This window comes from Spermophilus citellus (genome assembly GCF_964194105.1).
Source record: "Spermophilus citellus genome assembly, chromosome: 3".
NCBI classification, from domain to species: domain Eukaryota; kingdom Metazoa; phylum Chordata; class Mammalia; order Rodentia; family Sciuridae; genus Spermophilus; species Spermophilus citellus.
Window position 1 is genome coordinate 184,363,506 of NC_138184.1, and position 144,179 is coordinate 184,507,684.

At 37.2% G+C, this 144,179-nt stretch overlaps 1 protein-coding gene across 3 annotated transcripts; it reads left to right on the plus strand.

Annotated features, from left to right (window-relative positions):
• Positions 1-22,332: 22,332 nt before the first annotated feature.
• Positions 22,333-102,530, plus strand: TSPAN12 (tetraspanin 12). 3 transcript variants are annotated; one of them, XM_081285448.1, is made up of 8 exons: positions 22,337-22,583; positions 23,500-23,635; positions 45,102-45,184; positions 46,297-46,432; positions 68,794-68,868; positions 71,927-72,034; positions 79,039-79,182; positions 100,984-102,530. In XM_081285448.1, the coding sequence occupies exons 2-8, from the start codon at positions 23,570-23,572 to the stop codon at positions 101,287-101,289; spliced, it is 918 nt and encodes a 305-aa protein (XP_081141574.1). In that variant the 5' UTR covers positions 22,337-22,583; positions 23,500-23,569; the 3' UTR covers positions 101,290-102,530. The 3 variants fall into 3 exon arrangements, with proteins under 3 accessions (XP_081141576.1, XP_081141574.1, XP_081141575.1); XM_081285449.1 differs by lacking the exon at positions 22,337-22,583 and adding an exon at positions 22,679-22,827; XM_081285450.1 differs by lacking the exon at positions 23,500-23,635 and having other exon boundaries at positions 22,333-22,583.
• Positions 102,531-144,179: the final 41,649 nt, after the last annotated feature.

Below are 144,179 nucleotides of genomic sequence, written 5' to 3' on the forward strand. Positions count from 1 at the left end.
GCCTGGCTACCTGATGATAGAGTCATCCTTTCTGCCTTTGGAATTGAGGGAGTTTAGATTGAGATAGAGATAATTGATCAGTGCACACTGGCAATACTTGCTTAGAGAAGCTGAATATTCTCTAGGCCCACAAAACTTGGCATCGATCTGATTTAATTCACTAACAGAACTTAAGAGAACTGCAAATGAAAAAGGGGATTGGTCTGCAATCAAGGCATGCAAAGAACAGAACCACAGAGGCATGCACAGGCAGTGCCCATACTGCCTGATTCCTGGGTAGAGCAGTCCTGATCCAGTGCACAGGTCCTTGGTAGATCCTTGGCAGATAAACTCTTCATGTGGAAATGGATATTTTGGGGGGCAATATTACTCCCCATTCCTTATGTGGAAAGATTCTCTACAAGAAACATCCCTTTCTTCTCTTTCCCATATTACTCCTTCCCACAGTAGGAGAAATGTCTTATCTAACAACTAAAACATGTTAGAAAAAGATGGTGTTCTCCCCCGCCCTCCTCCCCAGTCTTCTTTTTGGAAACTAGCCTCACCATAGGATAAATGCCTACATTCTGGCCTTCTCTACTGCCCTGTCATCAGGGCCTGGCTATGGCAGTGAGAGTAACCTTACCAGTGGCAAGGTTCGATGTCTAATTCATTGGAGAAATATTATCAAGTTCACTTAGTTACATAACTAAAGCTATGGCTCTCATCTAGTCTTCATCAGTTTTAAAGTTGGCATCTTAAGCTCTATATGATTGACTCCATATTTGACTTTTATTTGGTATCAAATTGGGTGGAGAAGGAAGGGATGCTGTCTACCAGGTCCCTTTATACACTGCCAGATAAACCAGATTATTTTATACTCTTGTCATTAAATACCCAAATCACACACCTAACTCCTTTTGTTCTGACTCCATACTTATCAACAGCCTTTGGATAATTACTTGCCTTTTTATGAGGCTTGTTAAAAGGAAAATTAGGATGTGCACCAAAAGATATTAAGTGCCTGACCTCCTTAGTAGATATATTCCTTCTGGTAAATTCATATGTTGGCATATATATTTCACTTTTGTGAGTCCTGGTAAATTGTGTCTGCCAATAAGAGATAGGTATGTCAACAGAATGATCTTTAAAATTTTGAGAACAATAACTAAAGTTCCAAGAGCTTTCACAATTCAATCTAATCCTTTTTGGGGAGGGGAAGAGGGGCCACTGGAGATTGAACCCAGGGGCACTTTACCCCTGAACACATCCCAGGACTTTTTTTTTTTTTTTTTTTTTTGGTTCTGAGGAGTTTTACCATTGAGCCACATTGACAGCACTTTTTATTTTTTATTTGGAGACAGGGACTCACTAAGTTGCTGAAGCTGGCCTAGAAGTTGTGATTCTTCTGTCTCAGTCTCCCAAGTCACTGGGATTACAGTTGTATGTACTGAGCCCGGCAATCCAAACTGCTTTTAATCAGCAAGAGCTGTGTGGTCTGATTAAAGTGAGAAAATGCAGGATTGCTTTATATGCAAATGTGCTCTCCTTTAGGTGTGAGTACATTTATTTATCTTAAGAACTAGGGAAAGTAAGATCAAAATCAGAGGTATGGCCATGTGGGTGGAAGTTATACACTCTAAACTGACTTGAAAATTAGATAATGATGATAATGATTCATATGAGCTATATGAAGTTTTCCTCTTTACTTTTGCAGTTCTTATTATAGTGTGCTAGAATGTATAGAGATCATTATGTTCCATCCGCAAAACAGGCAAGATCCAATTTTGTCCTAGGACAATCTTCAAATTATTAAGAGGCTGAGAAAGTAGCTCTAAAAACTAAGTTGAGATATAACCTCTAAAATTTTCCAGGATGATATATTTTCTTTGTAGAAAAGCATTTTTCATATTTCAGAAGATTTAGATCCAATCACAGAAATGTTTAAGGGAACCAAAACGTAGTATTCATATTTTTACATTAATTAATCTGTACAAAGTCACTATATTTAGTGTTGGATTATATAAAACTTTAATCTGTTAAAATAATAGGTCAAACTTTTAACACCATTTAAAAATGTTTAATTGGAAATTAAACATTTAGAATTGTGGGTCTATACTGACTATAATTAAGTGTATTTGAGAATCTGAATATTTAAGAAATTTTGAAATAATTCTAAAAGTTTCTTTTATCAAATTTATAAGTATAGCTTAATACTTCAGAAAGCTTATTAGATAATTTATGTATATATAGAAAAGTTGAGTGATTAAAGGTATTAATGCATTTTAAACTATTAAATGAAATTTAATTAACAAGGATTAAGACTGATTCCAGACAATAATTAAAGGCCTTGTTTAAAGTGACTGAAAATTTTCTATTTTTGTAAATAGAATACTAAGGTTTGTAAAGTGAAGTGAAACTGTAAAGAAGAACTAATTCTTTTTACTTACAGCTTTAATAATAAATTGAATAGTTTTTATATAATCTACTAATGATTTTTTCCCATATAAAAACCAACCTGGAAGAACAAAGATTCTCATTTAATAGGAAGCAACTTTAGTATACAGATGAATCAAGTTTCTGATATCAAAAAGTTGAGGTCATTGTGTAGATTTGGCCATGGGAATTTACTAAGATAATGCCAACTCAAGATGATTCTTGGGAGATAAGGAACTGACTTTTAACATACTACATTGTACTGACCACATTATTAGCAATTCTTTTCCTTTCAGAAATTTTGTCAGCCGTTTTAGTGTTTTATTAAAATAAATTACTTCCTTAAAGAACTGAATATTTTAAAATGCATCATATCATTAAGATTAAAACATATACTTTGAAACCAGGTGTGCTGGTGCACACCTATAATTCCAGTATCTCAGGAGCTGAGACAGGAGGATCACCAGTTTTAAGCCAGCCTCAGCAACTTAGGGAGACCCTATCTCAGAATAAAAAATATAAAGGACTGTGAGGATGTAGCTCACAGTAGTAGAGTACTCCAGGTTCAATCCTCCATACCCAAAACAAAACAAAACAATACTAAATTACATGGGCTGTGGATGCAGTTCAGAAATTGCACACTTGCATAGCATGAGGCCCTGGGTTCAATCCCTCTTACCACAAAGAAACAAAAACATACAATTTGTTTTTTATAGTTCTAATGCACCTCATCTTTGGTACTAATGAAGACCGGTTTGTAACTTTAATAATATAATGCACCTAACTTCATGATGACTTTGCACCTCAAAAGAGCTATTGTTCCTTCCCTAGGTCCTTTGTGGTATGTGACTAGGTCACTGGCTAGCAATGGCAAGAGAGTTTAAAAGCCAGGCAGATCTTGTTTTGAATTCCAGGTCAGACTTGTACTTGTTTTGAGAATTTGAGAAGATATTTAAACTCTTACCTTTCTATTTTGGATGATAATAATGACATAATTGGGTTGTGGTGAAGTTGGGAAGTATTGTATAGATATAGTTGTTTCACTGGCCCTCAATGGATCATAGATATGATTCTTGTGGGTAGTCTGTAAACAATGGCCTATGTGAAATTAGATGGGAAAGGGTTAATTTCTCCTTACAGAGGGTTCAGTATGGGTGTGTGTGTGTGTGTGAAGGACCAGCTGCCTTGTCAACGTGCTGCAGTGAATCATGGCTGGCTGCCAAACAGAGGCTGCAAAGACCCTTTTGCTATCAGGCTTCAATCTCTATAGAGTGAATGATACCCAGCCAGGACTGGACTTCAGACTTCATAGAGTTAAAGCCTCATGCAATCCCTCAGAGATCACATGCTGTGAGAATAACCTTTAGGCCCAACAATTGTCCACACAGGTTTTGAGTTGCTTACTTAATTCTTTAGGGTTTCTTTCATTTACCAGCATATGTCCAGGTGTTGCTGTTGTCCATATAGTCAGTGAATGAGTGTCTCCACACCTCAGACCCCATGGTTATTTGAAGCAAAGTATCAGATTGCAAATCTCTTCTGTGAAAACTATAAGAGACTATCTTTTTCCCCTTTTCCATATTGTTGTGACTGATGAAAAATTCTGATAGTGGCAATTTGTATCAAGCCCCAACTCTAAACAGTATTCAGAGAATCAAATAGAACAATCTTGAATTGAGAGGATGGGGTGACGGTGGGGTTGGAGAGGGTAGAAGATGCTGACAAGATTTGGATGCAAAAATAGTGAAGCTTTTTAAAGATGATATAAAGAGGGAAAGGATAGCTCCTGCCTTGACAGCCTCATTGAAATTCAGTATTTTTCAATGAAGCCTTTGTACATCTAAAGACACCTTTTAAATTGAACAACAGAGATAGAATCTAATGAATACCAGAGGAAAACTGACACCAATTCCATGAAGCAAAGGACACCGAAATAAAACACTTGACCATCATCCCAAACCCACTTTGTTAATGTCTTCTTTTTGATGTGCCAAAAGTCAAACTTTTCCAATAAACATTTTCATTTAATTTTTCCCAATTTGGTCTAAAGGAAACTGAATTTTTAAGGCATAAAATATATATTGATTGGTTTACTTTGCATTGCCTTCAAGGGTTAATTATTCGTCTTATCACATTGTAGGTTTTGATAGGGGAAAACTATTTTTAAAAAACTATTTTTAAAACTATTTCAGAGAAGTTAATTTTCAGGTTGGAAAAATGTTTACAGAGTGCTCGTAGGAGTTGCTACAACTGGGGAGATAAACAATAGGTGTTCTCTTTAAGGAGCTTACAGTCTGGTGAGGAATATAGACAAATGTGTAATTACGATGAACACTTTACCTGCTGAAAGAGGTTTATACAGTGTGTTACAGAAGCAGCAATGACGGGCATGGAGTTAAGCCTGGGGCTGCCAAAGAGTTGGTTTTAGGCCTACCGTGTTGAAAATGCCAGCAAGCTGTCTGTGGGATGCTGGATTTACCTTGCAACAATTTTGGAGTAAAAGCTGCAGATGGAGCTCTAGGGAATATCCACAACTACAGAAAAATCAAGTGCCTCTGAGAAGCATTAGGCACTCATGTGGAGATGCTGGATTTTTCCTTATGATTAATTTTTTAAATGCCGTTTAAATATAAATATTACTAAGGGTCGCTTTGAAGCTAATAGAAAAAGATTTGATGAGGAAATTCATCAGGAAAATGTAAAAAGGAAGCAAACTCTTGAGAAGATCACAGTTTCTAATCTCAACTATATAGAGTCTTTTGACTAACTCCTACTATACAATCTATGAAATTAATCAAAAATCAAAGAAATCAAATAAAATTATGAAAGTAATAAAAATAATCATAAATTGATATAAAAGGGTCAAATGTTCCAGTTCACCTTAGTTTATTTGTGGGTTATTTAGGTCTAAGGGGTTCTTGTGATTTCCTGATTATGACACAGATATGTTTTTGGTAATGAATTCAAAAAAATTTCAGAATCTTATGGAAAATACAAAATTACTCATAATTTTACCTCTTTCCTGCTCCCCTCTTATAATCTTTTAGTATTTTGATATTTTCTACAATATATATATTTTTGTGAAGGTACATAAGTGTGTGTATTTTCTGTTCCATTTTAATATGGGGGACATGAAATAATTTCTCTTGCCACTATCCCACTATCAGGAAAGAATCAAGAATAAATCATTTCTCTTGCCACTATCCCCTTAAATGCAGATAGTAGCATGGGTCAGTAAAAAGAAGTAACAATTAAAAGTATCCAGATCCATTTGAAATGGGGCAAATTGTTCAATTTCTGAATAGGTTCATCAGGTTTAAATTTCCAGCTCTTGCATTTAAAAGCATGCAACCTTGGGCAAATTCACTCATCATCAGGAATTTTAGTTTCTTTATCTGTGAAATGGGGACAATGATACCTAGTATGCATGGCAGCTGGGAGGATTAGATGAGATAGTATGTGTAAATAAAGCTTCTTTACGAGGAAAAAGCAAATAAGAGCTGAGATAAAGAGTAGCTGTAGAAGTAGGTTGGGATGGAAACTACTTAGGAAGGGTCAGCATGGATGACATGGATGTCAGAGGAAGACATCTTAGAAGGCGCTGGTCATAGGAAGGGTAGAAGCTAAAATATTCTAGGCAAAAGGCAGAGCAAGAAGGAGGTTGAAGTGTTTGAGAATCCATGCATAGACCAGTGGAGCTCATGCACAGTAATTAAGGGAAGAGTCCAGAGATATATACAGGGACAAATATCAGGTAAGACCTAATAACCACGAAAGGAGTTTTCAATTCACTCTAAATGTGATGGAAAGGTATTTCAGTATTTAAGCAAATGAATTACCTGATTGTATTTATGTTTTATGAACATCACTCTACTTTTTTACAGAAAATGGATTGAGGGGATCAAAGACAGATGTGGTAAAGGCTACGGAAGTAGTCCAGTGGAAAGAGGGTAGTTTTCTGGACTGGGTTGGTGACAACAGACAGAGATTAAGACAGATTTGAGGACTATTTTATAGAATCGATAGAACTTTCCACTACAGTGAACACAATATAAGAGAAAAGAAAGGATCAAGAATAAATCATGACTTCTGGCTAAAAAGTGGTTTGTATCAATGGCGACATTTTTCATTACTTGTCGAGAAGTGAGATGATGATCCACCCAAGAGCATTTCATTTTGTGCACATTATGTCTGAGATATCCTGTGACAGTTTGGGTACCAGCGTCTGGAGATCTGGGCTAGAGATGTATGTTTAAGTGTCATTGAGATATATATGTAACTTAAAGCTTGAGAACTAATTGAGATTATATAAGGGAAGGGAGAGACCGTGGGCCAAAAGAAAAGGAAGGAAAATAACTGGAAAGGACAAAAATGGCTCAGAAAATGCAGCTGCTCCCCATTCCATCATCGCCCAGTGCCCTGCAGGGAGAATAAGCTCTTGAAATTAATCCTGGGTTAATTTGGTGGAGTAGGGAGGGGACAGTAGAGACATATATGAAAGTCTTAAATAGAAGCAGCTGCTAACTCTTCTGGGTAGTAATTTGATGACTCTTTAGCTTCAGTGGAATAATTTTGTTGAGTAGATGAAACAGTTTAAAATATGCTTAAGCTGAACTGTGTATACCTTTACATATTGCCATTTTTAAAAAACTTTATGGGTATATTCACAGAGGATATTTTCAAGTGGAATTGAAATGTTTTTTGGATATAGAAAACTTGGATATGCCATATGCCTAGATTTGAGTTAACTTAATGAGCAAATATTCCTGTTAAAATTCTAAAGTACTATGTATCTGTTAATGATAAGCAATCATTTCTACTTGTGCTTTTCACATTGTTATAAAAGAAAGAAAAATTATATCTGTAGCTTATATATATATATACTACATACATAGTGTCTAGTAAGTGATTTTGGGTTGGTATTCACTGGAAAGTAATCATTATTTTACAAACTAAGAAACTTTTGTTCATTCTCCTTATTTAACCTGTTGGCTTGGGAACTTTTGTTTTCTTTCTTTTTTCCAAGGCATGAAAGAGGCGAAAATCTAAAGCGAAAATCTAAAACATCCTGCACTGATGTTACTAAGTTAAAAAACAAGTTCAGCAAGTTTTAAAGAAAAGACCTGTTAGTTAAGTAGAAGGCAAATATTTTCTTTAGCGCTAAGGGGAAAGGGGAAAGTCTCATATGACACATAGATGTTCTATCAATTCTCACCTTAAGCCCTTTTATCTCAGAGGAGAGAGAGACAACAAAACAACATGAGTGAAACAAGGAGAACTTATATTAATGAAATATTTTCTCTCATAAAATGCAAAAACGTGATGATGCTATTTAATTAAGCTTCTCTGTATTTTTTCATGTAAAACATAAACTCATGATAATTTTGGATGCATTTTTGACTGGGATGGAGCAAGTAACAATAGCAGCTGAAATGACACTGCTAAGTGAGGTAAGGAAAATTGGAAAAGGAAGTACATTCTTGAGTTGGCCCCATTGCATACAAATGACAGAGATGATCTCTGCTTTTCCTCTCCTGAACAGCATCTCACTCAGAGGTAACATCCCAAAGGCTTTACTTATCCCGTGGAAGACAATGACGTGTGGACATGTTGGAACTGAAACAAGGCTTTGGGAATGAACTCTGGAGCTGAGAGGGATTTATTTCAACAGTAACTCTGGTTGCGGGGAACTCTATTTGAAAAGAGGAGAGTAAAAGTGTTAAATTTTAGAACTGCGAAAGTGACTATTCGTGAATAAGGTTGATTTCTGCTCCTTGTGGTTCTTTCAAATCAGCTCCAAATGAGTGTTGCCCTGAGAAACTAAATGAAGAATTCATACCCAAACTTTGTACAGGAAAACACTAGGATCCTGAGCCTCTCTGATCATGAACCTATTAAAAGAAGTGCAATATTAGTTAGAGGAGGACCATGTGACCCTTATACATACACATCCTTCTTCCTCCTCTACTGAGGAAGGAGTAAGAATGACCAGGGGGAAAAAAAGAAGCACAATGCCACAAGTTGGCCTACATCACAAGATCACGGAGGCACTGACATGAGGTCAACCATGGCAATGAAAACTGAGTCACCATCTTGGCACCTGTGACTATGGAACAAATCTATAAGGAGGTATGCGGGCTGGGTGGGATAAACTGGATCTTGTAGAAAGAAAGAAGGTATACTATCTTGCAGTTTAAATATGAACAAGGAAAAACCTGTGGTTGTTATCTCACTCTCTTGCCTTTGCAAACATATTCTACTACGTTGATGAAACAGGCCACACATATTCCATTTAGGGCTTGTACTAAAAATTTTTAATGACATTATGGTCCAGGCACTAACAAGTTGGAATGAATGCTCTGAAGCCCTGCAAGAGATCCTGGAAGATATGTGTACTCTCAAGATTATTGCTATATTTTCTTGTTAGTACAAAATGTTGAGAGTAGACAGATTGACTAAAGAGAGAGACTAGAGAGAGAGACTCAAAAGGCTCAGAGCAGCAACTAATAACCAAGTAGTTCAGAAGAATTCAGTATTTTATGACTAGGATGGCCTTATCAAAGTTTTCCAGAAGAATATGAGCTCTGAAAAAATCAGATTGCAATTTCCAAATGTTCCCTACTTCTTTAAAACTCAAATCAATGGTGTGTAGCATATTTTTTATCTTTTTGTTCAATCAACATATCTTGGCATGCATCCTTGGTCATTCATCATGTATTTATGTTACTAAACATTAATTTTTATAGTAGAAATATTTCAGAACTTATTTTGAAACTTTCATTATACCTCGGATCTATAATCAAAATTGAATTATTATCCAGTGGCTTTTATTGGTACAGATGAAGATTCCATTTATGTATGGAAACAAAATTTTAATGTTCTATGTGCATTTGAAATATCACAGGGCTCTTTAAATAAATATTTGGGAGGAACTAGTTTAGCATATCTTTCCAAGCATGGTTTCTAAAAAAGGCAATCAAACTGGCAAATAAATTTTGCTGCTCAAAAAATTACAAAGATTACTAATAGGAAAGATTTTTTGTTTTCCCTTTGCCATTGCTCATAGCAATCAAGTTTCGAGAACTCTAGTTGAATGCACTGGCTCCTGAATGGAGCTCATTTGTGGTTCTGGCCAGAATGCCCACATGGAGTGAGCATCCTGACCAAGCAGAGCAGAACCTGCAGATTGAGTTGTTTTCAAGCACCTGAGTGAAGTTTTCTACCCTCCTCCAGTAGCTAGTGATCAAGTGCCACCTTTCCGAGGGGACAGCAAAGTACTGTGATCCTGGCAGTCACAACTGACTCAAACCAATGGGTCAGCTCAGAGCTCCCTTGGTTTCAAAAAGAAGGAAAATCAGCTATTAAGAAAATTGGAGGACCCTTATTTTATTTACTTATTTACATGTGGTGCTGAGAATCCAACCCAGTGACTCACACATGCTAGGCAAGTGTTCTATCACTGAGCCAGAAAGTTATAAATGAATGATAAAATAATATTCAGATTCATTATTGTCTGAAAAGTGAGTATTAAAATAAGTGTAACAATTTTTGCCTGTTAGAATGTTAACAATTAAAATATTAATTGTTTGAGTAGGAACTAACAGGTAATGTAAAATGCAGAAGGGAGTAAATCTGAAAGTTAATTTAAATACATATACACATGTATACATCACAAAAAAAAAAAAAAGAAAACTGGAGGAATTTTCTTTTTTGGAAAATTATAGGTAGCATTTAATCTTCTTCCATGTGCTTTTTCCCAGAATTAGAAGAAGGATTTAAAACAACAACAACAAAAGAAACCCAAAACAAAACAATATTCAGCTTCCATTATCAGGTAGTTAGGTAGATTGGCATGGAGACAGCCAGTTAGCTAGTGAATAGGAATGCCATCCTGTCAACTCTGCCTTTTCTGATTCCAGTCTTTCTTCTTCATTTGGTGCCCTCTCCTCTCCTTCTCTTCCTTCCCCTCTTCCTCTGCCCCCTCCTCCATCTCTCCCTACCTTTCTGCTGTAACTCCACTCACCTAGTGCTTCCTTCATCCTTTCTTCCAATGCTGCAGCACATATAAACAAGCACAGTGATGGAAATGTGGTAGAGTTTTGGAGGGTAGAAGTTTTGGGGGTGCCTAGGACAGATTTTATGATGTGGTATTCTCAAAGATTCAATATGTTAAAATATGCAGCTTTTGTATAATTAAGATCACTAAAAATATACATATATATAAGGTATACAGATTAAACTAAATCTGCTTTAGTATTGCTAACTAATTAAACTAAGTGAAAACTCATGATTTGTTATCATTTTTACATTAATAAAATTTCTCAAATGGAGGGTAATTACAGCAGAAGCCTAATTAGGTGCTAACAGATCATACTCTTTCTGTTCTGATGCATTAATGATTTCTTTTGTGTTATAATTGTTGTACTCCTCAGGGCAAGTTAAATGTTTCTTTTGCAATAAAGTAAAATTGCAAAGTGGGGAGGGCAACACTTGAAAGGAGTCGCTGTTTTGAGATGAGTTTGATATTTCTAGTCAAATTCATTGCAGTTTTATTATCTATGTTGCAAAAATTTCTAAGACGTTTGGCACTGCTGTTAGTTTGAGCAGAAAACATATCTTTTGAAAATCACACCTTTCTCTTGGTCTATTAAATTGAAATTCCTAAGAGTACTCATTCTGGGTTATTATTGATTATTGATGTAGCCACTATTTTGTGATAACTGTTGTCATAAAAATCACAAAATATTGTCATTTTTTCCAGTAAATGAAAGAATGACAGGTTAAATGCATAATGATTGATGCATTTGATTGAATTAACTAAAGAAAGATGGACACTACTTTTTTTAACACAAAATTGTACCTAAATGAATATCCAATGTATAAAAACTAAACTGTGGGCACTTGATACAACTGTTTATTTTAATCACAGCCATCTTTAAAGTTGAAAAATTGACTAAGAATAATAAGGAAAGCAAATTTAACAGTTAAAATTCCTAGATATATCATGAGTATTTGATTTATGTAACACAGAGGCCATTTCTGAAGCTCTCTTAGAAACAGGAATTTGGTTTTATTTATTGCTTTTTAACCAAAGAAAAAAATATATTTTAACCAAAAAATATATATATACCATATATCTAACTTGGAAAGCCTTAAAAATTGACATGCAATTGTCTTTTTCGAAACACTGAACTATTTTCATAAATAAAATTGAAGAACATTTCCCATATCAGATCAGTAATTAGTATTTAGGAATTTTAAAAAGAATGTTAGAATATGAATATTTTGCCTCTAAAATGTTGTTACATTATCCTAAAAATTATCTTTTCTAACTAGAGATAACAAAATTTTAAGTATGTGATCTAATTTCTTAAATTTTTAACTATATTATTAAACTTAAAAAAGTTACTAGAATATTAATGATGAGAAGCTTTTACTCTTCCCTCAGGATAGAGAGCTGTTAAGCAACTTGTCCTGCCTCATGAAAAAGACAGCTCTGAACTTCATTTTTCTGCTTGCCAGTCCACTGGTCATTTCACTCACTGTATAGACTTGCAGTGTCTCAGATACAAAATTAGACTGGGGGTGGGGAAGATCTGCTAAAAGTAGAATTTCCTCCAAGTATTTTCTCAGAGTCTCTTTCCAAAAGATTAATTCAGTAATACTTCTATGACCAGAAGCCACTTATCTTAGAACCTTAACTACATAGAAAATTGAGAAGTAAACACACACACACACACACACACACACACAAACACATCACAAGCACACACACATTTAAATCCTTATGCAAAAAAAAAGACATCACAAAATCCTCACTAAAGCTCATTAATTTTTCTAGACTCTCATTAGAGTCTATTTTGTCTCATCCTGCTTCCTATTCTATTATCTAAGTTCTCCAGATTTTCTGCCCAAAGTAAAATTGAAGATCTATCATTTGCTCTTGATAAGGAAGAGAGCTTGCCTCAGAGCTTGGAGCAAGCACATAATAACCAGTAAAATAGTAAACAAACCTGCAAATACCAGCCTGAGGATACAGAAAATTATGTTATAAATGCACTAAGTAGAGAAGCTAACAACCTGCTTACATCCACAAGCTGTGAGATCAACACTGTGAAGAGACTCTAATGCGTTCACTGCTAAATCTCAATCATGTTTCAGCAATCTCTGCAGGTTTACACATGCAAGCAGTTCCAGCTGTAGGGCTTGAGGTTCATGTCTAAAGGCTCAAGGCAGACTCAGGCTTACTGCTTACAGATTTCAGTATCCAAGGAAGTCCAACGTGTGTGTGTGTGTGTGTGTGTGTGTTGAAGGGTGGTCATAGTCGGGGGGCACTGATTGTAAATCGTATTAAGAAACAGACATTAAGCAAGTTGTAACATTATAGTAACTTAATGATCCATTCTCAACAGGTCCCCACAAGCAAGAAAGCAACTGAAAGAGTGAACAAGGTCTAGCTTCTGTGGGGGAGGGAGAGAATATCGAGAACAGAATAGTCAAACAGACAGGATTTGAAGAAGGATTTCTGATTCTAAATAGGGTTCTAAATCGGAATGTCAGGTAGGAAAGGCAGAAACAAGAGATAAGAGCCCCTAAATAGAATTTGGTCAAGAGAGTAGGGCCAGGAGGAATAGGCTACTGCTGAGAGACAGGCATTCTAGAGAGCCCTGGAACAATTTAGGGTTGTTCTTGCTGTTGTACTATGTGCAATACCAGGGGTGCTCCCTTCTTCCCTTCTCCATTCCGGTCTTCCTCTCTTACTTCTTCTCTTCCTTCTCTCCTTCCCTTCTCTTTCCTGTTCCCTTCCTTCCTTCTTTTCCTCCCTCCTTCCTTCTTTGTTCTTCCTTCCCTCCCATTCTTCATTTTCTCTCTTCTCTCTGTTCTTTCCTTTCTCTCTTTCTTATTAGTTTATTATCTCCAGTCATCTCTTTACAGCTTTGATTCTATCCACATCTTTTGTGTTTCAAAAATATATTACACACATATTACTTATAAGCCAGAAACACTGTGTGTGTGTGTGTGTGTGTGTGTGTGTGTGTGTACAGTCTTCCCTCCTAACTCAAGGGTTCTGCATTTGCAGATTCAATCAACTGCATATTGAAAATAACTTCATGTAGGGATAGGGTTGTAGCTCAGTGGTAAAGTGCTTGGCCAGCATGGGTGACTCCCTGGGTTCGATCCTCAGCACCACATAAAAGCAAATAAATAAAATGAAGGTTAAATTCTTAAAAAAAGAAAAGAACTTTGTGTATATACTGAACACATACAGATTTTGTAGATTTTAAGTCTCATTGTAGTTATGCTTCATTTGAGGTAACATTGTCATCATACCTTGTTCTCCACTTTAGCCGTGCTTGTTATACTGTGATGCATTTAAGATGACTACTTTGACTTCTTTTTCTGTTCAGAACAACTTCAGGTCAGTGTGTCACAGGCAGTTATTTGCCCTCTTGCTCTCACTCCATACATAAATCATACCTTCCTGTTTTTATCAGGTCTCATATTTATGTATAGGAAATTGGACATTATAGATAATACATTGTAGCAACTCTAGGACCTGGTCCCCTTTCCTGCTTTGGGATTCTTTATTGCCACTTGTGTGGTTTTAAGTGACCAGCTGCATTTCTGGAGGGAGGTCTATACCCCCATGATGGTGACCATCTGAGATTGCTCCTCAGGGAGGCACAGCTTGGCTTTTTCCCCACAGTTTCCCTGGGATGGCAGTGGTACTGGTAGAACTCTCTACTCTTCCCTTGACCACAATCAGGTGTTAAACTCCATTAAATGTCTACTGCTAACTGTACTGTTTCAACAATGCCCTGGGCATAAGTTCCTTTAGTAACCAATCCAATCAAAATATAGCTTCTTCAAAAGAAGAACATTGGCTTCTGAGGCCAGGGTTTGGTATTTGTTCTGACTCCAGAATGACTCCTCCCAGCTGTCTGAAACACAAGTTCTCTCCTGCAAACTAGTTGTCTACCTCTAGGCTGAATCTTCATTAGATCCACCAAATTGCCTTTTATCACAAGCTCCACTGTTCCTGAGAGCACTGTTAGGCTTCTGTTTCTCCATGTTCTATTGAAAATGAAGTCATTTCCTTTGGGAAGGCTGGATGTTTATGCCTTGCTGCTACCTCCAGGCTTAAAATCTCTCAGAGTTTCAGAGTTGGAGATGGGGGCCATGGCAAGCTTCAAGTGACATCCCCAATAGCTGATTGATGGGTAGGGTAGCAGCAGTCTGTAGTCTTTCTGGCTTGCCTCTCTTAGCATGGAACCACCAAGTCATGAGCTGGAATGAGGTTGACTGGAGCCCCAATATTTACAGTGTGCCATCGGTAAGGACTTGAGTCTGAAGGAGGAAGAGAAAATTGATAATATGTTGTAGATATGAAGTAAGAGAGGGGAATCCTGAGAAGAAGGAACAAATCTTAATTTATTTTTAAAATTACTTCTATTTTCTTTAGGCAGCCAAGACACTGGGGAAAATACTGATTTTAAAACAAGGAATCTGTTGGGAAAAGGCAGCAATTTAACTACAGATAACCCCAGAAATCCTCCTCCCTTCCCTAATATCTTCTTTTTTAAAGTGTCTGACATTTGTGGAACTACTTCTAAACCCAGTAAGGATGGAACTTTTTACTTCAGCCTTGCAAAAGTAGATGTAATGTTTGCTGTACAAATTTCTCACTTAAATTTATGTTTATAACTTCCTACTATACTCTTGAAAATAGAGTATCATTTCCTGGGTTGAAGCTTTGTTCTGTGTTAGTGTCACATGAGCTCCGGGTGTCTGGTGGGAGACTCCAGTGGATAAGTGCTGGGAACTGCTGAGCTGGGGGCCCTTGGGAAAAAGGGGCCTCTTGTGATGGATGGAGGGGGTCAATAAACACAATCCCTGAAGAACTTTTGTTGAACTTGTTAGGTGTATGGCTAGTGTCAAGTCCAAAGAGCAAATGAAGATGGAAAAGAAAGATAAATAACAAAGACAGAGGCAGAGAAAATGGAATTGGAACAACATCAGATTATGAGGAGTTGATTGCAAAAGTGCTTCAAAACAAATGGAAAACTGTCAAGGAGCACCCATCTGTTTTCTCCAGATTTGTAATGGGATGTAGACATGAGGCTAGTGACTTCAAGTAGATGTGGTTACACAGCGTGGCTAATGATCATTGACTCCTCCAGATCAATGACCTGGTCCCTAGGTTAAGGCACTCTAGACATGAGGAGAATTTAATGGTCATGGCCAAATACAAGTTCCTTATTTCTCCCATGTATTTCTACCTCTTTTTTTGTTTCTCATCTTCTTAGTTGTCAAGATCTTTGAAATGATTCAGTGTTGGTCTTTCTCAAAGTATGTCCAATAGAGTATTAGTATTTCTCAAAGTATGTCCAATATTAGTAAGAATTTCTTTTTCTTTCTCTAGCACCTCCAATGCATGTGTGTATAACACATACACACACATGCATACAACTACTACTGGATCAAGAATATTTAGGAAATTCTGGCTTACTTATATAAAGTAAGAGATTTCTTTCTTCTAGGAGTTTTCAGGACCTCTAAAATTTTGAAGAGTTTGCCAGTGCCCTAGGAGGCAAATCTAATAGTTAACACTTCCTATATGCATTTGCCCTTAGAATACTTAAAAGACAGTGGTTCACAGAATATTCTTTGTTAAATACTGCTAACAATTGTCTGTCTGCTGTGTCCTTGTCTCCACTGCATCCTATATATACTGCTATCAGAATAATCTTCCTAATGATCACACAGCCACTTATTTCTGGGCAATTTCTGTGTGCTGTGTCAGCTATTATAAGACTCTGCAACCAGACAACCCAATATCGCATTTTGGCTCTTGCTTACTAAATACATGACCTGTCTTAGCTTCCTTATACATAAAAATAATTGTTTTGAAGATTATATTATTATTTTTATAGCACTCAGAGACAACACTTTCTAGCATATAGAAAGCACTATAAAAGTTTTTTGCTGAAATTTCTCTTAGGGAGAGGAGAGTGTGAAAACAGACTTCTAGGGCCTAGGAAAAAAGAAGACTATAAAACAAAAAGACAGTTATGTCTTCTTCATGAAAAGTTAACAGGAATTTGGAGATGAGGTGTAAGTAGTGAGAGAGAAGATCCAACAACAGGGGGCCACTCAACATGGAAGCTTTGTGGAAAAGGCTCTTGGGAAGAAGTAAGGCCCAGAGCAACCAGAGGATGTCTAGTATTTGTTTTGAGTTGTAGATGGTGCTGCTACAGAAATTCCTCCAGATTCTTTGAGTCTTTAGTCAAAGGCAGCAAGGAACATAGATGTGTGCTAGCTGTATGTTGAGAGGGAAGGAATCTTTTCCTAAAGGCTACTGCCCTTTAGGAATGTTAGTATATGTAGGTTGGCAAGAGGACCCATAAACTTGCTTATAATTCTAGAAGCATTCCCTTCTTCTTTCCCTATTCCAGAATCCCCAGGGACATTGCAGGGAGAAAACATTTTTACCCACTGCTTGCGGGAAAGAGGCTTAAGCTATTCTATTTAAACCTCTAAGGACAGTGTGACCCTAGCTAAATGTAGGCCACTCACACATTACATAATGCTCATGACCACTTTAGGAGGCAGATGGACAGACAAGGAAACTGAGGCTTAAGGAGGTGAGATCATGAACCCTGGATCACATCACTAGCAAAACATAAAGCCAGCATCCAAATTCAGGCCAACTTCAAACTCCTGTTCTTTGTTATGTTATTCATTTTTTCCTATCAAAATGTTTCCAAGGCTGTCATTGACTCTGAATGAAGCACAAACTCCTTAGCCCAGCCTCTAGGATCTTCCTTAGTCTGGAAACTACTTTCCTAATCTGTAACTCTTAAAACTAGGGTCTAGAGGAGTTTCTCTGGGATTGAATTTCTTGGTTTTAAATCTTGCTTTTTCTAGGACCCTGAGTTCAGTTCCCTGGACTAGCCTTGTGGACTGGGTCTTGGCAGAGAGTGGTTAAATTCCCTTGGTGTGAAGTGGGGTCTTTCCTTGCTTGTGAGAAACTTTTCACAACTTTTATTCTACCCAACCCCTTTGACACTGAGTTCTGTCCCTCTGCCAGGGCACCTGCCTGTGACCATTTGCTGGGTCTCTCTGACACTGCCATCTGTCTTCCTGCCGGGATTTCCACCTACTCCTTGCCAACACATTCCCCTCATACTTGGTTCCGCTTGACTGCCTGCATTTACATTGCCTTTTGATGAGTCTCCACTGAGTTCCAGTCACACTCTAATTGATTGGTCTAGTTTTTAGGTTCTGGCCATCCATGCCTGCTCTCATAACTGGATGAGGCAATTTTTCGAAAGCTTGGATGTATAACAAACACGGTAAGTTCATGTGGGAACATTGGCCTGAATGAATTGTTGTATGTGCAAGTTGGTGACACTAGAAGGAGAAGAGGTGGAGAAAGAAAGGAGATTTAAGAACCCCAAGTTTCTAGTGGCTATATTGTCAGTCTCTATGTCTGATCCGAGGAGTGGCTGTTGCGACCTAGTTCACTAAGTCAACATGCAATCCACTTTCCAGCCCATGCTGTCTGCTGCCACTTTTTTAGGCCACCTTCCCTGAAGTGAGAACTAGTTCATCCCCACATTGGCAGGCTTGGAAGGTTCCTTCCCTCTGTGACCCTGTGGTAAGGTAATAGTGACTCATAAAATACCACTAGTAGAAAACTCACACCAAAATATGCATAATTCAATTCTTAGCAGGTTTTTTAATGAAAATACATATGTTTTCTAAATTAATTCTATTACATCCCAAGTCTTTTTCTCTAGTCAGTTAGAATAATGTTATTGATAAAGCTAAAAAATGTATTAAAATATTGGAAATGCTTTTAAGTTATTAAAACTAACCATAGGAGCTCTCTATAGATGTCTTAAGTCTCCTTCATGATATCTCTTCCCTTACTACTATGAATTGTGGACGGGTCATAGTGCTTTCTAAGAAAGAAAACGGACCAGAGATAGTAGAACTTAATGGCAATTATTGAATGATGACTGTCAACTTTTTTTTGTATTCATAAGTTAATCATTCATGCATCCATTCCCTGAAATATGAAATCAAAATTCATCACATTTCTAGCTTTCCATGCATGATTGTGACTAATACACACACGTGTACATGAGCATGCACACCCATTCTCCCATGCAAACTAGAAAATTCCACTCAAAGCTCCACAACACCAAGCAAATATACTTGTACATATAACAGTAAAACCAGAAATAGCAATTCATCTACTCATTAATGATATGATGCAATTCATCTACTCAGTTATTTTCTCTCTTGACTTTTCAGATTTATGTAATGTATCATCACATGAAATGCAGATTACAGTTCAATATAAATTTCAATAAGACAATGAATAAATTTTAGTGTATTTATGTCCAATATGATTTTTGTTTCATGCAATTTTGGGGATGCTGTCCCCAAAATATTATTTCTTGTTTGCTTGAAATTTAAATCCCACTAGATATTTAGTATTTTATCTGACAATCCTAAGCTTGCGATATAGTGAAGTCTCCTTAATTCAGTAATGAAAGGATTTTCTCAGATTCTATTGGGTATACTCTTTCAGAAGTGAAAGGTGAAAGTAAATTTACCAATCATAGTTTATGTGTTTTGAAATCCAGCTTCCTGTACTCAAAAATCAATTTTATATGCCTGGAATATTTTTCTCCTTGGCCCTTGTCAATAAATCTCCAACTGAGATTTGAAATTTTTTTGAAATTCAGATTAACGGGTGAAAGAATCCAACAGACCTGAGTTAGAAACTTATCTGTGTGGCCTTGGAGAAATCAACCAAGTCTCAGTTTTTCACCAGGTGGCTATGGGGAATTAACAACTTTCTTTGTGAGAAGCAGCTGTCATGTTAGGCACAGACAGCTTTTTCACAACTTATTAGTTCTCTTTCCTGTAAAGATTGTGAAGACTTTGTCTCAGATATACTTATGAGGTCTTATACTAAGGAGCAACAGGGACTCATCCACATAACCACACACCTATGCTGCTCCTTTGTTCTCCACACTTGGGCAGAATGAGTGGAATAACAGGTATACAAATGAGGTGACTTGTAGAGTGAGGAACTGGTATTACCTTACTGCACAACTGAATTTTATCCCTGACTCTGGGACTGACACCAAAGAGACTGCTTTTAAATATTTGTCCTATTTTGTTAATATCATTGCCATTATATAAACAGAAAAGAACGGTTTTGTTTTTTCTTGTAAGGTAGGGACTTAGCATGTTCTTCGACATGAGGTATATTAGATGTCACCCACTTAATGAAACACATGTTGCCTTAGGATGAGTTCCTGCAACGTAGACAATGAATAGTGTAGACATTTTTTTCCTAATGTGCTCTTCCACATGCAGATTATTATGCCTCCCATATTGTGAGTTTTCTATCCTTCTTTTGTGGAAAAAAAATTTAAAAAGCAGTTCTTACAGAGACAAATATAGAGCCTGCACATTGATAGCTGAACAAGAGGAGGATTAGGGAGGGAGGGAATGACAGCTGCCCTATAGAACTTGAAGAACTGTCCTATGAGAGAAAGACTTGCTCAGGGCTATGGACTCCAAAGGGAAAATTAGGGTGCAGGGCTACAAGTGAAAGGAAGACATGGTCAAGTTTAAACCATCAAATCTGCCCCATATTGCAATGCCTCAAACGTGGTGATGTCTCTTCTACTGAAATGTTGATTCACAGACTCCGATGACCATTTATCAGGAATATAAGAGGAATAACTATAGCACTGTTTTTCTTCCTAACTTGCAAAGTGGGGATAATAGTCCCAATTTATCAACTCACAGATGAGGGATTTGATCTAGCTAAACACAAGGAGACTCTTTCTAGTTTTTAGGCCTCTATAAATCCCTAGTTATTGTGGTTCAAACTTTGCTGAAGACTAGAAAAATTATCTTGGGAGCTTTGAAAAATCTATACATGCAGGTCACACCTGCAGAGATGCTTTAAGTGTGTGGTGTAAACTAGAGCATTAGCCTTTTTTTTTTTTTTTCAAAACTCTTTATGTAATTCTAATACACAGTAATTTTGAGAACCACCAAACTAGTGTACTGGTTGGAGAAACATCATAAGTGCAGTTTGGACTAGAAAATTTTATCATTCTAGGGCAGCTGACCTTTAAAGAAAAGGCACTTGATGGTCTTCTAGAAATAGAAGAGGTTTCTATTCCGAGACTTAGTGCTTACTGGCACTCTTTTTCTCTGTTTCAATGGAAGTCACAGACTCCCCTCAGTGAGGGGATTTTTATCTCTCAGAAGAGTGGATGGCACCAACAGCATTTGGATGGTTCTTTTGTTTCAATAGTCAAAACTCCAATGGGCATACACCTAACTGGTAGAGGATAAAAATGGCTTTCTTTGCTCTTCTCCATGATTCCCAAAGTTGCTTTTTTACCAAGGAGGGAGTTGTCTGATGGATGACTAGACAGACATTTTCCTTTTTTGTTTTGTGTGTATGCCTTATACTTCTTTGTGCTCTTTGGGCTTGCTATCTTACACACTGCTTAGTAATTTGTTTACCAAGAATGTTCCTAGCTTAACCGTGGTCTCAATTTTAGTTCTATCCAAATAAGACCATATCTCATTGTCACTCTGGTCATGCAGTAACTGACTCTAGACAGGTGATGATGGACAGAACTACAATATCCTTTTCTCCTGAAAGAAAATTTAAAGAGGACTCCAGTTATTAGGTTTTCCCATAGATGTTGCTTGTATTTCAGATAATCATATTTGTTGGTACAGTTTTATTTGCCACATAATGTGCGCAAAACAATCAGAAATGCATACTGGTTATTTGTTTGTTTGTCATTTTTTAGTAATGGGGACTGAAGTCACAGACATTTTACCCCTGAGCTACATCCCAGATCTTCTTATTTTTTTTTAATTTTTATTTTGAGACAGGGTCTCACTAAGTTGCTTAGGGCTCAAAAAGTTGCTAAAACTGGCCTCAAACTTGAGATTCTCCTGCCTCAGCCTTCTGGGATTATAGGCAGATACCACCATGTCAGGCAGAAATGCACACTATTGTGAGACTAAAACCATCATTTTTTTAAATTATGGAAAATATGATCCAGTCATTTTAACTTTAAGTGTGAAATTTCTTACTTCTAAAAGGGAAGATGTTTTGAAGGATAATCTCCTTTTGTTGTTTTGATACTTCATGGATTTCCAGTTTAAAAAAATGCAGTTTGCCAAAAACCCGTTATTATGTATACATTTCAAAATAAATTCAGTTAAAACTCCAAACAAACAAACAAACAAACATCAACAAAAACCCTAACCAGTAGAAATATTGGAAACTGAATTATTTGCAAAAGAGTTGGAAAATGTTCTTTCTAGATGTTAGACTGGACAGAATTACTCTGATATTTATGTTTAGGTCAATGGGGGAAGAACTCCTTTTTAAAAAAATCAAGGAGTACAACAAATCAATAAGAGGGATCATAGTGCACCATGTTAATGACAAATCACAGGAGGTGGCTCCATAAAGGTTGTGAAAACTAGTTTCTCATTGCAGGAATTGGGTTGGGCCACCCCTTTGCCCCCCTTCTCAAACACAAATATTTTCATATAATAAAAGCCTGCTTCCCTATACTTATAACCCAGCCTCCAGTCCTCCTACACCACCATTTTTAAGGGGTTTACCCCGCGGACTTCTCCAAAGTTTGTAGATTTTATCTCTTTCTGCACCGCGTTGAGTAGAGGTGACGGGTCCCTGTGGGGGATCGCTCTGGGTGAGAGGGACAAGAAACACCCACTAGGACCCAACCCAGGCAGCCAGCGGCCGAGCATGCGCTGAGAGTTTGTGCAGCTGGCCCTGGCCGCCACTGCTGCCTTGTCCGGACTTGGCGAGGACTTGGGAGGGACAGCGGCGCTGGGAGGTGGCTTAGCAGAGACTTTCCAGCAACTGCTGCCCAGGACTCTTTTTTTTTTTTTTTTTCCTTTTTCCCAGGAGGCGGCGACGGCGGCGGGGGGAGAGGAAGAGAAGGAAGCGTCTGCAGCTTGAGTCAATGCAGCCCTTCGGCTCTCCGGGAATAGCGTTCCAACCCCGATGAGTCCTCTCCGTGCGTCCCCAACTATCCCCGATAGGGAGTGGGGCACGGAGCCCAGCGCCGACGGTGAGTGGCCGCACGTCTCTCGTCTTTCCTGCCCGCTGTCCCACCAGCCTGCTGGCGGCTGCCCTCGCGCTGTATGCTAAACTACTTAAAGGCTGGTTTTGCAGCACCGCGCCGCCGGCGCTTCCCCCCGCGCCCTGCCGGGGGCGCGCGGACGCGGTGGCGGGGCCGGTGACCGCGCTGGCTTTGTGCTCTGCGGGCGGCTGGGAGCGCCGGGTCGCGGCCGTGTCTGGGGTCGGGGGAGGGGGTATGAATGACTATCTGGCGTCTGCACAGCTGCACCGACCCTAATTCCCCGACGCGCCCTCCTCGCCCCCAGCCCCAGGCTAATCCATCATACTGGGACGGAAAACGTCATTTCTCACGTTCTCCCAGAGAAACTCTAGTCGCCGAACGGAATCCCAGCTCCGCGCTGCCCTTCGGGACCCCGAGAGGGAGTGCGGAGTTGGGGGCGTCCAGGATCTGTCCCTAAGGAGAAGGGCACTCGCGCCATCGGACTCGCGGGTGGCGCCTGTGACGTCTTCGGGGCTGGACAGTATAGTTTCTAACCTTCGGGACAGTGCCCAGCTGAGCTGTCCCCAAGGAGAGGCGTGGGTTGAGGGAGGTTTTGAAGGGCGTCTTATCAGAATGCAGAGGGCCCCGCCGCGTGTCCCCAGAGAACCAGAGTTGACTGCGTACCTTCATTCATCCTAAGAGTCAATCTTTCTCTTCCCAGCAGGTGTTATCTGACGCCAGTGTGAAACTTTGGGGAGTTTAGTTCCCACTAAGACTTAAGCAAATGATGTTTGATGAATTGATGTCCCAGATGAGCTAGTTTTAGGGACCCTCAGGACCCTTCGGAGGGCGGGCGAAGGACGAATGGACTGACGGTGGGGAACGCAGTATAGAGAAGTCCTCTGTTGTCCTCCGCCCCCTGCAGACCGCTGCTACTTTGCCTGTGGGAGTAGAATGTGGTGAAAGGATGGGGCTTCTCCCTCCTGAGGCTCACAATGGCCAGAGAAGATTCCGTGAAGTGCTTGCGCTGCTTGCTGTACGCCCTCAATTTGCTCTTTTGGGTAAGTCAAATAGTTCCCTTGCTCCAACAGGTGGGGACGGCTGGACGGGGTTTTCTGCAGCCACCAGATAATACGCCAAAGGGCATGGTTGAGCATTAATTAATTACATGGGATCACACCCTCTATTTTTCAGAGAAGTAAAATTTGACCTTCTTAAAATGTCTTTGATCTAGCTCAAGTTCCATTTGTAATTAGAAAAAAAGAAATCCAGTCTTGGAAACTAGTGTCAGTGGAATTAGATGTGAAGTTAATCTAGGGATATAAATAAATGCACGTGCTTGTACTGTTAGATAAGAAAATTATGACATACTGCTTGGGCAACTGCTTGTTTGCAGGAATTTTAGATAACTGCAAGCCATGAATTTTTTCTTTACGTCATTCTAGCCTATAAAAATTGGTTGGGGCAAGCAGTCCTAGTGTTTTTGTAGGAATTCTACCTTGGTATGCTATCAAAAAGACTGGGTAGATTTTTTCTAGGGAATTCCATAAAGTCTGAAAGGTGGTTTTCATGTAACTATTTCTAAATTGGCAAAGTTTAAGGAATTTTGTGTATGCTTTTGGAAAATCCCATAACCATGTAAAGAAATAAAATATATAAAATTTAACAAGCTCATGGAAATCTTTATGCCCAATGAGTGAATGACTTTTTATGCTTTATAACCATCCATTAATTTTCATAAAGTGCTATTAATAATCACATTATTTATAAAGTTTAGGAAAATATGAAAATTCAAGCTTAGAATGTTCCTTCAGGTCATGCTCAAGCAGGCATTTTTTTCCTTTTCATCGTGTGTGTGTGTGTGTGTGTGTGTGTGTGTGTGTTATATCAATGATTTATATTCAAAATTTCCTATTAGAAGTTTTAAAGCACATTTATTTATTTGGTTGACTGGCTGGCATTGACCAGCCTTTTTTTTTTTTTTAATTTTTCTTTTTAGAGGTTTGTTATACAAGGTCTATAGAGAATGACATTTTTGGTTAAACTGGTCCTTATGGATTGGCATAATTTTAAGGTGACAAATTGAGTTTTCCTTTAGTGAATAATCTGAAAGGTATTTAAATAGTATGTTTTTTCTCAATGTGAATATTAAAACATATAATAGTTAATTTTACCATTGGAAATGTAAATCACTATGATTTTGTTGTAGTTTTTAATTCTAAAAAGGTACATTTTTAAGTGGATCATTAAATCACCTGCTAAACTAAAAGGGTTAAAATTTTGAAGTATTTCTTCTAAAATATGTAATTATTACACCTATCTACCAGCTTCTAACTTGTCTACATTATGCTTTTTAATTATAGAGTCATCACATCCTATCACTAAATGGAACTTTAAAGATGGCCTGGCGGAACTTCCTTTCTTTGTGAGCAAGGAAATTAAGAGCAAGTTAAATGACTTGCCAAAGGTCAAATATTCTAATGATATTGATGCCAGGAACAGAAGTTGGGTTTCTTGCACCTAGAACATGTAGCCTTACTCAGTTTTGAATTTTGACATTACTGAGATGTTTTTGCTGCTATTCAATAACAAAATAAGGTTTGGGGAAATCTGTTTCTCTATCTTGTATAGAGGAGGAAAAACTCAAATCATTTGACAAAAGTATTGCTCTTCAGAAAAATGAAATTTGTTTTAAAAACATCTATTCCTTAAGCTTCTTCAGGCATCTTGGTTGCCTCCAGAGGATGTCAAATGCTATTTCTTTATTGTTACCTTGTCCTTTAATTTCCTAACTTTGTGTGTATACATTCTGATTTGTTAATTTGTTTGGATCACTTTTCTCTTTCTTCATCCCTTCTCTTCTCCTAGTATCTTCTCCATTCCAGCAAATGAATCCCTATATTTCAGATGAGATTAAGCATCCTCAGCATGGGGTGGCTATAGACAAATCTCTGCATTTCCATTTGTTTCATACAAAGAGAGATTGACGCATACCTGTCTGCATATCCATCCTCATTCATGTACATTCATGATTTTTCTTTTTGTAAAATTATTTTTTCAATTGATTTAGTGCTATAGGAGTGGGATTCTTATGTCAAAGGTATGTAATAATAATAGCAACAAAAACAAAACAAGATAAATAGCTAACATATATAACAAACAAAATATAGCTAACATAAAAAATCTTACATACTTTTATTATGTTTAAAAGGAATATTTAGCATCTTATCTATTTAAAATACATGTAATAGTCCATATTTTTTGAAATTGTTGTGAGGATTAGAGCTAACATATGTAAAGCACTTAGAACAGTGGCACATAGGTGCTGTCTACATGATAGCAGTAGGCACAGTTGTAATTACTACAGTATTGATGATGCTCAAGTAGATTCCGGGAATGGATTACTACTATCTTTTTGGTACTAATAATTGTATTTGTTATTATTATGATTAATATTTCTGCTACTTCTACCACTACTACAATTTCTTTGATCTAGCAACCTTATCCTGGGAATCTATACCTTAGGAGTAAAAACATCAGTATACATTAGTATATGTACAAAACTTCCCCCCCCCCCCCCTTGGCAAGAGATAGGAGTATGGGGATTGAACTCAGTGGCACTCAACCACTGAGCAACATCCTCACTGAGCCACATCCTCTGCCCTTTTTTGTATTTTATTTTATTTTTTATTTTAATTTTTGCATTATAATCCTTATTACACACATAGAGCACTATTTTTTGTATCTCTGTACATACAGTATGTTCACACCAACTTATGCTATTATACATGTACTCTTTTTATTTTTTTACATTACAATAGAATCTTGCTGAGTTGCTCAGTGCCTGCCTTGTTGTTCCTGAGGCTGGCTTTGAACTTGCAAACCTCCTGCCTCAGCCTCCTGAGCTGCTGGGATTATAGGAGTGTACCACCACACCCTGTGTATTTTGCTATCTTATCAATGTAATAATTTTTAATTTTTGACAATTTGAAAAGTTTAAAGTGTTGTCTCATTATTACTTTATTTTGTACCTCTTCCGCTGCCAGTTTGCATGAGCAGCATTTTATATAGGCATACTCTTTGTGTATATGATTTCATTTCATTTTCATTAACCATTTTATATTTATTATTTATTTTGGTGTTTGTTTATTTCTGATTTTATGTTATCTGCTGCTATGTAGTACTCAAAATAGTTAACCAAATTTTTATTCCTTTTAAAATAATTTTTCCATAGATCTGTACATGTCCTTTTATATTCCTTTTCTGTTTCTCTTTTTTTTTTTTTTAGCATCTGCATTTTTATTGGTTAATATTTCTTCTTCTGCCAGGCACAGTGGCACATGCCTGTAATCCCAACAGCTGAGGCTGAGGCAGGAGGATCATGAGTTCAAAGCCAGCTTCAGCAACTTAGTGAGGCCCTCAAAACTTAGCAAGATCCTGTCTCAAATTTAATAAAAATATCTGGAGATGTGGTTCAGTGGCTCAGTGATTAAGTGCCCCTGTGTTCAATATCTGGTACAAAAGAAAATTTAAAAAAGAAGATTTCTTCCAGATGAGGTGGTACACACCTATAATCTCAGCAGCTCAGAAGGCTGAGGCAGGAAAATCACAAGTTCAAAGCTAGCATCAGTAAAAGTGAGGTGCTAAGCAACTCAATGAGACTCTGTCTCTAAATAAATTACAAAATAGGGCTGGGCATGTGACTCAGCGGTCAAATTTCCCTGAGTTCAATCCCTGGTACCCACTCCTCCCCAACAAAAAGCAGATTTCTTTTTCCAACTTTGAGCTTATATTATCCATTTAAAAAATCTGTTGAGATTTTTAAATGGATAATATAAATGGATAATTTAAATAAGAGAGTTAGAATTGAATGAAATATACATTATAACTTTGGAAAAACTGGCATTAATCTTTCAGTGCTAAAGCAATGTTTTGAGATCTCATAGTATATTACCAAGTAGGAAGCAATTTTCATCTTTGTGCTGGGCACATTCCTGAGCATCCTTACATTACCCTCTTATTTAATTTTTATAGTAGCCCTGTAAAATATTTTTTTCCCTTATTCCTTTTTTTTTTAAGGTAAAGAAACTGGTATTCAGAGAAGTTCAGTAACTTGCTAGTAAGTGGAAGAACAGAAATTCAAAGTTCAGCTTTGTTTTCATCCAAGTGTAGTAGAAGTTACATTGCTGGGAACAGTGGCAAATTTATTTGCAGTGAAGAAGCCAAGTAAACATTCTCAGTAGGAAGGGATTAGCTGTCCACCTGCTCATTCCAAGTCCTCTGGAGCAGGACTTCTTAGTCCTCAGTGTGCATGAGAATCACCTACGCATCCTGTTAAAAATGCACTTTTGGATTTAATGTGTTGCAGTCTTTCCTGAGTGTCAGCATTTTTAACAATCTTTGCTGCTGCTGGTGGGATCCACCCTCTGAGGAGCAAGGTTTTAAGTTCTCATTGAAATTACAAGTAGAAAAGCTAGTGTGGCCTCTGAACCCCACTTCTTAAACCAGTTTTCACATCCTGACTATGGCAGGGTAGGGGGAGAGAAACAGACACTCACTGTCTTCCCACTGGGTTGTAAAATTGATAAACTTGCCCTCATTACCTAGGGGGTCAAGAGCTGCAGAACATTTTAAACATACTTATCCTTCTGTTTCTTCTATATTGGCATCCATTCACCTTTTCTATTCCACTGGGTGTTTAGGGAAGACAAGAATGAATGTTAATCAGGAAAACATGGAGAACTCTTGCAATTTTCTTTTGTTGTTCTGGGAGTTGAAAATCAAATCATAAATCTTTTAAGTATAAAAATACATCTTGATTGTTTAACTTCTTGAAGTGTGAGATGCAGATATGCTTAAGTGAGAGCAACCCATAGTGTATTCAAGTTAACAAGTGCTCTGCATTTTCTTTATTGCTATGGATTCGTTGCCTTGATTTGCCATCTGCTGAATGTCTTCTACATTATGATGAAACATGAGCCTGATATAATTGTACTGGGGCAACAGACAGATGCTGGGCCCTCTACTTTGTCATGAGTGTTGTGGGTTTATAATGCAAAGGGACACATGGAGATGCATGTAGGGTATATCCTGGGCGCTCCTTAGAGACTATGATTCACATTGTATCCATGATGTAGCCTATCTTTACTTGAAATTTATCACATTTTTACTATATAAATGGCATATTAAAGAAATGACACTTTCCTCTATTTTAAAGACGACTTTATGATATGAGTGTTTTCCATTCTTAGATGATAATTATTTTTTGCTATTAGAAATCGGGATAAATATGATTCTCTCTGAAAATTCCTGAAATTGGGGAACACTTAACATTCATCAAATATGTGTATTTATAATTTTATAAAAGTATGATGTCCTGCCTGTAGCATTTAATTCCTACTTCTCACCATCTTAGAAAAGCCACTGTTTTGTTAGTATCGTTATTAGTGATAGTTGCAATGCAGTGAAACTACCCTGATTAAATATGAAAAGAAACTCATAAAAGAAAGCCTAAAAAAAGATGGACAGGAATCTAGTTCATGCTGTTGGGACTTGTGAGGTAGATGAAACTACAGAAGGCTCAAGCATTCTGGTCCTTTTCCTCTGGCCATGTGTAATGAACCGTAGGATTTTGTTCCACGCAACCCCTAAAGAGTTAGATTCTTGGAAAGTGAAAGTTTGCATTCAAAGGACATTTATGTATTCATATTAAAATACAGCTTTTTAAGCCAGGTGCAGTGGCCCATGTTTGACATCCCAGCTGCTTGGGAGGCTGACACAGGAGGATTGAGAGTTCAAAGCCAGCCTCAGTAACTTAGAGAGGCCCTAAGCAACTCAACAAGACCCTGTCGCTAAATAAAATATAAAAAATGTGCTGGGGATGTGGCTCAGTGGTTAAGCTTTAGGTTAAGCATAAGTTGTACATGGGTTCAATCCTTGGTACAAAACACACACACACACACACACACACACACAAAAAAAAAACAAACCCTGCTTTTTGAATTGATAACCCCGACTTTATACTATGACTGGCATTCAAGTTTCTTTCTTTTTTTCTTTTTACTCTTTCTTAAGATTGGTGGAGTACTCTCCAATAAATATTTTTCATCTTGTAAACAAACTTTAATCATGAAAAATCCCTTTAGTCTTAGTGCAAACCTGACTTTTTAAGTTTTTTTTTTAATACCTTATGACTAGCTGAGTGAAGATTTGAGCCACTGCATGCTTCTTAGGAAATGCATTTCAAGGACAGGTATATGGTAGGTTCTTTGGAGTCTGCTGTGCTACTGTTGACTGGAGCAATGGGCCCCTCACTCATCTGAATCCACTCGGATGCTCCTGAGCTGGATGGAGTGGAGCTCATTGAAGTTGGCTTCACAGAAACTGTTGTGTAAAGTGAGATATCTGATCTTATTTTATCTGCAGTGCTTATAGGGTGACCAAAGACATGGAAACCTGGATGATTTTGAGAGTAGAGTGGATATCTACTCATATGCCAGAACTCCAGAGGCTTAAAGTGAGTCTCTCTCAATCACAGCAGGAAGGAGAGTCACCCTATGTACAGAGACACATGATCTGTAAGAACTACCAAGCAGAACTCCAGGGTGCTATCGATTTAGTCAGCTCTAATTAATAGGTGTTCATGCTTAAATGATACTCACAGGTAATCTCTGGACCTTATTTCAACCATCATTAGTGTTGTCTAATCTTTCACAGCATTTTTAAACAATGTTATCTGTTTGCTCTCTTTTCTTCTCCATTTCCTGCTAGAAGGGAATCTGGGAAGCAGAGCTGACACAAAGGGGAGAGGGGAGAAGGCATGAGAGCTTGACCCACACTTGTTACTGGTGGCACTTAGGTTGTGCTGCAGCCTCCAAACAATCCGGATTTTATTATACATTTACATTTCAATAAATAACAGCTTAAATCATATTTTAAGAAGGAAAGCTCCTATTCTAATTACTTAAAAAAATATATATATATACACATACATATAAAAATATATATATATATTTTTTGATGGTGTTTGGGATTAAACCCGTGACCTTGCAAGTGCTAGGCAGCACTCTCCACCTCATTTACATCCCCAGCCCTTTTATTTTTTATTCTGAGACAGGCTGGCCTGGAACTTGTGATTCTTCTGTCTAGCTGGGTTTATAGGCATATGATACTGCACCTGGCATATTCCTACTCCAGTATTTGCAGTTTCAAGATTGCAACTAGAGGTCCTGAAAGTTTGAATTCTTTGTCCAAGTTCTCTTTATAGAGAGAGTGTAACTAAGATCCAGATCTCTGACATTCTGCACCTTGCTAATAGATCTGATACAAAAATAAAGTTCAGGGGGGTGACTTTAGACATCTTTCATCCTTGAAGAGAAACCATTTGTGTCACTGTCATCTTACATGAGACTGTATAAGATACAAATAGAAAACTGAAGGTTTTAAAAGGTGTTTTTGACTGTGACCTGCCATTTTATGGAAACTATAGTTATACATTTTCTGATAACCTCCAGAGAATGCAGATATACATACAGTTCTGATTTAGAAAACAACTTGATTCGTAACTTGTTTTTACAAGTGAAACCAGAGTGTCCCAAACATAAGCAAATTTAACGTTTCTAAATATTTGTTGAGAGCATTTTCTAAGCAGTTTTGCAAGGCAGAATGTGGAAAATGTTCTGCTAAGTAATACACTAAATATATTTCTACAAAGTAATACTTGTGTTATTTTCTAAACATTTTCTTGAGCTTCAAATAGTATGTTGCAGTAGTTGAGACTATGTAAGGAATTATAAGCCTGGTTACAATGCTTAGTTATAACTATAGTGTTCCTAACAATTTAGTCATCAGGAATGATTTGATTTGATCAGTACACAATTGAATACCATGATGTATTCCATAATTATATATAATTATTATGTGTTAATTAAAAAGAGAAAATATCAATTTTAAAAGGGGAGAGTGCTAATTTGGTTAATGAGCAGAAAATATCATCATCGGTAAAGAATCTGGATTGCTTACATAAGTTGTGCTTCTAGATTTAGTAATATCAGGATTAGTTATTGAGGTGACTATCTTACTTATTTAGTTTCTTGCTATAGGCATGCACTATTTTGGTTGCTGTTATCAATTTCTCAACCCAAGTGAGTAAAATCACTCTATGAGCATGAAACTGTTTTCAGACATTTAATGTGGCTGGAATTAACATCTAAAGAAAAAAAAAAGCCATTGACTTTGTCCTTCACTGTAGGGTAAGGTTTTGCATTGATATTATTTATTTTGACTCATGTTCTATGTAGAGCTGTAATGTTTGGGTGTACTCCTATGGGGGGAAATAGTGGGACAGAATAGAATGTAAAGTCTGTAATTTAAAGGACTTTTGAGAGCATCTAGTCAGCCGCTAACCTGCATTGTAAATCTTTGATTGCCATTCAGCATTTCTCTGCTGGAAAACTTGCAGCTGTATGAAGCTGAGCTTGTTAAAGCACCTTTTGATTTTGTTAATGATCTCTAATAGTTAGCTTATCTAGCATCTCTTCTAATTACTTTCTGATCCAGTCACCTAATGTGTGTTAGGTTCTGCAACTGAGTGCTCTGCTAGTGACTGATGGGGAGTTGAGCCATGATCTGCCTTCTACTGGGGTGGCCATGGAAGGTAAAAACAGGAAATAACAAGTACTCTAGACTGCATGGAGAGGGAGGTCTGTGGGTGAATGAGGAGGGAGTTGGGAGATAGTCTTAACACCAGCTGATGTTTGGGCTGGTTTTGAAGAAGTAGTGGTGGCTCACCCATGAGGATAGGAAGGCTGGGCAAGATGGCATTCCAGGCACAGGGAACTGCATGAGCAAAGATGCCAACGAATTGGGAACTATGAATGATGCCTCTTGCAGTTTTGTCATTGTCCAAGCATGGAAAGGATATAGCAAGAAACAGGGTTGAAAAGATCGATTAACGGGTGCCTGAAGAATCCTTGTGTGACCTGGTCAAGAGTACAAACTTTATTCTCTAGAATGAAGCTGGGGAAAGAGGAAATAAGGGTTGGGAAGAAGTCAGGAAAGAGAGCTATAGGCTAAAATGCTGAATCTTTGTTCTATCAAGGTAGCTGAAGGTTGAATTCAGGTGGAATCTGTGAGCTGGAGAGTTCTATTATTAAGGTGATTGTAATTGCCTGGTAAGAGAGGATGAGGGCCTGAACTAGCCAGAAGCAGCAGGAAAGGGGGAGGAATTTACCCACTGTCTTGCAGGAACCATACAAAGGATATGAAACTAATTAGATGTCGAATGGAGGAAAAGGGAGAGGTTCAGGCTGTCTGCCAAGTTGCCAGTTTATGTGATTGAAAGGTTGATTATACCATTTACTAAGACAGAGAAAACAGTGGGAGGGACACACAAGCTTTGAGAGGAACAGAGAGGAGTTAAGTTTTAGAGATGTTGAAATTGAGAATGACCGTGGTCATCCCCAGCCCTGTATCACGGGGCTTCCTCCCACTTCCATTTGGTAGACCTTCAAATATCTGAGGATCCTATTTTTTAACTGATTTAGGAGTAGTTGAATCTCTTAAACTGACTGAAAAGATTAAAGGAAAGCCCTTAGGTCAAAAACGACTTGTGATAATAAGAGGTAACATATATGGAACTTATTATTCTGTTTTTTTCTTCATATGAATTTTCTCTGGTAGGATTTATTTTTTATCACACTTGCTATTTGAAAAAAACAAAAAACAAACAAACAACAACAACAACAAAAAACTCTGAGGTTAAAGAAAGATTAAATGGTATACCCAAAGTCATAGAAGTGAAAAGGAGTTAGACTTGAGATTCTTAACTGGAATTCAGAGTTCTTTGGCTCCTATTGTCATCTTGGTCAAGGCCACACACCTTGAAGTGGCTTCTGAGACTCTGGTCTGCCCCCTGCCTGTTTGAGCATCCCCTCCATGTGCCAGTTGCCCTTCCTTGAACATGTCAGGCTGTCTTCGCCCTGGGACCTTTGCTTTTCTTTCTGATGGATTGCTCTTTTCAACTCCCTCTCTTCCTAATTAGCTTGACAATATTCTTCAGATCTTAGCTCTCTTAGAAAAAGTTCAGAAACTCCAAAAGGTCAGAAACTCCAAAAATGATTTCTTAAATCAACTTGTACTATTTCTTCCCAACACTGAGTACGGTTTGCAGTTGCATATTTATATCTCGGATGAGTTGATTAATGTGTGTCCTTTTCACTTAGTTAATTGCACCATGGAGTCCCTGTTTCTGCGCATCCATGTCTCTCTAGCACATAGCATAGCACACAGGCAATGAGCAGATGACCAATACATCATCTGTTTTTATTTTTATTTTTGAAAGGAAGAACGACATCAAAGCCCAGATTTCAATTATCCTACCATATAAGAAACATCTTGAATTATACTCTCCCAAACAAATACACATTTTTGTTATAAGTGGAAGAACAGTGGATAGCGAGGCAGTGTTAACAGATTATACACATTGAAGAATCAGATAACTTATTGACACCTGACTCAGAGCTATTTATGATGTTGAAAATTGACTACACAGCCTGTAAGAAATTCAAGGCTGTGGAAATTGACATCAGTCATTACTTTGAAGTGTGATAAAGAAAGGAGAGTTGTTTTAACTGCAAAATAATTCAAGACTATGAAATAAAATAGCACGTTAATAAGCTAGCCTGTCCCTGTGACACTTTCAAGGTAAAGACCCACATGTAGCCATGCAGAAGAACAACACATAATCTCAGATTTAAGGAGTTCATGGTCCTCTGCCAGTCCTTTGTGTTTTAATAGATTCTATTATTAATTAGGTATCCTAAGGCCAATGGATCAGTAGATAAATGCCAGTGAAAAGATGGTTTATTTTGCTTGCAGATCCCAAGAAAAAGAGTATATGTCTCCCTATGGGGTGGGGGGCTAACAGGGGAAGCAATAGGTTTGGTGGCAGGCAGAGCAGAGGGAGAGATTGGAACTGTGGGTGAGTACATTAAAATTGTGGTTTCCATGAAAAGGAATGGGTGAGGCAGGGTAAGCAGCTTTAGAACTGGCTAGTTTGAAAATTGGCTCTGGGGTGATTAGGACAGGTGTGGTGGCCCTGAGTGTGAGAGCCTGATAAGGGAAGTCCTTGAGGGTATGGATTCTGGAACTGTTGGTTTATATTTGAAAAGTGCACCTGGGAGGAAGACTCTCCCAAGGAGAGGGTAGATTAAGGGAGGAAGAAGGTCAAGGCAAGCTGACTCACATATTATCATCTTTTCTGGAACAGGGTCTGTCAAGTATCTGCATGCAAAACAAATGTTAAAGCATCAAGTTTTCAGAAGCTAGAAAGGGTGGCTAATACACTGTGGCTGACCCACTTGGTAGATTTTATTAAGTTTGCAATTTGTTCTTCATTCCCCAAAGAACTGAAAATTAATAATAACTGGCATCATTCTCCTTGAACTGTGGTCCCAGGGTTCCTAAACCTGACTTAGACAATCAACTCCTTTGGAAGTCTTATAAAGCCTGGAGATCATTTTCTGAATAATTGTGTTTTAATATGCATGTAAACTGTATTGGCATACAGAGTAAATTAGTTATGATGAAATACATTTCTATATACAGGTTAAGAACCATTGAGCCCCCATTCACCAGAGAATGCAGTTCGGATATTTAGATCCATCCTGACTGCTACAGAATACTCACAGCCTTCCTTTTTAAAAAAGGAATCCGTCACTCTCTCTAGGCTGGTCTCCTCACTCTTTGTGAAGTATGGAACGCTGATTTCTAAATTTGGAAGATAGTTAGGGACTTAGCCCGGTACTCAAAGCCCAAGGACTTGGATTTGGTACTCAAGGTCTGCTACTCAGATATGCTACTCAAGGTCTGTGAGAACTTCAACAGGTCACTTATCTGGGCTTCATGGCACTTTTTACAGTTTTTAATTATTTCATGTAAATGTTTATTATCTGTGACCTCCACAGTGCTTCAAAATGGCCAGGATCTTGTTTCTTTTATTCATTATGAATCTCTGATCTAGCCTGGTGCAAGGGAGATAGGAGGTGTTGAGTAAATATTTGTAAATAAATGGTGCAAGAGTGAATTCATTAGCTGGTTTCCAAAGCAGATAGCCATTCTTCACTGTTCAAGAGGCCACAGGCTCTTCTTAGAACCTTTATCTGGAAAACATGTTTCATGGCCATCCTTTGCATCAGCACAGAATCATTTGTACTTTAGATATTCATTATATCAGTGTTTAAAGCTAAATCTGTGACAGAACCGTAACTGTTATTCATTAAGATGCTAGAAATTGCTCCAAGTCAGGAAATTAAATTTTACTATACTTCACTTAAGATGGTAAGTGCAAGGCACATTTTAGAAAGATTTCCACCCAAATAGTAAAACCCTTCAGAATATAGCAGTTAACATGCAGTTTTTAGAAGTTTTCCAGGAAGACTCATTCTCAACATATTTTAGATAGGATTTTTTTAAAATTTTGAGTTATGGGGAGCTGGCGTAGAAGCTCTATAGTAAAGCACTTACTTGCCTAGCATGAGTGAGGCACTGGGTTCAATCCTCAGCAACACACACACACACACACACACACAAATAGTAATAATAAAATAAAGATATTGTGTTCATCTACAACTAAAATAATATTAAAAAAAGTTTTGAGTTATGGAAAATTTAAAACATGCTGAAGTAGGAAGCATAGTATAATTAATCCTAAGTTACCCATTACCCACTGTCTATAATTATCAAGATACCCTCTTCTACTTTTTGCCTAACCTTTACATATCATGATTATTTATGATACCATATCCCAGTCATCATGATATTTCAGTTATAATTATTTCAGAATATTTGTCTAGATCATAAGGACACTTTGAAAATAAACATAAACCTAACCCATTTTTATGCCTAAAATAATGAAAATAATTTTTAATATTTTCAGACAACCAATCAGTGTTAAAATTTCCCCAGTTGTCACATAAATGTTTCTTTGCAGTTGATTTGTTTGAATCAGGATACAAACCAAGTAAAAATATTATACTGGGTAATATCTTCAATCTCTTTTAATCTATAATAGTTTTTCCTCCCTTCATTTTTTCATTTGCCAGTTTTTTGAAGTCAAAGAAACCATATCATTCCTCTCACGTTCTGATTTTACTGATTACATCCCGATGGTGACATTTAGCAAGTTTAAATTTATCCTCTGTACTTCCTATACACCAGTAATTAGAATTGGAGGTCTAGATTCTAGTTCGACTGACTTTTTGGTAAAAATATTTAGGAGCTATTTCTGATCACATCACATTGGGATACACAATGTGACTGGTGAGTTTTTTTTTGTGTGTGTGTGACTAAGATTGATCAATGGGTCTGGTCTCCTCAGTCTGATCTCTCCATTCTAAAAGTCCCCATGAACTTTACACATGAAAACCATTCAGTGGTTCTCAGCCCTGCACATGGGAATATCTGTGGAGCTCTGACACATTTCGGATGCACAATTTCCTCTTCAGAATTGGTCCAGGGTTGCCGCAGTCTTGGCTGGGCACAGAATCACGAGCCAATCAAGCAGGAACAAAACTTTATTTTGAAAAAGCCGCTAACACTCTCAGCGCCAGCAAGTCAAAAACCGGTCCTCCCACGAGGGTGTCCGACCGGAACCGCGCGCCGACCGGAACCCCGGGGTCCCCCGGACCTCCCCCGGAATTTCCTCCTACTATCCTTCCCCAACCAATGGGAACTCTCCAAGAGTCTGGTAACATGAGTCCGTAACATGAGTCCGGTAGCAGGCCAAGGTGAACAGCGGGAGTCCAATTTGCATATGAATGTAAATCTTAACATAATCATCTCAGTGGCTAGCTGGCGTCACTTTACAACCAAAGGTGCCATACATTGTATATTTGCTTGTGGCTCCTAGCATCTGCCCCCTTCTGTTTAATTAAGCAACAAGCAATGTGGCTAGGGACCGTGCCTGGTAGGTTGTCCAATTTAACATATGGTTCTTACCCGTCATGGGAGAACTGACCTTTAGGCGTCAGCTTCCTGTCTTAGGTTGAATCCACTGTAATCAGAGCAACCCGTCGCTGACTACCGGTCCAGCATTCAGCCATGCTCGTGGATAGGCCTATGCACCAGTGGGGGGGTGAGGTTCTTGCCTCACCTCTGTTGGCCCCCAAATTTTGCCTTGGTGCCAGTGGGGGGGTGAGGTTCTTTGCCTCACCTCTGTTGGCCCCCAAATTTTAGACCATCACTAGTAGAAGGGAGGAGGATACAGAAATGCCACGACACCAAGCCAATTGATGGCTCCTTGGAAAAATTGCGTCACTGGTGACACCATCAGCAAAGATATGCCAGTATTACCACAATAAACATGGGGTGAGCTGGCAAGGAAATTGCATCACTGGTGACACCATCAGCAAAGATATGCCAGCAGTACCACAATTCGGTGCACCAGATGATATTTTACAATGTATACAACTGATATATAGTCCAGGCAAGTTCTGCAAGCAGTTCAAATTGGAGGAGTCTATCAATATGTCCATTTCCTCCCAAAGTAAATCAAGTCCTTGATTGAGCATTACTTGTTGAGTTATATTCATTGATGCATCAGTTTATACAGTTTACTGTGATAGCTATCATAGAAGCTGTAGTTTGGTTTTATCTCAGTCTTCACCGGAATTGGGATGGAGATGGAAATTCTGGCAATGATGCTAAAGAGACATTATCCTGAACAGAGTTATTAAATATAATGAAAAGGAATGGTGAAAGTAAACAAACAGATCTGTTAACCATCTTTAACAACAATCATAAACAGCTGTTCACCTAATTTAAATTAAACCATATAAATCACGTGAATAAAGAAAAAATTCGGATCCATTTTTTCATGAGCGCTCCATATATAAGAAATATGGACATACACACATACAGACATACAACACAAAACAGAAGTGTGCACACAACATACAACACATAAGACAATAGTAAATAAAGGCCTTGTAACTATACTTAGGTGAAATCTCCATTGCAATGTTTAAAAACTCCACAGTCAAAAAATAAATAAATAAATAAATAAATAAATAAAAAAATAAAACACAGTCAAAAAATAAAACTGATCAGAAAAACATTAACCTAGGTTTGTATGAGCTCAAAAATAAAATAGAACTTTATGATGTGGAAAAATGCAATAATAAAATAGATACTGAAAAAAAAAAAAAACCTTGGTTAATCACTGTCGCAGATGTAAGAATAGCCAAGCTGGAGCTCTGGATGTCAGCTGTTATGGATTTGAGTCAAATCATCTTCTTTTTCTGTAGAAATTGTTTTAGTTAATCTCTCTGGAATCCAAATCGGTTGCTGTTCATCCTGTGGGAAAACACAGACAGCGCCCCGATTCCAGACTATCACTGGATCCGGGCCTTTCCATTGTCCTGTTAGAATATCTTTCCAAAGTACCTTAGGCTTATGTACATTTTTGGGGTACAAATGTCTTTCCGCAGCACTAAGTCCCGATGAATCTAAATTTAAAAAGTTTAGAGTAAAAAGGGTTATTTTAAGTTTATCTTTGGGGGATATATACCCCTTTCCAATTCCCTCCTTTTGTTTTAATAAGTACATTTTAATAGTTTGATGAGCTCTTTCAACTATGCCTTGTCCTTGTGGATTGTATGGAATTCCTGTTATGTGAGTAATACCAAATGATGAGCAAAATTGTTTAAAAGAGGAGGAAGTATAACCAGGACCGTTGTCCGTTTTTAACTGTTTTGGAACGCCCACAGTGGCAAAATTTTGTAAGCAATGAGCTATAACATCTTTAGTTTTTTCTCCGGCATGAAGGGAGCCCATCAAAAATCCGGAAGAGGTATCAACTGTAACATGTAAATATTTTAATTTTCCAAATTCTGGCAAGTGTGTGACGTCCATCTGCCAAATATGGTTAGGTATTAGTCCTCTAGGATTGACTCCAAGATTAACTTGTGGTAAAAATGTCACACAATTTTGACATTGTTTTATTATATGTCTGGCCTGTTCTTTAGTTATTTTAAAACGCTTTTGTAAAGTATTAGCATTGACATGGAACCTTTTATGAAAATTTATAGCTTCTTCTATTGTGGAGAAAATATGTATGTCATGTGTAGATTTATCTGCTAGTTCATTGCCCATACTAAGGGCTCCAGGCAATCCTGTATGTGCCCTGATATGACCTATGAAGAATGGATCTTTTCGGTCCCAGATTAGACTTTGTATATCGGAAAACAAAGAGAAAACAGTAGAGGAAGGGGAAATCCTACCAGCATCTTCAAGGGAATTAATAGCATTAACTACATACTGACTATCAGAAAATAAATTAAATACAGAATCTTTAAACATCATAAAAGCTTGTAATACTGCATTAAGCTCTACCTTTTGAGCTGATTGTTTGGGTACTAAAAATGTAAAAGTTTGATCAGGAGTAACTACTGCTGCTGTACCATTGTTTGACCCATCAGTGAATATATTTGGAGCATTTATGATAGGGGTTTTTCTTGTCATTTTTGGAAAAACTACAGGATGCTTAGACCAAAAAGACAACAAAGGATTAGATGGTAAGTGATTATCAAATGAAACACTAGTTTTACACAGGATTATTGCCCAAGTATTTAACTCATTAGCTAACTCATCAATTTGATCCATAGTATATGGAGTAATAATTTTATTGGGAGAAATCCCAAACACTCCCTTAGCTGCTTTTATTCCTTTGAGTATTAATTGTCCTACAGCCTCAGGATATCTAGTAAGAATAGTGTTAGGGGAATAAGATAAATGTATCCACAATAATGGACCTTCTTGCCAAAATACTCCTGTAGGAATATTTTTTGTTGGTAGTACAATAAATAATAAAGGCAAACTTATATCAATTCTATCCAAATGCATATTTTCCATATATGTTTCAATGATTTTTAATACTTTTCTTGCTTCAGGCGTTAACATGCGGGGTGAATTTGGATCTGATGGACCTTTTAGAATATCAAATAAAGGTCCTAACTCTCCTGTTGGTATGCCTAGATAAGGCCTTATCCAATTTATGTCTCCCAATAACTTTTGAAAGTCATTAAGTGATTTGAGTTGATCTACTCGTATTTGAATTTTTGGTGGACGGACCATGGTTGAGGATAATAGAACTCCTAAATAATTAATTGGAAGATTTAATTGTACTTTATCTATTGCTATCTCTAGATTATAGTTTTTCAATAAGTTTGTAAGTGTGGCATAACATTCTAGTAATGTGTTTTTATCTTTATGTGCCAATAACACATCATCCATATAGTGAAATATTTGTAGTTCAGGATTTTGGTTTCTAAGTGGCTGGATTGCTTTATTAACATAAATTTGACACATAGTTGGGCTGTTAGCCATCCCTTGAGGGAGTACTTTCCATTCATATCTCTGATCAGGACCTTCATGATTCAGTGCAGGGATAGTAAATGCAAAATGTGGACTATCCTCGGGATGAATTGGAATTGAAAAGAAACAATCTTTAATATCTATAACTAAAACATGCCAGGTTTTTGGTAAAGCAGACAATTGAGGAATCCCTGATTGAGCAGGCCCCATAATAACCATCTCATTATTAATGGCTCTTAAATCTTGTAATAATCTCCATTTACCAGATTTCTTTTTAATGACAAAAATGGGAGTATTATAGGGGGATACGGAAGGTTGTATATGTCCTTCCGCTAACTGTTGTCTGACCAAGTCATGGGCTACTTGTATCTTTTCTTTAGTCAAGGGCCACTGAGGAACCCACACTGGTCTTTCTGATTTCCAAGTAATTTTGATTGTCTCAGTGGCCCTTTCTGAAAACCCAATTCATGTCTATTTATTTCTTGATCTATTTGAATAGGTGCTGTCATACCTTGTTCTTGTTCTCTTAATCTTTTTTCTTTCCTAAAGCCTTGTTTAGCCCTAGTAGTGGGCGCGTTAGGATTGATGTTATTTGTTAATGTCAATCCTAATTGATCTAGGACATCTCGTCCCCATAAATTTACAGGAAGATGATCCAATACATAGGGCTGTATAGTTCCTTCACATCCTTCAGGATCCCTCCAATCTAATACCATAGCACTTCTATGGGGATTTGTTGCCACTCCTAGGCCTCGAAGCGTTTGAGTGGCTTGTTGTAATGGCCAATATTTTGGCCATTCTTGACGAGAGATGACACTAAGGTCAGCTCCTGTGTCCAGCAGCCCATTAAAGTCATGTCCTTGAATATTTAATTTTAGCATTGGGCGAGAATCTAAATTCAAAGACAGCATAGCCCAATCTACACCTGTGGAGCCTAATCCCTTGGAACCTCTTTCTACATTACAACTGGAAAATTTATCATGCAGGCTGGGTATTATTAATAACTGTGCTATTCTATCTCCTGGTGAAATTACTGATATACCTCTTGGAGAACTAGCTATAATTTTTATTTCACCTTCATAATCGGGATCAATTACCCCAGGACTTATCATAAGTCCTTTTAGTGTAGAAGAACTGCGTCCCAATAATAAGCCTACTGTTCCCTGGGGAAGAGGTCCTTTTACTCCTGTGGGAATGATTTGAATTCCCATCTCTGGGGTTAGTACTGCTCTGGCAGAGGCGCAGATGTCCAGCCCTGCGCTCCCTCTAGTTTGTCTGATGAGGGATTTAATGGATAATGCGTCCTGGGCACTACCTTGATGGGGCTGTTGGGTTCCTCCATTGCCCCATATATTTGTGGTTTGGGGCCCCGGGGCATTGGGCCCTCTAGTCCGTTTTTTGGCAATGGAGCTTGATACCTTTCTCCACGATATCGTGGGTAAACACTTGGTCCTTGTTCGTTTTTTGATAACGGAATACCCTCTATGGTGGTTTGAGAACGGCATTCATTAGCCCAATGTCTCCCTCTACGGCATCGTGGGCAAATACCTGGTATTCTATTCCTTTGATATCCAGCTTTGTTAAACCCTCCTCTTATGGGGCAACTCCTTTTAAAATGTCCTGTTTGATTACAATTATAGCATGTTCTTGGCCTGGCATCTAAAGCCTGTTGTACTGCTGCTAAGACTTGCCCCTGTTCATTAATGTCTCTACATAATTTAATATATGTGTTTAAATCCTCATGTCTCCATGGTCTAATGACCTCTCTGCAGCAACGATTTGCTTGGTCATAAGCCAGTTGTTTTATAAATGGCATTACCTGTTCTGTATTTCCAAATATCCTAGAGGCTGACTGAATAAGTCTATCTACAAATTCAGCATAAGGTTCATTAGTTCCTTGTATTACCTTAGATAATTGACCTTGTAAGTCTCCATGCCCCTGTAAAGTTTTCCATGCCCTAACTGCATCTACAGCAATTTGTGCGTACACACCAGGGTCATATTCAATTTGTTGTCTTTGACCCTCATAAGGTCCCTTCCCCAAAAGCATTTCTATATTTCTTTGAGGATAGCCAGCTTCTGCATTTCGCCTAGCTGTCTCCATGCAAAATTCCTCATTGGCAACCTTCCATAACAAATATTGTCCTCCGTCTAGCACAGATCGACACATGTTAGCCCAATCTGCTGGTGTCATGTCCAAGTTGGTAACAGATTCGACCATGCTTATTGTGAAGGGAGCTTGCGGCCCATAGGTCGTTACAGCCTCCTTTAATTGCTTTATTGTTTTGAAATCTAAAGCACGGTGAATTCGTTGCCCTCCTGCCTGCTCAAGTACAGGGCATGCTAATCTTTGGGGTCCTGCCTCAGAATTCCGTCCATCAACTACGGGAATTGAGGGCCGCTCAGCGGTAGATGGAGCTGTTGGCTGAGTTACGCCCTCTGGTGATAGAACGGAGTTGGTAGCAACCTCCTGTTGTAATTCTCCACCTGATGGCTGCTTGTCCTCTAAGCTTGCTTTCTTTAAATTCTCCTCTGTCTGACTAGCTTGAGAGACCTTCTCTTTTGCTTGACCTAGCGTTTTTTCTACCATAGTCTGGACCTCTAACAATTTACTTAACAGTTTTTCGGTTTGTTTTTTATTGGATTCTAATCTACTATAACCTAACCCAATAAGGTAGGATAAAACAAAGCCGAAGCAGAATGAAACAAAGACGGAGCAGACAATGGTTGTATCAATTTTCTCTTTCTCAGGGCTGAATAACTTCAAACCTTGAGCCAACCATTTTTTCCAGTTCGCCTGAGAAAATTCTAGGGCTAGGGAGCTCGAAATGAAAACAAAATAAATCAAAACAAGAACACATTGTTTTCTGAGAAGGTCATCCATCCTGTCGCCTTCCCTCAGGGGCGAGCAATTTACTCACCTCTAAGCTTCAGGCGTTCCCGCACGGGCCGCCAAATGCCGCAGTCTTGGCTGGGCACAGAATCACGAGCCAATCAAGCAGGAACAAAACTTTATTTTGAAAAAGCCGCTAACACTCTCAGCGCCAGCAAGTCAAAAACCGGTCCTCCCACGAGGGTGTCCGACCGGAACCGCGCGCCGACCGGAACCCCGGGGTCCCCCGGACCTCCCCCGGAATTTCCTCCTACTATCCTTCCCCAACCAATGGGAACTCTCCAAGAGTCTGGTAACATGAGTCCGTAACATGAGTCCGGTAGCAGGCCAAGGTGAACAGCGGGAGTCCAATTTGCATATGAATGTAAATCTTAACATAATCATCTCAGTGGCTAGCTGGCGTCACTTTACAACCAAAGGTGCCATACATTGTATATTTGCTTGTGGCTCCTAGCACAGGGTGACTGGACCCAGTAATTTATTCAGACTTTAGTGATTCTAATGTACAGACAGGATTGAAAATTCCTGACCTGATAAATTTGGTAGCCATGGAGGAACTTTCCCTAACTGGAGTGCTATAGTGTAATTTCTGCATATAGTAGCAGAAAGTTTTCTATTAAAACTTTCAGTCTTTGGTTTCCCCTTTAGTTGTTTACAGGAAATATAGGATAAATATAAATAGTGTAGTCTTATAATGAGTCAAGTATCCAATGTCCTATATAGGTGAATAATGAATTTTCTTAAATATTTTGAGTTTATAGATTTTTAGAACATTTGTTATGTTTCAACCATTGCATTTATTATTGGTAGTGCTACTATTTTAATGCTTACATTTTGTCTGAATTGTTGCCAAGAGAAGTGCATTTAAATTACATCCATGACTTTTTTTTTTAATTCTATTTAATTGCCCAGTAGTCACATTTAATTGTTTCTTTGCTTTTAAGTATGTGAGTGTGTTTTAGGCTCATCTTATGTCTGATAATTTAGTTCTGTGATCCCAGCTGAGGTAATTTCTCTCCTGAACCTGAAGTCAGCCATTTAATTCTTGAGTTTTCTGTATCCTATTTGGTGGTATTCTATTTAGTGGTTATGGTATGATTTACTAAACAAAATGGCGTATATTTATAGTAATTGTAAATAGGCAACAAATAGTAATTAGAATATAAAGATTATGTAACAACAATTCTTAATTTTTCAGTTATTAATCCTATAGTGAGTTTTGCATAAATCCTGGTAACCATTTCACATTTTTTTCTTTTTAGTTAATGTCCATCAGTGTGTTGGCAGTTTCTGCTTGGATGAGGGACTACCTGAATAATGTTCTCACTTTAACTGCAGAAACAAGGTAGGCTTTGTGATTACCTATTGAATTCTTCCATCAGGTTTCCTCCGATCCTCATGTTTAGATACCTGAGAGGTGTGGGGCTCCTCCAGGACCTTGTAGTCCTGCCCATGGCACCTGCCCATGGCACCTTGTTGCAAAGGCTGTACTTTTAGCATTCTCCCTGAGGTGTGTTGCTGGTCCCCAAGGGGATCCAGTGGCTTATGTTTGTATGGGCCTTTCTGAGAATGGTAATCCCAGTCACCTGTCCTCCTGACGGTGTGCCAGCCATGTTATATTTGTGTATTAAGGGAAGCTTGGCTACTGTTCCCCAAGGAAACCATCGCCAACTTCATACCTTCATATTCCTGAGCTAATAAAAACTGAACCTCGCAGTGATGTTTTTTTTTCTCAAGTTTCAAGGGTTGATCTACTAATATCACAAGGGACAAATTACTTTTCCTCATGTCAGAATAGTAAATTGTAGTATATAACCCTTAGAACTGTGGTAAGGATTAAATTAGATACCTTTCTCTAAAGTTCTAAACACAACAAAGCTTGTACACACTTAATAATGGTTAAGTTTTGTTATTGTTATTATCATCATTAGTTCCAAGTAATGCATTTTTGTACTATTCTAGAAAAAATCATCTCTTTTCTTCTGTGGATACAAATCAATTCCCTCTGCATGGCATTCTTTCCCACTTTAGAGGAGGGGAAAGTCCTTCTCACAGTTGTCAGGGAGGAGAGACGTTATGCACATGGAGTGAAAGATCAGAGGAGTGAAGGTGATCCTCCCCACTAGCTGGGAAATTGCCAAGGATCCCATGCAGTTTGCGGAGGCTAAGGCTTCAGAACTTATATTATATTTTATAATATTGTGTTTTATTATGTTTTAAATGAGTTGGGTAAGAATTCTTCCATTTGCACAACAAGAAAACAAAACAAAAACAATGAAAAAGGAAGCAAGCAAATAAACACAAAAATAGCATCAAGGTTTTGAAAGAGGCAATATCACCATTAGCTTTAAGGGTGATGTTTCAAAGAATCATGGTTCACAGTTGCATCTGGCACAATGTCTTGGGTGTGTTTTAAGTCAGTTTTACTTATAATGTGCTATGGTTTTCTTCTTTCAGGGTGGAGGAGGCAGTCATCTTGACTTACTTTCCTGTGGTTCATCCGGTCATGATTGCTGTGTGCTGTTTCCTTATCATTGTGGGGATGTTGGGATATTGTGGAACAGTGAAGAGAAATCTGTTGCTTCTTGCATGGGTACAGTGTTTATATCTTTTTTTAAAAAAAATTATAGTTAAGAGGACTAACTGGTAATATATTACTTTTTATCAGTCCACAATATTATGAGCTTGGGGAATTGCAATAGCAGGAACTAATCTGCTGTAATTGATCATCCTGTGAGGATAGAATCCTTCTTTCTACGAGAGATGATTTCAAGTACTTGCTGTACTGAAACAATGAGTAGGGAAATATGTACATTTCTTCATGATTTCACTCCAGGACTATCCTATACATTTTAATTTGACAGCATAGGTTTTTTTTTTAGTGTCATAGACAGGATCACCACTCAGAAAGGCCCCGCTAAATGAGACCTGAGAGTCATAATGGAACTCTGTTTCCTACTCTTCTTTTTTTGAAAAACCCACCCTGTTAACTCATGTGAAAATCCAAGTGTTGAAATAGCAGGAACAGATTTTAATGTTGGTGCTGCCTTTACATAGTTTAGTGGACATAAGTGAGCCTCGGTTTCTCTAATCTTAGTTATTGTTAATTTTTTTAAAACTCTCAAAGAGTTGGACAAGATTATATTTATTTTATCATCAAATTCTATGGCTAATATTTTAAATCAAAACTTTGCAAAAATTAAAAATTAGAGTTAATTTAGTTGGTCACTGTGGTACACACCTGTAGTTCAGTGATTTGGGAAGCTGAGGCAGGAGGATTGCAGGTTGGAGGCCAGCCTCATCAATGTTGTGAGAACTTGTCTCAGAATAAAAATATAAAAAGAACTGGGGATGTATCTCAATGGTAAAGCACCCCTGGGTTCAATTCCTAGTACAAATAATAATAATAATAATAATTAGAGTCAACTAAAAAGTCTACACACAGATTTTTAGAAGAACGTTGAAATATAATATATTGGACACCTAGTGGCGCAAGTAACAGGACTGCTAACATGTAATTGCCAATATGTAAAACTCCTGAATAATTAACTCATTAGCCATATTCCTTTCTTTGTGGAAGGCCTCAACCCTGGCTAGGCATTAGTTTCATTTTAGGAATCTAAAAAATTTGAGGGTGTGCTGGTAAACTGCATCTCTGGACAGATAAAGCCCTGATGTATGAGGATTTCCATAGGGCAAATCCTCCCAGCATGGTTGATTTCAGGTTACCAACATGATGTCCCTGAATGTGGAGTTGGGGGAGAAGAGCACAAATTGGCTCTTGGTAGCCAGCATGCACACACCCAAGCCTCACAAGCTCTCCTCCCACACAATTAAAACAGAAACTTAGTGGGAAGCGGAATAAAACTTCAAATTTACAAGAATAACCTGTATTGATGTATTCATGGGCATCTTGGAGGATAACTCTTGAGGTGTAACATTGGAAAACAGAGGACTTTAGAAAATAAGCCACATTCAGGAAAGCAGAAACACGCCTCTGCCTAACTTCTCTCACGTGGGTGTATAGTGAAAAGGAAAATGGTGGAAAAGTTTGGAATCATATCATGTTAAGATATTTGGACAATAATTTAAAAATAAAAGACAGGAATTTATATTAATCTTCTGTAATTTGAAGGATGTAAATATATTTCAAACTTTAAAAAGTTCCGTGCTTCTTTTTTAAAACCAGTATTCAAGCGCTTCTTCTATCCAGTCTCTCAGAACAATGGCTCTTGTCCTTGCTCTTCCCAGCTGTTACTCTGGTTGGTCTCTAGGTAGTGGGATGAGGCCAGGTGGGGTCAGGTGTTTCAAGGAACCACAAGGGCTTTTGGATACACCCTTTGATAGCCATTCATTCATTCCATTTACTTGGTAGCTAATCAAGTGGACAAATTACAAAGTAATCAGGCCTGCCACTGAAGATAGGACAAATCCTGGACCAGTGATTGAGAGTTTTATGATGCATAAAGTGACAAGGAGGACCAAGATCCTAAGGGCCATGAACTTGTGCATTTGTTCATTCCCTGATCACTTACTGAACACATTTACTACCAGTTTTTGCCATCATACCAGCCAGTGGATAGACAATTTCACTACTCTGTGATAAGATCTCTAATGTGCTGAGACCAGAGAGGAAGAGTTACAGTCTCAGCTGGAATGGCTGAGTGCTGGCTTCTGGGAAGATGATGAGCACAGATTGATGCTTACTTTTCCCCATCCCCTACTTTGCTGGGTGGATGTTCTCTTTTTTCATGAAACAACTTTTTGTGTTTTGCTGCTTCTGTGTCCATGGGTGCCACATCTAGATTCCTTCCCTGTCTTTGTCAGTTCATTCTCCATGTGCTGTCTCTGTACTCATCTAGGCAGAGTAAAGTCTAGGTGCAGCACAGTGTCTCCCTTGTTAAAGAAGGAACTGTGGTCTCACCTCCCAGTTGTTCATTACAACCGATCTGTATCTAGTTTGTTTCTGAGGCAGTTTCTTCTCTAGCTTCCTCTTCATAGTCCCCTCCTCTACAAAGTGGCCATGTCCTTTAGGTTCTGATTCCATAATCTTGGGAACTTGTCTTCTCTTTTCTGTTGACGTATACAATGTTCCAGTTCAGGCTCTCAGGACTTCTCACTCACATGGTGCAGAGCTCCCTAACTAATCTTTCTGCCTCTGTCGTCTTCTGTTCTACCCCAAACCAATGTTGCCAAGGTTACTCTAATATAACCACAATCACGGATTTCCTGTCCCAAGACTTTGATAGTCTTTCTAATGCAATATTTACAGGTATCTCAGACTTACACCAAGCCCTTTAATCAAGCCTTCATGAGCTATTTTTCAGCTTTCTTTCCTAATTCCCTATTCTCTGCTCTCTCTATTCTTGTTTAAATATCACCAGTCCATTAAGATTTATGTGAAATACTATCTCCCAAAACAACAACAACAATGATGACCATGATAATTAAAGTAGGTAACATTTCTATGGAGTTTACCATCCAGACACTGTGGAGTTTTACATGATTTTTTCACATAAAGATTTTGACATGAATTAATCACTTTTATCTCTCTACACTTCTAATAAGATAGGTACTGTTATTTTCAGATAACATGAAGGTGAGGAAATGAGGCACAGAGAGGTTAAGTGATTGACTTGAGTTTGCCTGGCTTAGTAAATGGAGAATCTACTATTCAGACTATGGCAGCTCAGTTCCAACAACACGTCTATAATAATTTTGTTATTTTACTGAACACTCTTTACTAATGTGTCTTGCAGTGTATAAAACATTTCTATATTATTGTTCATTTTAAACCTGGAAATAATCATCTGAGATAAATAAATATTAAATGAAGCTCCGAGTTAAGTAATATGTCCAAGGTCACTGGGCAGTAGGGGTGGAGTGGGGTTCAGCTCTGATCGCCAAGTCCAGTTTTCCTTGGGCCTTTGCTAATGTCTCCAATAGGCTCTTCTCCACTTTTGAAGTTCTGTGTATTACTTTTACTATATATTTTCTTTGTTGATAACTGGTCTAAACTACTAGACTACAAACAACTTGGTAATGTGAGCCATTCTCCTTCCCCGTTGCTTTAACAAATATCTAGTAAATTCAATAATTCATAGGAAATTAGGATAGTGAGAGTGGAGGTGACCAGCATATCAGACTGAGGATGGGGCCTGGAAGACAGGAATGAGAAAGCTTGTAAAGGAGGAGCCTGGCTGTTATGAAGGTTAGATTACAAGGGAATGGCTTGTTAAAGGAAGATGTGAATAAAGAATGGGACATAATGTTAAGACTTTGGTAAATATTTGCAAGGCAACTCTCATGGTGTGTGTGTGTGTGTGTGTGCACGTGCACACACACCCTTTATCCTTCATCCTATTGTTTTTTAAAAAATTTAGAAAGTTCCTGACTTTTATTTTGGATATAGATATTTAAACATAGAGAATGCATTCATCTAATCTGTCCATTTCTCTGTGTTTAGTTTTCTTTCACATTTAAGGCCAATAAATCAGATTCGTCTGAGTGAGTTACTTTTTTTATTTTAAATATATTTTTAGTTGTCAATGGACCTTTATTTTATTTTTATTTTTAGTTGTAGATGGACACAATACCTTTATTTTATTTATTTTTATGTGATGTTGATAATTGAACCCAGTGCCTTACACATGAGGGGCAAGTGGTCTACCACTGAGCCACAACCCTTGTCCAAGAGTTACTTTTTTTTTTTTTTTTTTTTTTAAAGACAATTGGTACCTCTGAGATTGCCTTACCTATTGAATAATTAAGAACCTGGCATGGAGGTGTACTACTGTTCAGGCAAAAGTAAAAATGCTATTATTCATCCACCTGGTCCAAAGAAGTGAGGGATTGTCCTTCACCACAGATCTTTATAACCAACCTGTTTCCACCACCCCTTCTCCTCCAAACAGCAGCAATGAAAAGGTGAGAGGTCACCTATTAGAAAACCTTGAATTTAACCCTTTTGTTGAATTATAGATTTTTAGATGAAAGTTGTTCAAACACAGTAATTCAAGGTTTTCAAATAAAATAAAGGATATCTAATTAAATTGTATTTCAGATAAAATATGAATAGCGTTTTAGTATGTGTTTTAGTCAGCTTTTTCTCTGCTATGATTAAAAGATCTGACCAAAACAATTTTAAATGAGGAAAAGTTTATTTGAGGGCTTTTGGTTTCAGAGGTCTTAGTCCATAGAAAGTTGGCTCCATTCCTCGGGGCTCGAGGTGAGGCTGAACATCATGGCAGAAGAGTGGCAGAGGGAAGCAGCTCACATCACAGTGATCAGGAAACAGAGAGAGACTCCACTCTCCAAACCCAAATATATACCCAAAGCCATGCCCCTAATTCCTACCTCCTCGAGCCACGCCCTACCACTTCCGTTACCACTCAATCTCTATTAGGGGATTAAATCACTCATTGGGTTAAGATTCTTACAACCCAATCATTTCTCCTCCAAACCTTCTTACATTGTCTCACAGGTGAGCTTTTGGGGGACACTTCAGATCCAAGCCATAACAGTATGAGTGTGCTCCACGAAAGACTTAGAATAAACATGTATTGAAACATTATTTGTTGTTTATCTAAAATTAAAATTTAAATGGGCATCCTGTATTTTGTTGCATTTAGCTACCCTACTGTAGCTAGATTTGTTGTTCATTGTATGAAACTGTCATAGAATAGAAACATTTATGTATTTATATGAGGAATAATTAAAGTCTAATTATAATGGGAAAATAAGAGGCCAGAAATAATTAGGAAAAGAAACTTGACTATTCTGTGACTTTCAAAGTAATTTCAGGAGGAGAATTTTTTCTCTCTTTAAAAGATAAATTGAAGCTAACTGGAAATTGGTTTTAAGCCTTCAAAGGATGCTTCCCAGGCTTCAGCTGCAGACTAAATGAAATTCATTTGTTATTGCAGTTCTACCTTGCTATTAACACAGGCATTAGAAAAGCGGTGGTAGCTCAGGGGAAATGTAAACAGATTGAACAGACAAGTCTACAATGTCGGCATCAGCTGAATGTCACTGTCAGGAGTCCATCATTTGTCAGAATGCAGTGCTAATATACACTCACCTGCAGCAAAACAGTCAAGCTCTGCTCAGAAATGATGTTGGATGTACCTTGCATGTTTAAGACCTGTGGATTGTGTTTTAAGGGGGACAATTTTTTTTCAGTTTTATTATTCCAGAGAATTTGCATATAGTTATTGATTGTGCAGAAGCATTTTTAAAGCTTTCTTAAAAATATGGAGTGATTGAAACAGATCTGAATGATTTCCTTCATGGAAATCAAGTAAATTTTTAATGCCATGGAAAAAATTTCCCCTCCACAGTTGTTGTGTTGTTTAAAATCCTAAGGTAAAACCAGGGTATTCTTAAATAGTAATTAACTTTCTACAGACTCTTTGTTTAAGGATGTCTTTCATGTGGTTATAAGTGTTACAATTATGTAGTTGGTGATAGGTTGCTAAATTAAAATTAAAGTGTTAAGTTGAATATCTTCATTATTTTGTTCATATTGTTGGCTGAAAGCCTAACAACTTTATTTCTAAATCAAGGTCCCTTATGTCATATGTTCAGCATCTATCTAATTGTTTTACCTTTGTTTTCTCAGAAAATACGTAAAGCAACTAGATATGGTTAGACCTATTTTACAAAGGAGGAAAGGTAGCCCGCCCAGAGACTCACAAGGTGCCCCCCTTAGCTGCTGTCATTAGCATTCAAATGCAATCTATGCTCCAAGCCCATTCATGTTTCACTACACTCCATTGTTATAATACGTTTAATTAATTACTGGCATTATTTTCACAGACTTAACTATGCTTCAGTTATTACTCTGAAGCGTTTGGTAGTCATCTAATTTTCAAAATTGTAATCTTTTAGTGTAGTTACTATGAAAGGAACTCTGAAAATTTTACCATCTTAGTGATCATTCTCTCTAATCCTGCCCAAGAATCAAGCAGGTTCTCTTTGCCTTTCACCTTTCCTCTGTTCCCATTCTCCATTCCATTCCTTTTCCCTCCCTAGACATGTATTGTGTACCTAGCCCTGTAACAGGAATGTGAAAGATAAGAAGAAAGGGGAGAAAAGAAAGAAAATTAAAAAGTGAAATTTATTAAATTTACAAATAAGTGTCCTTGGTATCCTAGAGTCAGGGACGATGGAGACTTTCAGAAGTTTTCACAGGAGCATCTTTATCTGAGGTGGATATTGAAAATTTATTGGGTAGAGAGAGGAGGGAAGGGGATTTACAGCAATGTGGGGAATGTATGCAAAAATGGAGGAGTAAAGGAGTGTTAAGGTTTGGATGGGTGGTGTCCTCCCAAAGCTCATGATGAAATTATGTCAGAGGTTTCTAGGTAGAGTGATTAGTTTATGAGAGCCTTGACCCAAAGTGAATTAATCCCCAATGGGATTAACTGAGTAGAAACTGAAGGTGGGTAGGTGTGGCTGGAGGAGGTGGGTCAGTGGGGTATATATTTTGTATCTGGTGAGTGGAGTCTTTCTCTCTGCTTCCTGATCACCATGTGAGCCACTTTCCTCTGCCACACTCTTCCACCATGATGTTCAGCCTCACCTCAAGCCCTGAATTGAGACCTCTGAAACCATGAGTCCCCAAATAAACTTTTCTCCCACTAATTGTTCTGGTCAGATCTTTTAGTCACAGCAGCAAAAAAGCTGACTAAAACAAAAGGCATGGCAAGTTTTGGCAAAACTTAGAGATTCAGTCTGGTTGTGGTATTGGTACACAGTGAGAACAGTGTAAAGAAAGTTCGGTTATTAAGGCCTTTGGAGGAGATTCTAATGGTACCTTGCTCTATAGAAAGCCAATGGGTATTTCTACAGTGGGATTGAAATATTTCACATTTGGGACTGGAGGCAATAGAAAACCCTGTTCATAGTTGAACTGTGGCTTTTGTACACACAAGAGCCCATGACAGAGTTCTGTGATCACTTCTGATTCTTAAGTGATGCTGGTGTGACTGCCTCTAAATATGTCCCCCAAAAGCATGGAAATAGATGTCTTTAAAAGAAAATGCTGTGTCGGAGACCTGGGCCAGGATAGCTGCATGTCTTTTTGACAGGATTTTGGATGCTCATTGGACCTTTGGCTTACTTCTGGGTTTGAGACTTGAATGATACTAGTTTTGGTATTTCTGACCTTTGCACTATTTATGTGTATTCTGTCATGGGAAGCATTTGAAGCCTTCTGATGTACTGTTTTTTCGTAGACACATTTGAAATACTTTTAGTTAAATATAAGACAAATAAGTCTATATCCATTGATTGAGAGACTGTTCTTAGACTGTGAGAAGTTCAAAGCCACAAAGCCAGGCGTCCCTCTAGCAGCATGTACTGTTGAAGTGACAGTTCCCCTGTGCATGCTGGTCACTAGCTCAGCAAGTTCAAGTGCTTCTCAAGGTGAATGTAGCAACTGTGCAGTGTTTTTGCTTTCTCATCTGCTTCCACATTGTCTCTTTGGCAGACATAAAACAGTAGACATTCATTTAAAAATCATGTAGCTGTCTAGATGACTCAGGATGCACTGTGCTAAATGTACAGAGAATTAAAACAAGAGGGCAAATCACAAATATAAAAGAGAATCTTGTCATTTAAGGCAGTAAGGAAAGCAACTTCCAGATAAACTGTTTAGGAAAATTATGCTTAATATTTACTTTTATGTGTGATGTTTATGAAGCTGGTGACTGAATAATAAGATTATGAATTGAAAAAAAATACTTTTTTATGATATTACATATATTTTTTAAAATTTACTTTTAAAGATTGATCCATATGCCTTTCCCTTTTCACGTAAAAGGTGATAACAGTCCCTGGTTGCATGTTTAGGTTAAGATGGATCTAAGCTCAAATGAAATAAATGATAAATTTAAATTTTATTTTTAAAATATAAATAATATAGTTATCTCATGATGTATTCCTATTAAGCAGTATATTTGAAGTTTTTAAAAATAAATGGTTGTATCTATATAAAGAATATATATATATGTAGATGCACACATGTATAAAAAAAGATAATCTGAATTTTCTTTTGATTGCAATTTTTTTTTCACTTTTTGTTTTTAAACTCTCAGGTTTGGAGACTGCAAATTTCCTCAACATAATTAACAACTATGAAGATGTTTTAAAAATATTGGGTATACTATGGTTTATGGGATGCCTTTGCTGAGTGCAGGGTAGGTTTGAAGATCTAGAAGGCTAGTGGCCGGAGCCACTGTGATAATGCTAGGAAGCTCAAGGTGGACTTGGAGAAGGGCACATAGGCATTATGGGGTAGGGTGTAAACCAGCAATGCTGAAAGCTGGACATGGGAGTTGGGGTCAATGTACGGACAATGTCCAGTACCTGTGCATACTGCATTTTGATTTTTTATGAACAGAAAAGTGATGCATTCTGACCTGGCTTTGCTCATGTCCCTGGCAGCAGTGTCTGTTCCTAGTTGCTTCTGGGCCTTTTGCTCAATTACCTGGAAGATATGACTACCTGATTGTGGCACTCGGGACTAAGAGGACTTCCTGTTTAGGGATTTTTTTTTTAATGATAGAAGAGATACTAGGATTCTCACAATATACCTTTACTGACAAATAAAGATGTTCATGTGGGGAAGGCTAGTTCAGTGTTTTAGATTTTTTTTTTGCATGTCTATTATAAGTAAAATTCTATAGTCTGAATATCTTTAGTTCAGACCTGATAGTAAAAATGTAGTTAGAAAACTAAATAAGACACCTAGAAACTGGGTGCTGGGGATAATGCACCGTTTGAGAGATAAGCCACCACCCAGCACCTTTGTTGGACAGGTGAAATCATAGTTCTTAGGGAGCTGCAGAAATTTTCCAGCCTTAGCAGTAGTGGGGAAGAGGAAGATTCCACAAACAATGAAATGGGTCAGGACTGTGGGACCACTGCTTAACTTGTTTGAGAACAAGCTAATTCATGTTAGAAACATTTACTTCTTACAGATAATGGATATGCTTTGTTCAAGTCATCATTGATTTGTTTATAAAAGCTTGTCTCCGAAGGCCTTCGCTTTTCAGCATTGTTCTATTCAAATATTTGTTGTAACAAAAGTGTGTTTCTTTAAAATTGTTCTGTAATTCATTCTTCTCAATTCACAGTGATCCTTCTATCAATTATACTCACTGATATTCTGGCAGCATTCAAGATTAAATGATTATATCATTATTCACACATGGTTTTCCTTCTCTTAACATTGAACCTGACTGTGAATTAGTTGTAACAATCCCCCAAAATTGTGTTCTTATGTTTTTTTTTCTTTTTTTAAGGAAAACAAAAACCCATGTTTTTGGTTCAGGAAGAAAGTATATATTTACTTCAAAGGATGTTATCTACATATGTAAAAAATATAAACATATAAAATATATATCTATATAAAATTATAGAATAAGCCTGTCTACTTGTAATAAATATTTGTACATGTGGATTTAGAATATTTAAAAGAAACTATTTCTTTAATACTGTTTTTAGCAAATAGGGATGTTGGTTATTCTAGAAAATATACAAAAATAAGTTATAAGGCATATTTTATCCCAAAACCAAGATAAAACAATGAAAATAGTGTGATTAGGAAGAAACATCTACAGAGTTATGGATATGTTTAGAAGTTATTGGCAGATGTTAAAGTATGAGTTTTCTCTCTGTCTTGTCAAGCATCATCTTTTCACGTTTTCCATATTATTTGTTGTTCTGTAAATGTTGTAAGAATGTCTGCCATCATGAACTCCTGCCCGTCTTGTGCTGGAGAAGAGCCTGACACATCTGGGTGGGTCGTAGAGGTGGGATCAAGGTCAGAATTGAGTCTGTTTTGCTTAGTTATTTCTAAGGCTGCTTCCTATTTGCCTTTTTGCGGGCAGATTCTGGACATGGGAACCTCTGTCTCAAGTTCTGAAGAATGGCCCAATAATCTGTAGAGATAGCTTCTTCAGAGACCTGTAACACCCTGTAAATCTTTGAAGGTGAGGCTGAGCTTTCAGATTTCAGCTGACCTAGTTTACAAGGCAGCAGAAGCCATTCACATGGTGACTTCTCCATTGAGTCCAGCCGTTTTATTGTAGGACTTAATGTGTTACCTGCCATGGTGTAAGTCGTTGACCTTGAGAACTCAGCTAGACCTGGGTTCCTGCCACAACACATTTCTCTGTCTAGTAGTTGAAACAGCACATGGTGCAAACACTAATTTGGACTTCAGCAACACCTTTGATAAAAAAAAAAAAAAAAAGACTCAGCAAAAACCAGTTTAAGTAAACTTGAAAAGAACAGTAAATTAGGATACATTTGTAGAAATAGTAGTATTCTGTACTTATTCAAGTATAAAGTCTGAACCACAGGGGAACACAACTTACCAATACTTTTTTACCTGAGCTTGACTTTCTACCTGTACTGAGTAGTTATAAAACTATTTCTTTAACAACTGGCCTGCAGTTCTAGCTTTTCCTAAATTAGACTGACCTCATTCTACTTCTGATTCTTTAAAGGAAGAATTGTGTTGCTTTTCTTTTGAAAAAATTGTAGAGACATCAGACAAGGTTAACTGTGAACCTGCAGAAAGTACCAACCCTGTGTCTGCTATGACATTGTTTTGAGAATTGACTAAACAGAGACTGTGTGTATATATGTTTTAAGCAGCAAGTATTCTTGAGCTGTTAGTATTTTAGTCCCTGTGAATTCTTAACAGAAGGGCGGCTGTTCCATTATCTTGTACAAATATTTGGCACTGGAATTCCCTTATTTACTAACTGTAAGTAATACAATATTTTTAAACCTCCAATCACTGGGAAAGGAAAAATAAACAACTGACATAAAGATACTTAGCACTGAAAGCTTGCAGAGTTTAGTATTTGACAGCGCAGAGACTGGAGTTTATCATTTATCATTTAGTGAACACAGACCTTTAATCAAACTTTTTGTTTATTAAAAGGGTTGGTTATATAACATGTAGAAGGAGTCAAAAGGGTCTTTGTTTTCAAAATACTAAAATGTTCAGCAAAGTATGCTATATTTTTAAATAGTTTTTTATTGTGGGCAGTTGCATCTCAGGTTGTATTATTTTTCCAAGATAAACAAATCTGACTTTTGTGACATTAAATTATGTTGACTATTACTTTTAGAAAAAAAAACTGAGTTTTTAGTCATAAATTAAGAGAGTAGCAGGTTAAAATACTTGTACAGTGTTTATAATTTTTACTTTTCTCTCAGTGAAACATATTCTTGATGGAGTTCTATGATCCTTATTTGATTATTTACTTGCACAAGGACATACACAAAAGTGTTCAAGAAAACAGTAGTTTTGTTTTATTATAAGGATTCTATTATAGTTGGTATTAATATAGAAAAACAGTTTAGAAAAAAAATTACCTATTTATGATGAGTAGGATATGGAGTTTTTTGTTTTCTTTAGATAGTCTGTGTTATAGAATACTCTCTTCATAAAATTAGATGAAATAAAGTTGTTCAGTTTTACACTGACACAATGCATTTTTTTTCTAAAAATGTCTTTTTAATTGAAAGTCTATTTCCCTATGTTTCTTAACTGTTTACTGGGTTAAATACACTCAATAAATTGATTAACTTTGTTAGGGAAGATTGCTTTTTTGTTTACATTAGATTAACAAAAGTTAAAAATGAAGATTGAAGACAAATCAATTTCTCCCAATGAGAAAAAGTTCTTTGAAATATTTTACACAAAAGCAAATAGTACCTTCTTAGAATTTGTTAATATAAATCATTAATAGTTAAGAAGTAAAGATGTAAAAAGAAAAACATTTCTGTCATTTTTTAGTGTTTTTGAAAAGTTGGATTTAATGAACTATTAAGCACTCATTGGCTACATGTCCCTTACTTCATTATAAAAATTATAAAATGTGAATAAGAACAAAATTAATTTTACTGTTAGAAGTTATAAGTTGAAAAGGCAAATAAGATGGAATTGTTATCTGTTATAACTTTTTCACATAGTTAAAACTGTATTGGGGCCTTTAACTAGACATATAAGGTAGTAGAAAAAAAGGAATTTTTTGCCATTTTAAAAATTTTTATATATTGGTGATCTTTTATTTTTCCCCACCTAGGATTGATCAAAGATGGATACATGGTACTTTTGTGACACTCTTCTCTAGTTTAAAGATGAGGTTTTGTATATACATGTATGAATGTGTACTTATATGCTTGTGTGTTTGGAAGTTAGAATCTGTAGATGATGTATTATGAGGTATTGCTAACAACAATGTTCCTAATATAGATATGTTTTGTGCCAGCCACTGTTCATGTACTTTGCCTACCTTGGCTTACCAAATTCTTTCACTATACTCTGAGCTTGGCACTTTTGTTATCCTATTTTACAGATGGGAACAGTGAGGAATGGAGAGGTTAAGTGATTTACCCAATTAAATTGTAGCTCTAGAATCTAAGTCCAGAATGTCGGGTTCCAGAGCTTGTGCTCTGAAAAACTTAAGTGTCCTTTTTCCTCTTGATCATAAATGAATTGTGTCTAGCTCCATTTTCTCCTTTTGGAGAAATGGAGATGATGATAGTTTTATAATTTTTGATGAGTAATTTATATTAAGATATGTAAATATCTAGCACAATAAAGGACTTTTTCTTTGAGTGAAACGAACTATTGTGGAAAATAATCCATTTCATACTAATTTGGGTAGAATGTATGTGTGGTTTTAATGAGTAATATTGCAGAAGAGACCCAAATTTCCAGGTGATATGTATTAAGAGACCTTTAGATGTGGTCTAGAAACCACATTTAAGTATGCACTTTTGTGTTTTGTTATACCACTTCTATTTTAAAGGATTGAAGGTATATTTAGCAAAAGAAAGGCAGGGCCTGAACATACAGAAAGTTTTCAATTGCCACTCACCTCCTTTAATCCCAATAACGCTTAGGTTTATTTGAGCTACTTATAATTTTTGGCATTTTAGAATTACTTTTTCTGTGTAAAATACATTTAAGGTCCTTCAGTATCGAGTCTTTTCTCTTTGGTGTCAAGGTTGAGTTATTGTTTGCCTTAATTTTGTTTTTACTTTTCAGAGTGTTTCATGCACATAATTTGAAGAGTTAATTTAGTGCTAAAACTTTTTTTTAATGAAATATAGCATCCTTCACCCCTGCCATCTCTTACTCCCAAAAGGCAACTGCTATCAATTTTTGCTTTAGCAGATTCCTTCGTATTTACTTTCACATCTCTAAATCACATATTTATGTAATTCTTCTCATTCCTTTAGTTTTAGTTTTAAGCACTATCCATTGACTTCCCCCATGAAGATGAAGAATTGGCATCCTTTCGTGCCTGACCCCCTCCACCTCTACCCGGAGGTATCATAATTTTGGTTAGATCAGTGTTTACATGATTATGACTATGGAAAATCTACTCAGAGCTGGGCCAGATAAAATACTGGGTTTATGTTTTCTTTCTGGAATAATATGCTGTTTTTCTTGGAATTAAGAACTTTGTTTAGTTTCCTATGTATTAATGTCTAATTTAACTACACATCCCCTGGTATAATTTTTCTCTTTATGTATTCAAATATGTTGGACATTTCACCAATTTTTTTCCCCCAAACATCTAGAACATTCTAGACTTCCTCTAGTCTTGGCCTGTCGACGTTGTCGCTATCATAGAATGTTTTCTCACCTCACTGGCATTTCCTTTGCCTCCATTTATTTTAGATACTGTTTCCTGGATGTAAAGTCATTGTCTTTTTCTGTTTATTCTTTCATTTTAGGGAGCTCATCTTCTAGTAGTTTCCTGACAAAGCAAGCACAGGTGATTTTTAGAAGCCTGTGTGCCTTAAAATGGCTTTGTTTTGGTGGTACTGGGAATAGAACCCAGGGCATTCTACCACTGAGCTACATCCCCAGCCCTTTTTATTTTATTTTATTTTTTTACTTTCACAAAGGGTTTCTCAAGTTGCCAGGGTTGACTTGAAACTTGCTGTCCTCCTGCCTCAGCCTCTGGAGTTGCTGAGATTGAAGGCATGTGCTATGAAGCCTGGCTGAAAATGTCTTGATTAACCCTCATATATTAATTTTGATGGCTACGCAAAGAGGTTGAAAGTCATGCATTTTTTTCCCTCAGAATTTGGAAGAGCCTAATCTGCTCTTATTTAGCTTTAAATATTCTATGGAGAAATCCAATGCTATTTTGGTTTGGTTTGAGTTTTGAACTTTTGTAGGAAAACTAGATGAATTTGACATCAATCCTCTGTAGTACTGTACTTTCTCTCTTATGGTACATGCTGTGCCTAGGTCCAAGACTGTCCTAGTGTGCCCTCTTCCTCAGACTTCTTTATTGGTAGAGGTGTGGCAGCCACCTAGCTGCATGCTGTGAGGGAGGGAAAATGCAGGGTCCAACCTCTTCCTTAAGGGTTTTCGGCAAGTCTTGTCCTCATCCACTTCTAGAAATATCTAGAGCTTCCAACACTGAAGTACCTCAGGCTCTGCGGTATAAGTCAAGTTGTTCCCAGCTTTCCCCTCTATAGACCTACCACCCAATTTTCATGAATAGCTGAGAAGTTTACTACTCTTCTATCTGCTTTGCACTTTCCAAAATATGCTTGCTGTTGTGTCATTTTATTTTTTTCATTTCTCTGGGATTAGACCTTTTTAAATACCCCTTTGTTTTCATTCTAGTAAAGTTTCAAGAGGGAGACAGGATAGGGTAATTGGCTTTCTCTGGTGTAAAATCCTAGGGGTGGTGGTAACAGGGAATCAGATCATTTTTATAAATAAATTTATTTTAAGAATCTTCTTGTGATTCTACCATTTTGTCTTTACACATATAAAGAAATGAAATGACATTTAAACTTGGGGGGATATGTCCCCTTTATTTCTGTTGGGAGATACATTTATAGTCATCTAGGACTTACACAGGAAGGTGGGATGCTATGCCCTTCCCTTCTTCCAGTGGGCACAGGTTGGTAAGTGATGCTATTCTTGCAATTCTGTGGCCAACTCTAGTTAGTTTAAAATAATAAATTGATAAAGGCAGGTAATTTGGTGGAATGAGATGGACATCATTACCCTGGGTACATGTATGGTGTGACGCTATATCATTACAACAATAGAAATGTAAAGTTGTGCTGCAATTGTGTACAATTAATCAAAATGCATTCTGCTATCATATATACCTAGTTAAAATAAATTTTAAAAGTAAATAAAATAACAAATTTATTTCAGACCTTTAGAAAAATAAATTGGATCCCCACCCTTTACACTCATTCTGCTTCAGTTTTCTGAATGAAGACATTTTTTGGAAAATGCCAGCTGTATTCTGACTGGACAGGGATTTAAAATTTTGCCAACTAGCTTCTGGGATTGGATGCTCTTTTGTGGGGGTGACACTGATAATCTCCAGAGGATGAACAGTTTTACACATCTTCATCCTATAATAATTACTTCTGTTCAAGAAGTGTGACTTGAGTGCTTGCTATGTGCCAGAAAGTGCATTAGGTATTTTAAACACAATGATCTTTCTTGTCCTTGTAGGCATGTATGTTCTGGTAGACGCTGTTATACTATTATTAATGGCTACCATTTAGGGAGTGGTTACTATGCAATAGCACTTTACCTCATTGAATCCTTACCACAGCACTGCAAAGTGATTTTAACATACTCATTTATAAATGAGGAAATTCAGGCTTACTGGTTTGCCCAAGGTCGCTCAGTTAGTAGGTAAAATAGCTAGAATCTGAAGCCAGGTCTGTTGTTTTCTTTTTTATTATTCTTCTACTTGTGTAGCTTAAAAAAAATCATCAAGGCAACTTCACATATGTTCTATCTAATTTTCTACCAGTTGACCCCATCAGGGCACATACATTTGAACTGAAGTTATTTATTTTCAGCTCTAGCAGTTTGATGAAAAAAATCAATTATCAATTGTATTATTTCAGGGGCATGTCCTATTATCAGAGTGCCTTCTAGATATACTTTTTGTGTGGATGTATGTTTTGGGATAAAATTAATATGACTCAAAATTTAGCTTAGTTATAATAGAGGCACTTCTATATTAAGGAACCTTGTATTGAATAATTTCTCAAAGTAAATATAATAGTGATGCAAACAATTATATTCTAATTTCCTTGTATAGACACCTATTTTCTCATTCTTCATTTGTTTGTAAAATGCTTAGTTGGTAGTATCACAGGAAGATGAGGAGACTGTGCATGTTGCTGCTTTTCTTGAATTATGCAAATGGCTTTAAATGTTTCAAGGCACAGTGGATTGTCATAGTATAATCTACAGATACACATAAAACAGAGGCAATATTTAAAATAGAAATGTGTAGGTGGAAATCAAGGGGAGTCAAATGTTAACAAGAAATGCAAGGTTCAAATTAGGTAAAGGAAACCCAAGGAAAGGCTGAAATTGGTATTCTGAGTTGGTAACCTGATCATGATTTCCACTGATATTTATTGAATACCTACCTGCTCTATGATAGGTGCTATTTAGGCATAAGGAATAAAATAATGCTTAGGAATAAGATCTTGCAGGCTGACACTCATGGTTGGCTACTGAGTGAGCACTGTGACTTGTGGGTAATTCAGCCATGGAGTTGAAAGCCTACATGTTTGATACCTGAAATACAGTAGACAGGGGATCCTGAAGTGCAGAGGGAAGGAGAAAAAGTAAGCTAGTCAAGAACAAGTGTTAAAGTACTGGAAAAAACCGTGGCACATTGCAGGCTATGACAACTATGTACAGGAAGAAAGAACAAATCAATATTGGATTGTATTTCATAAACTAGCACAGAATGGCATTTATAAGTCAGCATATCTGTATCATACCTCACATTTTCTGAAGCCCTTTCACATATATCCATTCCACCTTTACAATTGCAAAAGGATTTATTTTTATTTTCACTGTGAAGATGAGCAAACTGACATGGGGGCAGTTAAAGGATTTGCCAAAGATCATACAAGTGTATTTTCAAGCTGGGAATTTTCTAACTCAACATTCAGAAGTCTTTCCACCATGCTAGAGAGAAAGCACCTAAAGAAGAGAGGGCTAATTGCTTTGCAAGCTAAATTGGTACAGACCATCTCATCAAACCATATGCACTGGGAAAGTTAGCATGAGAGGCACATGCTAACACCAGTAGGGCAACATATACATGCTCCCAAATAAAGCTGAGGACAGCAGATGTTTGTGTAATGAAATGTGATATGACTGTCCACTTCAGGCCATAGCAAAGCTCAGTGGACGCTGGTACTTTATTCTTTGCTAGTTATGTTCTGTTGAAACTATGGCTAACATTATACTTTACAGATGCTTCAAATCCAGTCCTTAAACTAAATGGTGACTGAGTGATTCTCTATGCAGTAATCAATATGGGGATGACTTTACCAACAACTCAGATCTCATGGAAAAAGAAAATTTAGGAGTAAATGCAGTTCATCTAGTGTGTTGCACAAAGGGCAGATTTGACATTCATATTTATGAATGGAAATACAAGACTGAATATTTCAGGCCAATGTAATAACAACAAAGCGAAGACAGCTAACAGTGAAGTTGCAGCTTAATTTGTAAAAACACAATATTTCAATTAAAGTATAGATTTAATTCATTACAAGAAAGTTTTATAATGTTAATGAAACTTGTGCTTTGAACCTCAAGGTCAAATAGGGCTCCTGAGTATTAGTGAAATAAAATAAAAAGCAGGGTAATTGTTTTGTATGGGAGAGCTTGCATCAGATGAAAACACTGGAAATCTGAAATACATGATCATTTTGGAATTTTCCTAGAGTTATAACAGTGGCCAAATGAAACAGAATTTACCCTCTTTCTCCCATAATCAGTAATCTCAATTTTGAGTTTGGAATGAGAATTTGGTTTAGGTATATATGCTTGATGTATTCATTCCTGTGGATGCCTAGGTCATGGTATTGCTAACCCACTGTAATACTCATTCTAAGAAATCAAACGTGATATCATGGATCCATAGGCCTGGCAATTACTCAGGTATTACACATATTGCATACATCCAGGTACTTGCCCAGGACCCTGTGCTGGGTTCTTTCAACAGGTTCAGCTTGGGCTTTTGCAAACTCATCAGTGACTCCAAAAGGCAGGAAATGAGTCATGTCAAGTGGGTGTTCAAAGGATATAAAATCAGTCCAGAAATCTGCATGGTTAACCCCAAGACAAAGTGAGCATATCTGTATCTCCTATTCTCCTTCAGCATATAGAATTATATCCATGTCCATGTTTTATCCTTGGAGACATCTGGCCTTTTGAGGACTGCTTTGGTTGTCAATGTAGCAAGAAATCAGTTTTGAAAAGAATTTAGGTTAAGGATCTGAGAGAGCAAAGGTATCCTGCCGTGTCATTTTTCTCTAAGATAGGAAAAATGACCTAGCATGTAACTACTAATCATTTGTCCACTGTACCATAGGAGCAAATATAATTTTTTGTGTCTAAAGATCTCTTAATTAAATATTAAAGAGAGTGCAGAGACTGAGTTGGAGTACTGTTGCTCACCAGATTTCTTTAATCAGCATTTCAAGACTGAAATCTTTAAATGAAGTCCAAAAAAAACAAAAAATTAAAAAACAACACTTGGAAATGAGAAGTGAGGAGATTGAAGCTGACTATGAGTCCTACATATACTGAGAATAAGAGTAGCTTGTAAAATGGATCCCCAAAGCAAAGTACTACTTTATCTCTTGAGCCAATTATCATTTTCAAGCCATGCTGTTGTCTAAGAAATCATGCAGTTCTATATTCTTTATTTTTTTTAAATAAAGGGACTATGACAGAAGCAAAATGAATTTTAGTGCTTTACATTTTTATAGTATAAAGATTATATCTTGGACATAGCAGAAAAATCAGGTTAATTTTCTGTATTGTTTAATGTTTTCCCTTCTTTGTGCAAAAATTGTATTGAAACTCAAAGTGTAAGTTCTGGCAGCTCACAATCGTGTATCAGCCCACTCTCTTCCTTTCCCTGCTATCCCTTGTTCAGAAGCTCCTTATGTAAGTGACCTCAGCACACTCCAGTCAGAATGGTAATTATAATGTATACAAGTAACAATAAATGTTGGGAAATATGTGGGGGAAAAGGCACACTCATACATTGCTGGTGGGACTGCAAATTGGAAAGCAGTATGGAGAGAACTTAGAAAACTTGGAATGGAACCACCATTTGATCCAGTTATTCCACTCCTAGGCCTATACCCAAAGGACTTAAAATCAGGATACTATAATGACAGGGCCACATCAGTGTTTATTGGCTCAATTCACAATAGCCAAGTTATGGAACCAACCTAGGTGTCCTTCAGCAGATGAATGGACAAAAAAATGTGGTATATATATACAATGTAATATTATTGAGTCATAAAGAAGAATGAAATTATGGCATTTGCTGGTAAATGGATGGAGCTGGAAAATATCATGCTAAGTGAAATAAGCCAGTCCCCCAAAACTAAAGGCCAAATCTTCTCTCCGGTATGTGGATGCTAACACACAAGACGAGGATAGAGGGGAAAGAATAGAAGTCTCTGATTTATCTTTTTTTTTTTTTTTAACAAATATTTATTTCTTAGTTGTGATACCTTTATTTTATTTGTTTATTTTTATGTGGTGCTGGGGAACGAAATCAGGCCCTCACACATGCTAGGCGAGCACTCTACCACTGAGCCACAACCCCAGCCCTCTGGCTAAATTTAAATATCACCTTTATAAAGAAGCCTTTCTGGATCACGTGGTATAAGGAGCTTCCAGTCACTTCCTAGCAAATCTCACTTTTTTCATTTATCCTTTTATGTAACACATATTTATTATTATCATGTAACACATATCTTATGTGATGAGAGACACAGAAAAGTACCTGCCTTTGGTGAAGCTTTTACTTCAGTGAAGGGAACAGTTGATGATGAATGCTGCCCAGGACCCTCACACAACCCTGCACTGTGAGGCGGAAGATTCATGAGCTCAGGGCTGTTTTATTCCTGATGGAGGCATTGAGAGAACTTTTAGAGAGCTCATTTTTTTTCCTCACACTTTTGCCATTTCCTTATGTAAATTTATCTCGACAGCGGGGGAGGTGGGCAAAAAAGAAAATACATGACAGGGATACGATGGCCCAGCCCTCCAAAATGTACTGTGCACATTCTCAAACATTATCTACTTTGGGCATTCATTTTTCTCATTTGTAAATGGGGTAGCCTCATTCATTTCGCAAAGTTCTTGGCTGGATTAATTATGAAAGTGCCTGATATATAGAGTACTATCCAAAAGTTGCTAAATTTTTATTTCTAATCATCCTAATTTCTATCCTTGGGTATCTGAGCACTGAACTGGCATTTCTAATAGTTGGATATACATTTCTGTGTTGCTCAAAGTCAGTGTTTTCACAGAATTAGTTACCCTTCCCCATTTCTCTACCTAGGGTTGATGTGTCTTTCCTCTTCGGTGTCTAAATCCAGTCAGTCTAATTTATTTTATTTTATTTTTCTTTTATTATATTGCTTGGAGGTGGTCTTTCCTGCCAATTTGCAAGACCACCATCTAGATTCAGGTCCCCACCTTCGGTCTGCTCTTTGTTCCCTTCTAAGGAATCATCAACCTACCTAATTGGCGCTTCCCTCCCAAACTAATCAGAATCCTACCATTGAACTATTTCTCATGTCTTTCTTTTTCAGAAACTTTGAGAGGTGCTACCTTGTTACCATGGTGATAGATTTTAAACCCAGTAGTGTATTATTTAAAGCTCACCATAATCTGTCTTAAATCGACATTTCATCTGCCTTTCACTTTGATCTCCTAACATTTCTCTGATAGATGGATCTTATTCTGCTTCCTTGACCCTTCATTGGGCTTTTTGGCTGCCTCTGCACACTTGTTCATGTGTTTTACTTGCCTAAAAATTTCCTCTTTTTGTTCCAGATCCCCTTAGTTTGTGTTCATGTGTGTTCTCCATTATAGGAATCCTGAATCGTTATCCTCATTTTTTCTTTCTTTCTTTTTTTGGTACCAGGCATTGAACCCAGGGGTGCTTAACCACTGAGCCACTGAGCCACTGAACCACATCCTCAGTCCTTTTTTTTTTTTTTTTTTTTTTACTTGAGACAGGGTCTTGATAAGTTGGTTAGGGCCTTGCTAAGTTGCTGAGGCTGGCTTTGAACTCTGCCTCAGCCTCCAGGGCTGATGGGATTACAGTTGTGTGTCACCACGCCCAGCCTTCATTTTTGTTTAATTTTATATTGTACTCAAGTTTTTGTGCTATCTATTTGCCCATGCGTACCTCGTCAGACTTTCTGAAATTCTTTTATAAATCTAAGTGCCTTCCCATGATAGCAGCTTACTATTACTTTTTTTGCATTGTCATCGGTAGTTGATATTTTGCTTTATACTATGCTTTTCGAAGAATGCAGAAGAGGTCTCCATTGCCTACAAGAGTGAGTTATAATATTCTTACAGGCAGCACATTGAACTTTTTGGTCATATTTCATTCATTTTGAAAAAAAATGAGGTTTAATTTCTCAGAGAACTTGATTACGGTTTATTAAGCTTTAAAGTGTAAATTCTTCTTTGGTCTCTGACAAATACTGGCATTTATAAAAGATTTGTCCTAGGAGCAAATAAAAACGCCCACTTAGATGAGTATTGCATGTTATCTGTAGGTGTTTCTAAGCTTGTTGAAATTTTCCTCATCTGCTTAGTTTCCTTGTCCATTAGACAAATATAACACTATATAATATCTGATTTGTCTTTGATAACCATACTTCACATGGTTTTGTACTAATAGCAAACTTTTGTTTTTCTTTTCTTAATAAAATATTTATTTTTTTATTCTAATTTGTTATATATGACAGCAGAATGCATTGCAGTTCATATTACACATATAGACCACAATTTTTCCTATCTCTGGTTATATACAAAGTATATTAACTTTTGTTTTTCTACAGTACTTTGGAAGTCTCCTTGTCATTTTCTGCGTAGAACTGGCTTGTGGTGTTTGGACATATGAGCAGGAACTTGTGGTGAGTTCAAAGAAATATATAATCACAATATAAAACAATATCTAGTTCAATGTAGTAAGTCAAATATTTTAGAGTAATTTCAGTCCACGATTGTTAATTTGAATGTTCATACTACATAACATACTTCGTAACAATGAATTCCTAATACTTCTGAAAAAATAAACTTGTCTTTTTTGTGCCTAAAGTATATTTTCAAACCTTAATTTATAATACTTTATGTGGTATACTATGGGACATGTCTGTAATTCCACAGATTGCTTAGATGTGGATGTTAGAGATAAAGCTAGCATATATTGTTAAATAATTTTCCAACTTCTGAGTTAATCATAGGAAAAATCTGCATGTATAACAGGATTTGTTTGAGAATGCTTGAACATACCTCCTTAAAGCCTTCCAAGATACCGATCACACAGAACAACCCTGGGACCAGGAAGCTTGCATCTCCTGCTTGCTAGAGGCTGAATCATCTTCCACTAAAGGAAGTGTGCTTGGGGAGTTGCTGTATGTTGACTGCCATCTAGAAACACTCTCACAGCTTGAGGGTTGGCTACTTGAAAAGTGCTCTTCAGCACTTTTTCTCTTACCTCAGCCATTGAACTGGCTGGAACAAATTTTATAGCTGTATTAGCATGAATGAGGCTAGGAGCTTCTCAGTCTTAAGATTCTACTGGTCAAGTTTGGTTTGTCTCTCACACTCTACTTTTACTCACAATGGGTGTTACTTAGTTAGTCTGCTCACTTCAGTGATGGAAATTTGTGCATTTATTATCTGTGAATGCTGGCTGTTTTCATGGAAGCAGGCCAGATTGTTTCCACCTTAAGCATCGTAGAATAATTCTGTTTCAGCAAAATGGTGCTTTCAACATGTAATCCTTGGACCGTCGGTAGTAGGACTTACCCAGGGTGATTCTTAATGGTGCACATAACTGGGCTCCAGCCAAGATGTGCTAAGTCAGAAAGAGACAGCAGGGTAGAGGGCAGGGCCAGGGACCCTGCATTTGTGATAGTTTTAAACATTTTTAAATTCAATAGCTCTGAAGAAAAGAGGGTGATTAGTTTGTATTTGTTTGAGAGGGAAGAGTGCATTAGACAGTTGTGTTAATAATTGAACTCATTTCTGGCAACTGATGCAGTTATTAAAGATTGAATGGTGAACTTGCTACTTCTGTGAGGCTGTTGTGAATATTAAGTGGCAGTCTACTACAGACTGGTGGGTACTCTGCATACTGCAATTTACATGTAAATGATGCCTTGGTGCTGTCACTCAAAGGAGCCCCATGAAGGCACTCCTACCAGAGTGTAGCTACTCTGAGGAAGAGGAGTGGATTTATGAGAAGTTGAAAAGTCACGCCCGCCCTGTTCTCTTAGCCGCATTATAATATAAAGTGAATAATTTTCTTCAAAATGAAATCTACCAAGAAAATATAAATTCTCTTTTGGTCTTTGAGTTCACATGTTCACTCCATCCCTAGAAATTTAGTATATTTAGGAAAGTGAAAAAGTAGTTGCAGAATTAGTTTTTGGGTCTTTGTGGTAAAGAGATTGTCGAGTTTCTCTGTTTTCAAATAATAAATTTCTGTCCCTTACAGTCAATCAATAGAGAGTAAATTTTACAACTAATTCTTGATCCCTTTACCTCAGCTTTGGATTGTGTTCTGTTTGATAAGTATCAGATTGTTTTAGAAATCAGTTTACTTTCTGTGGATTTTTAAAATGGATTTTATTGTACATATGGAATACTGATATATGATCAGTCTCCTAAGTAATAGCAAGTTTAAAATGAATTCATTTAAGGAATTTGAAAAGGGATTGTTTTTAATTCCAACATACTTCTAAGAAACACGAGGAAACTCAAAAGAATTCGTATTTGTTTAAACACCCCATTCTATTAAGGGACAATCTGCAAAAGGCAGAGTCCTAGTACTAAATGAGTGCACACTGCCATTTCAGTTGAGGGCATACATCATTGTTTTGCTTGCATAAATCTTCCCCATTACCTCACCAGGATAGAGCAAAGGCTGTTTAAAAGTAAAATGTGGAAAGCAGTCTTTAAAAGAAAAAAAAAGTTCTTCACATTTTTTATTGCTTCTGCACTAATAACAGTGAGAATGAAAAGTGCCATTAAAGTTTATTATCTGCCAAATTTTGCAGAACCCAGCCTTTACATAGAATGAGCTTTGTGCTTCTAGCAGTTCCCTGCCTGTTACTTTATGGCCAGATCCCAGTATTTTGTGCCAGAACCTCAATGGTCTCCTCTGTTTTCTTACCACATTTGGTTTCAGAGTGATTGTGGTCACCATGAAGAAACAACCAATATTTATTTTGGAAAGTTAAAAAAAAAAAAGTAAAAGAATGTTCTATTAGCTAAATCAAGAGACTTGACATCAATCTAGTTCCCTGTCATTTTTGTTGCTTATACGTGTTTACCTTTTAGTCATCGTTCCTTTGGATAAAATCTGTCAATAACATTCTTTCAGATGACCCATCTCTTGAGAATTTATGTTACTTCCATTTATTTTATGCCTCAAAAGCTATGAGATAATAATAACTCATAGTGGGTAGCTTGAACTTGGGTTAGTTCCCTGAACTTTGTTGAAGCCATATGAACACAGTCAGCCCAGTATTTGAGGAACAACATTATGTGCCCAAGTGTTTGTATGTTTTCTTCTGTGAAGCCTTATTTCCAATTTTTTTTTAAAGGAAAAATTGAAGAATATCTGCGATCAAGAATTTTTAAACTATTTCTATCAACATTGCTATGTTTAATAACATTTCAAAAATTATCCTAATCTTGAGTTATAGTAGAATTTGTCTCTCCCCTTTTTATTTTCAGGTTCTTGATTTTTGTGTCATTTTTTTAAATGTCAGGCTTGCTGCCCTGAGCTTTATTTAGTCCACAAACAAATAGAAATTTGAAATAGGATTTGCAAATTCTAATACATTCTGAATGTATGTGTCAATATATGAGTGACAGCGTTTTTAAGTATGTGAGAGTATTAGTGTTTGAAAAAATGTGCTTGTGTGTTGATATAATTTCTCCACACCCCCCCCCCCCCAGGTACCAGTACAGTGGTCAGATATGGTCACTTTGAAAGCCAGAATGACAAACTACGGCTTACCTAGATATCGGTGGCTTACTCATGCTTGGAATTTTTTTCAGAGAGAGGTAAGTGCTATAGTTTTGGGGTGAAGAGTATAGTATAAGTATCACACATTCAAAACAAGTATTCAAAGATTTGGCTTTGGTAATTTTTTTGTGCAGAAAATTAAACCTATCATTTAATTGCCACTGGTGTAATTTTTTATGGAGAAATACCTTAAGTTAACTCTATACTCTGTTTTTTTTTTTTTTATCCCATGAATACTGTTTCCCTTTTATTTCACCTAGTTCATATACATTTATTTGGAAGTCATTTTTCTAAACTATTCTGAAGTTTCTTTTTCATGAGTTATTTTGTAATTATCCAAGTTTTTATTTAAATAGATATTTTTTTCTCATGAATTTTAGAGCTATCTGTATTTCAAACATCTCTTTAATTTTTTTTAAAGATTGTTCTCATTTGGGGGCTGGGTATGTGGCCTAGTGGTTAAGCGGCCCTGGGTTCAATTCCTGGTACCAAAAATAAAGAAGATTGTTCTCATTTAGGAGTTTGGAGTCAGTACATATATCATTAAGGGTATGGACTTTCTAATCAGAAAGTTCTTGATTCAAATCCTACTCTGCTGCTTAAAGTATTATGTGAGATTTTGTAATTTTCTTAACCTCCTTGAGCCTCAGTTTCCTTGCCTATAAAATAGGTGTAATAAAAGTACCTATATCCTGGGAGTGCTGAAAAGTTTAAATGATATCAATAAATTTAATCTCATTTAGTTTATGGTTATTAATAACACCAGGAAGTATAGAGGCTTTTAGCTTTTCTTAAATAACTGCCATGTAGCACTTTATGTGGCAGTGTATGCATGTATATAACCATTTCAAATGCAGTCTATATTTAAATGTTGAAAATCTGGTGACTTAAAGTTGACCACTGTTCTTGCTTCAGACTAAGCTCTTCTCCCAAGCAATTTCCTTGTGTTTAACATTCCCAGATGATCCAGAAACTCAGATTCCTTTAATTCATCTTTGTGATGGACTGTGAAGCAGTCCAACGAATATCTTACCCAGTAGCCAGCTCTCTGCTTAATTATTCTGTCTTGGAGAGGGACAGAGGTTCAAGTTCAGGACAATCTCCAAATCTGGCTCTTTGTCTTACAATTGTTGAGATGGTAAAATTATCATTGTAACACAGATTTCCTGTTTATTTAAATGCTTCCTGACTTTGTTTGTTTACTGCACATTGGTACTAAAAACAACACAAAGGGAAAATATGTGAAGCATTAGGGAATTTATAGTAAGCAATGTTCAGCTACTATCCTGGGGAGGAGCACCCCAGAGCTATTTGTTTTCTGGAATTTATGATGTAGACCATGATAATACAATAATCCAGGTTAAAAACAAAACAAAACAAAGTGAGGTGTTTTTTGTTGTTGTGTTGTTTTTTTTTCTGATGACTTAAGCTAATATACATTGGATAGACAATGTATAAGCACTGCACTTGACAATGTGCTATTTTTAGAATTGTCACACGGTAAGCTCCCTCCTTCATGTCATAAGGCTATTCCACTAAAAGGAGTGGAGATGATCTCTGAGCACCCTGAAATAATTTTTCTAAGGCTCTTATGTTAGTCTGCTAGGACTGCCATAACCAAGTACCACAGATGTGGTGGCTTTTAATACAAATTTATTTTTACGTGGTTCTGGAGGTTATAAGTCCAAGATCAAGGTGCTGGCAGGGCCTGTGTCTTCTTAGGCCTCTCTCTCCGTGGTTTATTGTGTTAGCCACCTTTTTTACTTTATGACAAAATACATCACATAAACAGTTTAGAAGAGGGAAGATTTATTTTGGCCTGTGGTTTCAGAGGATTCAGTCTATGGCTGGCTGGCTAAGTTGTTTTGGGCTTGAGGTGAGGCAGAACATCATGGTGGAAGGGCATGGCAGAGAAGAGTTGCTGGGCTCATGACAGCCAGGAAGCAGAGAGAGAAAGAGAGACAGGAAGGAGCCAGAGACAGAAATAGTTCCCAAAATGACACCATGTGACCTGTTTCCTCTAGCTATAGCCCACCTGCCTACAGTTACCACCCAGTAAGTAGTCCATTGTTTCAGTCAGCTTTTTCACTGCTGCGACTAAAGGATATGACCAATACAACTGTAGGGGAGCAAGAGTTTATTCGAGGGCTCACAGTTTCAGAGGTCTTAGTCCAGATGGAAGCAGCTCACATCATGGTGGTCAAGAAGCAGACAGAGAAACTCTACTCTCCAGATACAAATATATACCCCATAGCCACACCCCCAATTAACCACTTCCTCCAGCCACACCCCACCTGAATCTAGTCACCACTCAGGGATTAACCCACCAATCTGTTAATTCTCACAATCCAATCATTTCTCCTCTGAAACTTCCTGTATCGTCTTACACGTGAGCTTTGGGGGGATACCTCATATCCAAACCATAACATTCTGCCTCTGGCCCCCAAAAGCTCACACTCATCTTATTATGCCAGATTCGTGGGACCCCAATAGACCTCCAGGAGCTGAATCCGATGCAAGCACACACAGTCTTTATTGCAAACCCGAGCCTGGACTCACAACCTTCCCGATGCAGCGGTCCCAGGGAGTGAGTCCTGGTCCTTGGTTCAGTGAGATTTTATAGGTTTTTTGGGGGATACTGTATGTGTCACAACATCACACAGCAAATTATTCCATACCGAGGGAAAGTCAAACAACAACTCTTAACATTGATTAGCACATTCAATGGCGGGAACAATTTGGGTAGGGTTGATTGGTTAATATAAGAGGGGGATTCGTTTGAAACTACATGGTTTCCCAACATGTTATCAACCACCATAAACTACTTGGGGGTCATCTGGCATTCCAGGTATTTTCTCTGTCTTATGCTGGTTGGAGGTTGCTAGGGGGGTTGCTATGGGTCCTTACCTAGCCTAACTGAGTCAGGGACACCTGGCACCACAGACCTCTACTGTTATTTACAGACAAACAACTCAGCAGGGTGGTTATGTGCTTAGGAGTGCTCTGTGGGTTTTTCCAAGGACAAGGGTCACGCCCTCTTCCTTAGGATAGGCCTTGAGGTAGAAGCTGCTGTTATTTATTTATTTTTAAATATGGAGTCACATTAGTTTCTCAGTCTGACAATGCAAAATATATTTAGTCCATCCCAAGAGTCCCCATAGTCTCCATAGTTCTGAGATTGCTCAAAGTTCAAGTCTAGAGTCTTCTCTGAGGCTCAAGGCAATCTCACATTGTGAGCTCCTGTAAAATTAAAAGCAATTTAAAAGTATCCAATATATAATGGTACAGAGTAAACATTTCCATTCACAAAAGTAGGGACATAAAAAGAAGGGATAGGACCAAAGCAAGACTGAAATTCAACTGGTCAAACAAGTCCTGTAGATCCATGTCTGGCATCTGGGCACATGGCATCATGAAGTTCCCTCCAAAGGGCTTGTGTAGCTCTGCCCCTGTGGCCTTGTTCGTTGCAGCTCAAGGGGCCTTTCTTTTGGCTGGTCTCTGCTTGATTCCTGCAGATTTCCTAGGACAATGTCTAACATTACTGGTATTTCTTAATCTTGGGGGTCACCATTGCAGGTATGGCTTCCTCCTCAAATCTCCATACCTTGCCTTCCCACGGAGTGCCCACAGGGACTCCGACCTGCTGCACTTTGCCTGGCTTCCAAGGCCTTCCTTTGAAATCTGGGTGTAAGCCTCCATGACCCACTAAGTCCAGCATCCTGTATTCCTACAGAACCAGTACCACATGGTGGATGCTAAAATCTGCTGCCATCTTGAGCAGTAGCCAAGCCTCCAAGGACCCTGGCTGCAGCTACCTCTGAGTGTCTGGGTGGCTGAGCACATTGAATAAACTTCCTAGGCCTCCTTATGTAAGAAGGATTCCCCACTGGTCTCTTCTCAAGAAAATTTTCACTTTTACTCCCTTGAGCCTGAGATGGGTTTGATCTTGCCAGCTCCTGAGATGTCTCCAAGCCATCTTTCTTACTGTCAAGTCAAAGTCTTTAGCATGTCTTTAGTGGCAATAATGTCTTTAACAACTGCAACTTCCTTATCCCCAATATTACTTCCACCTTTGAAGTCCAAGTTTTTCCAATCTTTCTGCTCTGCTTTCTTCTCCTGATTATCAGAATAAAAGTGGCTAAAGGCTGCCAGCAACATCCATGCCACTGCCTGAATGCTATGCTGCCTAGACATTTCTTCTACCAGATTAAGAAGTCCATTTCTTTTAAAATCAACTTCTTATAAAGTCTCAGGACATGGGCAAAATCCAGACAACTTCTCAGCCTGAGGTGAGGCAGAACATCATGGTGGAAGGGCATTGCAGAGGACAGTTGCTGGGCTCATGACAGACAGGAAGCAGAGAAAGAGAGACAGGAAGGAGCTAGAGACAGAAATAGTTCCCAAGATGATACCCTGTGACCTATTTCCTCTAGCTACAGCCCCCCTGCCTACAGTTACCACCCAGTAGTCCATTAAGTTATTAACCCTTCAAATAGATTCATCCACAATGAGGCTGTGACCCTCATAATGCAATCATTTCCTTAGACCTCCACCTCTGAACTTTGCCACACCAGGACCATGCTTTCAACACATGAGCTTTTGGAGACATTGCAGATCTAAACTATAACACTTATAGCTGACCGTCTTCTCCCTGTGTCTTCACAGTTGTCTTCTCTATACATATCTGTTTAAATTTCATCTTCTTATGAGGATGTCAGTCATTGGATAAATACCCACCTAATGGACTAATTGTTTCTATAAAGACTGTATGTCCAAATAGGGTCACATTCTGAGACACAAGTAACTGTAATTTCAAACCATGAATTTGGTTGGGTGGGTGATACATTTCAGCCTATAATACCCCTCTTCAAAATGAATCAGAGCTAAAATTCACCTTTCAGGTTTCAATTTTCTTGATCTCTTGTTCACTGTTACCCTGAGTATGTGCCTCAATTTAATGGAGTCTTGCTTAAGTCCTAGTGACATTTATTTAGTACCTTTTTAAAAAACTATTTAATACTTTTAACATAGTGGTTGGAGTACAGGCTTTGGGATAAGCAGGCTCTGCTACATATTGGCATATGACCTTGGGAAATGACTTGACCCATCAAGGGATCTCAGTTTATTTATGTATAAAATGGTGACTGTATGGTATTTTCTAGAACTGGGATAGTGTTAGCAACAGTAGAGCTAAACTACTATGCAATATTAAAGGAGACAGGAAAATGACAAGAACCATGGTGATGTGTTTGTATAATAATGAATTTACTGAAAGACATGTTCAAGAAATGTTTTGGTACAAATTCACTATCCTCCATTGAAGAAGAAAGATAGCTATGTAAAAGAAAAAAAAATCAGAGACGTATGAAAAAAAAAAAAACCAAAACATGTTTGGCCCTGACCATAGTATGTTTAAGTTATTGGAAAAGCTAGGTCAGTGGATCACCTCATTTCCTGACAAAGTCAGATAAATGGGCTGTACCACTGTGATTGAGTTAGGGTGTTCCAAGGACTGCCCTTAGAAGTCATCAAATTTGGAAGGACTCATGCCATTAGAAAATGAGAGAAATGAGTTTTCTCTGAATGTAAGGATTTTAAAAGACTGACTTTGAAAAAAAACAAACAAAATAAAAAGACTGACTTAGAATTGTAGTAGTTGATGATTTTTAGAAAGTGAAGTCCTTTTACTGTAAGTTATTTTTAAAGACTATGAGTTATGTAAAATATATGATGTCAAATTATGTTTGACTTAAATTGGTGATGTTTCTGTTATGTCTGGTTTTAGAATTTGACTTTGTGATGATTATGATATATTCATGACTTTTAGAGTGAGTTGATACCAGGAAAATATTAAAAACATTTGTAACACTTCTCAAAACTTTAGTATGAACTATAGCTTTTAGTAATCATCATTTATAAAACTCCCAAGATAACTGTTGTTCTTTTTAAACATCAGATATTTAGACAAGTGGAAAAATACAAAATAAATTTTAGTGTTTTCCTTATTTGCTTTTTCATGAGAAGTTCAGAATTCTTCAAAGTTAACTTTAGTTAAACATTGAAATGATGATGCACTATTAATCTTGAGCACAGATTGATCTCTTGGGCTACATCATTTGCATAACCAGTCACTCTTGGCAGAGTTTTTCTCTGTGACTACCCATATTCCTTGCTTCTGACTCTATGGAAGAGTACTTGTTCCTCCTTTACCCAGGAGCAGAAAATTATTCAGCATAGATAATTCTCTGAATCTAATCTGTGTATGTCTTTAAACTGTGTTTCTAAATCTTCATCAGAGTTTTTTGCTAATCTTTGGTGAAACACAACAATATAGAAAGTATAGTTTTCTTAAATAAGATTTAAGAAAGGCAATATAGTTGTAAGTCTAACTTTATTCAAGCTTAAAGGCACATCATTTTTTCCTGAAATTATGATGATAGACTGTGATGGTCTATTTCAAGAATCTCTTTCTGTTGAATGAAAATTTGTTGGCCCAACCTGTTTATTTCTTGAAGTTTTTGGAACTTTTATTGGTTACGGATTCCAAGTCTGGTAACCTTTATATGGATTGGACAATAAATCTTTTCACAGAGATTATCAAACTTTTAATACAATATTTAAACATGTTGAACAATTAAATAGCTAGATGATATACAGTCGATTAACTACTCTCTAATGGCTAGAAGGAAATGGTAAAGGTAAGATTTCAGCTATCGGATTTGTTATTTTGTACATCAAATCTGCCATTGTATGACGACCTGTGGAGGGTGATGGAGTTGGGGAAGGAGACTCGGTCAGGCCTGATTTGTTTTTATGTATTTGGGGCATTATGGTTCAGAATTGTTCCATTATGGGGTAGGTAGCCCTGGTGTTCCTTTACAGCATTTCTATCATCAACTAGAATGTACACATATCATTAGGTGATGACAGAAATGAGTTTAGCTCTGAGTACAAAAATTTAAGAAATCTAACATTTAATCTTCCATAAGTTAAAACAATATTTTTGTATAGTTTCTGAGCCTGACCAGTAATTCTTTTGCAGTTTAAGTGCTGTGGAGTGGTGTATTTCACTGACTGGTTAGAAATGACTGAGATGGACTGGCCTCCAGATTCCTGCTGTGTCAGGGAATTCCCAGGATGCTCCAAACAGGCCCACCAGGAAGATCTCAGTGACCTTTATCAAGAGGTAAGGCTACACTTATCATGGACAAACCTTTTAGAAATAACTTTCAGGAATTGACAATATGCCTATGAAATTGTCCTGTGTAAATCTGAAAGGCCTTAAAACTTGTCTCTGACATGTGGAGAAACAGGATGAAGCTAAAAAGCCAACATAAAAATCCGAACACTAAAGACATTTTTAAGTGAGAAAACCCAGTTTTACAACTACTAATTTTCAACTGTATTGTGTAGAGCCAAGTTCAGTTGCCAACTCCTAGAGAACCTTTGAAAACAAGCACATGTAGATGATATAGCTAACTCTGAATATTTGGAAAGCACAGGGTTTGGAGTTCCTGGGCAGAATATGTGTGTTCCGGCCTCCAGGGATTTGGGGGGAAGAAACATTCTCCAGGAAAACACTTCTTGCTACTCTTCAGTTCCCCCTGCTGGCTAATGCCAGTAGTGATGCCAGTTTTAGTTTGCTGATGGAATTTTATAATCACTTGGATTAAAGTCAACCTTATGTGCTGAGAAACTTACACATTTGTGCGTTCTGGGATAGTTGATCCAAATCATCAGTTACTTCTTATTACTTTCCCTATTCCTTCATTTTCAGTTGTGATTTTCACACTGTTAGGAATAGAATCCCAATTTCAAATTAAAGTCTGGAACTGTGTTGTCCAGTACAATAACTGCTGGCTCCACATAGTTATTTCTGTTACAATTAAATTAACATAGATTAAAATCTCAGTGTCTTATTTGCACCATCCATTTCCCATGCTGAACAGCCTCTTGGTGACCAGTGACTCTTGTACTGGGGATGCAGATATAGGGTATTCCATCATTACAGGAAGTTTTACTGAGCATTTCAGATCTCGAATGGAAACTGAAAGTGTGATTCAGATAGAAGGGAAGCTGCTCAGGCTGAGAGTCTAGGTTCAGTCCCTAGGAATCTATTTCTGTCATCTATCTATATCTATCTATACATACATATATAAATATACATACAAGTATATACGTGTGTGTGTGTGTGTGTGTGTGTGTATCTCCATTCAAGTACCAAACTAACAAAGCACTCTTGAAAAACTCTGGCTTATGTCTTGGGATGCTGAGGCAGGAGGATTGCAAGTTCAAAGACAGCCTCAGAAACTTATCAAGTCCTAAGCAATTTAGCGAGATTCTGTCTCAAAATAAAAACACAAAAAGGGCTGGGGATTGGCTCAGTAGTTAAATATGCCTGGGTTCAATCCCCAGTACAAAAATAAATAAATAAAACCAAACCAAAAATACCCCCACAAACTTCTGGATTAACACAGAGTAACTACTTATGCTATTCATAATACACACACACACACACACACACACACACACACACGCACACGTGTGTGTGTCTGTGTGTGTGAGTGTGTATATAAACATTCAGTATAGCTAAGAATGAAACTTTAAAATGAAATACATCAAGATTTATAAAACATGCTTTTTATTTGTGGGAGGAGTACTGGAGATTTAACCCAGAGGTACTGGGGATTTAACCCATGGATGCTTTACCACTGAAGCTACATCCCCAGACCCGACTATTTGATTTTTTACTTTAATACAGGGTCTTGCTAAATGGCTGAGGCTAGTTTCAAACTTGGAATCCTCCTGCCTCAGCCTCCCGAGTCACTGGGATCATAGGCATGCACAACTGTCAGCAAAACATGTATTTTTGTTTATTTCAAAATAATTAGGAAATTATACATTTTCCCCAAGAAATGCTATCATTTAAAACATCTTAAAACATTTTTTAGACTGTCTGCCAAAGTCAGTTACAGATAAACAGTCCATTTTTACTATATATCAATTTGAATGCTATAATGAATCAATGAAAAGAATGCTGGATTACCTGCACATGTGATCTGCTGTACTCATATCATAGATATAAGTAACTCTTGGCTGTTGGAAAATTTTATCTCAGAGGATGAGAATATGCTACATTCAAGAATATTTTGTTTTTAAAAAAGAGTGCTCTGTCCTCTTGAAGGCATAACCTGAAGAATGCCAAATATTTAGGAGTTTCATAATTTCATGAGCTTGCTAGGGTATTACAAGCTGAGGGGCTTCAGCAACTGAAGTTTACTGCCTTGTAGTTCTGGAGGTTAAGAGTTCCAGGTCAGTGTGTCAGCAGGGTTGGTTTCTTCTGAGGGTTGGGAGGGAGAACCTGGTGCAGGCCTTTCCCCCAGGGCTGGTGGCTTGCTGGCATCCTTCCCATCTGGTAGAAGCATGCCCCAACTGTGCCTTCATCTTCATATGGTAATTTTCTTGTGTGTGTGTGTGTGTGTGTGTGTGTGTGTGTCTTCAAACTTCCCCTGGGAGCCCACTTTTCTCCAGTTTGACTTCCTAACTTTATCATATCTGCAACAACCCTATTTCCATTTCACATTCTTTGGTTTGGAGATTAGGACTTAAACATGAATTTTGGGAGGATGCAATGTAACCCATGACAAGAATTATGGAAATAACTTGTTTATTTTAAAAGAATAATCAAAATACTTTTTGTCATTCCACACACAACTAAGAAGCATTGTGTTTGGATGCTGTGATTTTGAATGTGTTATGTTTGGCAACATTTGGCTTCTGTGAAAAGGAACACACGAGGTATAGGTAACTGAACAAACCACTATTGGGTCATAATTTCTAGGTCCCTCTGATTATGCCACATCTTTTGTTCTAGATGTGAACTGAATACCGTGTTGATGTTGGTTAGTGTCTGTCATGGTACAGTCAGTTAACAAATACAACAAAGTCATGATCGGTCTATAAAAGAAAATAGTACTTAATTTTTCCAAGATAGTAGTAAGTGCAAACATAACTGTGGATATTCATATACATTATAACTTACTATTAGGCATTTAAAAACAGGTAATTACAGAATGGACATGTGAATTGAAACCCATCAATTTCCTTAGTGTGAATTTAATACATTTTTTTTTCTGCTTTTTAGAAGTATTAGGTCAATATTGAAAATTATTGGGTTATAACACTATAGTATAACTTCTGCTTTAGTGATCAATATTAATGATGTGATTATAGCCAACACTGAGCTCATGAGAAAGGCAAAACATGAACCAGTTTACTGAATCTACCTGAAAAGTCTGAATGTGGATAAATTATCTTTATTTTTACCTTATTAGCTGAAAAATATTTAAATTAGCATTTAATATACTATTCTTGTAAAAAAAGTTCATTTTTACATTTGGCTTAGCTTATTTTCACTAATAGTACTTTATAATGGAACATTTTATTTTAGAATGTCTATAATGGAAAGATGGAAAGAAGTTGTGCTTGTGCATATGTGAATTGAAAACTCAGATTATTTAAATATTTTTGTATTTTTAGCAAAAGATTTCACCAGCTAGCTGACATTGTATGTTATAAGATGTTCTTTAGACACAGATTTCTGGCCAAGGAGAAGGTTCATTATATCATAGTAATCTTATTTTGCATCTCACAATTAATAACAGACACATTGGCAATGATATAGTACATAATTATATGCATAGTTGACTTACAAAAGTGGATCATTTAATAACTTTATGGCACAAGTACAATTAAAAATAAAACTTAATTCCACTTTGCCCTGGAGAACATATGTTTCCTAATTGCAGTGTGTCCAGAGATCATCCAGTAGGAAGATGAGTGTGTGTGTGTCTAAAAGAAGAAACAAGTGAATAATAACTGGAGGTACTTGGGATGTTTATTCTGAAGTCGAGAATACTCAGGGGAGATATTTCAGATGTCTTCAAATATTTCAAAGTTCATAATTCAGAACAGGAACTAGACTTATGTGTTGTTTCTCCAGGGGCCAGAAGTTACAGGAAGGAAATTTTGAATCAATAGAAGGAAGACCTTGCTCATCAAAATCTGTCCAATTGTGAGACAGGTTATCTTGAAAAACAGTGAGTGTCTCATCACTAAAAATATTAATGTCAAGGTCAGGCAACCGTGTCATTGGTGGTATAGAAAGCATTTTTAAATTAAGAATGAATCCAGACTAGATGAACTTCAAGGCCCCTTTTATCTTTCATATTCAGTAAACTCAGACAAGAACTGGCTCTCTTTCTATAATCTTTCTTCAGTAGTCTGAAATCAAGGAAATAAATCATCTTCAACCATCTGGTGGCCTGCCTGGTCCCTGACCCAATATTATATGACACATTTTGAAACCTGTGAAAAATGATAGAGCAGAAATATAACAACAATTGCACATTTTAGAAAGATTCCCATCATAGGTATTGCTAGGTTTGCCACAGAACTCCTCATTCCTCAAATAGCCATCATAAGCTACACACTTGTATAAAACTATCAGCTTAAAAATCACAGATGAAACTATTGCTGACCCTCAGTTTGGTCCCAGTCGTTCATTCATCCAAAATGTCTTGTGATTGTCTCCTGAGTTCCACATGCCTTTCTATATGCTGGGAAAACCATGAAAAATATTGCAGACAGAAATCTCTCATTATAATTTATGTTCCAGTTTGCCATAGAGACATTTAACATGGGAAAAATGTAATAGAAAATAATTACATGTGGTAGTACAAAATTGAAGACTCTAAGCAGGGCAGTAGGCAGGACTTTGTTGGCAAGGGAGCTATTTGGAATAGACAGGAATAGACTGTCTTAGAAGATAGTATTTGACCTGTGACCAATTTGTGAGAAGGAGCCAGCCATGAAAAGACTTGAGAAAGATTATTTTTGGTCTGGGGAACTGCAGGTACAAAGACTCACCCTCAGGGCCCATGAGTATTGACTATCTATAACCCTTTTCTTTGGAATTGTCTGTATAACCATGCTCTCTAAATGCCAAGTGTCAGATTTGTCCTCAGAAAAATGTCAGACTCAGAGTTTAAGTTGGTAAATAAGGGATCTACGGTGCATCTCTTCCTTCTCTCACCTGGTGAGTTTACAGCATACTTATTACTAAATATTATATCCACCTTGATCTGGAGAAGAAAAGTGGAGAGATAGAAAGGAAAACAAAGGAGCCAGACAGAAAACAGGTGTTTGTATGGCAGGAATTCCAAGACTCTTGCCCATGGACATGAGCTATTCTTGGATGAACTTCAAGGGACGAGTGATATAGCCCATTTTAGTTTTTAATATTTTATATGTGTTTTGTCACAGCCATTACTTTCACCAACTTCTTTTAGGAATAGTTGCAGTTTTTAATCTCAGATGGGAAAAGAAGCATAAACAGCTCCTCAAAGGACTGAAATGCCATTCTGCTCCACTCTGTGTCACTTCAAGAAAAATAAATGGAAGTAAACAGGCTCAAAAGAGCCCTGCTTCCAATGGACCCACTCACAATAAAAGGCAAAGAGGAACAGACAGTCAAGCAAATGCATCTCCAGAGACCCATTTCTTTGTTTTGTAGTTAGAAATAAGACTGCTGCTAATATATCGACTGCTTATTGTGGTTTAGATCTAGAATGTTCCCCACAGGCTCAGACTAAAAGGTTTGTTCCCCAATGCAGCAATTTCCAAAGATGAGGCTTTTATGATATGATTGGATCATAAGGTATCTAGCCCTATAGGTGGATTAATCCATTTGATGGATTAATAATTTGGATATTGGGTGTAAGACTTTATTGGAAGGTGTGGGAAGATGTACAGCCCTGTACTTTCCTCTTTTCTTTTTCTCTTCCTCTCTCTGCTTCTTCTTGATTACAAAGAGTTGAGCAGCTTCCCTCCACTACACCCTTCCAGCATGCTGTTTCTCAACTTTGGAGTCAGTCAATTGTGAGCTGAAACCTGGAGTCAAAACAAATCTTTCTTCCTTTAAGTTGTTGTTCTCAGATATTTGCCACGGTGACAAAAAAAAAAAAAACCTGATTAATACACTGATGCTTTTGAAAAGTATTCACAGAGGATCATGGAGGGTTGAACAGAGAGATACCCTCCACACAGCTGTGTTGCTTTGAAACACTTTTCCTTTAGACTTCTAAACTTGGTACATTTTATGTTTCAAGTTCAAATTTCAAAGACTCTTAGTAATTTTTTTTGTGTGTGTATATGTGTGTGACAAATAAGGTTACCCTAAACCATTTATGACTCTTTGGTTGGTCATTTATTTCTTCTTCCAATACAAGAAAACAAATAAAGGAGATGGGAAAGGGCAAGACGAATGGAAGTGAAGGAATATGACCTTCTCTGAGTCTTGGCTTCCAGGGCAAAGAATCTGGGTGGAGAAGAGTACCTGTAGGTCTCTAGTACTCACAGAACACAGATGGACTTACGGGAGTGCTCCTCCAGGTTAAAGATGAGGAAAGCTTATAATATTACTTGTTAAAGACAATAAGGAATACTTTATTTGAGGTAGAACTACTATAGTAGGCACATTGGGTCTTTGGGGGTGGGTAGATTGGGATCAGCTCTGAATACAGCATGGACTGGTGAGAATTTATAGTCAAGGAGGATGGTGAGGGTCAGTGCACAGAAAATTACTAAGAGGAAGTATTTGGCATAAGGATGTATTCTGGCTAACCTAATTCCCAAGACAGGCCAGTGGGAATCGACATCAATCTCCTGGATGGGAGGCATGAGAAAGGTGATTAGATATCAAATGTGATCAATAGAAGAATGAGGAATTCTAGCTAAGTGAACTTAGCAGGATTCTTACTAAGACTGAAAAACCCAAATGTGAACGTGAAGATCCAAAGTTCAAGGCCTAGTTGACAAAGAGCTGAGGAGAACCTGAGTAGAGTTTGGTCAGAGAGAAAACCTTGGTCAATGCTCAATCCTTTTCTTTCCCATCTCCTTTGTGTTCTTTGTATTTGGCAAGTGGTGTTTGTTTTATACTCAGTATATATTCATTTTTCTCAACAGCATTTCAATACTTCTCATTAACATTCCTTCTGTTAACATTTTTTTGACCAATCCTTAAGATTAGCCAGTCCTCTGTGTATTTGACTAATGGAAACAATTTTTACTTTAAATTTTCACACACAACATCTTATTATTATAAACTTTTCCTCAATGCATCTTTGTCTGAGATATGACAACATATTGTGAGTACAGGGAAAAAATTAAAAAGGCTGTGTGGAGCAAGCTCTACCTAATTATGGGCTCAGTGGTTTTTCATCCAGCCAACCTTGCTCTTTGTTGCTGGGATTCTTCCACACCCAATAAGATTGCCACATCTGACACAAAACAAAGTTAGGAAGAAGAATTAAAAGAGAAGTTTAAGGCAGGTAATAACTTAGACCTCCAGCCAGGTCCTGGCTAGTTACACTAACATGATGTTGGTCAAATTCGCATAGAATGGAAGGCCACATCAGTAGCTGGAATATGAGGTGGGACTTAGATAATCTTGAAGTGGGGCACACGAAGGAGCTGGCATACAGTAGTCAATTCTTAATTGCTTTTTTTTATGATTGATATATTCAACCAGAGCACATAGAGGTAGCAATATATCTTTGGTCTTCCAATTGTAAAGGATAAGTAGGTGTCATTCAGATGTGGAAAATGTTTGAAAGGCATGAGCCTGAGAAGGGCCTACCAAGCCAAGAAACAATGGTGTAAAGTTAGAGCTGAAAGCAGGTGAGCTCAGCGGGAGCCAAGGGCATGAGAGGGGCTAGGTCACAGTAATATACGGGACAGGGATTGGATGATGAAGAACCTTGTATATTTGCTCATACATCAGTTTTATACTGAAGTGTGTGCTTAGCTGTCAAATGAAAAGACAAGCCTGGTCACAAATTTGAGGCATTGTTAGAAAAGAAAGGCTTAGGAAATAGTAGTCATGGGATTCTAGTTTATTAATAATGAAACTCTTGTAGATAAACACACATAGATCCTCCTGCTCAGATAGTAAACAGTAGGCAGCTTCCCAGGTTCAGTGATTATTTGGACAGAATACTCCCAAGAAGTTTCATTCTCAGGGTTCTTTTATATAAAGTCAAAAATGTTCCCATGTGTCTCTTGGCTGATTTCATTATGTCCTCCCAAACTGCCAGCAGGATCAGGTTAGGGTCTGACTTGGGGTAGTATCTGTTTTATCATTCGAAGCCCTGCAGATAGGTTTGGGCTGGGGGCTGTTCTTTTTATCTTCGGGCTTTACTTGATCTAATAAGGCCTGGAACTATTCTTCCAGTTTTGCCTCAGGTATACAAAAGCATTCTTCTTTTCTTTCACTCTTTTTCTTGACACAGTTCAATTGTGAGTTTCCTGTTTCTTGTTCACTGTTCAATCAACATTTCCTCTTGTACTTTATTAGTAGAGACTTTCAATTTTTGCCCTCAGGTTGCATGGATATGAAAGCCTTTACAATATTTTGACCTGAAAAAGTGCCTTACATAATAACAATCTTAGATTTGTGCTTATAAAGTCACGATGCTGGCATTGTAGAGAATGAGGTGAGGTGGGGTTGAAGTGAGGACTGGGTCCCTGAAGCAGAGAAATTAGGCAGGTGACAGTGGTGAATAATTCATGTGATTATGAGGGCTGGGATTCAGGTAGTGGCTTTGAGGATGGAGGGGAGCAAATGAATGTGAAAGATACTTAAAAAGTAAAATGAATAGGATTAGGTGATGAATTGGCTGTGGGGAGTGGGGGACAGGGAGCCTACAAACACACCTGGCTTTGATGTGGACCCTGAATAGATGAAGAAGCCACTTATTGAAGGGAAGGGTTAGAGACTCTTAGTTCCATTTTGGAAGTGCTTTGTTTAAAGTTCTTGTCAGGTACTCTGCATGCATAAACTCAGTAGGAAATATGGAGCTCTGGAGACAAAACTCAGTGAGGAATATAGATTTTGTGTATGTGTGTGTTTTAGTCAGCCTTTTTTTTTTTTTTTTTTTTTTTGCTTTAAGACTAAAATATCTGACAAGAACAACTTTAGGGGAGGAAAAGTTCGTTTAGGGTCTGGCTCATGGTTTCAGATGTGCCAGTCCATAGAAGGCTGGCTCCATTCCTAGGGGCTTGAGGTCAGGCAGTACATCATGGCAGAAGAGTGTGGCAGAGGGAAGCAGCTCACATTATGATCAGAAAGCAGTGAGAGGTCCACTTGCCAGATACAAAATATTACTCCAAAGCCATGCCCCAAGTAACCCACCTCCTCCAGCCACACCCTACCTGGGCTTCAGATGCCACTCAGTTAATCCCCCTGGGGGATTAATTCACTGATTGCGTTAAGGCTGTCATAACCTAAACATTTCTCCTCTAAACCTTCTTGCATTGTTTCACCCATGAGCTTTTGGGGGACACCTCACATCCAAACCATAACAGTGTGCTAAATAGGGAAAGGGCTAATACTGTGTCTTACATAAAGGGGAAGTTTTATTTTTCTCTCAAAAATCCTTCAGTTTGTCCATGCTGCTGGTCAGCTCTGCTGCCTGTTCATCCAGGGACCAGGATGGTGAGACAACTTTTCATTTTTAAATACCTGTCTTCTAGAGTTTGTCCTGATTTTCTCCATTTCCAGGCATGAGGCAAACTGAGGCAGTGAGTGGGAAGGAGCACATCCAATTGCACAAAGGCCTGTATTGATCACCCCTACTCACACCCCAGTGGCAGGGATTCGTAGGGCTTTGCTTAACTTCAAGAGAGGCTGGGAAATGTGGTCTGTGGGCTGGGATAAGGCCGTGTTCCCTATAGGACATTAATACAGTGGAAGAAGTGAGCAGACTGGATGAGGGTGGGGGGGGCACAAACAGTACACAGTTCTCATCTGTGTATAAGAGACATGGGAGGAGAGGACACCACATAAGGAGGTGGTATAATGTACTCATCCAAGGACAGAATTCTGAGAATGCTAACACTTAAAGGTAAAAGTGGAGACACCCAAAGTAGAGACAGATGGAAAAGCAGGAAAGAAGTGAAAGAAACAGAGGTTCTTAAGAATAAGTTTTCCTTAGTGAGGAAGCATGGTTTGACAAGGATCTGAAGTCAGACTCTGAGTTAAATCTTTGATTTTTTTCCTTCTTAACTAGCTATATGACCTCGGGGAAATATTTGACCTCTCTCTGCTTCAGTTTTTTTATCTGAAAAGTAGGGATGGCCAGGTTACTTACCTCTTAGGATTTTTTATTGTTGTTGTTTGGTTTTTGAGAGTTAAATAAATTAGCATTTTGAAAGCCTAGAACAGTGCCTGTTTACAGTGTGTACCACCATTTAGAGTGGTGACTTAAAGTAAGTACAAGATTGAAAAAGTACATGTATAGGAGAAAAAAAAATCCTATTTTTATCTCACCTCTCCCAAAGTTCATGGCTGACACTTCCTATAACAGAGCACTTACCGCTAATAAAAGTTTTACTTAACGAGAAAGTCTTCAAAAATGAAGACCCAGAGACCCAGGGAAATCTGTATTTAGAGACATGAAAGAAGTGGATAGTTCTGGAGAAACTTGGTCAGACAAAAAGGGCTACGAACTCTTGGTAGTAAATTGGGACTTCTACTTGTTTCAGATTCTTCCTTCTCAAATGAGGATCTGCAGGGGAGAAGGGAAGAGGTCAGAAAATGACCTTCTTAGGTTTTATGGCTTTCTTCAGGGGAAGGAGTTCTGGTTTCTATACATGCCTTGGGGACAGATAGGGGAAGAGAAGAATGGTGGAGGGCAAGAGAGACCTTCTTGCCTCTGCAGCCTTCCTGTCTCCTTTAGCTCAGAAATACTCAGCATGCCATATTTTGGGGAGTTGCATTCAAGCTCTGACATACACATTGGACTTTTCAAATAGGATATTTATTTATATAGCTCTATGAGTAACTATTTTAAGTGCATTCCCTCATTAAGATACAAAGTAATTCTTTGAAGAAGCTACAGTAGTACCATATCCATTTTATAGATGAGAAAAGTGAGGCACAAAGAGGCTAAACAACTTAGCCTACTTGTCGAATAAGTTGGTGACTAAGTCTGGATCTTTCTGATTCCAAAGCCCAGGCTTAGAGATACTAACATTTTCAGATGTTAAGTGGTCAAGAGCAAGAGTGTTTGTAGAATTTTTCCCTTCTAAACTTCAGTGCCCTTATCAGATATGATATAAAAGGTATTTACTTCATTGTAATATGGCAAAGGAACTGAGGTTCTACATGAGAAATCTTTAGCACACCACTTGGCGCACAGTAAGCACACATTTTTAATTGACAACGGTGGCTAATGACAATAATACCAGTGGCTCATGATTTATTGAAGTAAACAGAGAAATGACTGGTTTACAATTAGAGTTCAACCTAGCTAAATTGCCCCTAGTTTTGCCTGTCATGACAGGAGAGTGTACATTTTCAGGTTTTACAAGTTTGTGCTTCCCAAAGATAGATTTCCAAGGTGTTTGGAACTTTTCACTCTAACTTCTTACAGATGGATACTTAGGGTGGACAGTTCATAGGAGGAGTCTCTGAATAAACTTGTAGGCTCAGCCAGGCAAGGGGAGCCTCCTGCTGCAGGAACCAGCTTCACTAGTGAGAATGGGGCCTAACTGGGTTTTCTCACTCTAGTCTCTTTATAACCCCATCTTTTGGTAAAATTGAAAACTGTTCAGTAAATACAGTCTTTTCAATTTGATAGTTCTGCTGACCTGATGGGGCTATTGTGAGGATTAAATGAGATATAAGGGTTTGTCATATAGTAAAGACGGATAAGACTTTTTCTACTGCATCTCCTATGCATAGGTTAACTTTACTCTTTAGAGGACAGAAAGTCCCATCCATGAATTTTATTGATTGCTGTTTATTTATTTATTTTTTCTTTAAGGAAGTATCTGTTTCCATTCAGACTTAAAGATTGTCAGTGCAGTATTCTTCTTTTTAATTCTTTTTTTGTTCTGAGAGTTTTATGGTATCAATACAGACTTTTTGATCCAACTTTTAATGCCCATGAGCTCATGAGGTCATGAACTATTGTCATTCAGTTCTTCAAGTCTAGAAGAAATAAGGTTAAATATTGTATATTTGTATGTGATAATTAACACAATCATTTCAAACTTGAGAGTTACCAAAAATCAATTACAAAAATATCAATACTGACGTGTATTGGCACCTAGATTTTATTTACACTTTATCTTCATAAACATTAAAAAGCTGCCTGACTTTTGATGTGGCCTGTGAATATTGAGTACTGAAAAGCCGTGGGTGTTCTTCCAATTTTAGAAACTCATTTTAGAGATAGATCAGAGAATAATTTCAAGTGTATAATTTCCTCAAGTGAAATGAGGCATCCTGACATGCCTTCAAATAGATTCCAGGAAATGTAAGGATTCATGCTTTTTCTCTGATAAAGGTAGTGTTATTATTTACAGATAATACTTGACTAGAATTTTAATATTGCAGCCAGCAAAGTAGGTTAGCCAAGTCTTACTCATAACTCTGAATTATCTGAAGTTATTAACATAGGACTAATATAGCTCTATTTAGGAAGAAAACACATTCAGGCAAAATCAACCAGAATATTTTACTTTGAGAAAAGCAAATAAGTGCAATTCAGTTCTTTCTCAAGCTGAATAAAATAGCATTTGCAAAATAGAATGCAGTTTTGGTTTTCTAACATTTCTGTTCCCTTTTTGACTTACTCAACTGAATATCAACTGAATATCAACTTTTGCAACTAAATATCAACAGTATAGCAAATTCTATAGAAACATTTATATTTTTTCTCTAGACTAGTATTCCACTTTTCAACAAAAGCATCCAAGTTTCCAGGGATAAAATGTAAATCACATACATAATTATTTGTCTCAAACTAAGCTGAAGGTTATGTTTAGACTGAATTACTTCAATAAGAATGATGCAGGATGAACAATAAACCCTGGAGCTATTTCTATGAAGAATTTAGATAATGACTGAAGAAGAAAGTATAGATAAATATTCTTTGAAAAGTACTTATGTAAATGATTCCCTGATACTCAGCTCAGTACTTCTGTTGCAAGTTTTTGCAGTGCTCTCTGCGTCATCAAAAATTTCTAAATGGTGTATATTTTAGAGACACTGTGCTACTATTTATATTTACAACTGTATCTTACTTTATTGCATAAGGGATTGAGTTCAGCACATAACAAAAGTATAATGATGTAATAATAAGGTCTAAACATAATTGGAAAATCAAAGTTCAGAGAAAGAGTAAGCAGACACGTATACTGTGAAGGCAAATGGGGTTGCAGAAGTTGACTTTCCTGTTTGTCTCAGCTTTCTGTCAGCTCAGCTGAACAGAAGACACACTTATCTGCATATTCTAATGTTAGAAGAGAAAATATTCTAATTTTCCAAAGGGAGCACAATTTTAACTTTTTTTTTCAATTGGGGCTTTATATCTGCTATTCTTAAATTATCTAGGAAAATATCTTCAATATTGGACTATTTTTATTTTTTTACAGTGTTGTTTTAAATAATATGTACATAATACTTCTTTCGGAGAGGTTCTTAAATTCTCATGATGAATTTAAGGATGAAAATTGTGTCTTGATTAAAGGATTATCTATGTGCTTTTTTAACTAAATGAGAAAGTGATAAGGTTAACATGTTATTATAAAAATGAAGTCTAATAGTGTCTTAGTTTCTTTTTCATCTCTGTGACTAAAAGATCTGATAAGAACAATTAGAGGAGGAAAAGTTTATTTGGGGGCTCATAGTTTCAGAGGTGTCAGTCCATAGATGGCCAACTCTATTGCACTGGGCCCAGGCATGGCAAAATTCATGGCAGAAGAATATGGTGGAAGTGGCTCAGTGATAGAGCGTTTGCTTAGCATGTGTGAGGCATTGGATTCAATTCTCAGCACCATATACAAATAAATAAAATAAAGGTCCATCAACAACTATATATATATATATATATATATATATATATATATATATATATATATAAATGTAATTGACGAAAGTGGCTTAGATCATGGAACCAGGAAGCAGAGAGAGAGAGAGAGAGAGAGAGAGAGACAGGTTCCCTAACCATGGACAAAATATGTACCCAAAGGCATACCTCCAGTGACCCACCTCTTCCAGCCATACCCTATCTGCCTACAATTACCACCCAGTTAATCCCTACTTGTGAGTTAATGCACTGATTTGGTTAAAGTTCTCATAATCCAATCATTTCATTTCTAAACTTTATATTGCATTTCTTCAACATGAGCTTTTGGGAGACACCTCATATCTAAACCATAATATTCTGCCCCTGGCCCCCAAAAGCTCATGTCCGTCTCACAATACAAAATACATTTAGTCCATTTCCAAGAGTCCCCATAGTCTCAACAGTTTTAGCATTGTCCTAATGTCCAATTCCAAAATCTCCTCTGAAACCCAAACAAACTCTTAGTGTGAGCTCCTATAAACATCAGAAGCAAGTTACATATATCCTCTGTGTAAAGGTACATAGTAAACATTTCCATTCCAAACAAAATGGAGAAAACAGGTGTATAGAAAAAAAATGAATGGGACCAAAGCAAAACTGGAATCCAGCCGAGCAAACAAATTATGTAGCTTCATGTCCAGAATCTCGGGTAGATGATTTCATGATGTTTTCTCCAAAGGCCTTATGTAACTCCACCCCTGTGGCTCTGCCGGTTACAGCCCACATGACCTCTCTGTTGGATTATCTCTGCTCAGTTCCCATAACTATCCTTTGCAGATGTTTCATGGTACAAGCTCAGCTTAATCTTGGGGTTTCCACTGCAGTTTTGTTTTTCTTCTCACATCCCCATGCATCACCCTTTCAGAGACTGTTCATAGGCACTCTTACCCTGTTGCAACTTGTCCAGCTTCCCAAGCCTTCCTCTGAAATCTTGGTAGAAACCTCCATGACCTCCTAAATCCAGAATCCTGCATTCCTGCAGAAGAAGCTCCATGTGGATGACACCAAGGTCAGCCGCCATCTTGAACATCAGCCAAGAATCCTGGAACCTTGGCTGCAGCAGCCTCCAGGGACCTGTATGGCTAAGCATGGTTAAAGTTTCAGAACACTTTATGCAAGCCAGGTGCCCCCATGGTCTCTTCTCAAAGGAAGTTTTACATTGACTCCCTTGAGCCTGAGATGGGTGTGGTCTTGCCAATTCCTGAGATGCCTCAAACCATCTTTCTTATTGTGTCTGGGCAAAATCTTTAGAATTTCTTTAGTATTTGTAATATCTTTAGCAACCACACATCCTTAGCTAGCTCCAGTTTTACTCACAAATTTCTGATCAAACTGCAAGTTTTTCAAATCTTTCTGCTCCTGATTATCACAATTAACCTGGCTAAAAGCTGCCGGCAATATACGTGTCATTGCCTGAATGCTATGCCACCTAGAAATTTCTTTCACCAGATTAAGAAATTCATCATCTTTAAATTCAGCCTCACAGAAAGTGCCAGAACTCAGGCAAAATGTGGGCAACTCCTTAGCCAGAATATAACATGAATTGCCTCTTGTCCAATTTCCAATACAATCTTTCTCCTCTAAAATCTGAGCTCACTCCTTACTGTCCACAGTCCTATCTGCATTCTGGTCTTCTGAGCTCCCACCAGAATTGCCCATTAAACTCTGCTTATAACAATCTAAAACTTTTTCCAGCTTATATCTTAAAAATTTTCAAAATCCTTCCACAAATTCCAAAAGCTTCCAAACCACATTGTCAGGTTAGTCACAGCAGCAACCCCACTTCTTGGTACCAATTCCTGCTTTAGTCAGCTTTTTTGCTTCTGTGATCAAAAGACCTAATAAAAACAATTAGAGGATAAAAAGTTGAAAAGTTTAATTGGGGGTTTATGGTTTCAGAGGTCTCAGTCTGTAGATATCTGACTCCATTGCTCTACTTGGGGCCCAAAGTGTTGCAAACATTATGGCAGAAGAGTATGGTGGAGGAAAGTGGTTCAGGTCATTTCACCAGGAAGGAGAGAGAGAGGGAGGGAGGAAGGGAAGTAAGAAGGAAGGGAAGGAGGGGGCGGGCTCTCCTCACCATGGACTAAATATACTTCAGAGGCTTGCCCCCAGTGACCCACTTCCTCCAGCCACACCCTACCTGCCTATAGTTACCACCCAGTTAATCCCTATCAGTAGATTAATGTGTTTGTTAGGTTAAGGTCCTCACAACCCAATAATTTCACCTCTAAACTTTCTTGCATTGTCTGACACATAAGCTTTTGGAGAACACTTCATATTTGAACAGTAACACATAAGACCTTTGCTTTGAATAAGTCACACCTGCTCACATCCACATGGAGATAAATCTCAGGCTCTAGTGATATGGAAGGAAGCCAACTCCCAACTGTGTGGCTTAACAATACATTCCTTTGTTGATTCCTCTGGGAAATTGACAAAGCTTATTTTTTCATTGGATCTAAACCTTTTCATAATAGCCTTGATTGTTTTTTAAAAATATTGCATATTTTTAGGTTTATAAAGTTAAAAATTGATGTCATTGTCAAAAACTGACAAAATCAGCATAATCCAGAAAAGGATCATCAAGACAATGAAGTATATATATTTGGAAAACTTGAAGAAACCAGAAATATTTAACCTAGAGAAGAGATAGGTTATAGGGAAAGTGATAAATCTTCAGTTATGTCTCAATTTTATGAAAAAGGAGTGGGCTAAGAGTAGAACTAGAACCAGTATATCCAGGCTCCAAGAAGGAAATGACTGTTAAGAATTAAAGTTGTTCACGGGATATAGCTCAGTTGGTAGAGTGCTTGCCTCACATGCACAAGACCCTGGGTTCAATCCCCAGCACCACAAAAAAAAAAAAAAAAAAAAAAAAGAATTAAAGTTGTTGAAGTGTGAATGGACTGTCTAGTGAGACAAGGAGATCCTCCCATTATGAGTATAATTTCATTGGTTGCTTTTCCCTCACTATGTATGAGCCATAATTTCTTCTTTCTTTGCGAGTCTTATGATTTTTTTCCTTAGTAGAAAACTGGACATTTTAAATAATTTAATGCAACAATTTTGGATATCAGATTCTCTCCACTCCCTTCAATGTTTATTGTTGTTATTTGTTAACTAAGGACTTTTCTAAACTAATTCTGTAAAGCCTGTATTCTTTGTCATGTGTGTTCACTGAAGTCACTACTCAGATAGCTGAGTGGTCAATAAATGAATGAACAGATTTCTTTAGATATGTGAAGCCAATAATTCTCACAGGCTTTGCCAAAGTTGCACAGAACCTCAAGGCTATCCAAAGGTGAGATCTTAGGCTCCTTTTGGTTCTTTCCAGAGCATATGTGTAGCTCTGGGCATGTATATAACTTTCTAGATCCCCATGTCCTAACCTTGCCAAGCCCACCATGGACTTACCAATGCCTACCTTTTTCTTTCAAGCTTTTTGGTCAGTTTCACAGTGTGCAACTTTTATGAAATGCTTTATAGCCTCAGTGATCAGCAGCAACCTCTGATTGTCTTTCGTAAACCTTCTCAGGAGAAAAGGTTATTCCCCCAGTTGAGCTCAGGTCAAATAAAGACAGCCTTGTAAGTGAGGTCTTCTAGGGGATCACAAGACCTAATAAATAATGACAGTTCTCATTGAGAATGAGGCTTTTTACAGAAGCTCTAACCTCATTTTGCCCCTCTGGTAGGCATGAGTCTGCTAGTTTTCACCATGATTTTCAGTATTCCCAATGAGCTGAGGAGGAAGACTAGGAAGAGGGCAAATAAAAATGTCACAAAGCTTATAATTCTCACTGAGATTTAGATGCTTTACTTGCATAAATGCTGCTCAGATTGCTGTAAGCCTTTGGCTGATTTCCAGAGTTCTGAAAAAGTTGATTCTCCATTTTTGGCTACTGCTTTCACTGCTTATATGGAAGAGAGACTATTCAGAAGTCCTAACTGTGTGCATTTAGCTGATATCAATCCAGAAGTGCTTTTAGCTGTGCTTAAAAAAAAAATGGAAATTGAACAGGGCAAAGGGGAGGGAGGGGAAGGGAGGAGGAATGGGATAGGAAAGATGGTGGAATGAGATGGACATCATTGCCCTAAGTACAGGTATGAAGACACTAATGGTGTGACTCTACTTTGTGTGCAACCAGAGAAATGAAAAATTGTGCTCTATATGTGTACTATGAATTGAAATGCATTCATTCGCTTTCATGTATAACAAATTAGAACAATAAATAAATTTAAAAAAATGGAAAGTTGTTAACAAATACATCTAATTCCCAAACCATCCTTTGAAATATTATCTACTATTACTTTTTAAAAAATAAATATGATTACTCTAAAAATATTGAAATGAAATTTCCACAATGTGAAAATAGGAAGCACAATAGACTGTACTTAGTTACTAATTTCTACTTTGTTTTACTTGTAGCTTTAAAAATCACCTCTTCTGTGTAATTTCTTAGCTTAAAATGAATTAGTCCAAAGGGATGGGAGAACTTTACCAATAAAGAAGAGAGAGAGAGAGAGAGAGAGAGAGAGAGAGAGAGAGAGAGAGAGAGAGAGAAGTTTATGGATAAAATTTAAGCCCCAGAGATTATTAAAAAGGAAAAATGAAGTGATAATTGACTGATAGAATTTCATAGGTTTGAATCATCAGCATATGTATTTCTTGAATGATTTGCTTTTTTAAACATATTAATTATTAATTATGATCATCATGTTTAACAATAGATTTCTTGAACTATTTTTATATAACTTAAGTTTTATATCCTTGAGTGGCTTATTTTTAATTCTGATATTCATTGTAATTATCATAACCCAAAATATTGATCTTCCATACTAATTTTCTGACCATCAATCTTTATATTAAATACAGGTAGGGGTCAGCCACACATGATCCAAGCCAGTTTTTATTAATTCCTTGAAAATCAGATGTGAGACTATAGTACCACATTGCTTGTCAATAATGTTATATGAAGTATTCATATCTCAATTTTCCATTTTGAGACCAAACCTTTTTTCTAAATATTTAATTCATTTAATTATTTCATAATTATCTGCTCATAGAAGACTTCTGACAAGCTGTCAGGTATGTTGGGTATAATTCTAATTTACACTTAAGCAAGCAGAAGTTAAAACTTGTTCAGAGCCAACAACCTAGGCCTTTTGTCTCCTGTGAACCTTTTTTAATTTAACTATTTTGGGAGCGTATGTTTCCAGATTTTGTTAGATATTTCTCTGCTTAATCAGGATGCTAGTGATCTAATGTCTCAGTGGAAGATAATCATTTTGCATGAATGACTTTACTGTTCCAAAAAACAGTGACAGCCACTGGGAATGTGACATCAGTATTTAGTGGTGACACATGCTCTGCTTTTGGTGTTTTTGTAGCATCTTACAAATTGTTGTGCCTCATACTTTCCCATAAATATCTGTTGGTCACAGATTTTTCATCTGTGTTTTAATTTGAGCATTCTAATCTGTGACCTGACACACCAGGTAATATCTGGTACCCCACTGGCCTCTTGCCATGCACAAGACATCATTCTAAGTATTTGTTCATTTAATCCCCCCAATATCCCAAACAGGTAGGTGCCCTTACCATCCAGGTTTTCTGATGAGAAAACAGAAGCACAGAGGGATTTAGTAACTTGCCCAAAGTCACAAGGCTTATAAGTAACAGAATAGGGATTTCAATTCAGAACCATTGTCTCTGCAGTTCACATCTTAACTGTTATACTCTATTGTTTCACATTAAAATGCTTGTTAAATTATACATAAACACAAAAGTGAATGGGCTCTGATAGAATACCCAAGTGGAACTCTTTGAAAAGTACTTAAACTTTGTTAAATTGTTTTGTGACATATATTTTGATTTCACTCAGAATATATGTATGTCTATGTGTATATATTTCTTGTATGTATAATAGTCAGGAGTGACATTATAAATTCCACTTAGGTATTATAAAATCATGAATATTTTAATTTCACTTTTGGTAAAAGAGATAAACATTTGCTTATCATTTGCTGTTAATTTTTATTGCAGGTCAAACCAGAAAAATGGAGTTATTTAGAAGTGTCCACAACTAATTTTACTTGATTTTTTAATTTCTCTAGAGTAATTCCTTATTGGGGAAGGTAGCAATAAGTATCTTTGAAATGGAAGAATTATGTTTATTCCTTTCTCACCAACAAAATAATGTAGAAATTAACAACTGACTAAATAGTCTTGCTTTAGTTGGCTTAGTGAGTTCTTTTGGAACAAAATAATTTAAATAATTATGAATTTCTTCTCATTCAAATAGCTACTGCTATTGGATAAGCATTGAGTCATTCTTACTACACAGAATAAATAAGAACTTTCAAAGTCAAGTTCTTGCTAGGAGATAATTTTTTTAAGACTGCTCACTTTCTGCATTTCTAGTGACAAAGGCTGTGGATGCCGTTGATCTGAACTGTCTGGGATGTATGCAAAGAAAACAGCCTAGAAAACAGATACATTTTCTCCCATCCTAGAAAATGGCAGGTTTGTAGACTGTCTAGTACAGTAAAGGTAATCCTCTCTAAGGTAAAAGGCAGATATGGTTATTGCCCATTACCAAAGATGAGGGTTCCCTTAGCTTAGATTTAGATTCTTCTTCCATAACACAGCCTTCTGTGTGTGCAGACATCATCTGACCTTCTACATGTTGTCCTTGGAACTTGAGGAACTGACATTTTCTCGGGCGTTTGCCATTGCTAACAGTAATACAATCCAATGTCTCTGTCTTCTGCCAGCAGCCATTGAATGGCAGCCTAATTTGTTAGCTTCCAAGTATCGTAAAATCTCAGAATTTTCAAGGTTCTTAAAATTTGTTATAAAGAGGTTTCTCAGCTTTTCACTTTAATTTACAATTAATTTCCCTTTAAGAGAGTGAATTATTTCTTTACTGTGGATACTAGACACAAGGCATCGCTGCTTGGTCACTTGAGACACTGGTTACTAGAGATAAGGCGAGTATGCTTTGGTCCCTCAAGAAGGACACAACAGTTGCTAGTGACAGTTTACCTCCTTTGTTCTCCCTCACCTATTTTTCTTTTGTCATGATTTTTCCTTCTCCTACACTTTTCCTCCTCTCCTCTCCCTTCAGAATTGGTTTTGATATCGGCCATGGGAACTCTTAGGCTTTTGTATTTAAAATGCAAACAAAAATCTTTCTCATTCTTTCTTAAGTGTTTCTGACTTGTACAGGAGCTAAAGATGTGCTTCAGATCCTTGTCTGGCAGAGCTAGAAGTTGGTTCATGATAATAATTTCATGTGTTATTTCTGCTGTAGGCCAGGAAAGAGGATGAGGTAGGGTGTATAGGGTGATTTCTATCTGTCATCACGTTCCAGCAGCCAATTGTGGAAATGCTTCTGATCACTGGGGAAAAGTCTGCTCAAATTAGCTATAATTCAACAATGAACACAATAACAACAACAACAATCATAATAATATTTTAGAAAAATTTAGATCAGTCTGAATCCAGGGTCAACAATCTATTGCCTATGAGCAGCCAAATCTGGCCCAGTTCCTTCTGGTGCACATGAGGTTTTTTGGAACATACCCACTTTCATTTATTTACACATGGCTGCATTCATATTACAGTGGATGAAACAAGTAGTTGCAATAGAGGTCGTACAGCCTGGAAAAAAAAACTGAAATATTTACTATTGAGTCCTTTGCAAAAAAAAAATTAAAAACAAAATGATTGCCAATTTCTGTACTAGACGTAAGACATCATACCAGTGAGTCTTAATTTCTGGTTGTGTAGACAATGAAAGAAGGGACAGGCTCATCAGAATCAGCTAAGCAGGCTTTTTAAAAGGTGCATTCCTCCCTCTCTCCTCCATCTTCTCAGAAGCCTTTCCTGTTGAGAGTTATTGTTTTAACTTTATGATCCTAGTGAACTGATACATTTTTTGATTTCATTACTTTTGACCCTCTGTAACATATCTACAGTAATATTGATCATGTTATTTCTTTTACAGGGTTGTGGGAAGAAAATGTATTCTTTTCTGAGAGGAACCAAACAACTGCAAGTACTAAGATTTCTAGGGATCTCTATTGGAGTGACACAAATCCTGGCTATGATTCTCACCATTACTCTACTCTGGGCTCTGTATTATGACAGAAGGGAGCCAGGGACAGACCAAATGATGTCCCTAAAGAATGACAACTCTCAGCACCTGTCATGTCACTCAGTAGAACTGTTGAAACCAAGTCTTTCAAGGATTTTTGAACACACATCCATGGCAAACAGCTTTAATACACACTTTGAGATGGAAGAATTATAAAAAATGTCAAAGAAAGAATCAAACTTGTTTTATGGGACTTGTGAATTTTTTATTACAGTTTTTTGTTTCAGAAATTTGCAGATGTAAAAAAAATGTCTAAGTATATGATTTTCTACTCTTTAAAATTGAGAGAAAAAGTTTCTTATGTCACCACCTGAACAATAACTGATGCCCTTTATGATGCTAAGGACAGATCTAATAGCCACTTTATAGCTCTTATAAGATTTTTACTGAATACAGTGATGTTCTGAGGTAGTATGGTTTGGTTTGCATTTCTGCATCCATGTAAATGAGACACATATATTCAGATTAGAGCTACATAAAGGTTGATTTTCTTCCACTGGCTAGTATATAATGTATCAATTAATGCTAACATAGGAAGTTAAACAGTACTAATGACTTGTATTATTTGGTAATGTATTCTTTTGAGGGTGACTAGATTATACATATGAACATTTCAAATTGGTGTCAACCGAATTGTGATTTTTGCTGGTTATTGAAATATTCTTAACATCTATAAGAGCAAACACATTGTCTTTAACTGATCAGGGAAATATGTGTATATAAATCTGTTCTAAGTTTGTATAATTCAGTAGATTTCAATTCTTATAATGTTAAGAGTAACAATTGTGAAAAGGATAAATTTGTCTTGTATAGCACCATTATTTTTTAGTCTTTCCTGTTCATAGAGCTTTTAAGTTCTGTCTTGAGTCTACATTATAACTGTTAATTTAAGTACTTAACCACTAATTTTGAAAATTACCAGTGTGATACATAGGAATCATTTTAATTCTGAATACAATCTGGTCTCTAGGAAGTATTAACAAGAAAATTCACGCATAATTTAGTTGATTTAGTAAAGACTGGGATGCCATTTTCTTTGAAGCAAAGATTCTTTTTGACAATGAACATGCTTTAAAAGAGCTTATATTTGCCTTTTCCAAAAAGAAGTAACAGTCTTCAAGTCAATATAATTTTACAGAAAGTAATTTTCTTTGTCCCCAGAAAAATGCCTGTAAGAAACATTAAAATAAGTGACAATTTAACAAGAGATTATCTTTGCTTTATTTCACTGATTAATATACTATGGTGAATTACACAGATTATTAATTTTTTACAAAGGTAAAATATATTTATTTGAAATGGGAAAAGTGCATTTTACTGTATTTTGTGTATTATGTTATGTTTATTTCAGATTATGGAGAGAAAATTAAAACAACTGTCAATAAATATTTTCTAGAGAGTAATGATTTGGGCCTATTTTTTGTACATATGAGTACCTTTGCTACTTGAAGAGGTTTACAAGTGGTGAAAGGAATGAGAAGCAATGCTTGAATAAGTTATTAATAATTTCCAAACTCCATAACTAATATATACAAGTATGTATTCTCCCCGAGAAGACAAAAAAGATGTGCTTTTTAAAGCTTTCTTTGTAGAAGTATGATAAATAATATAGTTTGATAGAATATAAAACTATGCCTATTTATGTTAATATACCTCCTTAATGATTTCATATCCCAGGTTTTATAACTGTTTTAATTTTTAAAGGCAGATTGGTCTAGCCAAAGTATGGTGGTACACTCCTGTAGTCTCGGCCATTCAGGAGGCTGAGGCAGAAGCATCACTTTACCTCAGGAGTTCGATGACACTAGTGTGACATAGCAAGATGCTTATCACTGTAGAAAGAAAAAAATGTCTAAGGAATACAATATTTGAAATTAACTGTCTTATTTAAAATCATCCATAGATTTCAAAGAAAACTGAATTACTTGCTCAATCAGAACCAAAAGAATCCCTTTCCCTAATTTCCTCAACACCCCAGCTCCCCATAGTTTTGCTAATAATACCCAAGTAACTGAGGCAGCTATGAATTTTGCTTGAATTATTTGGATAATGGTAAAATTTGGTTATGTGTTTTGTGATGTGCCACACTCATAGAAAAAGCAAGCTTATGTTGAGCTTACAAAAAAAAAAAAGTCCTTAAGTTGCAAAATAAAAGTTGATTTCTACATTTTGAGACTAGATATTTTGATATATTACTATATTATCCACTCTCTAGAAGAGTCAACATAAATTTAGACAATCATGTATAATACATTTGCTTAATGGAAACAGGTGACATTTATAGCATGGGTCCGCAAAGAACTCTTATGGTAGCAGTGCACCTGGGATAATAATATCTCAAGGAACTTTAAGAAGTGTGCTTAGTGCTGCAGAGCTGAGGGAGTTTGCTGTCTGTGTTTCTTTGGGATTTTTTTTTAAAGCTTTCTTTGGTAAAAATCTCCACCTTCAGAGTAAAACTTTAGGAAGATTATTTTTTTAAAATATTTTTTTAGTTGTTGATAGACTTTTATTTTATTTATTTATATGTGGTGCTGAGAATCGAACCTAGTGCCTCACACATACCAGGCAAGTGCGCTACCGAAGAGCCCCAGCCCCAGCCCAGGAAGATTATTCTTAGACTGGTTAACAGGCAACTCAAAGTGCCCTGGACACCTGAGATGGCAATTAGAAATGATGTCTGTTCTTAAGCCCTGTCAAATCTGGGTTAGAGACACTTGTGATAACTACAGGAAACCTAATAAAGGAATATGCAGTGGGTAAGGCCGTGCTTAGGAAGACGATACAGAGGAAGGTGGAATTAAGGCAGCTACACCAAGGAAATGATCTTCAAGTTGGGTCAGGAAGGAGGAGAGAAGCTCAGCTACCTCATGGAGAACATTCCATGAGCTCTGGGGTTAAAAAGTGAACATTATTTTGATTCAGTGTGGTTAGACAGAACATATAAGAATTGAAAAAAAAATCATGGTAAAGGAAATGGGTGAAAATTGGATTGAGAGTTTCATTCTTCTGTAGGTTCCATGGAGAGGCCCTGAAGTATTTCAAGAAAAAGAAGTAATGCCTGTTTCAGAAATTTCACTGGATTAGACAAATGGGAAATGATGCAGGGAGATAGGTGCACCCATTGCACAACCCCCCGGGGGCAGACCGTCTCCAGTCTAGGTAAATGGAGCTCTCTGGAGCTATAAGATACCACACAGCCTGGAGGTAGACTAGATGGACTACTTCTTCTGTGCTTCTGGAGTAAGGCAAAGATCCTCACCAGAACAATAGAAGTCAAAAATCAGAGTGCGTAAAACAGATAATTACAGAGTGAATCCACAAAAATTGGCAGCAGATTGACCTTGGGGAGTGTGGGACAAAAAGTAAAAGAAGTGAAATTTCTACATTTTGAATCAGGTAATTTGGCAACGGCATTAACCCAGATAGAAGGCTGGAGGAGAATGAATGTGTGGGAGGGTAATTAATTTGGTTTGGGACAGACTGAGTTGGAGATGCCTGTAGGACATACAGATGGAGATGTCTATAGGCAGCTGTAAATTCCAGTCTGCAGCTCAGGAGAATTCACTGAGGAGCCTGAGAATTTTTATGCATTGCTTTTCCATCTCAGGAAGCCTGACAGAAAATGGGCCATGAACCAAATCTCATATGAAGAGAATCTTAAGCAGGATGCTACAAGAGCTTCTTTTGTCTGAACTCCCACTCCTACAGATGAGTCAAAGGAGGTAAAGAAATAAGAAATGAAGACGTACTGAATCCTTTCATGGCAAAAGGAGCTGCCCCCTTTTAAAAAATACTGCCAAATACTATGTTGCCTAACTGTCCCCCCTTGTTATCATCATCCTGCCATTTAAAAGTGAATTCATCTTTCCTCAGAACTGAATTCTAATAAAAATGTGAGGGAGATACCCTCACCTCCAAGCACACCTTAGAAATAAGTATGGGAGAATCTTTGATCATCTTGAAAGCTCATTAGCTTTCTATTTTAACGTGTTAATTGCAATCCATCTTTCCCTGAGTAACAGACACACCATGAAAGACACTTTGCATGTATTGCTCTGCTCTTCAGAATGTTTTTGCAATTTGTAAGCATCATCAGTCCCATTTTATTAATGGACTCAGAGATACTATTTATCTAACGAGTAGGAGCCACAGCTCTTCTTCCTCCCTCTCCTCTTTGTGACTTCATCAGCCTACTTCATCAGCCTGTGGTGAGGCTCAGCTGACTCTCTACATAGAAAAATAGATTTCTTACATAAAAATCAATATCTCCAGGTCCAATGATTCTCCAAATTCTAGTAGAGGATATGAAAGGCAGCAGAATACAACAGACACTAGTATGGCAATATGTAAATCAATGGAAGTGTAACTGATGTGATTCTGCAATCTGTATACGGGGTAAAAAATGGGAGTTCATAACCCACTTGAATCAAAGTGTGAAATATGATATATCAAGAGCTATGTAATGTTTTGAACAACCAACTATAAAAAAATTCTACTACTTCTTCCTTCAAATTAACACTTTAGTCTTTCTAATTTCATTCTTCCTATTGTAAACCCAGAAATTATCTAAAGATTTGAAGCCATACATGGCTCTTTCCCTATCTATGACCTCCTACTGATATGTCTGTGTACACATGCAGAGCCAAATTAATTGCTTGAATCAGCTTTACTGAGGTTTGATATATGCACATACATACATATATAATATCAATTTTAAGTATACAGTTTTCACTTATGCACACATGCACACACACACACATACTCATGTAACCTCAATCACAATCATGATACAGAATATTATCATCACCTCAACAAATTCCTTCCTGCCCCTCTCTCCTAGAGATCCCATCTCCTGATATCCCCATTTCTAACCTTGGTCCACATGCATCTGCTAAATGTCATTCAAATTCTTGAAGAGCACAATTCTTATTCTGTCACTTCCTTACACATCCAGGGGTTGCCTGTTTTATGTAAGACAGAACTTTTCAGTTCATTAGTGTATATCTCATTCACTCAGCATGGTGGGGTAAATGAAGGTCAGAGACCACTGGCCATTCTAATCTGACTGCCCTGAGCACTATAAGGAGATTATAGCTCAACACTTGGGTTTAACTGAGTTGTTAGAGACCTCAAAAGACAATAGATTAAACAAAATAGGAGTAAATTTATATTTCATAAAACACATGTGTGATTAGCCCAAAGTTTGGCAGTCTGAAGATGTTTGGGGATTAGTCTCCTTCTGTCCTACTAGTCTGATTTAGTGAGACTAGTGCCTGAATGACACATTAATAGAGTCTGATATCCTGAGGTACCCTGAATAACACACTTCCAAATAGCACACTTTACTTCCATATTTCAAATAGCAGACTGGATAAGGAAAAAAATTAAAGAGGAAGAGGCACATGGCTCTTCCTTTAAGAACAAACCCAGAAGAGACACCACTTCCATTCCCATTGCACAGCTCTAAGGGAGAGCTGCAAATACTCCTTGCTGTTGATGCTCATCCAGTTAAATCAGGAAGTTTTCTATGACCACCGAATTAGGGGGAAGTGAGTATTGGTGTCAACCAGCAAATTTCTGCCTTACTCTTCATTACCTGCAGAATGAATCATCCATTTGAACCTATTTTTTCAAACCAGACACCTATTACTTTGCTAGCCAGCTGAGCCAATTATAGTCCATTCATTGTCACATCCCATGTATCCCTTGACTCCTTGATTTTGCTCACATAATGGTCTTCTCTGAAATAGCCTCCTCTCCACCCATTGAACTTGTTTTAACCTTTAAATCTCAGATCAGCAGTCACTCCTTACATGAAACTTCTGCCCCTGACCATTGCAGCCCTCAGCAATAACCCCTCCTATTGGCTCAGCATTTGTTACTGTGTTGTCTAATTCAGTCCTTGTATTTTTGATTTGATAATATTACTTTTCATTTATATTGTTTTATTTTCTTTGCTTGTATGTCTAGATTTTCCTGAAAATAAATATTTGTTCCACTATTTTTTCCACTCAGCATTTTGCATTGGTTTAGGCAATATATCTTAGGGATCAGTTGCATATCTAGTTAGTATGGATATAAATTAATATATGCATGAAAAATGAGTCAGTTAAATGAATAAAAAACATTGTCCAAAATGACTTCTATAAGGAGAATCCACCTTAAAGAAGGCCATCTATTTTGCTTGACTGGGACAGAGGACACTAGATTATCATAGGCTAAGTACTCATTTAGCTACAAAAGGATGTAGATTGGATCTGCAGAATGCGTTTAGAGATCAGTCAAGTCTTATAAATGTCTGAGTGAACTATCAAATTGTACTTGTGGCTTAATAATATAATAGTGGTTTAGATTCATAAAATGCTTTTACTCCTAACCCCAGTTCCTTTAGCTTTAAATATGCATTTGTTTGACTGGTAGTGTGCAGAGTAAAAGCAGAATGCACATTGCTAAGGAAATCCCTGGAGAGTGGGAGATTGGAACAATCTTTAAGGTAGATTCTCCTTATAGGAGTCATTTTGGAAAATGTTTTTTATTCATTTAACTGACTCATTGTTCATGCATATATTAATTTATATCCATACTAACTAGATATGCAACTGATCCCTAAGATATATTGCCTAAACCAATGCAAAATGCTGAGTGGAAAAAAATAATAACATTGCAATAATAACCTTGCAATTTTTATGGGATTCTAGAATATAACTTAAAAAGGTAGCATACAAAGTGTTGGTGCAATTGTATCAAGAAGTATTTCATTTACTCTTCTCATAATCCCTATGAAGTCAATTTTGTAAAAACAATGAAATACAAAGATTATAAGAAATATGCTTAAGATTATACAAATTCAAGTAATATTGCTGGAATTTTAATCAGCCTTGTTTGAAGTAAAAATCCATGCTCTTCCCAACCTTATAAGACAGCTACTTTGTTAATAGATTTACAAAACAATTCTTAAGTTTGTGATTATAGCGTATTGTTATTTTTTTCTTTTCTTTTTCTTTTTTTTTATAGGTTGTTCACAACATTACAAAGCTCTTGACATATCATATTTCATACATTAGATTGAAGTGGGTTATGAACCCCCAATTTTACACCAAATGCAAATTGCAGAATCACGTCGGTTACACATCCACTATTTTACATAATGCCCTATTAGTAATTGTTGTATTCTGCTACCTTTCCTATCCCCTACTATCCCCCCTCCCCTCCCCTCCCATCTTCTCTCTCTACCCCATCTACTGTAATTCATTTCTCTCCTTGTTTATTTTCCCATTCCCCTCACAACCTCTTATATGTAATTTTGTATAGCAATGAGGGTCTCCCTTCATTTCCATGCAATTTCCCTTTTCTCTCCCTTTCCCTCCCATCTCATGTCTCTGTTTAATGTTAATCTTTTCTTCCTGCTCTTCCTCCCTGCTCTGTTCATAGATGCTCTCATTATATCAAAGAAGACATTTGGTATTTGTTTTTTAGGGATTGGCTAGCTTCACTAAGCGTAATCTGCTCTAGTGCCAACCATTTCCCTGCAAATTCTATGATTTTGTCATTTTTTATTGCTGCATAGTACTCCATTGTGTATAGATGCCACTTTTTTTATCCATTCATCTATTGAAGGGCATCTGGGTTGGTTCCACAGTCTAGTTATTGTGAATTGTGCTGCTATGAACATCCATGTGGCAGTATCCCTGTAGCATGCTCTTTTAAGGTCTTCAGGGAATAGTCCGAGAAGGGCGATAGCTGGGTCAAATGGTGGTTCCATTCCCAGCTTTCCCAGGAATCTCCAAACTGCTTTCCAAATTGGCCGCACCAATTTGCAGTCCCACCAGCAATGTACAAGTGTACCCTTTTCTCCACATCCTCGCCAGCACTTGTTGTTGTTTGACTTCATAGTGGCTGCCAATCTTACTGGAGTGAGATGGTATCTGGTGAGCATTTTTTCATGTACTTGTTGATTGATTGTATATCCTCCTCTGAGAAGCGTCTGTTCAGGTCCTTGGCCCATTTGTTGATTGGGTTATTTGTTATCTTATTGTCTAATTTTTTGAGTTCTTTGTATACTCTGGATATTAGGGCTCTATCTGAAGTGTGAGGAGTAAAAATTTGTTCCCAGGATGTAGGCTCCCTATTTACCTCTCTTATTGTTTCTCTTGCTGAGAAAAAAAAAACTTTTAAGTTTAATTAAGTCCCATTTGTTGATCCTTGTTATTAACTCTTGTGCTATGGGTGTCCTATTAAGGAATTTGGAGCCCGACCCCACAATATGTAGATCGGAGCCAACTTTTTCTTCTATCAGGCGCAGAGTCTCTGATTTGATATCAAGCTCCTTGATCCATTTTGAGTTAACTTTTGTGCATGGCGAGAGAAAGGGATTCAGTTTCATTTTGTTGCATAGGGATTTCCAGTTTTCCCAACACCATTTGTTGAAGATGCTATCCTTCCTCCATTGCATGCTTTTAGCCCCTTTATCAAATATAAGATACTTGTAACTTTGTGGATTAGTCTCTGTGTCCTCTATTCTGTACCATTGGTCCACCCGCCTGTTTTGGTACCAGTACCATGCTGTTTTTGTCACTATTGCTCTGTAATATAGTTTGAAATCTGGTATAGCTATACCGCCTGATTCACACTTCCTGCTTAGAATTGCTTTTGCTATTCTGGGTCTTTTATTTTTCCATATGAATTTCATGATTGCTTTATCTATTTCTACAAGAAATGCCGTTGGGATTTTGATTGGCATTGCATTAAACCTATATAGAACTTTTGGTAATATCATCATTTTGATAATGTTAGTTCTGCCTATCCATGGACAGGGTATATTTTTCCATCTTCTAAGATCTTCTTCTACTTCTCTCTTTAGGGTTCTGTAGTTTTCATTGTATAAATCTTTCGCCTCTTTTATTAGGTTGATTCCCAAGTATTTTATTTTTTTTGAGGATATTGTGAATGGAGTGTTTTTCCTCATTTCCGTTTCAGAAGTTTTGTCGCTGATATACAGAAATGCCTTTGATTTATGCGTGTTGATTTTATATCCTGCCACTTTGCTGAATTCATTTATTAGTTCTAGTAGTTTCTTTGTAGACCCTTTTGGGTCTTCTAGGTTTAGAATCATATCATCTGCAAATAGTGATAATTTAAGTTCTTCTTTTCCAATTTTTATGCCTTTAATTTCTTTCATCTGTCTAATTGCTCTGGCCAGTGTTTCGAGAACTATATTGAATAGAAGTGGTGATAGAGGGCATCCCTGTCTTGTTCCGGATTTTAGAGGGAATGCCTTTAACTTTTGTCCATTCAGAATAATGCTAGCCTGAGGCTTAGCATAGATAGCTTTTACAATGTTGAGGTAAGTTCCTGTTATCCCTAGTTTTTCTAGTGTTTTGAACATAAAGGGATGCTGTACTTTGTCGAATTCTTTCTCTGCGTCTATCGAGATGATCATATGGTTCTTATCTTTAAGTCTATTGATGTGGTGAATAACATTTATTGATTTCCATATATTGAACCATCCTTGCATCCCAGGGATGAATCCTACTTGATCATGGTGCACAATTTTTTTGATGTGTTTTTGTATTCGATTCGCCAGAATTTTATTGAGGATTTTTGCATCTAGGTTCATTAGAGATATTGGTCTGTAGTTTTCTTTCTTTGAGGTGTCTTTGTCTGGTTTCGGAATCAGGGTGATGTTGGCCTCATAGAATGAATTTGGAAGAGCTCCCTCTTTTTCTATTTCCTGAAATAACTTGAAAAGTATTGGTATTAATTCTTTAAAGGTTTTGTAAAACTCCGCTGTATACCCATCCAGTCCTGGGCTTTTCTTGGTTGGTAGTCTTTTGATGGCTTCTTCAATTTCATCCATTGATATTGGTCTGTTCAAATTGTGTGTATCCTCCTGACTCAGTCTGGGCAAATCATATGACTTAAGAAATTTATCCATGTCTTCACTATCTTCTATTTTATTGGAATATAGGTTTTCAAAATAATTTCTAATTGTCTTCTGTATTTCTGTGGCATCTGTTGTGATATTGCCTTTTTCATCCTGTATGTTAGTAATTTGAGTTCTCTCTCTTCTTCTCTTCGTTAGCATGGCTAAAGGTCTGTCAATCTTATTTATTTTTTCGAAGAACCAACTTTTAGTTTTGTTAATTTTTTCAATAGTTTCTTTTGTTTAAATTTCATTGATTTCCGCTCTGATTTTAATTATTTCTTGCCTTCTGCTACATTTGCTGTTGTTTTGCTCTTCCTTTTCTAGGGCTTTGAGATGAAGTGTGAGCTCATTTATTTGTTGGTTTTCCTTTTTTTTTTTGAGGAATGACCACCAGGCGATGAATTTTCCTCTCAAAACTGCTTTCATTGTGTCCCATAGATTCCGATATGTTGTGTCTGTATTTTCATTTATCTCTAAGAATTTTTTGATTTCCTCCTTTATGTCTTCTGTAACCCATTGATCATTCAGTAACATATTGTTCATTTTCCATGTGATGTAGGATTTTTCCTTCCTTCTTTTATCATTGATTTCCAGTTTCATTCCATTATGATCAGATAAAATGCAAGGTATTATCTCCACCCCTTTATATTTACTGAGGGTTGCCCTATGGCATAATATATGGTCTATTTTTGAGAAGGATCCATGTGCTGCTGAGAAAAAAGTATATCCATTTGATGATGGTTGATATATTCTATATATGTCAGTTAAGTCTAGGTTATTGATTGTGATATTGAGTTCTATAATTTCTTTATTCAACTTTTGTTTGGAGGATCTGTCCAATGGTGAGAGTGGTGTGTTGAAGTCACCCATAATTATTGTGTTGTGGTCTATTTGATTCTTGAACTTGAGGAGAATTTGTTTTATGAATGTCGCAGCACCATTATTTGGTGCATAAATATTGATAATTGTTATGTCTTGTTGGCGAATGGTTCCTTTTAACAGTATATAATGTCCTTCTTTATCCCTTTTGATTAACTTAGTCTTGAAGTCGATTTTATTCGATATGAGGATGGCCACCCCTGCTTGCTTACGAGGACCGTGTGCATGGTATAATTTTTCCCATCCTTTCACCTTCAGTCTGTGTATGTCTTTTCCAATCAGATGTGTCTCCTGGAGGCAGCATATTGTTGGATTTGTTTTTTTAATCCATGATACCAGCCTATGTAGCTTTATTGGAGAGTTTAAGCCATTAACATTCAGAGTTACTATTGATATATGGTTTGTACTTCCATCCATGTTTGATTATTTATCCTTTTTTAAAAAAATTTAGTTTGTTTCTCCATGATTATCTTTCCCATTGCCCTCTGTCTTTACCGAGGCACTTCCTACTGATGGTTTTGGTTATTGTTTTTCATTTCTTCCTCGTGTAGTGTTTTGCTCAAAATGCTTTGCAATGCTGGTTTTCTGGCTGCAAATTCTTTTAACTTTTGTTTATCATGAAAGATTTTTATTTTTTTTTATTTTTTTTTTATTTATTTTTTTTTTATTGGTTGTTCATAACATTACAAAGCTCTTGACATATGATATTTCATACATTAGATTGAAGTGGGTTATGAACCCCCAATTTTACCCCAAATGCAGATAGCAGAATCACGTCGGTTACACATCCACAATTTTACATAATGCCCTAATAGTAATTGTTGTATTCTGCTACCTTTCCTATCCCCTACTATCCCCCCTCCCCTCCCCTCCCAACTTCTCTCTCTATCCCATCTACTGTAATTCATTTCTCTCTTTGTTTATTTTCCCATTCCCCTCACAACCTCTTATGTGTAATTTTGTTTAGCAATGAGGGTCTCCCTTCATTTCCATGCAATTTCCCTTTTCTCTCCCTTTCCCTCCCATCTCAAGTCTCTGTTTAATGTTAATTTTTTCTTCCTACTCTTCCTCACTGCTCTGTTCTTAGTTGCTCTCATTATATCAAAGAAGACATTTGGTATTTGTTTTTTAGGGTTTGGCTAGCTTCACTAAGCATAATCTGCTCTAGTACCAACCATTTCCCTGAAAATTCTATGATTTTGTCATTTTTTATTGCTGCATAGTACTCCATTGTGTATAGATGCCACATTTTTTTTATCCATTCATCTATTGAAGGGCATCTGGGTTGGTTCCACAGTCTAGCTATTGTGAATTGTGCTGCTATGAACATTGATGTGGCAGTATCCCTGTAGCATGCTTTTTTGAGGTCTTCAGGGAATAGTCCGAGAAGGGCAATAGCAGGGTCAAATGGTGGTTCCATTCCCAGCTTTCCCAGGAATCTCCAAACTGCTTTCCAAATTGGCCGCACCAATTTGCAGTCCCACCAGCAATGTACAAGTGTACCCTTTTCTCCACATCCTCGCCAGCACTTGTTGTTGTTTGACTTCATAGTGGCTGCCAATCTTACTGGAGTGAGATGGTATCTTAGGGTGGTTTTGATTTGCATTTCTCTGACTGCTAGAGATGGAGAGCATTTTTTCATGTACTTGTTGATTGATTGTATATCCTCCTCTGAGAAGTGTCTGTTCAGGTCCTTGGTCCATTTGTTGATTGGGTTATTTGTTATCTTATTGTCTAATTTTTTGAGTTCTTTGTATACTCTGGATATTAGGGCTCTATCTGAAGTGTGAGGCGTAAAAATTTGTTCCCAGGATGTAGGCTCCCTATTTACCTCTCTTATTGTTTCTTTTGCTGAGAAAAAACTTTTAAGTTTAATTAAGTCCCATTTGTTGATTCTAGTTGTTAACTCTTGTGCTATGGGTGTCCTATTAAGGAATTTGGGGCCCGACCCCACAATCTGTAGATCGGAGCCAACTTTATCTTCTATCAGACGCAGAGTTTCTGATTTGATATCAAGCTCCTTGATCCATTTTGAGTTAACTTTTGTGCATGGCGAGAGAAAGGGATTCAGTTTCATTTTGTTGCATATGGATTTCCAGTTTTCCCAACACCATTTGTTGAAGATGCTATCCTTCCTCCATTGCATGCTTATAGCCCCTTTATCAAATATAAGATAGTTGTAACTTTGTGGATTAGTCTCTGTGTCCTCTATTTTATACCATTGGTCCACCCGCCTGTTTTGGTACCAGTACCATGCTGTTTTTGTCACTATTGCTCTGTAATATAGTTTGAAATCTGGTACCGCTATACCGCCTGATTCACACTTTCTGCTTAGAATTGCTTTTGCTATTCTGGGTCTTTTATTTTTCCATATGAATTTCATGATTGCTTTATCTATTTCTACAAGAAATGCCGTTGGTATTTTGATTGGCATTGCATTAAACCTATAGAGAACTTTTGGTAATATTGCCATTTTGATGATGTTAGTTCTGCCTATCCATGAACAAGGTATATTTTTCCATCTTCTAAGATCCTCTTCTATTTCTCTCTTTAGGGTTCTGTAGTTTTCATTGTATAGGTCTTTCACCTCTTTTGTTAGGTTGATTCCCAAGTATTTTATTTTTTTTGCGGATATTGTGAATGGAGTGTTTTTCCTCATTTCCATTTCAGAAGTTTTGTCGCTGATATACAGAAATGCCTTTGATTTATGCGTGTTGATTTTATATCCTGCCACTTTGCTGAATTCATTTATTAGTTCTAGTAGTTTTTTTGTAGACCCTTTTGGGTCTTCTAGGTATAGAATCATGTCATCTGCAAATAGTGATAATTTAAGTTCTTCTTTTCCAATTTTTATGCCTTTAATTTCTTTCGTCTGTCTAATTGCTCTGGCCAGTGTTTCGAGAACTATATTGAATAGAAGTGGAGATAGAGGGCATCCCTGTCTTGTTCCGGATTTTAGAGGGAATGCCTTCAACTTTTGTCCATTGAGAATGATGCTAGCCTGAGGCTTAGCGTAGATAGCTTTTACAATGTCAAGGTAAGTTCCTGTTATCCCTAGTTTTTCTAATGTTTTGAACATAAAGGCATGCTGTACTTTGTCGAATGCTTTCTCTGCATCTATCGAGATGATCATATGGTTCTTATCTTTAAGTCTATTGATGTGGTGAATAACATTTATTGATTTTCGTATGTTGAACCATCCTTGCATCCCAGGGATGAATCCTACTTGATCATGGTGCACAATTTTTTTGATGTGTTTTTGTATTCGATTCGCCAGAATTTTATTGAGGATTTTTGCATCTAGGTTCATTAGAGATATTGGTCTGTAGTTTTCTTTCTTTGAGGTGTCTTTGTCTGGTTTCGGGATCAGGGTGATGTTGGCCTCATAGAATGAATTTGGAAGAGCTCCCTCTTTTTCTATTTCCTGAAATAACTTGAAAAGTATTGGTATTAATTCTTCTTTAAAGGTTTTGTAAAACTCTGCTGTATACCCATCCGGTCCTGGGCTTTTCTTGGATGGTAGTCTTTTGATGGCTTCTTCAATTTCATCCATTGATATTGGTCTGTTCAGATTGTGTGTATCCTCCTGACTCAGTCTGGGCAAATCATATGACTTAAGAAATTTATCGATGTCTTCACTATCCTCTATTTTATTGGAATATAGGTTTTCAAAATAATTTCTAATTGTCTTCTGTATTTCTGTAGCATCTGTTGTGATATTGCCTTTTTCATCCCGTATGTTAGTAATTTGAGTTCTCTCTCTTCTTCTCTTTGTTAGCATGGCTAGAGGTCTGTCGATCTTATTTATTTTTTCGAAGAACCAACTTTTAGTTTTGTTAATTTTTTCAATAGTTTCTTTTGTTTCAATTTCATTAATTTCCGCTCTGATTTTAATTATTTCTTGCCTTCTGCTATATTTGCTGTTGTTTTGCTCCTCCTTTTCTAGGGCTTTGAGTTGGAGTGTGAGCTCATTTATTTGTTGGTTTCTTCTTTTTTTGAGGAGTGACCACCAGGCGATGAACTTTCCTCTTAAAACTGCTTTCATTGTGTCCCATAGATTCCGATATGTTGTGTCTGTATTTTCGTTTATCTCCAAGAATTTTTTGATTTCCTCCTTTATGTCTTCTGTAACCCATTGATCATTCAGTAGTATATTGTTCATTTTCCATGTGATGTAGGATTTTTCCTTCCTTCTTTTGTTATTGATTTCCAGTTTCATTCCATTATGATCAGATAGAATGCATGGTATTATCTCCACCCCTTTATATTTACTGAGGGTTGCCCTATGGCATAATATATGGTCTATTTTTGAGAAGGATCCATGTGCTGCTGAGAAGAAAGTATATCCATTTGATGATGGTTGATATATTCTATATAAGTCAGTTAAGTCTAGGTTATTGATTGTGGTATTGAGTTCTATAGTTTCTTTATTTAACTTTTGTTTGGAGGATCTGTCCAATGGTGAGAGAGGTGTGTTGAAGTCTCCCATAATTATTGTGTTGTGGTCTATTTGATTCTTGAATTTGAGGAGAATTTGTTTTATGTATGTCGCAGCACCATTATTTGGTGCGTAAATATTGATAATTGTTATGTCTTGTTGGTGAATGGTTCCTTTTAACAGTATATAATGACCTTCTTTATCCCTTTTGATTAACTTAGTCTTGAAGTCAATTTTATTCGATATGAGGATGGCCACCCCTGCTTGCTTGCGAGGAGCGTGTGCGTGGTATATTTTTTCCCATCCTTTCACCTTCAGCCTGTGTATGTCATTTCCAATCAGATGTGTCTCCTGGAGGCAGCATATTGTTGGATTTGTTTTTTTAATCCATGATACCAGCCTATGTCGCTTTATTGGAGAGTTTAAGCCATTAACATTCAGAGTTACTATTGATATGTGGTTTGAACTTCCATCCATGTTTGATTGTTTATCCTTTTAAAAAAAAAAAAAAATTTAGTTTGTTTCTCCATGATTGTCTTTCCCCTTGCCCTCTGTCTTTACTGAGGCACTTCCCACTGATGGTTTTGGTTATTGTTTTTCATTTCTTCTTCTTGTAGTGTTTTGTTCAAAATGCTTTGCAATGCTGGTTTTCTGGCTGCAAATTCTTTTAACTTTTGTTTATCATGAAAGATTTTTATTTCGTTGTCGTACCTAAAGCTTAATTTTGCTGGATACAGAATTCTTGGTTGGCATCCATTGTCTTTCAGTGTTTGAAATACATTGTTCCATGACCTTCTTGCTTTCAGTGTCTGTGATGAAAAATCCGTGGTTAACCGTATTGGTTTACCCCTAAATGTAATCTGTCTCCTTTCTCTTGTAGCTTTTAATATTATGAAAGATTTTTATTTCGTTGTCATACCTGAAGCTTAATTTTGCTGGATACAGAATTCTTGGTTGGTATCCATTGTCTTTCAGTGTTTGAAATACATTGTTCCATGACCTTCTTGCTTTCAGTGTCTGTGATGAAAAATCTGTTGTTAACCTTATTGGTTTACCCCTGAATGTAATCTGTCTCCTTTCTCTTGTAGCTTTTAATATTTTCTCTTTGTTCTGTATATTGGATATCTTCATAACAATGTGTCTTGGTGTTGGTCTACTGTGATTTTGTGTGCTCGGTGTCCTGTATGCATCTTCAATTTGTATATCTATTTCCTTTTTTATTTCTGGAAAGTTTTCTGTAATTATTTCATTCAGCAGATTACTCATTCCCTTGGTTTGAATCTCTGTACCTTCTTCTATCCCGATGACTCGTAAGTTTGGTTTTTTTATGTTATCCCATAACTCTTGGATGTTTTTCTCGTGATTTTTTTACCAGCCTTTCTGAGTTGGCTAGACTCTTTTCAAGATGATATATTTTGTCTTCATTATCTGACGTTCTGGCTTCTACTTGCTCCACTCTGTTAGTGATACTCTCAATTGAGTTTTTAATTTGGTTTATCGTTTCCTTCATTTCTAGAATTATTGTTTGATTATTTTTTATAATCTCTATCTCCTGATAAAGATGCTTAACTTCTTCTTTTATCTGTTTATGTAATTCATTCTCAATGTGTTCTTTCACTGCTTGAATTTGCTGTCTTGTATCCTCTTTAAGGTTCCATTCCATTTGTCAAAGGTGTTCCTTGAGTTCTTTATATGACCATTTTTCTGATGACTCTAGGTCCTCCTGAATATTTAGCCTGTCCTGCATTGTTTGTACTCCTTTTCTTCCTTGCTTTTTGAAGCTGCTCATGTTACTTCTTGTTCTGTTTGACTGATGAGTTACTGTTTACTCCTATAAATTTATTAGATGCTTGGGAGGAAAGGTATTAGAAGGGAAGGGAAGAAGTCACTAAAGAGAATGAGAGTAAGCAGGTAGAATCTAAGGAAGGGGGGATAAGATAATTGAAAAGAAATGAAATGACAAAAGAAGATAAAACATAGGAAATAAAAAAAGAAAAAAATTTTTAAAAAAAATACTAAAAAAAATTAAAATTAAAATTAGAAGAAAAAAATTAAAAAAATTGTAAAAAAAGAATTTAAAAAGACAACAAGAAAGAAAAATGAAAATGAAAGAAAAACCCAAATCAAAAAAAAAAAAAAGAGAGAAAAGAAAAAAAAAACTAATAAATGCAGTCTTATTAGAGTTTGATTAACTTCTATTCCAGTAGGTGGCGCTGTGCCCACCAGGCCAAGTTTCTCCTGTCAATACACGGGAACCAATCACTGTGTAGCAGCTCCTCCCAGACTGGGATAGTCTCTAATCCTGAGTGCCTAGGGCTTCCTCTTGTGTCTAGTCACTTCCCACTTTTCCTCTGGCCAGGCCCCTCTCATGGGTGCCGCTCACCACAATACTGGCTACATGCCAGGTCTGCTGTTCCCGGGAGCCCTGTTTTCATGAATGACTGGGCACACTCTTCCAGTTTGCCATTCCCTCAGACCCTAAGTTTGTAGAGCTTGGGGCTGAGAATCCTCAGCGAATTTTACTTGCCCTCCGGTAGCCATGCCTCCGGTAGCTGGTGCAAGAGACCTCAGCTGTCAGCACTGGTGGGAGCGGTAGTTCCGCGCCGCGGGTCCCGCGCCACCTCTGATTCCCTCGGTCTGGCTATCCCGCTCATGGGAGAGCTGGGAGGGGCCCTTAAGTTTTCTCCGATGTGTGGAGAGGGAAGGCTAGGGAATTACACACCTGTAGCCGCAGGTTTCAATGAAGTTTTCTCCTCCGCCGCAGTTTGATGACGTCAGTTCTCTGCCATGGTGGTATCTCTTGCAAGTAGCGACAGTTCGTTTCCCTTTGCCGGGCGACTGATGCAATGGGTGGGTCCTTACTGTCTCTCCCAAGCCCCGTTTCAAACCTGTGGCCACTACTTATGAAGGCTCGGTAGGCATTTACCTCCGTAGGATGAGAAGGGCTTACCAGTTGTTTCAGCCAGATGGATTAGTGCTGAGTCACAGCCGTTTGTCTGCGGGAAGCAGGCGAACGGGAGCTTGAATTCAGCCTATCTGGGCTCAGAGTGTGTTCTGAGAGGCCCAGACTGTTCGCCCCAGATCCACATCAGCTCAGCATTGCCTAGTGATCCTGAGCAAACAGATTTAGGTTGTTTACGACTCCCTATGCCTGCACAGCTGAAGAGGTCAGAGACTTGATCTCTCTGCGCCCGCCGCCATGTTGGAATCCCCCGCGTATTGTTATTTTAGTATATTGCTGAGTTTCGCTTACTAGTCTTTATGAATACTAGTTATACTCGTTTGTTTTGTGTGTATGAGTGATCTTCAATACTTACTATATCAAGAAAATGCTATAGCCTTGTAAATGTATGTTTTTACTTTTATTCTAAGAATTTGGAATATATGTATCCCATTTTCAATTCTATAAGATAAAAAAAATTCTTGAAATCTGTCTCCATCAATATTAAGAATGGCAAAATGGTACTTTTCTCTTCTAGCCAAGAAGGAATAACAAGGAATAAATAACAACAACAACAAAATAGATAACAACAACAAAAAAACTCATACCAAAATATTTGAAATAATAATTTATAACACACTGAACACTGGGTAACAAAGAACCAGATATTGAAGAACCTGATAAAAAATGGGTGAGCCCTATGTTTTCTCAACTTCATTCAGAGTTTACCAGATGTGGTGAAGGGGAGCATCTAGGTATAGCTTAGAGGACTCCATGGATGAAGGGGTAGAACTGAGAGGACAGGGATACCAGGACAGATTGATGGAGAGGAGAGGGATGCATAGATATAAAGCCCCACAGATGTGTTGAGGGTCCCACTGGAGTATTTTGCAGAGTACTGATCAGCACATTTGAACGGATTTGGAGTAAATCTCCCACAGAGGGATGGGAATAATACCAGTTCTCATCAACCAGAGAGTGCAAAATCTGATAATTCACAGGGCATAGGGTGGGGCACTCAAAAAATCTTCTCTCATTAATAGGGAATAACTAATGTTGGAATAAATGTGGCTGTACTGGTACCTACCAAATCAAGAAAACAAGACCCAGGATCATTGTACTCTCTCTTGAATAATTTAAAAGCATCTAAAAAGAAGCTTAAGAACATTCATACAGTTTCAAGGATGATGTTGAATGGAAGTGGTGAAAGATGGCATCCCTGCCTTGTTTCAGTTTTTAGCAGGAATGTTTTCAATTTTTCTTCATTTAGAATGATGTTGGTTTTGGGTTTAGCATATATAGCTTTTACAATGTTGAGGTATGTTCCTACTATCCCTTGTTTTTCTAGTGTTTTGAACATGAAAAGGCGCTGTATTTTGTCTAACGCTTTTCTGCATCTATTGAGATTATCATTTGATTCTTGTTTCTAAGTCTTAATATGATGAATTATGTTTATTGATTTCCATATGTTGAATCAACCCTGCCTCCCTGGGATGAATCTCACTTGATTGTGATGCACTATCTTCTTAATATGTTTTTGTATGCAATTTGCCAGAATTTTATTGAGAATTTTTGCATTTATGTTCATCAAGGATATTGGTCTGAATTTTTCTTTCTTTCATGTGTCTTTGTCTGGTTTTGTATATGAGTGATATTAGCCTCATAGAATAAGTTTGGAAATGTTTTCTCCTTTTGTATTTCATGGAAGATTTTGTGGAGTATCTGTTTTAATACTGTTTAACAGTTTTGTAGAACTCAACTGAGAATCCATCTGGTCCTGGACTTTTCTTGGTTGGTAGGCTTTTGATGTTGTTTTCTATTTCATTACTTGAAATTGATCTGTTTAAATCATGTATGACCTCCTCGTTCAGTTTGAGTAGGTCATATGTCTCTAGAAATTTGTCAATGTCTTTGATATTTTCTATTTTATTAGATTATAAATTTTCATAATAAATTATCTTCTCTATTTTAGGGGGGTCTGTTGTGATATTTCCTTCTTGTTGTTGTATTTTAGTAATTTGAATTTTCTCTCTTTTTCTCTTTGTTAGCATGGACAGGGGTTTATGTATTTTATTTATTTTTTCAAAAAACCAACTTTTTGTTTTGTCAATTTTTTCAATTGTTTCTTTTGTTTTTATTTTATTAATTTCAGCTCTGATTTTAATTATTTCCTGTCTTCTACTGCTTTTGGTGTTGATTTGTTCTTCTTTTTCTAGGGCTTTGAGATGTAGTGTCGGGTCATTTATTTGTAGACTTTTTATTCTTTTAATGAATGCACAGAATGCAATAAACTTTCCTCTTAGTACTGCCTTTATAGTGTTACAGAGATTTTGATATGTTGTATCAGTGTTCTCATTTACCTCTAAGAAATTTTTTTATCTTATCCTCAATTTCTTCTACTATCTATTCATCATTCAACTGTGTATTATTTAATCTCCATTTGTTATAGTAGCTTTGATTTTTATTTTATCATTGATTTCTAATTTCATTCCATTGTGGTCTCATATAATGCAGGGTATTATAACTGTTCTTTCTTTCTTTCTTTCTTTCTTTCTTTCTTTCTTTCTTTCTTTTGTATTTACTAAGAGTTGTTTTGTGGCATAAAATATGGTCTCTTTTAGAGAAGGAGTCATGTGCTGCCGAGAAGACAGTATATTTGCTCATTGATGAATGAAATATTCTATATACGTGTGTTGTATAAATTATTGATTGTATAATTTATTGCTGTAGTTTTCTTATTTAGTTTTGTTTGGAAGAGCTGTCTAGTAGTGAGAGAGGTGTGTTAAAGTTACTCATTAATATTGTATTGTGGTCTATTTGACTCTTGAAATTGAGAAGGATTTGTTTGATGTACATAAATGCTCCATTGTTTGAGGCATAAATATTTATAAGTGTTATGTCCTGCTTATATATAGGAAAACTACTCTATTCACAATAGCCTCAAAAAAATATAAAATACTGGGGAATCAATCTAACAAAAGAGGTTAAAGACCTCTACAATGAAAACTACAGAATACTAAAGAAGAAATTAAAGAAAATCTCAGAAGATGGAAAGATTTCCCATGCTCATGGATAGGCTGAATTAATATTGTCAAAATGCCCATACTACCAAAAGTATTATACAGATTTAATGCAATTCCTATTAAAATCCCAAGAACATTCTTCATAGAAATAGAAAAAGCAATCATGAAATTTATTTTGAAACATAAAAGAACAGAATACCTAAAGCAATTCTTAACAAGAAAAGTGAAGCAGGAGGCATCACAATACCAGACCTTAATCTTCACTACAGAGCTATAATAACATAAACAGCATGGTATTAGCACCAAAATAGACTTGTAGACCAATCATACAGAATACAGGTCACAGAAACAAACCCACATAAATATGGGTATCTCATGCTAGACAAGGGTGCCAAAAACATTCATTAGAGAAAAGATAGCCTATTCAACAAATGATGCTAGCAAAACTGGAAATCAATATGTAGCAAAATGAAATTAAATCTCTCTCTCTCACCCTGCACAAAAATCTACTCAAAGTTGCCCGAAGATTTAGGCACTAGAACAGAGACCCTGTGGCTAATAGAAGAAAAAACAGGCCCAAATCTTCACCACTTCAACCTAGATCTGACTTCCTTAACAAGATTCCTAGAGCACATGAAGTAAAAATCAAGAATCAATAAATGGGATGGATTCAAATTAAAAAGCTTCTTCTCAGCAAAGGAAACAATCAATAACATGAGGAGAGAGCCTACAGATTGGGAGAAAATCTTTACCACATGCATCTCTGATAAAGCATTAAGGTCTAGGATATGTAAAGAACTAAAAAAAAAAAACCTAAACGTCCCCAAACCAAACAACTTAATTGATAAATGGACTAAGGAACTGAACAGAAGAAGAAATACAATTGATCGACAAAGATATGAAAAAGTGTCCAACATCTCTAGCAATTAGAGAAATGCTAATCAAAACTACTCATCTCACTTTTTGTCAGAATGGTAATCATTAAGAATACAGGTAACAATAAATGTTGGTGAGGATGTGGGGGGAAAGGCACACTCATACATTGCTGGTAGGACTGCAAATTGGTGCAACCACTATGGAAAGCAGTATGAAGATTCCTCAGAAAATTGGGAATGGAACTCCCATTTGACTCAACTATCCCACTCCTTTAACCAAAAGACTTAAAATCAGCATACTATAGTGATGCAGCCACATCAATGTTTATAGCAGCTCAATTCACAATAGCTAAACTATGGAACCAGCCTGGGTGTCCCTCAATAGATGAATGGATAAAGAAAATGTGGTATATATACTCAATGGAATATTACTCAGCTTTAAAGAAGAGTGAAATTACAGCATTTGCCAGTAAATGATTGGAGTTGGAGAATATAATGCTAAGCAAAATAAGCCAATCCCACAAAACCAAAGGTCATATGTTTTCTCTAATATGCGGATGTTAATTCACAATAAGGTGGGGGGCACTAGGGAAGAATAGCATTACCTTAGATTAGGTAGAAGGAAATGATGGGAGAGGAGGGGAGGGGATGTGGGGATAGGAAAGATAGTAGAATGAAACAGACATTATTACTATATGTATATACATGACTGCATGACCAATGTGATTCTGCAACATGTACACTCAGAAAACTGAGAAATTTATATCCCATCTGTGTATGATATATATAGTGCATAAATGCATTTTACTGTCATGTATAACTAATTAAAACATAAAAAAATTTAAAAATAACATTCATAGAAATACCTACATATCTATAACCCAACAAAGAAAAGTTTTTAATATTAGATATCCAATAAAAGATTACCAGCCATGCCTAAATACCAGGAGAATTCAAAAGAAAAACATCACTCGAGATAGACCTATAACTGACATAGGTGTTGAAATTAGGATAAGAACACTAAAAGATTAGAATGGTATCCCATATGCCCAAGAAATTGAGGGGAGTTGGGGAAGGCATTTTTAAAAGCCTGAATCAAACTTTTAGAGATGAAAACTACAATGTACTGCCTGCACAATATACTAAATGAAATTAACAGCAGGTAAGTCATTGCAGAATAAAGGATTAGTACACTTTTAAGGCATAGCAATATAAATCCTATGTAAGAAGCGAGTAAAAAAATAAGCTACTGAGCTGTGACAATTTCAAGTGGTCTCATATGAATGTAATTTCAGTCTTAAGGGAGAAGGGCAGAAGAAGAAAGATTTGAATAAATGCCAGAAAACTGGAACTAGGGATGCAGCTCAGTGGTGGAGGGCTTGCCCAGCATGTGCAAGGCCCTAGGTTCCATCTGCAGGCCTACAGAGGAGGAAGAGGGGAAGAAAATTTCCAAATCTGAAGATTTTAAAGATCCAAGAATGTCATCTCAAAGAAACTCCATGTCAAGAAACTTGGTAAAACTGCACCAAGGCAAGATATAATTGATTTGCTCAAAACCAATGATACATAGAAAATCTTTAAAGAAGCCAGAGGAAAATAATTAAGTACAGAGGAATAAGCAAGCATAAGCATGACAGCCCATTTCTTGACAAAAACAGTATGATTACATCTTGTATTGAAAGGGAAAAAAATCTATCTAGAATTCTCTAACCAGTGAAAATATTTTTCAGTAAAAACAAAAACAACATTTTTTGGAGGGGGGGGGAAGTGCACACAAGAATTGTAAAATAGTGCTACTAGAGGTTGGGAAGGGGGTAGAAAGGGAGGATAAAGGGAGACTGTAATTGATCAATGCATGTGGTACTGAAAAATCACACTGAACCCCATTACTTATATCATTAATATATATTAATAAAATTTTTTTATAGAGAAAAAATTAAAGGGGAGAATACTTACTGGGCTGTGTTCTCAATATAAAGTGAAGAAATTATCATACTTGTTTCCCATTTAACATTTTCCATTTTGTTAATATAATCCAGAGATTTATGTACAACTTATTATTAAACATTTTACATGCCATATGAATAACTGATACAGATGAGAATGAAACATAATATCTGAATTGTTAAACTATGTTAATAATACTTATTTAGACTTAACTTGCTACTTAATTGGTTTGAATTCCCAGAGCCATTCCTAATAGAAAATGGCTTTCCTCTTCATGGACCCTTTGAGCAATATTTTAAGGAAGGTAGAAAAAACTTCCCCGAGATGAAAGATGAAATGGATTGCCAAATCCTGGAAGCCTACAGGACACCAAACATTCAAAACCATAACAGACCAACTCCAAGACATATAATTATGAAGATAGCCAACGTACAGAACAAGGAGAGAATATTAAAAGCTACGAGAGAAAGGAGACAGATTACATTCAGGGGTAAACCAATTAGGTTAACGACTGATTTCTCATCATAGACTTTGAAAGCAAGAAGATCCTGGAACAATGTATTTCAAACGCTGAAAAATAATGGATTCCAACAAAGAATACTGTATCCAGCAAAATTAAGCTTCAGATTTGACAATGAAATTAAAATCTTTCACGATAAACAAAAGCTAAAAGAATTTGCAGCAAGAAAACCAGCACTGCAAAGCATTTTGAGCAAAATACTACAAGAAGAGGAATTGAAAAATAGTGCCCAAAACTAACAGCAGGAGGTATCTCAGTAAAGGGGAAGGAAAATAACCAAAAAGTAAAACCAGCCAAACTAAAATAAATAAATAAAGAAGCATGACTGGAAGTACAAATCATATCTCAATTGTAACCTTAAATGTTAATGGCCTAAACTCACCAATCAAGAGACATAGGCTAGTAACCTGGATCAAAAAAATAAATCCAACAATATGCTGCCTTCAAGAGACTCATATGATAGGAAAAGACATACACAGGCTGAAGGTAAAAGGTTGGGAAAAATCATACCACTCACATGGCCCTCGGAAGCAAGCAGGAGTGGCCATACTCATATTGAATAAAATCAACTTTAAACCTAAGTTAATCAAGAAGGATAAAGAAGGACACTATATACTGTTAAAAGGAATCATCCACCAACAAGACATAACAATTATCAATTTGTATGCACCAAACAATGGAGCTGCAACATTCATAAAACAAACTCTCCTCAAGTACAAGAGTCAAATAGACCACAACACAATAATTATGGGTGACTTCAACACACCGCTCTCGCCATTAGGCAGATCCTCTAGACAAAAACTGAATAAAGAAACTATAGAACTCAACAGCACAATCAATAACCTAGACTTAGCCGACATATATAGAATATATCATCCATCATCAAGTGGATACACGTTCTTCTCAGCAGCACATGGATCCTACTCAAAGATAGACCATATATTATGCCACAAGGCAACTCTTAGTAAGTATAAAGGTGTGGAGATAATACCATGCACCATATCTGATCACAATGGAATGAAATTGGAAATCAATGATAAAAGAAGGAAGGAAAAATCCTACATCACATGGAAAATGAACAATATGCTACTGAATGATCAATGGGTTACAGAAGACATAAAGGAGGAGATGAAAAAATTCTTAGAGACAAATGATAATACAGACACAACATACCGGAATCTATGGGACACAATGAAAGCAGTTTTAAGAGGGAAATTCATTTCTTGGAGTTCTTTCCTCAAAAAAAGAAAAAACCAACAAATAAATGAACTCATACTACACCTCAAAAACCTAGAAAAGGAAGAGCAAAACAACAGCAAATGTAGTAGAAGACAAGAAATAATTAAAATTAGAGCAGAAATCAATGAAATTGAAATGAAAAAAAAAACCATTGAAAAAATTGATAAAACTAAAAGTTGGTTCTTTGAAAAAATAAATAAGATAGACAGGCCCTTAGCCATGCTAACAAAGAGAAGAAGAGAGAGAACTCAAATTACCAACATATGGGATGAAAAAGGCAATATCACAACAGATACTACAGAAATACAGAAGATAATCAGAGATTATTTTGAATCCTTATACTCCAATAAAATAGAAGATAGTGAAGGCATCGATAAATTTCTTAAGTCATATGATCTGCCCAGATTGAGAAAGGAAGACACACACAATTTAAACAGACCGATAACAAAGGAAGAAATAGAAGAAGCTATCAAAAGACTACCAACCAAGAAAAGCCCTGGACCGGATGGGTATACAGCAGAGTTCTACAAAACCTTCAAAGAAGAAATAATACCAATACTTTTCAAGCTATTTCAAGAAATAGAAAAGGAAGGAGCTCTTCCAAATTCATTCTATGAGGCCAATATCACTCTGATCCCAAAACCAGACAAAGACACTTCATAGAAAGAAAACTACAGACCAATATCTCTAATGAACTTGGATGCAAAAATTCTCAATGAAATTCTGGTGAATCGAATACAAAAGCATATCAAAAAACTTGTGCACCATGATCAAGTAGGATTCATCCCTGGGATGCAAGCTGGTTCAATATATGGAAATCAATAAATGCTATTCACCACATCAATAGACTTAAAGACAAGAACCATATGATCATCTTGATAGATGCAGAAAAAGCATTTGACAAAGTACAGCATCCCTTTATGTTCAAAACACTTGAAAAACTAGGGATAACAGGAACTTACCTCAACATTGTAAAAGCTATATATGCTAAACCTCAGGCTAGCATCATCCTAAACGGAGAAAAACTGAAGGCATTCCCTCTAAAATCTGGAACAAGACAGGGATGCCCTCTATCACCACTTCTATTCAATTTAGTTCTCGAAGTACTAGCCAGAGCAATTAGACAGACAAAAGAAATTAAAGGCATAAAAATAGGAAAAGAAGAAATTAAATTATCGCTATTTGCGGATGACATGATAATATACTTAACAGACCCAAAAGGGTCTACAAAGAAGCTGCTAGAGTTAATAAATGAATTCAGCAAAGTGGCAGGTTATAAAATCAACACGCATAAATCAAAGGCATTCCTGTATATCAGCAACAACACCTCTGAAATGGAAATAAGTAAAACCACTCCATTCACAATATCCTCAAAGAAAATAAGATACTTGGGAATCAACCTAACAAAAGAGGTGAAATATTTATACAATGAAAACTACAGAACCCTAAAGAGAGAGAGAGAAGAAGATCTCAGAAGATGGAAAGATGTACCCTGTTCATGGATAGGCAGAACTAACATCATCAAAATGGCGATATTACCCAAAGTTCTCTACAGGTTTAATGCGATGCCAATCAAAATCCCAACAGCATTTCTTGTAGAAATAGACAAAGCAATCATGAAATTCATATGGAAAAATAAAAGACCCAGACTAGCAAAAGCAATTCTAAGAAGGAAATGTGAATCTGGAGGTATAGCAATACCAGAGTTCAAATTGTACTACAAAGCAATAGTAACAAAAACAGCATGGTACTGGTACCAAAACAGGCAGGTGGACCAATGGTACAGAATAGAAGACACAGAGACTAGTCCACAAAGTTACAACTATCTTATATTTGATAAAGGGGCTAAAAACATGCAATGGAGGAAGGATAGCATCTTCAACAAATGGTGCTGGGAAAATTGGAAATCCATATGCAACAAAATGACTTTGAATCCCTTTCTCTCGCCATCCACAAAAGTTAACTCAAAATGGATCAAGGAGCTAGATATCAAATCAGAGACGGTGCGTCTGATAGAAGAAAAAGTTGGCTCCGATCTACATATAGTGGGGTTGGGCTCCAAATTCCTTAATAGGACGCCCATAGCCCAAGAGTTAATAACAAGAATAAACAAATGGGACTTACTTAAACTAAAAAAGTTTTTTCTCAGCAAGGGAAACAATAAAAGAGCTAAATAGAGAGCCTACTTCCTGGGAACAAATTTTTACCCCTCACACCTCAGATAGAGCCCTAATATCCAGAATGTACAAATAACTCAAAAAATTAAACAATAAGATAGCAAATAACCCAATCAACAAATGGGCCAAGGACCTGAACAGACACTTCTCAGAGGAGGACATACAATCAATCAACATACAATCAATGCTCACCATCTCTAGCAATCCGAGAAATGCAAATCAAAACCACCCTAAGATACCATCTCACTCCAGTAAGATTGGCAGCCATTATGAAGTCAAACAACAATAAATGTTGGTGGGGATGTGGGGAAAAGGGTACACTTGTACACTGCTGGTGGGGCTGCAAAATGGTGAGGCCAATTTGGAAAGCAGTATGGAGATTCCTGGGAAAGCTGGGAATGGATCCACCATTTGACCCAGCTATCGCCCTTCTCGGACTATTCCCTGAGGACCTTAAAAGAGCGTACTATAGGGATACGGCCACATCAATGATTATAGCGACACAATTCACAATAGCTAGACTGTGGAACCAACCCAGATGCCCTTCAATAGATGAATGGATAAAAAAAAATGTGGCATCTATACACAATGGAGTATTATGCAGCACTAAGAAATGACAAAATCATAGAATTTGCAGGGAAATGGATGGCATTAGAGCAGATTATGCTAAGTGAAGCTAGCCAAGCCGTAAAAAACAAATGCCAAATGTCTTCTTTGATATAAAGAGAGCAACTAAGAACAGAACAGGAAGGAAGAGCATGAGGAAAAGACTAACTGTAAACAAAGACGAATGGGGGGAGAGAAAGGGAGAGAGAAGGGAAAGCATATGGAAATGGTAGGAGACCTTCAATGATACACAAAATTATAAGAGGTTATGAGGGGCAAGGGGGAGGGGGGAAAAGGGGAGAGAATTGAACAACAGCAGAGGGAAGATGGGAGGGGAGGGGAGGGGAGGGGGGATAGTAGGGGATAGGAAAGGTAGCAGAATACAACAGTCACTAATATGCCATTATGTAATAATATGAGTATATAACAGTTGTGATTCTGCAATCTGTATTTGGGGTAAAAATGGGAGTTCAAAACCAAATTGAGTCTAATGTATGAAAGATGATATATCATGAGCTCTGTAATGTTTTGAACAATCAATAAAAAAAAATATTTTAAGGAAGGTATATGAAAGGCAAAGCTTCAGAGTTGCCAGTTTCACAGTACTTTTTAGTTACCTGATCCATGATGAGAAATTCTTGTCACAGACATTTTCTCTCCAAGTCCCATAGACATTGTTGAGTTGACTTCTCTGACTAATGTTCCAGCTCTTCAGGTTAAATGTACATTTCCTTTTACAACCTACCCTTGAGGTCAGCAGCACCTCTACCACGGCATAGTCTTAGTTACACACAAGTCACAAGCCTGTCTGGGCTGGAGAGAGAAGACAGGAATCAGACTGGACCCTTGCTGAGAGGCAGTGCCTCCTTCCAGAGGAACAGATGGAATAGAAGTTGTCCCATTTTGGGAAAATATAATCTGCCCTAACTTCTTATTTTTTTTTAATTTTTTTTTGTTCTGGGAGTGGAACCCGGGATCCTCACAAATGTTAAACACATGTTCTATTACTGAGTTACATTCCCAGCACCCACTAATTTTTGGTCTATTTGATGGAGATTTTGAATAAGGTTATTATCATCTATGTTATTGTTATAATCTTTCTTAAAAGTCAAAACAACTTAAAAAAATGACTTCATGAAAATACCTGTCCAAAAGTAGATGAATTGAGAGCCACAAATCCCTGGTGTTATGAAAATGTTAGGTAATTTAAGAGGTGTCTCAAACTCTGATGGTGTTTGATTTCTACACCATCATAAGCCAGGTCCGCACTTCCCTGTGTGGACCTTGGTTCACTTCCTATCTTGTTCCCACTTTAATTGAATGGTTTCAGTCCTGGTCTTAATGTTGCTGACATCCCTTCTTCAGTAATTATTTGATCAATTGCCTGATTATAATAGTTAACACTTTATTAGAATGTGACCAAATTTTTCCTATTTTACTGAAGATGATTTCACCAGGACAGAGCTGAACAAGTCAGATGCTGAGCTTGCTCAGCTTCAAGGACTTACTACAATGATTCAGCAAGTGAGGTGGCCAGACGTGCGACCTGTTCCCTTTCTTGGTGATCTCTACTGCTACAACCAGGAGCACCTCTAGTGTGCTCCCAGGATATACTTCTTCTCATTTTTAAAAGGTTTAACAGAAAAGGATTATAAATATTGATCTTACACTGACCTACTCGGAAAGAAATTATCCATTACACAGGGCAGGAATAAAGTTATTTGTTTAGTTTAGTTTTGTTTTGGTGACAGATCTTTCTACATTGTCCAGTCTGACCCTGAATTCTTCAGCTCAAGTGATCTTCCTGCCTCAGCTTCCAGACAGCTGGGACAACAGGCACATGCTATGGTGCCCAGCTAGTTTGCTGGGGGGTTTTATTGTTTGTTTGTTTTGTTTTGTTTTTTTGGTACTAAGATTGAACCCAGGGGTGCTTAACCACTGAACAACATCCCACCACTCCCCTTTTTCTTTAAATGTATTTTATTTGGAGACAGGGTCTTGCTGAGTTGCTAAGTGCCTGGATAAGTTGTTGAAGCTGGCAACTTGCAATCCTCCTGCCTCAGCCTCCCACGTCACTGAGATTATGGGTGTGCGCCATCGCACCTGGCTAGTTCTCTGTTTTATAATTCATTGTTCATAAGCTTGTCAAAGGACAGGGTAGTGCAGGGGGAACAGTTAAAAAGAAAAAAATATACACAGATGCATTTCCCAGAATTTAAAATTAAGCCTTGGGCTATGACCTTTTAGATATGGACTAAACATATGAGAATTTAACTGCCTTCATGTTGTTGATTTGTTCACACAAGCATAGCTTAAAATATTTTTCCCTCTGGAGTGCCATGCCCCAGCAAAGGTTGAAGAAAACTGTGATGACTGCTCTGCTACTATTCTGCTGAAGGCTGAATAGGAATCAAGCTGACAATCAGATTCTAATGGTAATTCCTAATTCCTTTCTACTCTCTCCTAGTTTTCCTTGAAATTCATCTTCTTATTTTCTCTTGCCAAGTTTGAGCATCTGCTATGTAGAGCAATTGGGCTGGACACTGAAGATCGGAAGAAAAATGTAAAAAACAATCCCCACCTCAGATGGCCTACAGCTGAGAGACCAAGCAAATGCACATGGAATAGTTAACTAGTGCTTCATCCAGTTTCTAGCACAGTGAAAGTACTGGTTAATGTGTGAATTGAATGCAAACACTGAAAATCGCTTAGGATAGGTGGTGCATATACAGGATTTCAGAGAAAGCAAGATGTCAATGCAGGCGGAAAGTTTTGGCAGATCATGAAAAGTTCATATGTGAGACAGGGCAGGGTTTTTTTTTTTTTTTTTTTTTTTTTTTTGTTTTGTTTTTTTGTTTTTTTGTTTTTTTTTTGGATACCAGGGATTTAACTCAGGGCCACTTGGCCACTGAGCCACATCCCCAGCCCTATTTTGTATTTTAGTTAGAGAGAGGATGTCACTAAGTTGCTTAGTGCCTCCCTTTTGCTGAGGTTGGCTTTGAACACTAGATCCTCCTGCCTCAGCCTCCCCAGAGGCTGGGATTACAGGTGTGCACCACCACGCCTGTCTACAGGACTGGTTTTGGTGAGATTAAAAAAGCAGAAAGAGATGTCAGTTTAAAGTTCATTACAAATAAATCAAAGAAACTGGTGATATCATAGTTTGTCCAGCATGGGGGGGAACCCATTCTGACTAGAGAAGATAAAAACACAGAGGTAGATTGGAGAATCTAATAGAAGACCCCATAGCAAGAGAATTTTGTCCTTTTTGCTGAGTACATGGTTTTTCACCAGGAAATCCATTTTGCTGAATGTACACTTGCACTTCACTCAGAATAAGCTGAAAGAAATGTATTCCGAAGGGAGAGAGATCTGAATATAGGAATACAGAAATTGAATAAACATAACTTGAACTGTTATGGAGGCAGTTATTATTGAGAAGGAAGAAGCCAAACATTCAAAGTAAGATACACAGAGACTTGCATTTTATGAACAAGAAAAAATCAAGTTTGATTCAGTGATTTAAAAGTCAAAGACAACAGCTGCAGTGGGAGACCCCTGTAATCCCAGCGACTCGGGAGGCTGATGCGGAAGGATCACAAATTCGTGGCCAGCCTGAGCAACTTAGCCAGACGCTATCTCAAAATAAAAAGGGCTAGGGATGTAGCTCAGGGGTAAAGTCCTCTAAGTTCTAGCTTCTATACCTAAACAAACAAACAAATGAATAAGTGTATGATAAAGATTCTGGGCAACACAGCCCTATTGACAGAAGAAGTGTTGGGAGGGAATGTTTGGGTTTAGATTCACATTGGATACCATTTTGGCCAAGACAGGATAATTCGGTTTTCGAAGGCAGAGGCTTAGGTTTCTATGGTGGTGGGTTTAGATCCTCAGGGACAATTGGGTTGTCTTTTGTCAACTCACCAGTGTTCCTGTCTATCACCTCATTCTGCTATGTTTCATAGGAAAGGAAGCTGGAATCAATTTTTCAGGTTTTTTTCCTTGGGTGGTTTCAGGATATATCGTTCTAACAGGAGGCCCTTTCATGGAGTTCAGAAGGCTCAGTACTTACTTCTCCCTGGGGCAGCTACAGTCTGAGTTCTCACTGGTGGCTTCCCTGCTGGGAGCTCTAATTTTTACACTGTGGCTATCTTCTAGACTAACTTTTGCTTCCAGCAGTCCTATAGGCATGTACTCATAATTTCTTGTACTGAACCCCATTCTACAAAAAATTCCTAACGGGCAATGTTCTTGAATCCTGAGACTAAAACATCTTCCATGTGAACAGAATATGAATAATGACTGAGACAGAGTTACTGTATGTGTGTGTGTGTGTGTGTGTGTGTGTGTGAGAGAGAGAGAGAGAGAGAGAGAGAGAGAGAGAGAGAGAGAGAGAGAGAGAAAGTCAAACCAGTAAAAGACAGAAAAAGAAATGACCAGAAAATTAAGGGAAAAAAAGAGCATATCCTGTAAAGCAAGGCAAATGAGTCAAACTGTGAGGCAAGTGATAATTTTTTTTAAGTAAAGGGACAAAATAGAGAAAAGGAGAATGTACATTGAATGAAAGGTATAATATTTGTCATGGTGAATGACAACTTGCCAGGGTTCAGTTGTAGTGTAATGCTATTCCTACACATTTAATTCCAGATGCAACTACAATGATGTTATCAGAACAGTGGCCTAACATCCCAGTGGTGGGCTGCTTAGATGATCCACATTCCTGGAATTTGGTTATGACAAAGAGCCAGAGTTGGCAAAGTCCCTGAGTTGATAGAGGGAACCCCCCAAACTTTCTCTGACATATAAAGCAATTTTTTTGTGGTCTTAAGTAATTAGTCTTGAGAAAAGGCATTTGCCAAATTTTCTAGTGGCATACCAGGCTTTTAGCAGGAGATAATATCTTGAATAACTGTGCAAGGCAACATCACCCACTTACAGGTGATTAAATTTATGTTAATCTGAATAATTCTGTAAGATCTATCTTTTGTGGCAGAGTTACATAGTTAAATGGGGAGATGACATATCTCTACTTTTTCAAATTTGATCTCTGATGTATTATTTGTGATTTTGTAATTTTTAAATGGAGGGGCTGATATAGAAACTTTCACTTGGAAGTTCATACCTAACTGCCTTTACTCCATAGATTGCTTCCCATTGTTGAATGTAGTGTTTGCATCCAGAAACTTCTTAGCTAATTATAGGTGTGTTTACAAACCCACTCAGTCTACTGCAAGAGTGACTCTTACTCCCCCTGCCTTATAAAATAGAGCTATTACTTTCTCAGGATCACACACCCACTCTCAGGACCATACTGACACCACCCTGCCATGTGGAACTATGGGAAGTTGTGATAGCTCCAAGTTAGTCTAATCATCTGTGAAGAATCCATTTCCCATGTTCTGTACACAGCTATAAGAGATAATGACTTTCACTGGAATTCAAATAATAAGACTTAAATATCCTTATTGTGGTAGTGTATTGGGGATATTCTTGAGGCTATCTGGTTTACCTTTCATTGAAGGCTCTCTTGTCTGTGAAATGGTTCAATTCTTGGAACTGAGTAAGTTGTGATTCTCTACTGTATTGATAAGTTAAGACTGCTCACAAGAAAGTTTCTTGCTTTAAAAAAAATATGATAGTCAAAATATCTAGGAATACCATAATCAGTAACTGCTAGTAGTTATATCTGTGGGTAAAGCTATTTTGGTTAATGCTCTAGTCATGCTGCCTATTTTGACAATCACCTCTATCTGTCCCTGAAAATTGGGAAATCACTGAGCCCATTTTGAAGGATGATCTCTAAGTATCATTACTGCCCTGAAATTCTAAGATGTTGGCTCTTTCCTTTCAATTATATTTCTCAATGCACTGCTGAAAAGAGTGTTCTCTGGGCATACCCAAGGGTGGGTAAGTGGGTAACTATGATAAGAAATATATATTAGTCTTGGCCCCTAGTTCCTGAGAAAGAGCTCCTAATACCCTTGTAGATAGAGATACTAGAAAAATTTTTTGTTCTAAAAGTTGGTCTTGGCCCTGGTTCCTGGCACATAACTCCTCAAATCCTTGGCATCGCCAAAGTGTTTTCTTTTTGTATGCTATTGAGATGACTAATAGCCAAGGGCTCCTGGATAGCTAGATGGGAGGCTGGTTGTTAGGGGACGTAACTATGTGATCAGAATTGGCAGTTTTTCTCTTACCTCTCTGTATCCTCCAGGGGAGGGCACAAGGCTGAAGGTTGAGTTCATCAACATTAGTCAATGACTTAATCAATTATTCCTACATAAGGAAGCCTCCATAGAAATCCCCAAGTACTGAGTTGGGGGAGCCTCTGGATTGCTGAATATTCAAGGTGCCTTGAGGGTGTGCACTGAGAGAAGGCATGGGAGCTCTGCCCTTCTCCCATATCTTGCCCTCTGAGTCTTCCATCCAGATGAACATCTATGTCATTTGTGAGACTCTTTATAATAAATAATTAAACAGACGGAAAGTGTTTACCTGAGTTGTATAAGCCATAGGAAGGCATTGTGGGTAACCCTGACTTATAAGCATGTGTCACAACCTGGGCCTGGTGACTGGCATCTGAAGTAGGGGTAGTTTGTGGGACTGAGGCCTTCACTTGTAAGACTAATGCTAACTTCAACCACATTGAGGTAAAGCGTAGGGTACCCTGTCAGTGCCCACTGAGAATTGTTTGGTTTCTCAAATTTGCTGAAATTTGAAAAAGTGTGGGGATAGAAAGCTCCCAAATTTGGTGCCCAGTGATAAAGTCTTCCACAGAGTGAGAATTTGATTTTTAAGTGTATATTTTCCTTCAGTCTACAGGATAAGCTTACTCCAGATTTCTGTTTCCCCAAGTCTTTTTTTTTTTCAAAGAGAGAGTGAGAGAGGAGAGAGAGAGAGAATTTTTAATATTTATATTTTAGTTCTCGGCAGACACAACATCTTTGTTGATATGTGGTGCTGAGGATCGAACCCGGGCCGCACGCATGCCAGGCCAGCGCGCTACCGCTTGAGCCACATCCCCAGCGCCTTCCCCAAGTCTTTAAATCCCTTCATCTATAATATACCAAAGATGTTCTAAAATTTCAACTTCATTCAATTTGTATACATACATGCATAGAACAAGTAATAAGACATACATGAAAATTATAACATAGAAATTTCAGGACAAAGTGTGCAAAAGGGAGAATGGGGAACTGGGATCAGGAAAGCTTTGGTTGTAATTATGATGCTTCATTTCTGAAAATAATAGACATATCTGAAACAAAGGCAGTAACATTTGTTGGATCTTGATGGTGTGAACACAAATGTTTATTCTTTGACTTTTCTGTGTTTTCAAAATATTTCATATTAAAATATTTTACCATCTTAAACAATTGATGAATCTAACAGTTGTAACTAAATATGCTCATAATACAGATCATATTACAAAATTTGCTGAAGTTTGAAAAAGTCATTTTAAAAATAAATACCCTTGCAAAGATTGTTTTAAAAAAAGGTGATTTACCCCTGAGTGTAGCTCAGTAGTACTGCATTTGAGTAAAATGAGAGAGACCCTGAGTTTAACTTCCACCAAAACAAACACACACACATACACACACACACATACACACACACATACACACAAATTTCTAGGAAGACAAAAACAAAGAGAAATGAAAACAAATAAATAAAATTTGCTTCTCAATTAATTATTTATGAATAGATCCTAATTATGTGTTTTTGATGAGTAGTTACGCCAGCCTGATAAATTTAATCAGCTCTTTCTGGAAACCTGCAGATTTACTGGGCTTCCTTCTTCCTAACTTATACTAAAAGTAGGGGGGAGAAGAAGCACAAAAATGGAAAAACTATAGTCTACCACTATAGTTATCTCAATAACTAACACTGAGCGCATATGTTTTGTTTAACACTTTTCACTTGCAAAGGGTTTCTCAAAGGATGGGTTCTATGACAGAAAGTCACCTCTACCTTGATCATCTTACACTTGGCAGCTGTGATCTGTATTGTCCTTTTCAGTGCTTGCAATAGAGTGAAATGAGATGAAGTACTGAAGTGGAAAATGCTAGCTATCCTGATTTGGGTTCAGATATTCTCTGGGATTTTCTATATTTTTAATTCAGAATGAGTTTATACCAAGAATCACCAAAGAGGAGAAAGACCCAGCTCTTAATAATCACTTTTATTATTAATAATAATAGAAGAATAACTGACTCAGGCAAGTCAGCTAGATGGAGATACCTAGGTAGTAAGGTGAGGTTTGGAATGAGATGCGCTGAGCTCATACAGTATGACAGCAATTTGAAAAGGGGACATTTAGGAATGCCTGAGTAAATGCATTCTCTCCTCAAACTGAACCACTGGGCTCCACCCACTTTCCCCTTCCAGGTACCATAAGGAAAGGAGTGGACCAAGACAGCCTGGGTGATGGTCTTAAAGCTTTGTAAGTTCAAAGGGCTTTCACGAGGCCTGTTTTATTTAACCCTCTCATTCACCTGCAATGTAGAACTTCATCACTGTTAGACACCAGGGCCTAACAGGCTGGATACAGTTCCAAGTAATAGAGCCTGGCCTCCAGTACCTCTCCTTGACACTTCATAGATTCTTTATTCTTTTTCTCTACATGTTCCCTTGGTCTTAATCTTATAATTCCAGGGAGTATGGGTAATCCCCTCTTGTAATATTTTTTATCAATCCCATAATTCATTAAAATGACCTCTAGTGGTAGTTGTTTCATTACCATAATACTAATGAAGGTTGTCTGCTTTGACTAAAGTAGCTGATTGTGGAAGATGTTAATCACACATGTATCCATACCAAAAGCTCTCATTTTGTATAGAAAAAGGTCATCTCAATGCCAGTCTCTCTTAATATACAGCCAGATTTTTTTTCTTTTAGGAGTAAAGCAATAAGTAGAGTGGGGAAGGCTTTTTATACAAAGTTACATGCCATTTTCTGTTTCTGTTATACTGATAAATTTATCATCTACTGCTTCCTAACATATCACCCCCAAAACTTAAAAGCATCAAACAACACACATTATCTCAAAGTTTCTGACAGCCATTTGACTGGAAGGCTCTGACTCAGGATTGTAAGGAAGGTGTAGGGAACATGTTGAATGGGGCTGTGTTCATCAAGAGCCTAACAGATCCACTTGGGGGTTAGTTCACTCACATGGTGAGAAAGTTGATCTTGGCTGTCAGCACCCTCAACTCTTCTCTACACAGAACATTTCTCTATAGAGCACCTGGCTCCCCTCAGAGCAGGTGATCCTGGAGAGCAAGACAGAGCAAGAAAGAGCTTCTGAGATGGAAGCTGCAGTGTTTTTATAATCGAATCTAGAAGTAATGCTTCATTCTACTGCCATATCCAATGAATTATAAGCGAGTCATTAAATGTAACCCACATACAACGGAAGGGAAATTGGGCTGCATTTCTTGGATGAAGGCATATCCAAGAATTTGTGGACATGGCTTTACAACCTTGCTTTGACCAAATTCTCAGCTTTTGCAAGAGAAAGCACATAAAGTGAATTTATTTCTTTTCAGAGAGTTCACACGCTGGTAAAACTGATAAAAACAGATAAAAGCTCTCTTGCTATTTCATTGACAGTTCCTTCTATTTTCTTTGCTGCCCCTCCTCCTCTGTGGGCCTTGGAAGGCTGGACGTTCCCAGCTGCTCAGGCGTCAACTTTATGGACACTCTTACCTTACAACTTCATCCCAAACTGTGCTTTATATACCATCTCTACTCTCATAACTCTCGTATTTCTAACTTCATCCCTGATCTCTCCTTTCAATTTCAATTTTATATATCCAGCTGCTCCTTGACATCTCCACACAGACCGCATCAATTTAAAATGTACCATGGCTAACAGAGAACCCTTGGTTCCTTCTACTTCTTTCCCGGCCTTCTCATTTTTAGTAAATCTACCCACATGTTTAAACTCTTCTTATTACATATCTAATTCCTGAGCAAGTCTCGTCAGCACTTCTTTATAAATATTTTACCCGAATCTACCAAACTTTCTCCACCTCCACTGCTGCCACTCTGGCCCAACCTACCTTTCTTTCTCACCTGGACTACTGTAATAGCCTAAAGAGAGCCTTCTTTCCACCTCTCTCCTTCCTCTTCTCCCTTCCTCCGTCCCTTCTTTCTTTTTCCCTCCCTTTCTTTCTTCCTTCCTTCTTCCTAGTTCCTGTAACTATTTTTCACTACAGCAGTGGTGGTATTGTGAAAATGTTATCAGTTCATGTTACTCAGCCATTTAAAATTCCGTGTGGCTTTTTATTTCACTTAGAACAATAAATCTCAACCCTTTGGGCAGACTTACAATTTTTTACCTGTCCTTTGCCTCTGCCAACTTTCCACCCACATTGATCTTCACCATTAGTATATACCGTACGTGTGTGTGTGTGTGTGTGTGTGTGTATGTGTGTTGGTGGGTGTTTGCATGTATACGTGTGTTATATGCATACTTTGTGTATTACTGTATTAGTGTGTGTGTCTGGGAATGTGCCTGTGTGAATTCAGTGTGTGTGTGTGTGTGTGTGTGTGTGTGTTTATGCACCAGGGTATGTATCTGGCATGCTCTTGTGTACACAAGCCATCCTGATTGATAGGCAGTTTAGATAGAATAGAATAGAGAGCACCCTGAAGAATTCTCAGAGACCACAGACATCCTCTCTCTCAATATTTATATTTCTCTGGAGATTCATTAAGTTTAAGTGGTCTCTTGTCAATTGCAAATATCCTGGGAGCTGCTTAGTCATCTGTATCTTTGTGCGCGTCTTTATAATTAGACTGTGTTCTTTCTAGCCTTGCTGACAATCACCAGAGATAAGAATGAGTGTAAGGGTTTCACTTGAGTTGTGGGTTGGCATCGTGCCTGCTGAGGTGACATGTCCTGGATTGTCTCTCTGGATATGGTGGTTTCTTCTCAGAGACAGGACTGGGCACCACTGGGGAGTAAAGAAGTCAGTGGTTCCCAAGTTTTGCTGAGTGCCTTCGGGGTCACTTTGTTATATGCTTCCGGGGCATCCCAGTGTTCTCTAGATTTGGGGTCATTTCCCTTTTCGTTCATAGCAAAGAGCAGATTTGTTCCCAGTGGACAGTCGCCCCTCTGTGGGCACAGGCAGCAGAGAGCAAGCTGACACATTCAGTGACCATTTCATGCTTTGTCACATGTAGCCACAGAGGAAACCCTTCATCGAGGTGCCTGTGAGTGCTTCTGAGGAAGCCCTCCCAGCCCAGGACTCTTCCCTCTTGTGTCTCTTTCTTCCCTCTGATGCCAGGTCCTCAGACTTCACTCTTGCTATTTCTCCTGTCTTTCCTATAATTTCAACCTTTCCTTTTCTAGGTCCTAGATCTTTCTAAGCAATGCCACTTTATATTTTATTAAATTGAGAAAATAGAAAATCAACCTCCTTAACTCCAGATTCCCTTATTAGAAATCCTGTCATCTCTTGAGCTATAATGCCAACCAAGTGATCCAAGGTTTTCTACACTGCGCGTCTCTAATCCAATGTAGGTTTCACATTATGTGCTTTTGCTTGGTTGGATGCTGACCACTTTGGTGCCCAAATCTCCCAGATACTTTCAATTCATATTCTACTAGGCATTTCAGCAACATTCAACGAGTTAGTTGTCCCTTGGCTTCTTCTAGAAATCCCTCAATATTCTCCCATCTCTTTCCTTTCCTTATGGCAGCTCAGACTACTGTGTAGCCCCTTGTGGCTTGCTCCAGGGATCTTTCTCTTATTTCTCCTTTATTCTAATCCCTTGGCCTTTATACTGCAGATTTCCAAATGAATAATTCTCTAATTCTCTTCTGGGCTGTGCATTCTTATGTCTAATTGGTTACTTAAAGAGAAATCCCTGGGGTGGTTAAATGTTCAGGCTTCGGAGTCAGAGTCAGAAATCTTGGTTCAATTTTAGTCTTGCAACTTATTTGCTATATGATCTTAGGGAAGGTATGTAACATATTTACCCTTTATTTCTTTATCCATAAACCAGGACTCTGTATATTTTTTCAAAAGACAAATGAAGTAATGCATGTAAAACATTGGGAAATTGTGCCGGGCATACAGTAATCATCTAAAAGTACTTAATAATTCTTTGTCTTGTTATTACTATTATTTGCATCCTCTTGGATGATTTCATGGACATATTCAAAGGAGAATTCTTGATCATTTCAGCAAATGACACTTTCTTGCTCTTAGCTGCTTAAATCAGAAATTGACAGCTTCCTTAGATATATCTCACACTGATACCAATCATTGCCCAGTCTCCTTGACTTTAACTCCAAAGTGGCCCTTAAATCATCCAGTTCTCTCAGGAACCTCCTTAAATCAGCTATACTTCAACTCTCACTTGAGTTACTATCATGCTTTCCAAATTGGTCTCCCTGCTGCTTCTTGTGCCCTTTCCCTCAACTCATTCTTCAGCACATCGCAACCAGAGTGATTTTTAAAGCATGAATTGTATCACATCACTGGTCTGCTCAGAATTCCTCATGGTTTCCCATTGGACGAAGGACAAAGTCCAGTATGCTTCAACAGAAAGTTCTGTAAGTCTACTTTTTAATCTGTAGTCTCTGTTCTCTTGTTCATTCTAATGAGCTGTTAAGTATTATAAGAGCTTTTCTATCTTGTAGATTATAATTTTGGCTCTAGAGTATTATTGGAATGTTTTTCTCCCTTTTTTTGGGTAATTCTCACTTCTTTTGGAGGTCCTAATAAGTGTTATCCCTCAAAGGAAATTGTTTGGATCTTTGACTTTGAACTTAAGATAAGCTCCCTCTTTTTTCTTTTTTGTGGTACTCCTTGATTTTCCATTATGAGACTTACCACCATTTGCAATTATATATTATTTCTGTATTTATTTGCTTAGTGATAGTTTTCCTAACTGTATGCAAAAGCTCTAGATCACAACTGTCTTGTTAATTGTCTTATCTCAAGTGTCTAGCAAAATCTCTGGCACATATGAAGTGCTTGATCAATATTTGTTGGCTTCATAATGTGAAGGAATGAAATATGAGGATAAAAACACCTCATCTTAATGCAGGAAAACTACCAGATCTGAAATTCAGATATAAGTGGTCAAAAGATGTTCCCAAATTTTTGCCTCTAAGTAATTAAATCTAGAATTCCAGGGCTGGGAATGTAGCTCAGTGGCAGAGCACCGGCCTAGAATGGTGTGTTATGTACAACTTCAATATTGTTTAATTGTATTGTTAACAAAAGGAAAGACCTATAGGGATGTGGATGGACTTTGCAGTCAGATCTGGGTTTGAATCCTCTCAATCATTTGCCAGTGATGTGGCCTTGGGCAAGTTACTTAATTTCCCTGGGCTTCAGTCTTTTTCCTTGAAAAATGGTTATCCTGGTACCAGCTTGCATGGTTGTTGCACAGAATTGAAATGAAGAGAATGGCTTGTGTTGATTGATTAATGAGTTGATGGTAACTGTCATTCTCCCCCCAAATTCTTTATTCTGACTCTCGGTTATGAAAGGGAAAAAAAATAAGACTCAACAATAATTTATTTAACATGTGGATTTTTTTGTTTGAAATTATAAAATAGATGTAACAGACAATAGAAAGAAATAAATTAAAACTCATGAATTTTATTGAGCAATAGATTTTTTTTTCATATTCCCAAGGTAAATATATGAGGGCTTCCTGGATATGGGATGCCCTTTGCCTGGTTTACTCTCCTTTTTTCAGACAATTTTATTGCTGATCTGAGTATCCTATATTTTTTTTTTCTCCACAATGCATCTTGCTCTAAACTTGGGTTGTTTAATTATATTTCTGCCTGTTTAGGGTCCATGTCAACAAGTAAACTGCAAATAACAGAGAAGACTGGATCTTGCTATCATTTCACTCCAGCACTTAGCACAGTGCCAGAAATGTACAATGTACTCACAAAGAAAATGAATGAATACACCTATTTCACAGCTTGCATTTCATTATGACCTTTTGGTATACTGTTTTAACCATAGTCAAAGTTTCATGCAATTGTCACTCCTTAAAAAAGGATCTCTTTGCTTTTAGAAAATCTCTTGGAATTTGTGTAATTTTAAGCTGCAGGCGTTATGCTGTCCCTTAGGGGATGCTGCACATTATTGTGTTGCACCTCACTGTAAAATATACAGGGTGCACTGAGCATTGCCATCGTGTGAGGAAGTTTTGCCTCCTTTTTCTTGGAGTGTCCCCAGTTCTTCATGTGGTAGGTATAATGATTAATATGAACTAGAGGATTTGTATACATCTGGGATCTTTATAAATTACAAAGCCAAAGAAAACAGCTTAGTCCTTTGGAAAAAAAAGGAAAATAGATTAGAAGCTCAAACATATAGTTTGAAAACAAGAATTTAAAATTCTTGGCCCCTTTAAAAGGTCATGCTGTTAAAAAAAAGAAGATAGTTTTTTTTCACAACCTCTCCATCAGACACAGTTATGTTAAGGTCTAAAA

What these genes read in the sequence shown, in the direction of transcription:
- TSPAN12 (XM_081285448.1), top strand. Translation starts at nt 23,570, where the DNA reads ATGGCCAGAGAAGATTCCGTGAAGTGCTTGCGCTGCTTGCTGTACGCC. An exon ending in CATATGAGCAGGAACTTGTG is followed by an intron (nt 68,869 to 71,926) that starts GTGAGTTCAAAG and finishes CCCCCCCCCCAG; the next exon opens with GTACCAGTACAGTGGTCAGA. An exon ending in TCAGTGACCTTTATCAAGAG is followed by an intron (nt 79,183 to 100,983) that starts GTAAGGCTACAC and finishes TTTCTTTTACAG; the next exon opens with GGTTGTGGGAAGAAAATGTA.